This window comes from Athene noctua, chromosome 35 (genome assembly GCF_965140245.1).
Source record: "Athene noctua chromosome 35, bAthNoc1.hap1.1, whole genome shotgun sequence".
Taxonomy (NCBI): domain Eukaryota; kingdom Metazoa; phylum Chordata; class Aves; order Strigiformes; family Strigidae; genus Athene; species Athene noctua.
Window position 1 is genome coordinate 159,578 of NC_134071.1, and position 138,790 is coordinate 298,367.

At 53.9% G+C, this 138,790-nt stretch overlaps 4 protein-coding genes and 2 long non-coding RNA genes across 27 annotated transcripts; 3 read left to right on the top strand and 3 right to left on the bottom strand.

Annotated features, from left to right (window-relative positions):
- Positions 1–34,032: 34,032 nt before the first annotated feature.
- On the bottom strand, positions 34,033–52,740 carry LOC141972817 (hydrocephalus-inducing protein homolog). 13 transcript variants are annotated; one of them, XM_074930843.1, is made up of 9 exons: positions 52,606–52,740; positions 51,038–51,165; positions 50,169–50,297; positions 48,955–49,861; positions 48,445–48,736; positions 44,237–44,367; positions 43,437–43,570; positions 42,273–42,409; positions 34,033–35,031 (listed from the first exon to the last, which is right to left on the bottom strand). In XM_074930843.1, exons 6-9 carry the CDS (start codon positions 44,321–44,323, stop codon positions 34,838–34,840), a joined length of 552 nt encoding a protein of 183 aa, XP_074786944.1. In that variant the 5' UTR covers positions 44,324–44,367; positions 48,445–48,736; positions 48,955–49,861; positions 50,169–50,297; positions 51,038–51,165; positions 52,606–52,740; the 3' UTR covers positions 34,033–34,837. The 13 variants fall into 13 exon arrangements, with proteins under 13 accessions (XP_074786944.1, XP_074786943.1, XP_074786946.1 ...); XM_074930842.1 differs by having other exon boundaries at positions 48,445–48,741; XM_074930845.1 differs by adding an exon at positions 51,397–51,488 and having other exon boundaries at positions 48,445–49,861; positions 52,606–52,723.
- Positions 52,741–52,768: 28 nt separating this feature from the next.
- Positions 52,769–60,900, top strand: LOC141972816 (centrosome-associated protein CEP250-like). 4 transcript variants are annotated; one of them, XR_012635436.1, is made up of 7 exons: positions 52,769–52,928; positions 53,945–54,079; positions 54,277–54,446; positions 58,070–58,204; positions 58,540–58,683; positions 59,123–59,381; positions 60,038–60,900. XR_012635436.1 is itself a non-coding variant. In XM_074930837.1 (6 exons), the coding sequence occupies exons 1-6, from the start codon at positions 52,769–52,771 to the stop codon at positions 59,291–59,293; spliced, it is 915 nt and encodes a 304-aa protein (XP_074786938.1). In that variant the 3' UTR covers positions 59,294–59,472. The 4 variants fall into 4 exon arrangements, 3 of the variants coding, with proteins under 3 accessions (XP_074786938.1, XP_074786939.1, XP_074786941.1); XM_074930837.1 differs by lacking the exon at positions 60,038–60,900 and having other exon boundaries at positions 59,123–59,472; XM_074930838.1 differs by lacking the exon at positions 60,038–60,900 and having other exon boundaries at positions 52,791–53,739; positions 59,123–59,472.
- A 7,326-nt stretch (positions 60,901–68,226) lies between these two features.
- Positions 68,227–73,327, top strand: LOC141972791 (uncharacterized). 2 transcript variants are annotated; one of them, XR_012635432.1, is made up of 4 exons: positions 68,227–68,337; positions 69,969–70,064; positions 71,505–71,630; positions 72,674–73,327. It is a non-coding gene; the product is annotated as an uncharacterized LOC141972791 (long non-coding RNA). The 2 variants fall into 2 exon arrangements; XR_012635433.1 differs by lacking the exon at positions 72,674–73,327 and adding an exon at positions 72,319–72,420.
- A 3,751-nt stretch (positions 73,328–77,078) lies between these two features.
- On the bottom strand, positions 77,079–100,968 carry LOC141972801 (protein Smaug homolog 2-like). 6 transcript variants are annotated; one of them, XM_074930800.1, is made up of 17 exons: positions 100,362–100,967; positions 99,376–99,490; positions 98,842–99,111; positions 97,955–98,065; positions 97,054–97,199; positions 95,364–95,813; positions 94,161–94,591; positions 93,611–93,728; positions 93,320–93,409; positions 92,676–92,927; positions 92,486–92,595; positions 92,295–92,381; positions 91,691–91,832; positions 78,550–78,635; positions 78,328–78,452; positions 77,976–78,056; positions 77,079–77,699 (listed from the first exon to the last, which is right to left on the bottom strand). In XM_074930800.1, exons 6-16 carry the CDS (start codon positions 95,527–95,529, stop codon positions 78,011–78,013), a joined length of 1,653 nt encoding a protein of 550 aa, XP_074786901.1. In that variant the 5' UTR covers positions 95,530–95,813; positions 97,054–97,199; positions 97,955–98,065; positions 98,842–99,111; positions 99,376–99,490; positions 100,362–100,967; the 3' UTR covers positions 77,079–77,699; positions 77,976–78,010. The 6 variants fall into 6 exon arrangements, with proteins under 6 accessions (XP_074786901.1, XP_074786907.1, XP_074786903.1 ...); XM_074930801.1 differs by lacking the exons at positions 77,079–77,699; positions 77,976–78,056; positions 78,328–78,452; positions 78,550–78,635; positions 97,955–98,065 and adding exons at positions 90,018–90,639; positions 90,917–90,997; positions 91,268–91,392; positions 91,490–91,575 and having other exon boundaries at positions 100,362–100,968; XM_074930806.1 differs by lacking the exons at positions 91,691–91,832; positions 92,295–92,381; positions 92,486–92,595; ... (8 more) ...; positions 99,376–99,490; positions 100,362–100,967 and adding exons at positions 78,750–78,891; positions 79,354–79,440; positions 79,545–79,654; ... (4 more) ...; positions 86,045–86,159; positions 87,031–87,631.
- Positions 100,969–107,206: 6,238 nt separating this feature from the next.
- LOC141972772 (uncharacterized) lies at positions 107,207–108,986 on the bottom strand. The gene is made up of 3 exons (XR_012635429.1): positions 108,861–108,986; positions 108,508–108,588; positions 107,207–108,237 (listed from the first exon to the last, which is right to left on the bottom strand). It is a non-coding gene; the product is annotated as an uncharacterized LOC141972772 (long non-coding RNA).
- Positions 108,987–117,232: 8,246 nt separating this feature from the next.
- On the top strand, positions 117,233–121,870 carry LOC141972713 (uncharacterized). The gene is made up of 4 exons (XM_074930665.1): positions 117,233–117,244; positions 117,438–118,268; positions 121,444–121,657; positions 121,767–121,870. The coding sequence occupies exons 1-4, from the start codon at positions 117,233–117,235 to the stop codon at positions 121,868–121,870; spliced, it is 1,161 nt and encodes a 386-aa protein (XP_074786766.1).
- The last annotated feature ends 16,920 nt before the right edge of the window (positions 121,871–138,790 follow it).

Genomic DNA, 138,790 nt, shown 5'->3' on the forward strand with positions numbered 1-138,790 from the left:
CTCCTGAAATGTATTCTTGGGTAGACATTCTCTTTGGACTAAAAATGACTTTTTTTCTCTCAGAAGAATTATTCTTGTTTGGGTAAGACTGGAAAGGATGCTTTTTCTCTAAACCGGGTGTTTCCCCTGCTGTGGGACCAAGCCCCAGAGGGTCCCTGCAGAGCCTGCAGCTGGTGGCCCTGACTCGGGCAGTCCTTCACATGTGCGAGCGCACTGCTGCACAGGACAGATCCACCCTGCCTCTCCCGGGTCCCAGATCCACCCCTTGGCTCCCCTCGACTCCTCCTGGCATCGCCCATCCGCGTGTCTGTCCGTACCCTCTGCTCCCTTTTGGAGGTGGCAGACCCCGCTCCGGCGTTTGTCAGCCACCAACAAGCACATCTCACTCCTCTGTGCCCTGCTCCATGGGGCAGCGTCACCTTCCAGCTCTTGGTCACAGCAGGCTTGTGGTCACACGGCGCCCGTACAGCTTCGAGGCCTTTGAAAACTGAAGGCTGGCATCTCCAAGTCTCACTGGACACATTTCCAAGAGGGGAAGCGTTTGTTACATTAGACAAGCTGATGCAGCTCTCGGGTTGGGAATGGCACTCATTTGCCATAATAATGGTGTGAAGTCCTCCTCCTTTTATTGTCTTATCTCTCTTTAATCACGCAGAGAGGCTCCTCAGTAATTTTAATCAAAGGCTCAAGCATCGCTTATCTAAGGACTAATGACTCAATGAGAGGAGAAACTTTGAAGAGGGAGCAGTTGAGCTGGGAGGAGCGATAAAAGGAGAGTTTATTTGAAACTTTTTTCCTTTCTTTACATGTGTCGTTATTTCACCTGATTTCAGATGGAAAACCTTTGTGTGTCTGGTGAGCGGGGACGAGCCGTGACGTGCTGCTTTTCCTGAACATGCTGCGTTTAGGAACATGGCTGAGAGAACGAGACATACTTTCACAAGAGAGATATTCCCAGTGGAATAAGGTGATGTGGTCAAAATTGTTCTGTAGAGAAAAATGCCAGATTGCCTGAATCTTTGTCCTTGTTCGATGAGAATATTGGGAAAATATTTGTCTTTGAATGGACTCTTTCACCTTCAAAGGCCATTTCTAACAAGAAAAGAAAAGGTCTTTTGGACAGAAATTCTTGCGAAGCCCCAAAAACTGGTAAAAAGCCCCAAAAAGATTATGAAAGGAATCCATGTGAGGTTTGTAAATAGAAGCTTTCTGGTGCTGATTCCTGCTGTTTTCCTGGAGTAGCTCATTGTCTGTGTTGCAATGGAACTGTTCTGCTGCATAGGCAAATCCCATGGAGCTCCTGATGCAGAGACCATCTCTTTCCACCTGGCACGAAGGCTCTGCTTGGGATTTGCTGTGATAGAGCTCTCCGTAGGTCCAGATTACCAAAAGCGGGTGCCCAGCTTGCCATGAAGTGTGTCTCCAGCTGCCAGGGGCTGGGGGTTTTCCAGCAATTCGGCCTTTTGAGGTTGTCTTGGCTACAGCAAGTAAGAGGGAGTCTTCCAGAATGGCAATTGCTGCTGGAATGACTTGCCTGGGTAGAGTAGAGGGTTTCCTAATGACAGGGAAAGAGCATCTTCCCTGCTTTCTGGATCGGGAATTAGTGCATGGAATCCGTGTATTGTTTCAGGATCTCAGTGTTGAAAGGAAATTGGAGATTTCCAAGGCTCCACACAGAATCAATACAGAGATCAGAATTCTGTGGTTCTGTGAGCCAACACAGGGATCCTGAGCCTTCGGGAGGGGCTGGTGTTGCTGCCACATTGTCCCTGCAGGGCCTCCTGCCTGAAGAGCCCAAGTCTGCCCATGAATTTTTTCTGCAAGTTATTTTCACGCAGCTCTGCATGGCCACGACAGGAACAGAAGTGCTGAATTCTCCTCCGGGGGTGTTCAGGGGTTGATGAGAAGCAGGAGTGAACATTAATCTTTCGACATACTGTTCCCAAGAGCTGTGTTTTTCAGACTTGCTCTGTTGGGAAACCTCCTGAGAAAGACCTGGATTGAAATCCTGCTCATGACCCCGAGGTCAAGACCAAAATTCCCCAGCCAGGACCTTACTGCTACAGCTTCAGTGGCTTCTTCCAACAGTTTCTTTCCCGTGGGTTTCCTTTGATGGGAGAACATGGACTAACCATTTCTCCTTTCACCTTCAAGCTCTTGCTTTGGTCACAGGACTGAAGAAAAAAGGGAAACACTGAACAAGATCCAGGTTTTGGGTGGTTTTAGCCATTTCCACCAGGCACTTGGCATACTCATGTGTGTGCACCCACAGACAGCCATGCTTGTGGCCAGTTCAGCACGTGCATGTTTTGTGCATGTGGATTCCGTGTAGGGATCCAGTATTTGTTGTCAGACCTGCACCCCTGCCCCTGCCGGAGCTGGCTGGGGAAGGACTGAAGCCCCCTCGCCCTGCTCTTTTTTTTTATATCGAGACTGATAAATTGATGGGGGGGACCTGCACAGAGGCAGGTGGCATGTCTACATTATAGAATGTTTTCCAGGCATTAAATAGAGCCTGGACAATGGCACCCAGTGGGGTGCGGTGTTTGCTGTGCGAGGGCCTCATCAGCGCAGCACCCACCGGCCCAGGAATAGAGGGATTCCTTTCAAAGCCCAAACCATGCAAGTGCTACTTTTCAAAGCAATGGAAACTAACCCGGTGACTGCTCTGAAAGTGGCTGTGCTTTTGCAGTGATGTCTCTCCTTACTTCAGGGTGGTTTTGCAGATTCCCCTCTCTGGCCTCTTTGCACGCTGCAGTAAGAAGCTCTCCTGATTCCACATCTTGGTGCTCCCAACTTGTGCCTGTGGGTTCCCGCCTTCCTCTCCAGGAGTAGCTGCAGGTTAGAGGTGATTTACGGCTGCTGGCCAGTCAGACCCAGTGGGAGCTCCCGGGATGGAGGCGGCTGCCTGATTTGCCGCACGGAGGAGTACGAGCCAGATGCACCCAGCGATGCCAGATGGCTGTAGCGTTACCTGTCACAGTGGATCTCTGAGCAGATGGGTCCAATATAAACATTTCACGACTGGGGTATTATTATTGATGCAATTACTATTAACACCGTTTATAAGTATTATATTAGCACAAACATAGCACTGTCATAAGAACACAAAGCATACTTGGCATGATTGCGGGTCTAATAATTAACGGGGACTATCAGTAATGCTACCTGCTATTAGAACTAATGATGCAATGGCCACACATCCTGATTTTCGAAGGAGAGAGGGTTTGGAGAAAGGTTAATGTGATGAGTCAGTGCCCAGGGAAAGCTGTGGGAGTTGGAGAGGATGCCCAGCTTCAGAGAAAATTGTCATGGGAGACTGAAAACCAGGGACACTAATGAATTGTGGGGCTTGGGAGAAGCAGTTTGGGGCTGCAGCTGTCTTCAGGCATAATGGCTCTGTACTGGCCATCTCTGAAACTGCCTTTGCAGCTTCCTGGGCTCTGAACTCCAGAGCATCTGGGCTAGAGCAATTTGAAGTGTATGGTTTGTGCCTTAGCGCCACAGAAAAAGCATTAATTGAGGGATCTCAGACCTGTTACTCGCCTGTGCTCTCATTTCAACTCTGCTTCTGACCTGCTGTGTGACTTTCCATAAATCTGTGCGTCCATCTGTCTTGTCTGGATTTATTGCAGTCTTTTTTGGGCCAGGACTTGGCTGTGTGTCTGTCTGTGGCTCCTAGCACAGCAGGGTGCTGAGTCTAACCAGGACCTCTAGATCCCGTAACAACGCTGGGAATGAGATGACTGGCGATCCTGGTCGCAGCATGGGGCTTGATGGTGCTCCAGGGGCAGGAATTGTCTGGCCTGACTTGAAACACTGAAATGTGTTCAAGTCTGAGCTAGTTTCCACAGCCCAGTGTTAGAACTGACTGCAGTATGAGATAATCTGTAGGGTTTGGGTTTGGTTTTGGTTTGGTTTGTTTTTTTTCTCCATAAGGATTATGGAGAGAGCTGAAGGTGTTTAAGTGCTTAACTTTCCTGTGCCCAAGTGAGGATGAATGAACCTCACCCAAAGTCTGGGTTTGAGAGAAGGGCCCATTTTCTCCTTAAGGTAAAAAACTAATACAATGAATTTAGAAGTGGCTAATTTTGTTGACATACAGAGAAAAAAACCCCAAGGTCTTTTAAGAACTTTCTTGCCGAGCACGTCATGCAGTGGCATGTCCTCTGGTCTGTCAGACTCCAGGAAATGGAGAGGACTAAGCACAAGCTCCCGGTGGGGCAGTGGGTGTCCTTTCAAGGCCATTGCATATCATGAAGTCCCTAAAGCTTCCTAGTAGCAAGGCCCCTTCCCTGGAGGGTGGTGCAGCTGTGGGACAGGTCCCTCCCTGAGAGAGGTGCGGGAGCTGCCACCCCCAGAGATATTCAGAAGCTGGCTGGACAAGGCTTTGAGCTAACGTTGAAGCTAGCTGAAGTCCTCTGAGAAGTAAATCAGACTAGAGATGTCCAGAGGTCCCTTCAAGTCAAAATTCTCAGGCTTTTGTTAAAAATCCCTTTTTATATACACCTGAAACTTAAGGCATTTATATAACTTAAAAAAAAATCAGACCTAGACCTTTCTGCTCCAGTAGAGCTCTTTAAAGAACACAGGCTAGCCCATGGATGGTTTTAGAAAATATTTCCCATCTCTAAATGTCAAATGCAATAAGGGAGTTGGCGGTTCCTGCCCAATGCAACAACATGGGGAAGATTCATGGTACGTGCTTTACCCCCCAGAGAACTTCTTCCCAGCGCTTTGTTAATGTGCATTGATTATGTTCTGAGGAGTTTACTGCACCGTTAGAAAGTCATTTAGGGATTTATTGGGCTGGCTTTAAATGCTGAAAGTGAGTCATTACCCTGACACGCTTGTGACGCGCCTGAGCCTAATGCTGAAGTTCAGGAGGGGGAGACTGCAGCCCAGTGGTGAAAGCCCTCCCAGGGAACTTTCTTTTGAAGGTAACAAAGGGGTTAAACAGAGCTTGGTAAGGCAGGTCACTGCAAGCCTAAGAGTACACAGGAATCGCTTGATTTCCTCTTCCACCCCGCTTAATCAGAAATAGCAAGGAATGGCAGGATAGCAGGATAGCACTAGCAGTAGGAATTCAGACACGGAGATGATGATGAGTGCTGTAGAACACAACAGGCTGCGCAGGCAAAGCCCAGCTCTTCACCCCAGTGACAGGGAACGAGAGATTTTTCACTGAAGGATTTTCACTGCAGATCAGTGGGACCTGGCTGTCTGCCTCCCATCATAAATTTGAATGTCTCTCCTTAGATTTAGACGATTATTGGTGAGACATGTTGGCAGTTTCTCTTCAAACAGAAGGGGGATGCCAGAGATTGTCTTAGAATTTAGGATTTGGCTCAACCCGAATCATGGGGTGGGCCATTAGCCAAGAAAAATGTAAACCCTTTCTGGAAGAACCATTGATATGTTTGTGGGGATTCTTTGTGGGGGCATTTTGGTTTTGTTTTGGGTTTTTTTTACAGTGCACTGCTGCAGGGGCATGTTTGGGGCTTCTAGCTGATATACTAATAGTAATAATAATAATGATAATGCTAAGACACTGAGATGCAGGCTGGCATCAATGTCACTCCATCACTGTCAGGATACACGTGCTGGATGACACCAGCCCTTTGGTTTTCAGCTCCTGAGGCCCCTCTCAGGTACCAGCAGCTGAACGCTGCCTCCAGATTTCTGGAGCTGGGGAGTCTGCAAATGGTTTTGTGCATTCGCCTCAGTGGCTGCATTTGGAAATGCTGGTCCAACACTTTAAAACAGATGCTGCAGTCCAGGGAGGGCGAGCTTTAGGTGAGATCATGAGATACATTGAATTTGACTGAGGTTTTTCTGTGAAAACAACCTTGTCTATTGGGTTTCTGTAAAAATTCAGAATATCTGAAAAATATCTCCCCCTGTAAATGTCAGTTTTGTTGGAAGTGTTAATTTCTTTTCTTTGGGAAAATAAGAATTAAATACTTCCTTCTAGGCTGATGTTGAATTGTTTTGTCTGAGTTGCCACAAGTGGAACTTTCTGAGCAAAAATTGTCACCTGGAATGTTTCTGACAGAAAAATCAGAACGGATTTTGTCAAAGGATTTTGCAAATTCAGGCTGAATTGTGACAATGAACAAAGAAACCTCTGCACAACACCTGGCGTTCTGCCTTTCAGCATTTTTAAAATGAAACGAGCTTTAATTGAGGACTCATTTTTTTAGACACTTAAATCCTTTTCACTAAAACACACACATGCATCTATGAAAAAAGGTGAATATTTTCAGTCTAAAGAATAGATTTTATTTCTATAAAAATGGTTTTCTTCTCATTGTTTGTATAGTTTGCAGCCAAATGAGAACAGAGGCATTGACGTGCCACAAGGGAGATTCTCGAGACCATGACCTCCTCTTTGGCTCAAGCACCGCGATGGACTATTTTCCCTGTGTGGCCCGGGCTCCCAGGGCCCCTTGGTGTCGGTCCCACAGCTTTCCTGGGCTGAAGGGCAGCATGGGCAGAGGCAGGCTGGTGTCTTGCTGTGCCAAAATGAGCTGTTTTAACATCTCTGAATGGAAATTGTGTGGGATTCCAGTTCTGCTTGGTTTTTTTCTTTCTTTTTTTTTTTCTTGCATGTTTTGAATTTTCTGTCCTCATTTGGGACAAGCCAATGTCAAAACATCAGTTCTGCATTTTCACTGCCTCTTGTCTCTGAGTCACGCTGACGATGCACTGATTTGCTCCCTTGTATCACCCAGGCTCAAGAGATGGGGTGCACTTCGCACTGCAGCAAGGCAGACGGCATCGCTCCTGCCTCCCGACTGCTCCCAGGAGGGCTTTTTTCCACACCAGCCTCGAAATCTCCTGCTCTTTTCTTACTTATTGAAGGCAGGTGCTCTGCATTCTTCCTCCCTGTCCGGGTCTGGCAGCACAGTCCTGCCTAGAGCTGCCTCATCGGTGCCTGGTCTGACCTCTGCTGCCTGCGCCTGGAAATGGTGGGGAAAAGGCACAAGCCCCAGGGCAAGGCCATCAGGAGGGTGGGATGAGGAGCTGGGCAGGTCTGCCTTGGGGGGCTCTGCCTTGAACTGGTCCATCCTCACGGCAGGGTGGGCACAAAAGCCCCCAGCTCACCGCCAAGGACAGCCAACCCATTTCTTCCAAAGAATCTTTCTGCAGTTTACCTCTGTGCACCAGTTAAATGTGAGGACTTGAAAAGTCCATTTAATGCCATCAAATTCTCCAGAATCATTTATTTTCAAGCTGGGTGGAGGCATCTGCGGGCAGAGAACCGCCTGACCTGGATTTCCACTCTCCCTTGGCTGGGGAGTTTTGCTCTGCAAACTAAACGAGTCTTGGCTGAATATTTCTGCAACTAACTGGGTACTAACCCCGTCTCTACCTCCTAGCCTCAGATCTTGGCTTAAGGAAAGTAGGAGCTTCTCATGGGAGGTATTAAAAATCGTTGCCAGCATTAGCCTTTTGGGCTACACATGTGGGTATGAATGCATGCAGGTATCTGTCTGTCTATGTGCTCCATCACAAAAACTTTTCTGTTGCTTGGTTTTCGACCAGTGAACACAGGAACAAGGTTTCAGGCATGAAGCTTAGTAGTTCAGTGGAGATCTTGTCTAAGAAGCTGACTCAAACTCAGCAGAGATGTGATTTTGGGACTGAACATTCCTGGAAGACAGTTTCTTGAATCTCGGAAGGATGTTCCTTATCTAGCCTGCGGGGTAGGGCAGAGGGGCCCGATGCAAGAGTTTGGGTGGGCCACGTCCCTAAAGGGTAGATGGCTTTTGAGATCCAGGTGCCCGTAATGGCTTACAGCTGTGTAACGTGAAAGGCAGCTGTTCTGGTCACCAGCTTCAGTGGGGTTTAATGCAGCCTAATACAACATTCTTTGTTTTAGCTTTGCTGATGCACCGATGAGCTGAGAGTGGCGGTACACTTCCCACCCCCAACACCTTTCCCAGAGGGAAAGAAAAGCTGTGTCTGCAGTGACATGTCTCAGCTGAGTGGATATGGGACGGCTGAAACCAAAGGAATCATTTAGGAAATTACCAAAAAATGCCAGTTTAATTCTTTCCTAGTTCCTGAACTATTTATGGCCCTGGAAACCTCCAGATGTGGTGAAAGCCAGTGTTCTGAAAATATTTACTTGCACAGATAAATTTAAGGTCTTTAATTTTTATTCTTGATTTGGAAAGAGAATGTAAGCAATAAGAAAATTCCCATGGACTCTTCCTTGCTGCAGGGTTTCACTTACTCTCGCATGAATGCTACGGCAGTGGTCACAGTTGGCAAAGCATCCTGGTGCCAGCAACCCACCAAGTAGATATTTTATGAAGTCCCAGCTTCTCCTGAAATAGATATTTACCAAGTAGATATTTTATGAGGTCCCAGCTTCTTCCTTGTGCTGAGGAATTAATTGGCCTCCAGGTCGATATTTTTTTTTCCTCCTCTTTTAATTTCCTTGGTTTTTTAGGTGTGATATAGTCTCGCTAGAATGTTTTTGGGGCAGCAGCAACGGTCACTAGCTGAGCTCTTTTCTCTTCAGCGGGGGAATAGCATACCAGGGAGAGAAGAGTGCTGCCAGAGCAGAAGGGAACATTTGCAGTAGTGTGTTGTGACCCTTCATAAATTACCTGGCACGGCACAAGAGAGAGAGAGAGAGAAAGGATGGAAGCAGAGTTTAATCAGAGCCACATCACGAAGCTGTAGAACCAAATCCACTCCTTCATGGGAGAATTGCCTAGGGGAGGGCTGCTTTTAACCAGCAATTTATAAGCTGGTGCCATCCAGATGGATGTGACCCACTGATGCTGGGGGGGCTATGGGGTTTTTCTATACGATCTTTCAGGCTGGGGTCCCTCATGCACCTTCGGCTGCACCCTGCCTGGCTGCAGCATGCTGCTCGTGTCTTCCTGCTGAGGATTAACCTGATATTTAATTGGGGAGAGCACCTGCTATTTGCTAGCTTTCAGGTTCTGCTTCTCTCCATTAAACAAAGAGCAATGCAAATAATTTTATGGATAATGAAAAGGGTCAAACACATTTGCTCTTTGATGAGAGAAACTGTAGTAAACCCTTAACTGGGAGCTGCCTGGATCAGGGCTTCTGAGCGTGGACAGGCAAAGAAAAAATTAGGAGGTGAGATGGGCTGATAGGTCAGTCTGGGAGGGTAGATAGATGGATAGATTAAATAAAGATCTACTTAGCCATCCATCTATCTGTCCTCAGTCTTCACCTAGGAGGAGAGCTCGCTCCCTGTGATGGGAAAGGTGTCAGGATTTAAGAAGCCAGATGGATAGGTGGAGGAGCAGATGGATGGTTAGGGAGCTTTCTACCAATTCATCTCCATCCATCCTTACACCTAAATACCTAACGTAGTCGAAGCAAGCAGATAAATAACTGGAAAGCTAAGTAGTGAGCTAGACAGAGAAAGAATTCAGGATAGTCTGGAGAGAGAGAGGTTATACTCATCCCCAAAAGATGCGTGTGGAGAATGAAAAGGAGAGAGGACACAGCGATTTTGGAGCAGCCATGCCTGTCCTGCCCATGTTCCTGCGAGGCCACAGATCCGCCCTGGCCATGCTGAGGGCTGCTGACAACCTCACTGTGCTCCCTGATCGCTCAGGCTCTGCCTTCAGAGGGAATATAGTTCAGAGGAAGGGGGGGAAAAAAAAGTGAAATTAAAAATATCTTTTTTTTGCCTTGCCAGCTGCTAATGTCCCCTTTCCTCAAGCCTGAACGTGGGATCATTCAGCAGAAAGTTATTGGGAAAGTCACTGCATTGGCTTGCTCTAAATAACGTGGTATTTCAGAGCCTCTGAAACTGCAGCATGAATCAAAGCGGACAGCTGGAGTCTGTGCATCCCGGTCCTCCCGCCTGCACACACACAAGGCCCTGCTCTGCCCCACGACGTCTGTGGCCACCCAAAGGTGGCAGCTCCAGGGGCTGACCCCAAAGACGTGTGCTCATCTGCGAGAACAGCAGATCGCTGGCTGGCTTTTGGAAAAGCAGGCAGCCTTGCTCTGTCTTGGGAGTGGTGATCCAGGAGCTTTTAAACAGTAGGTTCCCCGATATTTTAGGGAGAAGGATGCAGATGTAGGGATGTTTAGGAGCTCAGTGCTGTGCCATGCATCTCCAGCGGGCATCCCACTTGGAACATCCCTCCAATTCTTGGTCCCCTCCTCTTCCAGACCCCATCCCAAAACCATGCAAAGGAGCCTAGTCCAAAATGATGACACTTCACTATCACAGCACTGCTGTGCCACCTCGCAGCACCCTAAGCCGTTCGTTCCAGTAGGTGTTAGTGCTCCCCAATCCATCAATACTGAGTGCTGCACTGGAGCTGTTATTTTAACACAGATTTGAATCCCCACTTTGTGTGCCAAAATTGATAAAGGAATCGTGAGTGATATTTCAATAATAACGACCATGATAACAAATGCAGCAATGTGCTGGATGCTGCGCTCATATGCAGGAGCACAGTCCCTCTCTTGTATTAAAAGATCCTGACTCCAAATGGTTGGATACCAGGAAACCTGCTTATTGATTTAATGACCTTGGGCTTCAGTCATCAGCAAACAAAAGAGAGACAGGAAGAGGCAGACAGAACAGAGGCAAAGTATCAAATGGACATAGCGTGTTTGTCCAAATTTATCTTATTCCACCTTTTTATTCTCTTCCTTACCATGCCCCAGTGCCAAGCTCACCAGTTCCTAGGCATAAGGATGCCTTTGCGGCCCTTACTCATCTCCCACTGGCGATGTTGTGCGCTGGGGTGTGTGAATTGTCACAGCCCCACGCAGTTCGGTGGACCCACCCTGACAGTCACCAGTTTGGGCAGGGTGGAAGGTGGGTGCTGCACTAGGATTCTTGGGTGTAAGGTGGGTGGGTGAGTGGATTCTTGGGTGTCATCCTGCAGCTGCAGGTGATTTTCCCAGCTTTAGGGAAATCTGTGGGTATGTCCTCGAACCCTGAGGGCGCTGGCCCCTGATGTGCAGTGGTGGGATGCCTGGGGCTGGTCTGCTGCACCCCCCTGTCTGCTTTCCTCCGGGACAGTGCCTTGCCAAAAACCTCTCTCCTGCGAGACATAACCCCGTGATAAGCCAGTTGATTAGCGCAGTTGAAAGTCAGTGGGGAGCTGAGCGGGCGGAGGATTTTAATACCTATCCCTCTGTAACGGCTACGGAAAGGGAAAGTTCACTGGTTGTCGATATTACCCTGCTGTGATAAAACCTTAGGAAGCTGCTTTGCAGATGCCCACTGCGAGGAGCATGCTGTAAATGTTTCCAGAGTGAAGCGATCCATCACAGCTCACGGTTGTTCCCACTGAGAAAGATCCCAGCTCTGGCACCTTCCAGGGACGCCCTTATGAAATGCAATCTATTGGCACCGGCACAGTCAAACACATGTTGTTCCCAGGTATAAAATTGGCCACTGGTGAATTAATACTGAATGCCTTGCTCTTAGGTAGCTCTTCCATACATCAGTCTCAAAATAAGTTAAAAATAAAAAAAAGAAAGGAGTTAGAACCATCATCCCTACCCTGCCAGGAGGGAAACTGGGGCAGGGTCTGCCCCACTTGTTGCTGCTGTGCCTGTCAGTTGACCACCAACATGATCTCCCTGGTGAGACCCTACACACAGGTATGACTGTAGGTAGGAAAACTTTCTGCAGATGTTTAGTCCATTTTCCTACGGAAATGAAGCTCAGAAGAGCTCCAGAGCAGCTTCCCGGCCACGTGTCCCTCTGAGTCCCACTGGGGCCGCTGCGCTGCCTGGCCACGGCAGCTGGACAGCCGAGGAGCCCGAGGCCTATTGACCTGCAGGTGCCTTAAACGGATGCCTCTTGCGAATAGTGTGTCGATGAGGGTTTGCAACAACACTTATTTTATAGACTTTTCAAGGTGTTGCCTCAATGAAGGGAAGCATCATAACTTCTTTCCTTGATCCATGGAAAGGCCAAAGTGAGAAGGAAAGCAGGAAGAAAGGAGCTGACTCTGCAGGTGCCCTACCCATGTGGACTACCTGCCTCCTTCAAAAGCAGCATCGTCTCAAGCCTTCGCTCAAGAGGCAGCAGCACTTTCATCCACCCGCACTCTTGGCCAGACAGAGAGGATGGGCAGATCCCCAGTAACATGGAGGTAGAGGAGGGTGTTGAAGCAAAGGGACAGGGAAGGGATCTGAGCCCTGGGCTCGGCACTGGGGAGGCCGCCCCTCGATGAGTGGGTTCAGTTCTGGGCCCCTCACCCCGAAAAGGCCATTGAATGACTCGAGCGTGGCCAGAGAAGGGCAACGGAGCTGGGGCAGGGTCTGGAGCACAGGTCTGCTGGGGAGCGGCTGGGGGAACTGGGGGGGTTCAGTCTGGAGCAGAGGAGGCTGAGGGGAGACCTCCTGGCCCTCTGCAACTCCCTGCCAGGAGGGGGCAGAGAGGGGGGATGAGTCTCTGGAGCCAAGGCCCCAGCGCCAGGCCCCGAGGGAATGGCCTCAAGCTGCCCAGGGCAGGGTCAGGCTGGCTCTGAGGAAGGATTTCTGTGCAGAAGGGGCTGTTGGGCGTTGGAATGGGCTGCCCAGGGCAGGGGGGAGTCCCCGGGATCCCTGGAGGGGTTGAAGAGTCGGGCTGAGCCAGTGCTGAGGGATCTGGGGGAGTTGGGAACAGTCAGGGTGAGGTTCATGGTTGGACTTCAATGTCTTTTCCAACCTGGATGAATCTGTAATTCTGTGAAAGCAGCCCACAGAGCAGGCTGTAAAAAAGATGGGAGGCTGCCCTATGCTTTTGAGGGACAGTATGCAAATTTGGCCCCCAAATTGTCTCAAGACAGAATTTCCCAGCAGCATTAGTGGTACCTCAGCGCAGTGCAGCAGCAGAGGGGCTCTGTGCTATGACAGTGCTTATGTTGTACTGAGAGAAATCTCATTTCTAACCACCATCTGTAAGGCTCTCGATTCACAGCACAGGTTAAGCTGAACTTTTAAAGCACATTTCAAGCAAGTGTCTGAAAGCACTTTGCAAACAAACATGAAGGTGTTAAGCTTCACGGCAACTAGATGAAGAAGATGAATATTTGTCTTCTAATTAGAGATTCAGAGAAGGGGAAACATAAGAAATAGTACTGATTCAGCATGGCATAAAGTGAATGTTTAAACCAAAAGCCAATTTGTGGAGTCAGATGGATTTGATGGGGGATAGGAACATGCATAAACATGCTGAGTTACAAACTTCGGGATTTTAGAGCTGGCTAAGAGAACTACATTCCCATTGACATAGAAGCAATTAGAAAAACGATACTTATAGGTTAATTTGAGGTCCAGCTCAGCCCAGCATCTCCATGCATAGGATGGGATTCATGTGGTTTTGAGATGGTACTTTATGCCCAGGTTCTTAAAGGCCAGCAAACCATAATAACCCATTGCTAACTCTTTTCTCCAGGGCTGTCATGTTCCTCATGGGACGACTGTGAGGAGGGAAGTCCTGTGGCCCAGCCCCAAAGGGGACTCCCAGCCAGGATCAGGTGCTCTGGAAGGTCAGATGTTCTTGCTGTGCTGTCAGTGAAGCCTGGAGCCCCTCCATGCTCCAGTTACGTTTGTCTGTGCTTGGGCAAGCATGTGCCCTTTAAAGGCAGCTGTCTGAAATTAGACAGCTGCCTGGGTCAAATCTGCTCCAAGGGCACAAAGTCCTTGAGGTGTTTCTGCTGCAGTTTTCACAGAGGCTGTCCGTCTGGCAGGAGAAACTGGCATCATCCATCAGTGTCCTCTTAGCACCCTCCAAGCAGGTGGGGAGACAGCAGAGAGCAATTCCTAACAGGAGTGGTCAGTGTGAGGTGTAGCCCAGGTGCTCTGAGCGACCTGCCCTTTGCAGGGCTGGGTCCATGGCCCAGACCCCAGACCTGAGCTCCACTCCTTTCTTCTTGTGGGAGAAACTGGGCTGCGCTACCGAGGAAAAAATCAGTCCAAACTGCTTATTAAAGAAGGGCCCCAGAGCTGTTTTCCATTAGCTGTCATTTCTAAACAGACTCAGAGAAGGGAAAAAAATCAAAACAAGGTCTGTAACCCCTGCAGAGCCTGTCCTAAGAGCTTCCCCCTTCTTCTGTTCCCGGTGGGGACTGCATCGTCCCTCTGTCCCGGCTGTCCTGCGGTGACTCTCAGAGACACATTCCCCATCATCCCCAAAAGGGATGGTGGTAGGAGGGGAAAGTTATTACTTGCGGGAGCAACACAGCACGTGGGACTTGTTCTGCATAATGGAATCGCTCTCTGCCACCCGCATCGGTGTGTCACCCTCTCGTATCACCCTCCCCACTGACACAAGTAACGGGGAGGTGAAAGCAGCAGTCACCCTGCAGCGCGTTCCGGCAGTGCTGATGTCCCCACTGCTGAAGGCAATGTCACACACGTCACCTCTGGGGTCTCCAGAGGAGCACCTCTGTAGACAGCTACACCTCTGCCGTTACCCAGGCAAGATGGGCACAGTTATCTCTTCGCTTAAGTGGGGGATGAGATGGAGTGACAAATGGGGAACCTGCAATATCGGTGTGCCTTGCCGAGATCAACGTCCCCCCTGGGCATAGCATGGGGAAGAGTTGGAGATAGTTCCCTGCAGTCAGAGCCACATCTCCCTGCTAGCTATCATGGAATCACAGACAGATTTGGGTTGGAAGGGACCTTGAAGCCCATCTAGTCCCACGCCCCTGCCCTGGGCAGGGCCACCTTCCACTAGCCCAGGTTGCCCAAAGCCCCGTCCAACCTGGCCTTGAACCCTTCCAGGGAGGGGGCAGCCACAGCTTCTCTGGGCAGCCTGCGCCAGGGCCTCACCCCCCTCACAGGGAAGAATTTCTGCCTTATTTCTAATTGAAATCTCCCCTCTTCAGTTTGAAACCGTTACCCCTCGTCCTATCCCTACCCCCCCGATCAAGAGTCCCTCCCCCCTTTCCTGTACCCTGTTTATGTCCTGGGGGGCCGCTCTAAGGTCTCCCCGGAGCCTTCTCTCCTCCAGCTGAACCCCCCAACTCTCCCAGCCTGTCCTCACAGGGGGGGCTCCAGCCCCCCAGCATCTCCGTGGCCTCCTCTGGCCCCGCTCCAGCAGGTCCGTGTCCTTCTGCTGTTGGTGCCCCCAGAGCTGGACCCAGCCCTGTGGAGGGGGTTAGACGAGAGTGGAGCAGAGGGGGAGAATCCCCCCCTCGCCCTGCTGCCCACACCGCTCTGGGTGCAGCCCAGCACACCGTTGGCTTTCTAGGCTGTGAGTGCACGTTGGTGCCTCACAGTCAGTTTTCCACCCACCAACACCCCCAAGTCCTTCTCCTTGGGGCTGCTCTCAACCCACTCATCACCCAGCCTGTGTTTGTGCTTGGGACTGCCCTCACCCATGGGCAAGACCTTGACCTTGGCCTTGTTGAATTTCATGAGGCTGTTGTGTCCCACCTCTCCAGCCTGCCCAGGTCCCTCTGGATGACATCCCTTCCCTCCAGTGTGCTGACCACACCACACAGCTCGGTGTCGTTGGTGAACTTGCTGAGGGTGCCTCGATCCCACTGTCCATGTCACTGACAAAGCTGTTAAACAGTGTCAGTCCCAACCCTGACCCCTGAGGAACGGCACTCGTCACTGCTCTCCACTTGGACATGGAGACATTGACAACAACTCTTCGAGTGCGACCATCCAGCCAATTCCTCATCCACCGCGTGGTCCATCTGCCAAACCCATGTCTCTCCAGTTTAGAGACAAGGATGTCACGTGAGAGTGTCAAATACTGCACAAGTTCAGGTAGATGACGTCAGTTGCTCTTCCCTTGTCCACCAACACTGTAACCCCATCGTAGAAGGCCACCAAATTTGTCAGGCATGATTTGTCCTTAGTGAAGCCATGTTGGCTGCCACCAATCACCTCCTTATTTTCCCTGTGCCCTTAGCATATTTCCCAGGAGGATCCACTCCAAGATCTTGCCGGGCACATAAGTGAGACTGACTGGCCTGTAGTTCCCCGGGTCTTCTTCATTTCCCTTTTTAAAAATGGGGGTTATGTTTCCCTTTTTCCAGTCAACAGGAATTTCGCTGGACTTCCATGACTTCTCAAATATGATGGATAGTGGCTGAGCCACTTCATCCCCCAGTTCCTTCAGGACCTGCGGATGCACCTCGTCAGGCCCCATGGACTTGTGCCCCTTCAAGTTGCACAAGCTGAAGAGCTCACGGTGCTGATCCCAGTACTTGGGGTGTGAACCCCTGCCCATTCCAGCCTTGTTACTGTGTGGCTTCATGCTCCCCGATCCCAGACTCCTCCAGTGCTCCAGGCCAGGTGGGAGCAGCTGTGACGTCTGGGCTGTGAGCAGACGGTCAGGTTTCTGCTGAGACAGGAGCATGTGACGTGATGCCCATATAGACCTGGGGTTTTACAGCACTTTCATGATGGCAATGAAGAAAAACATCAATCTGGCCGCATGTAAATGTTTCAGAAACACAGGTATTCAATACAAAATATCCTTTTTTTCCCATCTGCTTCTTCCCTTCATGGTCTGTGCTCGGACACTGGGCTGACCTTACCAGGGCCTGTATTATATCGCTCTGTAGGACAGCAACAGACAGCCTTGAAGAGGGGCTGGTCTGAAAAAACCCTTCATGCCACATGCAGAATATGCTCTCCCTCTCTGCACAGGTGCTTAGGAGTACCCTTCCCTCTCCCCAGGGTGCTGAGGGGAGGAATGTCTTACAGTTGCTTAGCACAGAGCTCAGAAAGGTGGAGGAGGACTTATGGCAGGCACTGAGTGCTGTGGAGGCATCTGTCCTCCGCTTTTCTCTAGCACTCCTGGTCCTCAGAAGCCCTTTGGTCTGGAAAAGCACCCAAAACTCAACTACAAGGACACAGATTTGGTGCAAAGCCCTGGCTGAAATTCAGCCGAGTGCAGCTTTAGAGCTGGGCTCCAGCCAGACCCTCCCATCCTCTGTTGCTTCTACAAAGCCCTTACTCAGAGATACCACAGCCCCAAAACCCCCAGAACATGCTCCCACGGCTCTGCTTGCTGTCCAAGAGCAGGGAGATTTCAACTGGGGCTTCTCCCTTCTTGGAGGAAAATATGGGAGGCGGGGAGAGAGGGAAGGGGAAGGCACCCCTGCTCTGGAGTGCTCCTGAGGGAGCAGGATAGCCAGGACCTCAGGGACCTGAGCCAGACCAAATGGGTGCCACACCAAAACAACAGAATTCATCTGCGCAGCATTCCCAGGGAATCAGGTGTTAATGGGGTGTCACATTGGTCTTGCTGACAGCTGGCATCACTTTGTAAACTTTATAGGAGGGCTTATGTGCCCTCCTTTTAAAGCTCATTGCTCTCTGGTCTGTGCCAGTAAGTCCTGTGTTCACTGACTCATGGGCTCCCTCTGACCCATCAAAACTCCCTGGACCACTCTCTGCTTTGATGACCCTCTGGTCCTGTCCTGGGCCACCCTGCAAGGATGCAGCTCTTGGTAGGATCCTTTGGCCACCCTCAGCTTTAGTTTTCCTAAAGCAAAGCCACATTTCTAAACGTTCAATGCAGCTTACCGTATTTTCACATAAATACCAATGGGATCTGTCTGTTAAAATCCCATCTATTTGAGCATATAATTTTCCCAGAGTCAGAATCTATTAGTGAAATCTCAGCCCGTGTGACAAGATAACAGAATCCTCAAATTAAATAGGGTTTCCACAGTCACAGCTTCCCCCTTTCTTTCCCAGCATTAACACCAGAAACGCTGCTGTCAGACAGATAAGATCTGAATTCTATCCTGACAAGGCAAATGTTATCAGAGATCAGTTAATTACACACTGGATTTAAACAGAGGCAAATAAACCCCCTGGGGGTTAGTGTGAAAGCTGCTGTCTTCCCACCAGCTTTTCCCTGGGCCACCAGTCACGCTTCCCTCACCCACCTCTCTCTCCCCACCACCTAAAGGAAATGGGATCCACATTTTCTGCCTGGTCATAGTCCTTTCCCCAGGCTGAAGGGAGTGCCCCACAGCAGGCTGCTGATGCTGGAGAGATGGAGGATGTTCCACGTGTCACCTGCAGGAAGGAACTAGCAAGCAGAAGAGAAAACCAGTTGGTTTTGTTGAAAAAGAGGCCCCGTGGCTCTGCAAAGAGCTCTAGTGAGAAGTAAGAGCTCAGGTAGCACAAGGGCTTTTGTGAGACCCAGGCACTGACGCTCAACGGAGATCTCATCCCGAGGCGGAGGCTCCTCGGTTGCCTTTGCTCACTGTCTGTGCCAGAGCCCTGGAGGCTGTAGGACCTGAAGCACAGTCATGCAGAAGGTCCATTGCGTTTAATATTTTCTACCTAAATTGCACGTGCTTGACCAAAACTGCTGTCTAAACTCGTGTCATGGTAATCAAGGAGAGAGGCCTCTCTCCATCCGAAATCAGTGGATGATTTGCTCTTTGCCTCTTTTTGTCGGTGCTGGTGGGACGGACCCTGCTGTCAGCAGTTCGGGTGGCGTTTGGGTGCAGAGTGGTCTGGAGAGAATCTGCTCTGACGCTGCAGCACCAAGGCAGGTAAGTGCACAGGGTGAGTCCAACTCTGCTGTGTAAATCGGGTTTGCCAAGGGAATAAGCAATGCCTATTCAGCCCTCTGTACAAGTGCAGTGTCTTTTCAGCACTCACCCTGAGCTTACCGAGGTGCAATCCAGTAGGTAAATGAGTATCTGCCTTCTCCTAAACTCAGCAGGATTTCCACCACGATTTCGGAATCTAACTTCTTTCTCTTCAGAAGGGCTCACTATGAATTTTCTTCCTCTAACTCAGGATATGTGTCAGTCTGCTTTCAGGAAGGAAGACTAATTATAACTTCTTTTTTTTTTTTTTTTTTTAAATTGTTTCCTTACAGGAATCGGCAGAGTGGACCTATACCTTCTCTTATCCTGTAGCTGGCTCTCTCCGGCTGAGTTTTTTTCCTTCCTCTTGTTTGTACTTGCAAATAAGGTATTTATCACTTCCTTTGAAAGGCAGCCCGGGTTGTGTGGGGGATGTTTCTCGGGTGGCTGTGAGTTAGCACGGTGCTGTATTCAGGTCATCTCCTGCAGCACTGCAGGTGGGTGAGACACTTACTGCTGGTGCAGCCCAAGACACTGATGGGGACATTAAAAACCTGCTATCAAGAGCTGTCAACCACAGCTGTTGTACAGCCCATAGCAAGAAACAAGGGCCAAATTCAGAAAATCATGTGGAAAATCAGAGGTTGTAGATATCTCTGTCTGCTGCATTAAGAATCGTGTTCAGTCCTGCACGGTGACTACTGAATGACTTATTTTTGCTTCCCCACAGATAGCAGCGGTGGGGGTGTGAATGCAGCAGTACTCACGGGGATTACACCCGTTAAGGATCTGGCCCAGATCGTCTTGTCTCGCTGGAGAATGGCTTTGTGGAATCCGCCCTTATCGCCAAAGTCACGCCTGTCTCTGCCAGCTCTGTCTTTTCTCCTGTTCTGTTCCTTTCTGTCCTGCAGACGTACGCAGGGTGCTCCTGCGCGTGGCAGGGTTTCCTCACCCGCTGATAACTCCAGTCTAGTCTCACAGAGCAGTAAATGCACGATGACATCTCTTGCACAAAGAGCTGCCATAAAGTGCGGCTGGCCATCCAAGTGTATAAATGCTCTCACTGAGGTCAGCTGATGATGCTCCCTTGGGCTGAAGCGACAGACTTCTAGTTCTTGACACAGCCGGGGCAGCGGGATTCGGTGCTGGAGCAGGGCAGTGCTACGCTCCTGCTTTCTCTGCTCTCCTGCAGTTCTCCTCACTGCAGGCTGCTCTATTGCAGCTTTCCCATCTCTGCACCAGGGACGGCTCTTTCTGCCCCATCACGCTGCGCGGGGCTCAGGGCTGGACACTCAGCACCCTGGCCGGGCTCCCCGCAGTGCAGAAACACGCTGGGCAAGCCCCACCGTGGGCTGCGGCGTGGGGATCTCTCAGCAGCACGACGGGACTGGCAGGGCAGAGCGCTTGGCTCGTTCCTGCCTCCCCTTCTCCCTCCGCCTCCAGAGCTACCTCCTGTTTTCTTGCAGCGTGTCCTCCCCTGGAGCGGGCTTTTGGAGGACAGTGCTCTTGATGCAGCTTTTGGAGTGCCAGGGATTTGTGTCAAGTCTGCTGTGTGTTTTTTATACCGCAATTAAAGAAACTCTACCCCCCACCTAGGTATAATACATAATACCAACACTTTGAACTTGTTGCTGCAGCTTTTATTTAAATCAGGAGAACAAAAAGAAAGAAAGAAAGAAAGAAAGAAAGAAAGAAAGAAAGAAAGAAAGAAAGAAAGAAAGAAAGAGAAAGAAAGAAAGAGAAGGACACAATTAATTGATGGATCCGTGATGCAGTGAGGGTCCTGGCTGTGGCAACAGTGACCACTTAGGAGTGGTCCCCAGCGTTCCGCCTGAGGAATCAGTGTCCCTGTGGGTAAGCTCTGCCCAAGGAGGTCCTTCAGCTCTGCGCTAGAATTATCTTAAGTACAGTCAAGCCCAGCCCAAGTCAAGCAAGAAATTAAGATGCTCATTATTTAAACGGAAGCCAACTGCATGACAGTGAAAGACCGTGGTACCCCCACTATTAATTACTTGGGTTTTACTTGTAATTGGTGGCAGTTACTGTCGTGCCTGCTGGGACACGGGAGGAGCTCCATCCATCACAGACCTGTTAGTGGTGCACGCTGAGAAATGCATCGCTGCTGCCTGATTTCTCTTTTCCATTCCACACACAAAGCACTTTCTCTGCCTTATTAAACAGAGGAAAATGGAAGAACAAATTGGAATATGTAAAGATGCTTGTTACTTGCATTTCCCACCTGGCTGGCATTTCCTGATAGGCTGTTTGTGGGGTGTCCATTAGTTTTAATCACCAAGATAGTTGTTATTATTGTTTTTGTTACTTCCTTATGAACATGAAGGGATCAACTTTCCCTCTTACCTTGATAAAATAGGACGCGAGTGCTTTTATGGTTAACAAGTCCCAAGCAAGTGCCATATTGGCTCAACTGGTGTGGCAGGTTCTTGGCTAGTTGGTGACTCTGAGGAATATGTGCAAAACCATCCTTTCTGCTTTAGAATGATATATTTTACACCGAGGCACTAGATGCAGCCATTTAAAAAGCAGCACTTAATTGCACAGAAAAGCAAAGGGATGGGAATGTAAAAACAAATTCAGCTTTTATTTTCTTACAGAAGGTGGGTCACTGTCAGTAACTGACTGTGGGGTAACTTGAAGATCCATTCCCTGAGAAGCCTGCCCAGAATTTACACCAAACCCTCTAAGTACATACTCAAACAGGACTTCCATCATACCAAACTTGTCAAAAGTGGGTAATGCAGATGAAACACTCTAAAAGAATCTCATTTTCAGGACAAGCTGATCGCTCTTTCCCTGAAAATAAAGCCCTTGTAAAAGATCTTAATTTAAGCAGTCAAAGATTAAGCTGCCCAGAATGATTCCCTGCTTTTGCTGGCCAATTTACTGGCATTTAGCAGTGGCACAAGGCTACTAATAGTGTGTCACTGTGCTTCTGAGACCCATAGAGCTGAAAAGTATCAATTGGGGGACAAAAAGGAGACCACAGGGCAGGCTGTGGGGAAGACTGTGAATCCCAAAGTTAGATTCTTGCAAAAAACAGTGGGACGTGCCTTGCTGAGTCCAAGAGCATGGTGCTGTTGTTCCCTGGTCTGGACGCCAACACTGATCAGGTGAGTATCGCCCTTTCTGGCAGAAATCATTTTGAAGATGATCAACTCGATCATAATTATGATGCGACAAGAGGAAATAAGGCTTGGAGATGGCTAGAGGGGTCATCTGCTGTCAGGGTGGACTTAGTGGCCCTGTGAATTGATCTTCACCTTAGAGGTAACAGAGCCCCTGCGTGACCTCGGCACAGCCTGTCACATCTTTGTCCTGCTCCCTGACACTTCATGCTCCCAGTCTAGAAGCCAATTTGAAGATATTATCTCCTAAACAGTTGTTTAGGAGAAACTTGAGCAATAGCTGAGTCAGTGCTTGTCCAGATGGAGGGAGGTAATTTTTTTCTGAAGGGTATAATGTCACTGCAGACTGAGAGCTGGGGAGAAGCTGGCGTAAAAGGGAGGGAAAAAAGGAGTAGTCACAGGAAGAAATCAAGTGAACAAAGCCCATTTCCTTGAGGTATTTGAGCCCCTGGTCAACTCTAGTATCAGCAAGCAGCAGGAGGCCTTATTTATAGATTCTTTATTTGGGGCTTAAAAAGAAATGGTCCACTGTTTGACAGCTTATGCCTGGATTTTTATGACATTTTCTTTTCTAGTTTTTGGGGGGGGTTTTAAGGTGGGGGGTTTTTTTGGTGTTTTTTTTGTTTTGTTTTGTTTTGTTTTTTTGAGAGGGGAGGGTATCTTATCAGAGCCACTCTGCCTCCATTTGCTTTTGTAGACATGACTCCAAGGCATGAGCTCAGTGGTAACACCTCTCAGCTGGGAACTGAGACGCCTCAGGCTGGAAGCAGGTTCTGCCTTGCCCCTGCTTCCCCTCCTTGCCCCAGCTCTGACCTGCCTGGCGCTTTGCATCACAGTTTCGACATCGAGGGATACTTTGTGCTGCTGCTGAGTAAGAGGTAGAGTTGAGCATGTTGCTGGCTGTCCCTAGAGGATAACTGTTCATTATTGATGTGGAAAGTGGAAAATAAAATAGACTATTACACTTTTTATCTTCAGGGAACCTTTTTTTTCCTCCCCATCCCCTCCCTTCAGATATGAGAGCATTTCAATTCAGAGAATCATTCTGAATACAATGAAGAGAAGTCAAGGCTGAGAGCAGCAGCGCATTTATTTACAGCGGAGGTGACTTGCAACATGTCTCCACCATGTCTGCTTTTATTATTCCCTGACAATCTCTGAGACAGGATGTCTTGTACCTGGAGTGCCACAGCTGTGCTGCTCTTGACAGCCATTAAACCTGGCTTTGAAGTCATAAGAAAACCCCAATTCCTTAAGTTCAAGTAGGCCTGCAGAAATGGCACATCAAGAAAGTTAAACAACATTCCTTGGACTGAACCACAAGCCACAGAAAGATCAAAGGACAGTGGTTGAAGGAAATTTTTAAAAACTTCGTTTAAGGGTATCAGAAGTGCTCTCTGCCTGTCCTCCACCTGCTCCAACTGCTGTTCCACGCGAGGGGAAAGCATCATCCCATGGCCTGCAGATGGCAAAGCCCACGGACATCTGTGCACAGCCGGCATGCAGCGGTGCTCGCACTTGCCAGCTAGCTGGCCAAGGGGAAAATGGGCATTTGTAGGTACAAGCCCTTTGATTTTCCACCAGGAAAAGAACACAGGCTGTCAGAGATGGGAACGTAATTCAGAGCTCACTGATACAGATCCAAGAAAGCTTCCAGATCAATATTTAAGAGTGAGCTAGTAAAGAAAAACCGCACCCCCTCTCTATCCACCAGCTCTGCATGGGGCTGCTTGTCTCATCTCTCTGCTGTCTCCTCCCAGGCTCCTCTCTTTCCCAATCTGCAGCACCATCTAGCCCTCTCATCACTTTTCTGTCTTCCAGTCTCACTTCTACAAGGGAAGAATTGCATTTGGCACCCAATATACAGATCTCTTTTCCTATTTACTCATGTTCAGGAGGCTTGGGAATGAAATTAGGCTAAGAGATGCTGACATCGTGTTTTACCCTGCACAGGCAGGTCACTGCTGGTGGAGTTTATTTCAATCCACTGGAAAAACCTGGGACCCTGGTAGCTCCAGGTAAGAATCTGCTGTCATTTTCCTGTTTGCTCCAGTACTGCTGAAGTCAGGAAAAGAAACATTTGGGTGCTGTTGAGAGGGTCAATACATTGTTAAATGTCAGCGTTGGCTGGAACAGCTACAGCTGTTTCAGCCTTTTGGGAAAATCACCCTTGGTGTCACAGCTGCTATCCTGTCACTACAGCGGGGTGCTGCTACCTATAGTGGTATTACAGGAAAAAAATGTCTAAAAACTGACTCAGAAATGGAGGGTTACATTAACCTAGCAGGCAGGTTTCATTTTATGCAGTTTGCCTCTGGCCACTGGGCCGGGATCTGTGGCTGAAATGCCACCTGTGCTTTGTAGGCTCTTCTCCCCGGGGTGTGCTGAGGTAGCACCTGGTTACCAGGGTGTGGGAGCATCTCGCTCTCCCTGATGTATTCATCCTCGTAGCCAGCCTGGGGATAGGTAAGTGCTATTATCTTCCTTGGACAGATGGGGAATGCTTCACCACGGCCCAGATCCCCACTGCAAGGTACAGTGATACAGAGGGCAATATTTATTTATCAAAAATAGCTTGTAGTGGGATGGGCATGAAATTAATCTCACTTCATCACAAGTCCACCGTACAGCTGTCTCCATAGGAGATGGTGGTCAGAGTCCTTTTGTACTTGGAGAAGAAGCAGCACTGCCAAGGCGTGGCCCATCTCAGCCAGCTGTGGTTACCTAGAACAGCCCACATGAGTCCTGTGCTGGATATATGATGTGTGCCCACTGGCTATCAAGGTAGGACTGTCATCTACCTTAACATTATCTGAAGCTGGGTAAGATGAACAGCTTTGACATTCACTGGAATAAGACTTAAGGGCATTCTGTGCCGATTTTAGGTCTAAGTGACTTACTCAGAGTGACCTTTGGGCAGGTTGGAACTCCGCAGGTTATCGAACACTGATGACTCCTTGCAGACACTAGATCTCTCACTGCTGGGCTGCCCTTCAAGATCACAGCGTCTGCTCAGGTGGAATGAATTGCCCTTTGGAAAAATCTTTTCATGCTATTACCTGTTAAGGCGTGGCCCAACTTTAAGGCCTAACTTTAAGTAGGAAGTCTCCTTTAATTAGACAGGAAGTTCAGCTGATGCATGCGCTTCTGTTTCTAGAGGTCCCTCCTCATGCTCTGGTGTTCCCAGCAGCATTTTCTTGCAAGTGCTTTTGGGCACTATTTCAAAACAAGAAGAGTGGAGGACAGGTATGTGAGTGTGGGTGGGAGTTTCATTTGTGTATGTGTGTGGTGTGTATCAGTACAGGAATTTTGATGTCATTCAGTCCAGCTTGCCCAGGCAGCAAACTTCACATTTATGTGCAAATGAGGAGACAGCCATACTGAACTGGAGGGAGAGATGCTAATGAACGTTCTTCTAGGCTTTAAGGAAAACGTATTGCCCAATGCTGTGGAAAATTAAAATTTGTTTCTAATATTTATGGTAAATTTAATGCTAAAGACCAAAGATAAATGGGAAGAGAATTTAATCCGAGCTGACCCCGTTTTTGCTGGAATGCCATTTGCTGTGGCTTTTGTTTCCTCTCAGAAAGCAAGAGACACACTAATTAGTTCTTTCATTCTGCACATAAATTATTGCTCCCAAACATTTAAAGGAGAAAGTAAGGGATGTTGGGAGGGGCACTAAGGGAACTGTCCTGTATGGACAGTGGGTTTGAATATGATCATAACCTGAAGGACTGATGCTGTAGTGTCACTAGTGATTGTCAGGAGGTCTCTCGGCCTCCGAGTGCTTCCCTGCTTGTTGGGGTCACTACCGTGAGATGTGGTGATAATAGGATGAATGGGATTAAATTCATTTTGGGGTGAAAAGATCTTGACTAAAGAGGACTGAAGTGTACAGGGCTTGGCTGGTCTTAGGGTTCCTTGAGATGGACCCAACTGTCAGCTTTTTCAAAACTTAACATACTGCCCCCACTGCACCCACATACACAAGGATTCTTGTTTGAATTAAACCACGTGATTACAGAAACTGATCCAGCTATCTGACAAGCTGGCTTGTAAAATATCCCTTGCCAAGCAAAAGACCCCTTCTACCCTTCATTCTTAGGGGAAAAAAATCAGAAATAACATGATTTAAGCATCTAGAAAAAGAATCTAGAAATCTAGATTCTAGAATCTAGAAAAAGATCAGAGTTTGACCTTTATCTTCCTTATAGAGTTCCCTGTGAGGCTTAAGAAAGCTTTTCGGACAGGGTGGGGTTTCAGAGCCATGGGACAGGTTATCCCCCCAGGCACTGAACTTGCACAGCTCAGTAAAATGCAAAGGGTGGCTAAAACTGAACTCCGAAGAGCATCACTAACACGGATGCGCCGTGCCCGGCACCGACCCACCGCATCTGTCGCACTCACCTTTGCCCACCCGTTCCCTTGTCAACAGCTCGACTCTCCCGGCCGGTGCCATGCTGGCAGATGGAAATGAGCCCGTCTTCAGCTGACAGGAGCTCAGCAGAAACTCACCATCAGATGATCAAAGTTTAGAGTTCAGATGAAAGGCCTCAAAATTCGTCCCAGAGAGGTCTGGGCCCTTCGTGCCCTGTCAATGGAATTTCATTAGCTTGTGACTATGACAGGTTGTAACCAACCTGTCCAATTTTAATCTCGCCCATAGCTATGCTGCAGATTTTATTTTATTTTTATCATATGCTTTATTTGAATTGTGAATGTGCCCTGCTAAAAGAAAAGACTCCCTAACCTGTTTCTTCCAGCCAACTGATGTATTTAACTGATGTGTTTAACAGGCAACCGATGAAGCAATTGATGTGTTTAAATGTTGGTGCCCAAGAGACAGATGTTAAGGGGAAGTGGTTCATCAGAAAGGGTCAATGAGTCTTTGTTGGACTACCTAAGAGGAAACGGCATTAAACAGCCAGACTGATTACCTATGTTGCAGTGCTCCAAACTGCAAGTTTGATTTGGCCCCTGATGGAGAACTGACCACTTTAGGACCCAGAAAAGGATCAGTTGTGCTTGGTAAGAGGGGCTGTGTCCCAAGAGATCCTTCAGCTGAACCACAAAGCCCTCCAGTGGAAGAAGTAACCCCATTTAACCAGGAGGTGTCCCTCAAAGGCTTCAAAGGTAAATATTCTGTCTGGAAATGAGGTATGTGAAATGAAGGTGTCAGCTTCTTGTTAGCTCCTGTTCTCCCCCCGCAATTGCATGGCAAAAGGGAGAGGAAAGCCTGAGCACTCCAAATTTGTAAGTGCGGTATCCTATTTTGGTTAAAAGTAACTTTAGGACTAATTATAATTCCTTTCTTCTATATGACTTTTTGGAAAGGGAGGCACTTAGCCCATGCTTGTTGGTTTTCCTCCACAATCATCACACATATTTTTAAGTACAGTTATATGAGCCTAGGTCTAATTATTGCATGACCTTTCTGTCCCTGAAAAGGAAGGCCAGTTGAATTTAGTAGTGCTTTGGTGCAACTTTTCATTTGACCAAAGACCCCCTACCCCGCTGAGGTGTGAGCACAGGGAAGAGGGCTGGGGGTGAAGGGAGCGACCAAGCTCCAGCTGCCCATGAGCTGGTGCTGCATTTGCTTTGTGCCAGTCTCTCGGAAAGCCTCTCAGTGGCCTGGTGAGAAGTGCCAGCTCCCTGGGACGTGGCTTTGCAGCCGACGATCTGGAACTGTCTATCATCGCTAGAGCACTTTGCTTTCAAAAACCAGCCTGACAGAAGTGCTTTGTTCCGGGGGGAGGCGGGGGGGTGAGGAGATGAGGCCATCTCCCCAGGCCACCTCAGGGGCTCGGCGCATCCTCGCCCGTTCCTGGCACGGTGCGGTAGGATTGTGCTGTATGCAGATGGGAGTTAATAATTCAGCGTTTTCCTCTTTCTAGGTGGAAGATGCTTGTTGGCTGCGGGAGGTGTGTGGGGTGCTGGGGTGGGCAGAGGCACGCTGGATGTGTCAAGACACCGCTTCAAACTGGAGAGAGTGGAGGAAACCAGCACGACCCTACAGAGTTTTTATACGGGTATAATTGCCTCTTCTGGCAAGTGGGATATTTTTAGCCTGCTTGCCTGAGGAAATTAAGCTCATATGATCATGTAATGAATGTTTGTGAGTTTCTGCATGTTTATTTTGACCTTAATAATTTTTGAACCCATTGGCAGTTTCCAGTAGATTTGATGGGGAAGGAAAGCAGTCTCACATACAATTAGGTTTTTATACATACTGTGAAAACAGTGGTCAGGTAGAGGAGAGAAAGCCTATAAATGCTCCCAAACATCATTTCTTGTCTGAACGGCAGGACGTAGTGTGGGCTCCTACCTTATCAGACATCAAAGACTCCACACTGGGGGACAGAATTTAGAAAAACCCATTTGAACGGCAGGAAAAGATTTGATCAGAACTCCCAATCAAGCATGGAATGCAGATCTTAAGGAAACCGGGCTTTGTTATTCCTGGTTCTTATGGGACTGCATATTAACTGCTTATGAGTTGTATCAGCACAAGGGCAAACGTGGATTTAGTTGGAAGGTGTAAGGCCATTTCCAGTAACACAGCTTGTTCTTCCTCTCCACGTAAGTGCATTTATGTCAGTAAGGCTGTTTTGTGCACTCAGGGGGTTAATGCTGCTTTCACTTTGGGGCAGATACAGGGCTTAAAAGCCCCGAGTATTTCACATGGAGATTTCTGTGCTGGGGTAAACCAAAACAGCTGTCAGATTTGGGTCTCTGCTGTACTTAAAGTGACATGGATTAGGACAAGGGAAGGGAATTCTCATGGCAAATCCTCTGTGTTGCTCTTCTTCAGAGACTGTGATGGAGCTGTGCTGCTTTCTGCAGCGTGGGAAACAGTCTGAGGGTGCTCGGCTCCCGGGATCTTTGGCGAGAGAGCTCATTAGTCCACACCTAAACCCTGGGCACGGTCCACTGTTCAGAGCTACCGTGCTTTCTTCTTTTCTTACAGCTTTTCGAGGTGGGAAAACCACATCCTTTTTGCCCAGAGGACTCCCACATTTTGTAAGGAGCAGCGGGCACCTGCATCCCCCCAGCGTCCCAGCTGCCCCCCCCCGGTTTGTCTGCAGAGATATCCATGATGATTAACGTGTTCTTCAAACACGCATGGGAGCACTCTTAAAATTAATGTACTCTTAATTCCATTGAGCATAATTCACATTGGGGTTTAATGCAGTTTAGCAAACCCACTGTAAATTCAGGCTTTTCCTTAATTCAGATCAGTTTTTCAGAGAGTCCCTGCATGGACAAGCCTGCTGAGAAGCCTGGCAGCAGCCAAGGTTTGGCACGTGCGGCTCCCAGGGACAAACTGATTGGCATTTGTCGCGGTAGAGACAGACACGACAAGCGAATGATGCAGGCAAAATGTCTAACTCTGTTTGTCTTCTCCAAGCCCTTCTTTTATACCTGCTTGACCTGTGTGCTCATTTGATGGGTTACATAGTTGTCTTTTAACATTGCTATACGTTAATCTTTACTCTTCTTAGCTGCTCCTTAATAGGTGCGAGTCTGCAGCTCTTCCACCCTGCTGCTTTGCTCATCGTTCCTCTTATCTTGTTTACTCATCAACCGTTCCTCTTTTCAAGGGTACACTGGAATCTTATCAAGGCGAAACTCTTCTTCAATCAGGCGGGTGGCAGACCCGCTGCCTCCCCCAACAGGCATTGGCCAAAATGTGGTTTTTTACCCTCTTTCATGTCATGGTACACGCTCCCAGCTAAATGATGGGCAGGCAACCATACAGCTGCATGCAATCCCTTCCAGCCTCCCCATCCTCACATCCAGCCCCAATTAAAGCACCGGCCATTGCTTGAGACAACTGGGTTATACAGCTGCCCCAAACCCCAGAGCAGCTGGGCTGTGGGAAATGATGCTGCGCTCTCAGCGAGGCAGGCTAATCTGCCAGGCAAAGCCACAGGGGTGAAAAAGCTGCCATAAAATCCAGTGCCAGTGCCAGAAGGGATTTCACAGGGAGGTGCCCCAGATCCCAGCCTGGAAACAATGGCATCTCCAAAGAAACAATCCCCACTGCAGGGCAGGGTGACTTTTCCCAAGGTTCCCCTCTTGCATGTCTGTGAGATGACTGGTGACACCTTCACAGAGTGCCTTTAATTAATAGCCCTGCAGGGCCCCGTCAGTCTGTGTTAGCACAGCACTGCGCACCCCAGCAAAATAGCCGGAGATCCCATAAGCACATCTCTTCTCATCAGCTTGCCAGCTAGAGCAGCTGGAATTAAACTGATGCCAACACAATGACTCCGAGATCACTAAAGCTTTCCCGGACAAAAGGGCTGTAGCTCAAGGGTCTATTTGCCATAAACAAGCTGGGTGAAAACAACGGGAAATGTTGAGGAATAATATCTTTGTGAAGAAAACCCTGCTCTGCTAAAATGTGCCGCAGGGAATTAGGGCAGATGGTTGTGCTCATTCTCTGCGGAGCTTTTAAACTAACACAGCCTGGCTTGGGGCTGCGATGTGCGGAGATGAGCTGAATGCCTGCGACTGTCAGTGGCTTTTGGGGAAAAAAATCTTCTCCAGGTGCACGGGACTCTGAATGTCCAGGTGCACGGGACCTTCAGTCCAGGCGCATGGGACTCTAGCCTGAATTAGCCAGTGCTCATAATTAGGCAGTAGTGGCTGTCCCACGCCAAGCAAGGAGTCACCACGAGAGCGGAGGCAGGAGCCCAGGGCTGGCGGCTGTCTCGGAGGCCCTGACGGAGCTACTAGATGCTCAGAGGGAGGCACAGACGCGGTGGATGCAATAGGCACCAGCAGCAATGCTTGCCAAGGTGAAATTGGGAGTGCATTTCAGCCTGTTGGGTTCTTGAAGGGGTTGGGATAGGACCAAGGCGCTCAGAGTTAAGTTGCTTTGAATCAAACTGGAGAAGATGGTAAAAAAAGGGAGAGGACGTCTCAGATTTTGGCATTGTGTCCAACATGTAGTTATTTGCTGCTCCAGGTGAAGAGTTTTGCTCCTATCTGGGTTAGTAATCATTTTTGAAATGTTTTCTTTGTTTTCCTCAAGCAGGTCACACTCTAAATGACAACTGCCATTGTGAAAAGTAATGTGAAAAATGCATTTTGAAAATATTAAAAAAAAAAGTAATTTTTGGAACTTGTCCAGCATTTTCTTCTGCCAATACAGTTGAATCCATCCTGATCTGAATTCAGTGAAGAGTTTTTATCACTAAGGCCTGGTTTTGGGAGATGCTTTTTGTAAGTAAATCACAAATTGCTGTCTGCTGCATCTACCATGTTGTGGGAGACCCCGGCCTGTCGGCCCTACACAGCCCCTGAGCAGCAGCAAGGCTTGGATGAGAAACAGGCCTTGGGGGAAAGATCAGACACTGCTGAGTTGTGCCGAGGCGGCAGGGAAACCAAGGGACAGCCGCAGCACTGAGCGGTGGGACAGTCCTGAGCGGTGAGAAGTTACCGCCGCGGGAACAGCGCCTGAGCGAGCAGGGCATTGGTCTGCACAGCCCGTGTGAGAGCGGCCTTGTGCTGGCAGGAGAAACGCTTGATAACTGCCTAATCGCTGATTTGTAACTGTGGAGTACGAGCTTTGGCGAGAGCATACGTATGTGCTATTGGAAAAATAAACGGCTTTGCTGGATGTAACTCTCCTGGAGTTGTGCAGGTCCGATATCCTCCCGCAACACCGTGCTCTGCTTAAGACCTCAGTGCAAAAGCTCCTGAAATTGGGAAAGATCTGCTTAGTCAAAACACAACAAATGAAGGTCTTGGTCATCTTTTATGGAGCCTCTAAGTTAGATGTGCAATTTCCACTGGTGATTTAGGTCCAGCTACACTATCCCTTCCTACACTTCAATTTAAACACCTATTTTAGGACAGGAGAAATCCTCCCTCTGAAGATGCTGCTCTCTGTTGAGCCAAACATCCCAGTAGCTGTCTATATTGCAGACCCAGCTCTCAGGTCATACAATCACAGACCGGTTTGGGTTGGAAGGGACCTTAAAGATCACCTAGTTCCAACCACCCTGCCATGGACAGAGACACCTTCCACTACACCAGGTTTTTCAAGGCCCTGCCCAACCTGGCCTTGAACCCTTCCAGGGAGGGGGCAGCCACAGCTTCTCTGGGCAGCCTGCGCCAGGGCCTCACCCCCCTCACAGGGAAGAATTTCTGCCTTGGATCTAATCTAAATCTCCCCTCTGTCAGTTTAAAACCATGACCCCTTGTCTTATCCTTACACTCCCTGATAGTCCGTCGCCATCTTTCCTGTAGCCTCCTTTAAGTGCTGGAAGGCTGAACCCCCCAACTCTCCCAGCCTGTCCTCACGGGGGGGCTCCAGCCCCCCAACATCTCCGTGGCCTCCTCTGGCCCCGCTCCAGCAGGTCCGTGTCCTTCTGCTGTTGGTGCCCCCAGAGCTGGACCCAGCCCTGCAGGGGGGTCTCCTGAGAACACAGGGGGAGAATCCCCCCCTCGCCCTGCTTCCCACCCTGCTCTGGGTGCAGCCCAGCACACCGTTGGCTTTCTGGGCTGTGAGTGCACTTGCCGGGTCATGTTGAGCTTCTTGTCAACCAACACCCCCAAGTCCTTCTCCTCGGGGCTGCTCTCCATCCCTTCTCTGCCCAGTCTGTATCTGGACTAGGGATGGCCCTGACCCACGTGCAGGACCTTGCCCTGAGCCCTCTGGACACGCGGCAGCTCCACGCTGGAAATCCGGTTGCCGTTGCACTACGGCCAAGGCCCCGCCGTGCTGCAGTGGGCCAAGGCGGTTCTTAATGGCTCGGCTCATCCACTGGTGCCCGCTGCATGAAGGACCTGCCCGCTTCCTTCCACAGCTCCAACGGGTAAATTAAACGCCACGATGAAACATATTACACTTGCAGCTGGCTCAAAGGGAACAGAACAGCATTAGGCAGCCCTGGTCCTCATTAGACGCCTCTGACCAGAAGGATGTAATGAACCAGTTCCATTACAACAGTAATTTCTTCCTATCACATTTGGTGGTTATATATTCATGGGGGATGTGGGGAAGGGAGGAGATCCGTACAGACTGGTGCATTAAGATACATTGCGTGTGGAAAGATGACCCCAGAGTGTGTGGCTGACAGACAGGAGAGAGGCGAGGCAGAGCAGAGTATCCCCAAGCCCATTGTAATGCCATCAAACGGACCTGCGAAACAAAATACACAAACAATAAAAAGGGGACCCTCTGTTCTTGGCATCAGCAGCTCTGAGGTTGGTTTAACGACCAGTGATCGTTAGGAGCCTGCCAGAGCTGCAGCTGAGCTCTCATACACCCCAGCCGTACCGGGGTAACTGGGGACGTCGCACTGTGTCCGTGCTTTGGGGTGTCCCTGTACGACAGAAAGGTCCAGGCAGCTGCCGGCACCTCGTGGGCAGAGCTGGCGGCGTGGCACCGGAGCTGCGCTTGCTTCACCTCACTGCGGCACGGCCCGGAGGAGGCGGGGAAGAGCAAAATCTAAGAAGATACAGCTGGAAAAAGAGCCTGGCTGTCTCTCCAGAGTTTTAACACTGCCCTTCTCTGTCTTTCAGTCTGGTTGTAACCAATGTAGTTTTCTAAATTTGTACAAAGAGATAATCCGTGATTAAAATCCATTTTAATAAATGACTAATCAATTTATATGGGTTGCTATAGAGTCTGATAAATCAAAACCGGATTGATTATAACCATGGCTTATAGCCATTTTATAATACCCTCCAGTGATGTGCTTATAATAATCTGTAACACCCGCTGCTGCTGTCGGTAACTCATTTAAAACACCAGTGAGTATTTTTTTAAGAGGCTAAAAGCACAAAGGTGAGTAAATATTCCTCTATACTCGTGAGTCATGTGACCTTTCATGGGTGCAAATTTGGGGTCAAATCAATGTCCATCAAAGGCAAGGAAGGACTCCCGTGGCTTGAACAAGAAGCTGGAAAAATGATATAATTGTAAGAAAAATAATACTGAGTGCGACTCGAGCCCTGTGTTGTCTGAGAGAGGCCAGAAGCGGCTGCCCAGGAGGAAGGGTATAGGGGAGGGCAGCCCGATCCCCCCCTCCTGGCCTGTCCAGCCACCCTGCATCAATCCCATTGCTGAGGGTTTGCAGAGAGCCGGAGGCTGTTCTCGGGTCCCATGTTCAATAGTCATGGGCGGGTTTATCCTGGTGAACATCTCTTGCCCCTCCTTTCACAGAATCGCAGCGGGCTGAGGCTGGAAGGGGCCTCCAGAGGCCATCTGGTCCCACCCCCTGCTCCAGCAGGGCCACCTCGCTTCAGGTGATTAAAGGGTCACCCTTTAATCTCTTTTCCCTCTGGCCCTGCAGCGGTACATGCCACCATGAAATCACAGAGTGTAGCAGGAACCCCCTTAGCTGCAGGACGAGGCTGTGAGACAAGACACACACCAATATGGTTAGCAGTCAAGCTCCGATGTTTATTAGAGAAACAAGTCCTTATCTATTCTTGTGACAGCAAATCCGTGCGTTGCTCTGGCGCATGCTCATTTCAAAAACTCGTTCCTCTCAGCACTTTCAACAAGCGCTACTAAGCGTGCACAACCGGTAGATAAATTTCTGCTCTGTTATTCTACAGATTCCCTTCTTATCTGTTTCTTCCCTAATGAGCAAAAATACTTTCGCTTTTAGCCATCGTTAATCTAGACGCCGTTAGTCTTCTAACACAAGTGCGTCATTAATTTAGACATCGTTAATCTAACTTGAATGCTGATGACACTTTTACATTGTCAGTGACGCAGACAGTTTGCGACCCGGCATACGCACCCACAACAGAGCACGTGAAAAACACAATGAAGTTAACATTTATATGATTGGACACATTGTAGGGGGCCTTTTGGACTTCTGTCTGTCTCAGCATTGCTGCTTCACGACCCCCCCTTCCCGCCCGCAGCACCCTGTCCTTGCGAAGGAGCACGCCTTGAAGACGGAAAGTCCCCGACGACACCCTGACGTCCGCCCGAGGCTGGAGCAGCAGCGGCCTTGGCAGCGCCCACCAAGCTACACCCGCGCGGGCCGCCGGGCGCGGCCAGACGGTAGCGGCGAGGAAGACGTGTAGAGGCTGGAGGCACCGCACGCCGACCCCCAACAGCAAGACCACCGCGACCACCTGGGCCTGCGCGCATGGAGGACCACGGGGCGGCAAATATCACCACGAGCCCCCGCGGAAACGGGAGGACTTTTTGGAGAAATCGTGGGGACGGGGACTATAAAGGGGCTGCGTACTCCTCTCTCGGGATGCTGCTGATTGTTGCTGCTGCTGCTTGTTGAAGACCTCGATGGAGCCAGGCACGTGGAACATCATCGGCACCAAGAACAAGCCGACGGAACATCGCTGCATCCCTGGTGGTGGTGGTGGGAATTAGCTGCATCTCTACTGTTCTCTTGCTTAGGCAGATGTAACATGGGGCAAGGCACTGACTGTCACAAGCTCACACATAACACTTACATCCAATTATTTTCATGCAAACGTGAACACTCACAAGAACAAAATAGGTATGACAGATCTCATCTTAGAACAGACCTAAACTTCTAGGCCTAAGAAAACTCAAGCCTTCAGCTTCCCAAATACATCTGGCCACTATAAAACAAAGGGAGCAAACCTCCCAGAACAGTAACTAAGTCAGCTCCACCACCCTGCACCCGCACAAAGCTTGCTTTCTTTGGGAGACTTTTCCTGCCCACCCCCATCACTCCTACATATGAGGTAGGATTTCCCATCCTCTGCCTGCCACAGGAAAGTAGACTCTCCCATCCCTCTTCAGACAAGTCTGACTGCTACTGGGTTTTTGTCCCCTTCTTCCAAGCTTTCTGCATCTGGGAAACAAAGCTACTTCAAGTTGTATTTCTCAAACCACAGTCAGCCTCATTCCTCAGACCTGACCTAAGGAGGGAGGAAACATGGTCCAGACAAACACCACCACCGATGCCACTACTCTGCATATTCCGCACTGCTGGCTCCGGCCTCTTGCCTGTGGGAGCAGCTGCCTGTCGCTTCCTGTTGTATTCCTTGTGTAGAGCTTCCGCACAAAATGCACAGCTAAATTAAGAAAACGTATCTTTAAGATTACATTAGAGCACACAGCCACCCTTGGCACTGTTAAAAAAGGACTCAGTATTAGAAGCACGACTGAGAAAGTGAGAATCTGAGGCATACATACCAGTTTGTCCAGACTTAAGCCATACAGCTGTCAAATGTACCATGTCTACCCACTTTGCCTACATGAGTTGCCTGGTTTGTTGCTGGAGTTGTGTTACATTTGATTAGCACAAGGACTTATGCCTGGACAGTATTCAGTTATTAACTCGTTAAAAGTGTTTCTCTTAGAAGTTTTGTGTTTCCAGCACATTATGAATTACCATACGTACGCCTTAAAAATCTCAAAATAATCTGCTGAGGTGCCAGGGGCAGCCCCTCTTTACCCAGTGCGGTAAGAACAAGGAGCAACTTGTGAAAGTTGCATCTTCCTTCATTTAAATGACCTGGGTCTGGCTGCATGCACAGTCACTTCGCTGAACAAATAAACTTTTACTCATACTCGCAGAGGCAACATAGTCCTGGGAGTTTCTTTACTGGCTTCTGAACTGACAGAATTCTTGACTACGTTCCAGTAGCAGCTTTATTAGTGGTGATGTGCAAGCCGGAAAGAACACAACTTGATTCTACATCCCAGGCTGAGCCTGCAGACAGAAACACAGTTTTACTGATAAACATACTGCATCGTGGATGGCAAATCCAGCAGCAGAGGACGACAAGACACTAACAGCACCACTACTGCCCTCTGGCAAGTGAAATCAGCTCTGAACTCCAGGCAGACATCCATATGCAGCTTACCGAGAGGCCAGCTTCATTCCTCACGCTATTCAGTCTTACTCACTCTGAGAATGCCAGATACTGTTCTAGTAATATACAAACCCAAGAATCTCCAGGCAGTTTGCAATGGAGTATTTCTAGCCTGGTAGCTTGCTCCTGCTGTGAACTGTAGCCTAGACTCCATTAACAACATGGGTTGGGAATATTAAGTCCAATATGTCCCTGTATAACCACCCTGACATACCAGGGAATACTGAAGGTAAAAGATGCCTTGAGAAGGGGTAAGGAATGCCTGAAAACTTACAACTGTACACTATTTTTCTTTCCAAATGCTGTTACCTGCTTCTGGGAAGTTACAGTTAACAGGTACTTGCTCAGTTAAACTACTATAAAATGGATATTCATTGCTGCTCACACACCAGCACTATCCACTTGCCACAAGGCTTTAGAAGTTGAGCAGAAAGTGTACTCAGAGCAAAATGTGGAAATAGGATCCAAATTATCTAGGGAACCAGTGCCTAGAATACCTCCTCGCATCTTCAAATAACATTTGCTTCTGGCTGGTAACACCTACTGGTTCTCTTCCAGTCTGAGACCTTAATTCAAGAAGATAGCTAGGCGTATGCCCAGTCAAGTTAAGAATCAACTGCTCTACTTGCACGGATTAAGTTAACTGTAAACTTAAGTTACATGTTGATAGGAAGCATGAAAATGGTCTTCAAGTATGGCATCTCTCCACATTACTTCTCAAGTAACTGAACAAAATGGCCCTGGCCTTCTAAGAAAAATGTGGAAATAAACACATCAAGTGCTAGACAGAAACACAGAACAGGCAGATCTTAAATAACTCAATAGCTAGATATGCAGGGTGCTATTACAGTGGAGTTTTAAAGTAATCTGATTTCTGTTTCTCACCAACAATGTAAGATGACAAAAAAATAAAGTGTTTTCCATTATTAATAGCAAGATGCATGTTAAGATATTATATGGAATTATTGGCAAAAAGGTCAAGTTTTAAAACTGTTAAAAGTTCACTTCTTCCTCTTGGGATGAATTACAGAAAATATACCTACTTCACAACTGGCAATTAGATCCACTAGAATAACAGTTTCCACCTTGAGGGGAAAAAAATATGGGGTTTTTTTTTCCCCTGACAAAGATTCCATCCCAACCCCAGAAGCGAAAGTTATTAGTGTGTCCAACAAAAATTAATTACTTCTATTTAAAAAGTAAGAAAGATATGCTAATGAAACATTAGAGATTGGGGGGGGGGGGGGCAGGAAGGAAGGAGGGGGGCACAAAGTCATATGAAAATACACTGGTGAGCACAAAGTAAACCCTAATAAAGCCCCAACATCTCCGACAAGTGATGTTAGGCGTAAATACTGTTCAACCTGTAGCTATGTATTCCAGCAGTGTTTCTATTAAGGGCAAAGGAAATAGTAATGAAATCTTTGTCCTGGTTTGTGCCCTTGTTTATGCACTTCATAAAAAAAGTGCACGGAAAGTATGGTGAAATGTGCAAAACATCCAAGTAGTTCAGAGGAAAAACAATTGGTTCTTCACTTATAAATCGCTCTAAGACTTGTGTCTCAGTGTCGGGGTGGTGACAGAAAAACACTTGGCGGTACTGGAATGCCTTTGATTATCCCTACGTGTATGTCTGGTCTGTCCCTGCGTTCTGGAGAAGAATCTGCGTGACACCTAAAGCATCACCTGGAGAGGTTACTTACGCACTGGGTTAGCATCATCTGTTAAACCTCCACGTCACACAGCTGGAAGCCTACAAACAAGGACAAACAGGAGACTTTGTGAAGCTGTTGGAAGCTGCACCAGAGATGGTAACTTGGAGTAGAGAGACCCGGAGAAAGATCAGATGACATGTCTGGATACTCTGGCAGCGTACTGTGTACAGCAGGCTCGGAAGGAGGAGAACAGAGATAACAAGAAGGAGCTCATTACACAGGCTCCCTTGCTGTATACTATGGCTGACAAAATGATCATGGATGATCAGGGAAAACCAAAACCTGGGTAAAAATCCCTACGTGTAAATTCTGAAGTGATTTTAAAGCAAGCGCTAAAGTGAAGACAGAAACTGCTCAGGCTTTAAAGTCTGTAAGTGTAGCACATACAAGCAGAACCTGTAAGTACCTGAAATGTGTGTGGTGCCACCAGGAATAATTACCTCCAGCTTGGGACGCTGGACAGAACTACGTCAGTCAACTTGGGGGTTGGGAAGGAAGGGTTGGTTGTTGCGCTCTTGCTTGATAATATGTGAACTTTAGAAGTGGATGGAAAAGACCCTGTTTGGTTTATTTTCCTTCCGGATGTAAGAGAAGTAATTACAGAAAGCAGTATAGCAGAGCCAGTTAATCTTTCACCTAGTCTAATCTTCATGTGTTACAACAATAAATGTATTGCAATTTTTTTTCCTTATCTAGAATCACTTGTTGGCAAGAGCCTGCTTTTGTCCTCTTGAAGGTGGCAAGATGAACCAAGCTGATGCACAGTTCCACTTTGTGCTCAACCAGTCTCCAAATAATATCCCTGCCCTTCTCGGTGTGAGTTTAGGGGTATTTTTATAAAAACCTGGTCTCTCCAGTTGAGTTTTAGAATGGATTATGTGCTTAAGAAGGGGGTGCATATGTGAGTAGAGAGAAAGAACGGGATCAAGAAGTGTGCGCTTTTGATGAGAAACACGTGACAGAGATGACTTTAAACTCGGGAAGTATACTTAGGTGGAAGAGCTAGGAAAAAGTATAACGCTAGCTATGAGAGCATCTTCTGAGAGCTGTGGGCACACATCCAGTCCAACTACTTCTATATCCCTGATGATGCCAAGGAAGCTGTATACTCTGTCAAAGGTGACGATACCAGCAGTGAGGGGTCAGCATTTTAATTTGTTTGCTAATTCATCTAGTCTTAGTGTCTTTCCTCTGGACCAGGAAAGAATTTTAAGTTTCTGCTGAAAACCATGAAAATGTAACTTTAATCTTCCCGTGTTTGATTTTTTTCATATACTTGGCACCATCAAAGGAAGTAAGTTGTCGTCGTCTGAATTTTCTGTTAGTTTTTAACTGTAACTTTTGAAAACTGGCACAGCACAAAATAATACTTATGAGCTTCTGATTTATAACTACTTTGTTTATATTTCTGATTTATTTGTAACTGGTATGGTACAACAGGTAAAGCATGCATTTCTTTCAACAAGAAAGATTATAGAGGAGCCCTTGCCTGCTACAAGACAGCACTGTGTAGCAATCCAGGTTGCCCAGGTAAGACTGAAAGTATTTGCTAGGGGAAGTATTTGCTGTGCTTGCAAGCTAACTCAAGTCTTCCTAACTGAAATAGCAGTATCAATATTTTTTGTCATCTGTATCTGTCAGAAAAACGCAACCTTCATTCTAGAGAAGTTCAGGTGTTTGTTGACTTGAAGTGTTCCTTAATTGTTAGAGAAGGAAAATACTTTTCACTTTTTCTAATTATTCCCTTTTAAAGAGCAATTAGTAACTAAGAAGTTACACATAAGAGAAGTTAAAATTGTATGGGGAGGGAACTGTTGCAGAACCTATCTCTGAGCTCTTGGAATAAGGGTTAAGAAAATGATTATTATCATTAGTAGCATTAATAATGAAACAAAACATGACAAGTAAAATTCTGTCTATAGCCCATGATACTAGTTTTCCTGGTGTTGCATGATTTTCTTATGCAAAAATCTGGGAAAGCTCTTGATACCACTGTAAAAGCGATGCATGTGATTTAGAGATGTTAGTTCAGGGGATCTGCATTAGGGTCATCAACATGCTTATCTTTAATCAAATATTAAAAACTGTGAACAAGGCCTTTGTTTACTCCAAGATTTCCAGAGTCACCACTGCTGGTATTGCCTTTGGCCACCTCCCTATTATACCTGATCGGAAATCGGTGTTACAAGAACTGACCTAGAGTCAGTTAAATCCTAGAGAACTTTTTTGCCTCTCAAAAGCAGAACCTCCCTTAGATGAAAGGTAAACCAACAACAGAACAGCTCTTGGAAGTAGCACCATTAGAAAAATCGCCCCAATTTCAAAACTGAACAAATTAACTCTTGCCGGCAGCATTCACAGGCACACTTCTTCCCTGAGGGGTTTTAAACAGAAGGACTCACATCAAGAGACCCGAAGCCCGATGCTGCAGCCTGGCCACCAGCAGGATCTCGGGGCAGGCTGTGAAGGGAGACGCTGCAGTTATCGGCCTCTTCCACGGCACCACTGACCAGGGCAAGGAACCGCGGTGTCTGTACAGGGAAAGTGAGCTCTGGGCTTTAATCCTCCCACACTACAGCCACAACCACTTAATACTTGCAATGCTTCGTCTCCAAGAGTATAGCAGTGCCCTTTTTAGAAAATAAATAAATAAAAGGCTGCTCCATAAGCACTTAAGGCACAAGCTAAATGACAGCAGAAATCAGAACATGTGAAATAGTTGAAATCAACACTGTTGTACCAGTACCACTCACAATGGACACATGTTCTCACTTCAGATAAAAACAGTATTATTTGCCTATAACTGGCTTCAGGGAATGGGTGAAAAAAAATTGCCTTTCATTCACTACTAGAATTACATTATTCCTGCAAATAAACCCAAATAAGCAAAAAAAAAGTTTCCTTGTTTCACTCCAGGTAAGTGGTAAAGCTAAAACACACACTCAGTACTCCTTCCTACCACACAAGATGATCTGAACATCCAAATCCCGGCACTCCTCAGACCCTGGAGCCGCAGGAGGCAGCCAAGGGACCCCGCGGGCGGTGTGACAGTGGGAGCTGGCAGACATAAACCGCCCCTGCCTTCCCTCACATCTCTGCTGTCTCAGAACCGACAACAGCTACGAAAAAGTCTCACCTAAGCCATAGTTTGCAGCAAAAATCTACCATGTTTAAATATTTTACTGAGTAGAGAGCAACTTAAAACTAAATCCACAACAGAGTCTGGTTTTAGAAGACTATGCTAAATTGGTAATACAATGACCACACATACTTTTCCTGAAAAAAATGAAGTTTGACTTTCTGTTCTCTTTGGACCAAATGACAAGTATTTTAATGAAGTCTTGCTGATGCGAATATCCCGCTGCGGTAGATGGTGTGAACTGTGCTGCAGAACCTGGGAGGCCTTTCCCTTGCTGGAGCCTCCGCAGCACTTTCACCACCCGCCGAACTACAGCAGGAATGAGCTTCCAAAGGGCTCGGCCACACGGAGCCGGTGGCACCACACCGTCTCTCTCGCGCCTCGTTCTAAAGCAGAGCTACCTTACAGAGTTCACCAAGTACTAGATTTCATATTAGAGTCAAACAAGATGACCCAGCCTATTTGATACAACAGAGGACCTCACAGGCTGTCTTCTCAATAAAGGCTGAATAGAAGTGCTATGGCATTATGAACTTTAAACAAAGCACTTCCAAACCACAGAGGGTCCATCTGTTTGCAACACAAGCCCCTGGAGCGCCCATCAGGCGCCGCTCATAGTAGCCAAGAGCAGAAGATGCTGGGAGGTGACCAAGGTGATCAGCCCACCCAGCCCTGGCAGGGAAGCGTTAGGGCGGGCCCGGGCAGGCCGGGTCTCAGCGCTGCTGGCCAGGAGAACTCAGGCTCTAAAGCACCAGGCAGCGGGTCCCAAGGAGGAAGAAGTTATACATACAAGCACGCAGAAAACCTCCCCATGTCCAGTGGCTTAAGCTCATCTGTCAGAGACAGCTCCTTCGAGCCCACGTGAAGGCTCTCCAGCACTGGTTACCTGTGTCACGCAGGACCCGTCTGTCAGTGCGGAAGGACGCAGGGAACTGCCCGGTGTTGGTGATCCTCACGACGTGCGTGGGGGTGTTACCGAGAACCACGTACCCAAAGTCCAGGAGGTACTCGGGCAGCTCAGCTCTGAAAGGAGGAGTAAGGACAGTCCTTAAACCACAGCCTGGCCACATTTCCAAGAGCATGAAAGACACAAATAAAATATTTCTGGATTCACTGCTGTAAAAACTCAACTCAAGACCATGAAATCCAAGGCCTGACCACCTGGTAATAAGACTTTGGTAAGTCACAAGGAGCATAGGACCTAGGTTGTATCAGCTATCAGTGGGGCCTTAAAATAAAAATGAATACTGGTCACAGCTCCTCTGCTATGGAAAGCCACTGTAGGTAAAGTCCAGTGGATCTCCACTGGTCTCAATGAAACTGCTAAGCCCCATGTACAGCCCCAGCCTGAAAGTGCTTCAGGACCTTGTCGTAAGATTCGCCTGCACAGGAAATCTTCACTGCTCTGCAACCACATCTGTCCCCAAAGCAGCACCGACAAATGCGGTAATCAACACCTGCAAGATTCATGGGAGGGGCCTTTCCCAGAGCAATCTCACTCGGGAAAGCACATACGTGATCTGTTTTGCAGAGCATCTTCCCGAACTGGAGCCTACCGTGCCCGTGCCTCCTCATGGAGGAGCAGAGGGAAGATACCGAGGTAAGCCCTGCAGTCCCACCAGCATCCGAGCCACCACCGGATTTGTCAAGGGTGTGTCAGCCTCTGCGGTTCCCTACTCTTTTTGCGCAGCGTGGTCTGTTAGCCGGAACAAAGATGCCAGCTTTGAGTTGCCTCTTGCAGAGCTGGTCAGCAGGGATGGTGGTGGTGCTCTCTGGAAGGGCCTGATGCTCTGCACTGGCCCCCTCAGCCCGAAGAGCAGGACCCAGCGCCTGTGGGGAGCTGAGCACCTCCAAAGCTCAGGGTGGCTCTGTGGCAGTGAGGACACTCAGCTGCTCACAGGGAGCATGGCAAAGGTACCAGGATCAGACCCTTTCTGGAGTCCCCACTACCCCCAGCTCTGCAGACACAAGCAGCTCTCAGGAGCAGGGGAGCACTGCTGGGTGCTACCCTCGGGGCACCTGGAGACAGGGTACGGGAGCCCCGACTAACCTGAGAAGCCTCTGACGAGCGTGCTGGTCAAAGGCAGTGGCCTCTGGGGGACCAGAGGTGAAGGCTTTCTGCTGCTCCAGGGCGTGTTCTTCTATCAGCAGCCGCTCCATCTGCATCTGCAGCCCAGGGTCCAGCTGAGGGAAGGAAAGGCAGCGGCTGGTTAGCAACGGTCCTTCCCAGGCTCCCCCCTGCTCGTGTTGGAGGGGTGATGGGGTCCTTCTGTCTCGCTGCTCAGTGTCTGTGACACCTCCTGCTCTCTCAGGCAGGGCCTCATCTCAAGGGCAACGAACTCCGGCAACTTTGCCTGCCCAGTCACTGTTACAAAAGCTGATCTGGCCAGACAGACAGACAAGCCAGGAACCTTCCAGAGCTCCAAGTCTTTGTCTGCCCCCAGCCAGTGCCAAAGCAGCCCGGACAAGAGCTCTCTTGTAAAGGGAGCCACGATAAAGCTGCTGTCTCTGAGAGATCAGCACTGGCAGCACAGTCCCAGAGCACAGTCAGGCTGCTGCTATTAAGCTCTGTAAACCTGGCAGGGCTTGGGTTGTGAGCAGCAAATCCCCCAGTGATGACCTACATCCCATCACGAAGTACCATAAATTCAATCATTTGAGCAGGGTCTTCAGGATCTCTCCCTGGGGCAGCCCCGGGGGCACTGCTGAGCTGTGCAGGATCATGGGCAGGTGTGGGCAGGGAGGTCCCAAGTGCCAGCAGGGCCCCGGGAAGCCTGCTGCGGGCTGCAGGGGACCCAGTGACACCGGGGGAGGGTGGCACGCGTCAAACGGGGCAGCAGCCATTCTCACCACGGCCTCCAAGGGATCTGGGGGTGGCTCCGCGGCCACAGCCACCCCCAGAACTGCTGCTTCCTCTCTCTGGCCGTCTTCTTTCATCTTTTCTATCACCTCCTTCAGGACCTTCTCATATTTTTCATTTCCTGAAGGAAGAAAACATCCACAAACAGAAGCGTGGCACAGCGCCATTCCCAGTGAAGCTGGGAAGCCCCACTCCCCTGACTCTGGCCTCTCCCAGAAACACCCTCCTCAAGCAATGTATGCAAAGTAGATGCTGCTTGTCCTCTTATCAACCCTGATGTTCATTCCCACCCATCTGCCTCCCCACGTAGGAGCATCTCATCCCCTGCAACGTGATGCAAATCCAACCCTGCCAAAATCCCTGCCAGCCTGTGCTCGGCTTTCCAGAGATTTCTGTCTAGCCATCACCTTCCCAGGAGCTGCCCCAAGCGGGGACCGATAAGCAGCAGCGCCGTCACCCCTCCCCAGCCCCCCCTCTGCCTGCTACTGGGACCCCATGGGGGACCCCAAAGGCCACCTCGGCACCGTCCACGTGGATGGGCAAAGCAGGGCTGGAGGGGACGAAGGCGCACGCTTGCCCCTGCAGAGCATCGCCCATCTCCAGTCCCGCCAGTGCAACCTTCGCTCCTCTCAGCCGAGGCGCCTTAACAAGCATTGGGGTGCCCTGAGGGGTGACCCACCTGCTCAACACCTCCAGCAGCTCATTAGGGAAGAAACAGATAAGAAGGGAATCTGTAGAATAACAGAGCAGAAATTTATCTACCGGTTGTGCACGCTTAGTAGCGCTTGTTGAAAGTGCTGAGAGGAACGAGTTTTTGAAATGAGCATGCGCCAGAGCAACGCACAGATTTGCTGTCACAAGAATAGATAAGGACTTGTTTTTCTAATAAACATCGGAGCTTGACTGTTAACCATATTGGTGTGTGTCACGCCTCTCATTCTCGTCCTGCAAAAATAAGGCCTCCTGCTACAGAAAAACATATGTTGTTGATTTTAAGAAAGCATTACAGATTCTTATAGCAGAACAGACATTTGGTCTGAAATTTTAATCCACCTTACTTTTACTTACACCATAGTTCACAGGGAAACATAAATTAAAAAAAAAATAACCAAAAAGATGTAAAACAATTAAGGTCATGATTACTGCAGGAATCTCTTGCCAAAACCAACATTTAGTCAAAGGGGTCACACAAGTATCTTCACCAGGCAGTAGCAAACACCCAGAAATCATGTATGCAAAGGATGGAAGCTGACGTCAATCTGTACGTTTTACAGAGCACGTACGCACAAACACAGGCTACGGCACATGGGCTCAGAAGCTTTTTCAGAAAAAAAAAGCAGTGAAGCAGCATTCACTGTCAGACTGTCCATCTAACAGTGGTGCTGCTGCCTTCCCTCTGAGCCTCTCCCGGTCCCCGGCCGAACAGGTCACTGCAAAGAGCTCCAGCTGTCCGACGGCAAACGGAGCATCACCCCAGTCAGCATCCAGCTGTCACCTCTGACACACCGTCAGCTCCTCCCGGCACACACCCTGCACATCACTCTCTCCTCGACACCACATTTCCCCACTCCCTCCTCACAAGCCCTCACTGCTGGCCCTCCCTGCCTCCACCACTCATCGCCCACGTTTCCAGTTCTGATACGGGCACCACCAGTGTCCCGAGGATCCCTCGTGTCTTCTGCTGTAACCAAACTGGAACGTGGTATTGAAGCGCTGGATCCAAACCAGCCCGGGAATTCCTCTGCTGCAGCTGACTGGACAGGAACAAGGACAGTCCTTAGAACAGGGCACCCCCACCCAAATGCTCACGCCCAGCTCCCAGTCAGAGCCAGTGCTCCCACTACAGTCTCTTACAGATCCCAGCAGCTCCAGCTCCTGCACAAAGGACAGCCTGGGAACACACCCTTTAGCTGCAACGTCCTAGACAGCCAAGCTTCAGCTTGGCCACAGATGCTCTATGTTCTGGTTTCGTTTTTGTCATATTTCACTAGCATAGATTATTAAATGACATTTTTACTGAAGAAATAAACATGGGGGGGGGGTGTGTCTTTATGCCTCTAAGTCATTAAAAATATTCAACTTCCCACTGCTGAGTCTTTTATCATATTTTGAAGAACAAGAAATCAGAGATGTGGAAACCACATGAAAGAAATGGCCTCAATCCTAACAGAAATAATCCATCATCCTAAACTATATAACTCAGTAGCGGTTTAATTATAGCTTGCCTAATTACACGTTACGACACTACGATACTGTAGGATAAAATCAACTCTCCCCCACACAAAACCTTTATGAAAAAAGCATTAGGACTGTGCTATACACAAGAAAGTCAGAAGTTCGTAGTCAGCCAAGAAACATGCCATAGGTGCTTCCTACACTTCAGCCCATGAAATGTCACCACAACAATCTTCTGAAGGATCCAGCTGTGGCAAAGCGAGGGACAACATACGGAACGCCTCAACTATCTGCAGACGTTTTCAGTTTGTTTGCCTCTTGAAACGTCAGTGTGTTTGAATATAACTTGGCATAGAGATTTCTTTGGAGAAGTGCTGTTTCCAAGAAAGAAAGAAAGAAAGAAAGAAAGAAAAAATATCATACACTGAAGTCCTAAAAATACAGAGAATCATGTTGGAAATAAATGAGAGACACCTGGTTAAGTTAGGCTCTTTGCACTGGGCAGCTCAGACAAAGACTGGTAAAACTCACGTTCATTTTCTGGGGGTGCAAATTTACGGTAAGCTATTCAGAGATCCACCAGAGTCCAAGAAAACGTCAATATGGAAACGTGTTCATAACAGTTTCAAGTCACCTCCTGACGGCACAAAGTCTCTTATAAAACCCCAGGTGAGCATCGAACGCCCGCAGAAATACTGAGCCAACGCACCAGGATACAGGACAGTATAAATATTCCCCCCTTCAATCTCCAGACGATTCTGGACTTTATTAAACAGACGCCACCCAGCCTTCACTGCAGTGAGCTGGAAGAACCAATTAGACGCACGTTTTCATAAGGAACATGTGAATTCAGGGGGAAGCTTTGTCTCACACCGGGCTTGTGGAGCAAAGCCTAAGCAAAGCCCAGGCAGGGTCTGTGAGGCTCCTCCCGACCAGGCTGCGGACACAGGGCAGCGAGCGACTGGACCCGCAGGCACCCGCGGGGGGAAGAGGCAAAAGGGCAGCGGGTAACAAGGAAAGCAGCTGCCCTCATAGCTGGCGCCTGGGGCGAAGAAACACCAGCGTCTGGCTAGCCAGATCCACAGTCACTCAATCTCCGAGTTAAAAAAAACGCCCCATCTTTTCCCCTCAGCACTCTCGGGAAAGCCCGACTCCGAGCGCACTCTCCCCACAGAAGCGCAGGGTTCAGGAACCCCCCAGCCCCAGCACAGCTGTGCCCGCAGCGCCCGCAGCCCCGCAGCCGAACCCCTCTCCAGCACCGCCTGGAGACAACCCAGAGGACACCTGGGCAGGGGCCCGGGCACCTCCTCTGCTGCCGAGGATGCAGGGAGCGCTGCTCAGGTCCTGGAGCCCGCTTTTCACCCTAAAAACTTGAGCCATCTTATCCCTTGGGCCGCATCCACATAAGTTCCTCCAAGATTTTAAGACACATTTCCCTCAATATATAGGCTTGCACAGAGCAGTCTGCTATGAGAAAATGAACTGTATCTGTATGTATTTTTCAAAGGCCCATCAAAACCAATTAAGTTAATTAAACTCTCTCCATCAGCTTTCTTAAGTCAGTCCTAATACACAAGAACATGAAGATGGAAGAGGCCAGATCATTTTCCTACTCTAAGCTGTGAAAAAAATAAATTAATGGACAGAATAATCAGCATGAACAGTGCAAATGCTTCTATATTAAACATATTTTAGTGTTAAACAGAAGATGCCTGGACTGTGGACTCTTTGAAAGTGATCGCTTTTTCATCCATCCATCAAAGAATCTTAAAGTTTACCATGCGATAGTCTGCGTCCCAGGAATAGCTCTATTCTCAGATTTTAGGGACAGGGTAACCAGGATGAGCACTGCTTCACACCTCCTACAGAACAGCCCACACCAACTAGTTCCTTCATATTCACATTTCAGATTTTATACAAACTCTTGTACTTCCAACTACTAACTAAACTCCACCCTGTTTCAAGAAGCTTCCTCTTATCTGCACATACATTTCCGTATTTTTATCTATATTTATCAAGTTACTTTTTTTTCCCTGTTAAACGCCTCAGCACGTGTCAGAGCATCCGCTGCCTTGTAGTGACAGGTCACGAATCTGTAGTCTCATGCGAGGTTTCCACCTGCCAACGCTTCCGTGTACTTCTTCCATCTGCTCTCGCCCTTACAAAACCAACAGCCGGTCTCTGGGTCTTTTGCTTTCTAGTCAATGATATTATTTTGTAGTTTAGGTCATCTGCACGTCTCTCTCTCCGTCCCTCTCTGGTTTGGATAGCTGAATAATGTAACGAACTGTTCAAGATTAACCACGTGCATATTCCTGTACTAAAAAAAAACGCAGGTGAGAAAGGCAGAAGCGTCTCACCAGGACACACGTAAAAATACAGCGGGGTTGGCAGTTTCAGCCCTGTTTGGCGGTGCTGGTTGCTGTAGCCCTGGGCTAGCTCAGTGCTTCCAGCTCCAACATGCTGCACAGGCTGAGTTTCTTGCCGGGTTCTGCCCATGTGTGGTTGGCCGCAGTGTAGCTCCGTTCCTTACCCGATTCATCTGCTTTGGGAAGATTTTGAGCTGTTGCACAGGCAGGACTGAGCAGGGAAGGTGTCTGGCTTTGGGCTCTTGCACGATTTCATCAATCCAATGACACTGACTACTCTTTGGCTTATCCCTGTTGTTCAGTCCAGGCACATCAGCCTCCGAGAAGGCTTAGCCTACCTTGGCACCCATTTGTTTTCCTAGAATTGTCATGCAGGCTATTGAACATGTTTGCATGTCCAGAAATGCGCTTCTTCGTGTTTCTACTATGGGCTAAGGCCACAGACAGAGTTCTTAGCTATTTTAAATGGGAAGGAAATCACCGAGTTCTTGGTTCTATGCAGGACAGTTTCTTCTTGTCAGAGAAGAGAGGACCAGCTGGCAGGAGGCTGACCTGATGCTGTTCCCAAGGTGGCCAGGTTGCCTGAGAGCAAACTCCACTTGAAGAAAGGACAACTCGACTTTGCAAAGAAGATCAGTTTGCTTCCATTAGTGGTTCTCCAAAGAAATTCTGATTCATGGTGATGAGTTTTTCTCCACATTAAAGCCTCTTCATGAGTAACGGGGTATCCTGGGTAGAAGCCCCAGACTCCTCCAAGGAAGATATCCAGGATTATTTGTCCCTGAATGGACACTCTCTTCTCTGGGATCTGTCAAAGATTCCTCCCAGACATGTCCCACAATGTCCTGAGCTCTGCTGCAGGGACCCGAGATCCCATTTAGCAGCCTTTGACTCTTCCAAGGATGCCACCTGAAAGATTTTTTACCTCCTGGGGAAAGCTCACCTCCAGCATCCACCCAGATCTTCTGCCAGGCATCTCCTGCTCTCTTTTCTCCTTTGATTAGGGGTCATCAGATCACAGGTAGCAGCCTCTGACACCTCCAAAGTGAGACACCCGTGATGTGCTGTCTCCTGGAAAGAAAGATTTTTGCTCAAACTTCCACCCAAGATGCCTCCCAGCATATCCTGGAGTCTTTTCACCCCTGATTTAGGGAGGCTTCATCCTGAGTAGCAGCCCCAGACTTCTCCAAAGAAGACAGACAGAGGTTTTTTCTCCCTCAGAGGACACTCTCTTCTCTGGAATCTGCCCAAGATTCCTCCCAGACATATGCCACACTGTCCTGAGCCCTGCTGCAGGGAACTGAGGTCCCAGGTAGCAGCCCCAGACCCCTCCAGGGATGCCACCTGAAATATTTTTTACCTTCTGGGGAAAGCTCACCTTCAACATCCACCCAGGCCTACTGACAGGCATCTCCTGCTCTCTTCTCTCCTTTCTTTTTAGGGTCGTCAGACCCCAGGTACTTGCCCCTGAGAATTGCAAAGGGAGACACCCAAGACATGTTTTCTCCTGTAAAGAAAGATTTTTGCTCAAACGTCCACCCAAGGTTCCTCCCAGGCATATCCTGGAGTCTTTTCACCCCTCATTTAGGGAGGCTTAATCCTGGGTAGCAGCCCCAGAGTCCTCCAAGGAAGAAACCCACAGGTTTTTCCTCCCTCAAAGGACACTCTCTTCTCTGGGATCTGCCCAGGATTCCTCTCAGACATATCCCACACTGTCCTGAGCCCTGCCGCAGGGACATGAGATCCCATTTAGCAGCCTTTGACTCCTCCAAGGATGCCACCTGAAAGATTTTTTACCTCCTGGGGAAAGCTCACCTCTAGCCACCATGCAGTTCTTCTGCCAGGCATCTCCTGCTCTCTACTCTCCTTTGATTTAAGGTCATCAGATCACAGGTAGCAGCCCCTGACACCTCCAAAGTGAGACAACCATGATGTGCTGTACCCTGTAAAGACAGATTCTTGCTCAAACGTCCACCCAAGATGCCTCCCAGGCATGTCCAGTAGTCTTTTCACCTCTGCTTTAGGGAGACCTAACCCTGGCTAGCAGCCCCAGCCTCACAGGAAGAAACCCAGAGTTTTTTCCCCCCAAAAGGACACTCTCTTCTCTGGGATCTGCCCAAGATTCCTCCCAGACATGTCCCAGACTGTCCTGAGCCCTGCTGCAGGGACCCGAGATCCCATTTAGCAGCCTTTGACTCTTCCAAGGATGCCACCTGAAAGATTTTTTACCTCCTGGGGAAAGCTCACCTCCAGCATCCACCCAGATCTTCTGCCAGGCATCTCCTGCTCTCTTCTCTCCTTCGATTTAGGGCCATCAGATCACAGGTAGCAGCCTCTAACACCTCCAAAGTGACACACCAGTGATGTGCTGTACCCTGTAAAGAAAGACTTTTGCTCAACCATCCACCCAAGGTTCCTCCCAGGCATATCCTGGAGTCTATTCACCCCTACTTTAGGGAGGCCTAACCCTGGGTAGCAGCCCCAGACTTCTCCAAGGAAGATACACAGAGGTTTTTTTCTCCCTCAAAGGACACTCTCTTCTCTGGGATCTGCCCAAGATTCCTCCCAGACATCTCCCAGACTGTCCTGAGTCCTGCTGCGCGGACCTGAGTTCCAAGGTAGCAGACGTAGACTCTTCCACGGAAGTCACCAGAATTATCTTTTATTTGTACAGCCATTTCCCGGGTGTTCGGTACATCTATAAGTTAATACCAGATGTTAAGGAAATAACCCTGGTGTCTTTGTTTTCTAGTCCTGTCGCCAAAATATGCTGCTGTTCCTTCCTGCCACTCACTTGATAACTTGTCACATAATTCCTCACTAGAGGGGAACATAAATAATTTGCTTTCTTGGAGAAATACTTCTCGCACACATCACTACCTCCTTATTGGTACCACGATTCAATGGTGAAATAGTGAACATCAGGGTTACGGGGAGATCTCTACAAGAACACGTTGTCTGGTAGTTTTCTTGACAAGTTTTTCACACTTTCAGCTCCAAGACTCCCCTTTCCACACCAGCAAAGGTAGTGACCCCAAGCAGAGACCCTCTCCCCAGCCTCACACTCCTCACCTCTCTCTGAACCCCGTCCTCCTGCAGAAGCTGCACTCTCAGGGCACTGAACTCAAAGGCACACTGGATCCTGCTCTACTGGCAGAGGAGGGCTGCCTGGGGGGTTTCCCCTCCAGACTGAACTGTGTCCTCCCACGTCCCCTGCCCTCTGCTGCTAAGGCACAGGCAGGAGGGGAGGCCTCACCCTGACAGCCCGGCAGGCGCTGACCCCGGGGCCACACAGGGAGGTGCCCCACACGTCCCCTTGCCCCGAACCCCCAGCTTCCCCCCACGCCACCCCCTCTGCCACACACAGCCCCAGCTTCCCCCGCCCCACGGCGCCTCCCCCCAGAGCTGTCACACACAAACAACTGCCCCAGCTTCCCCCGCCACGCACAGGGACCCTCGGAGCTGCCCCTGCACATCCCCACTGTCACACGCAGGCAGCCCCCACAGCTCCGCCCAGCCAGCCCCCCCACACCACCCCGGGGGGGTCTCCGCAGCTCCCCCCGTCAGAGGCGCGGCCTCAGCGCCGCCCCCAACCAGACCTCACCGTTACACACCGGCAGCCCCACAGCTACACCCTCCTCACCCACAAGAGGCCCCACGTCACCCGCGTCCCGACCCCTGTCACGCACGGGTGCCCCCACATCCCCCCAGCCCTGACCCCACACCCCGGCGGCCCCACGGCTCTCCCTCGGACCCCCCGGCCCTGTGCAGGCCCCAGGCCCCAGGCGGTGCCGGGCGGGGGGCAGCCACAGTACCTGCCGCAGGGGCTCCGCAGAGGTGAGGAGACACCCCCTTGCCCTCAGGCGGCGCAGGGGCTCCCCTTTCTCCAGCCGGGAGCAGGCGGGGGGCGCCCGGCAGCCGCGGCCCCCACACGCCTCAGAGCCCAGGGCCGCGCCGCGCGGGGGGAGGCGGCGCCTGATGCCGTGGCGGCAGGCAGGGGGCGGGGCAGGCGGGGGCGGCGCTCGGGCGGGAAGGGCCGCCCCGGGCAGACCTGGCCTCCCCGCGCGCTGTGCCGGGGCAGACCCGGCTGCCGGGGGACCGGGCCGTGGCGGCGGCGGCCCCCCCACCCCGGGCACGGGTTGGCGTCCTCCGGGAGACGGCGGCGCCGGGCGCCTTCTGCCGGCTCCGGGCACGGGTCCCAGGACGCCGCTGGGTCCTAAAGGCTCCCGCCGGCGGCAGAGCCGCTGCTGGCGGAAAGCGGGGGGGGTGCGGCCGGTGTCGTCGAGAATCACGTGGCAGGAGCGCGGGCGGAACCAACAAAATAGCACACACCCACCCCGAGAGAAAACCTGAACCCTTCCCGCGAAACCAACAGCTGAAGCCGGGGAGGGAGACAAGCAGAGCCAGAGGGAACCCCGAAACGCCCACCGCCCCCCCACATCCCCCCGCTCCCACCGCCCCCATACCCCACTCCCCCATGTTTTGAGCGCCCCCCGCATTTTGGGTGCCCCTGATCGGCGGAAAAAAGACTCTACAACTCGAATCGAGTTACGCAGCCGGGGTGTTTACTCCGGCGCCGGGGTGCAAGGGGATCTCTCCACAAAGCTTGCACCCCCACCGCACACTCCACCCAAACTCGCCGAGTGTGGATACCCATATTCACGGGCCAGCAGCGGCAGCGGGGCCAGGCGGGGCCCCGCGTCCCTGGGGGGCGGCGGGGGGTCAGGGGCAGCCCCCAGGGAGCCCCCCCACACCTGCCCCCACAAATCCCCACACAAACCCCCAGAGGGACGTTTCGCGGCCCCACAGAGACACCCCCTTGGAAGCGCTGATGAGCAGAGACCGGGCTTCTGCTTGTTGGCCCAGACTTTGGGCACAGCTGCCTGTGTGTCAGCCAACAGCACTTTCAGATTTGGCCATCGAGATCAAACTCAGCTGGGCTTTCTGTGGTATGCTAGGTCATGAGCAAAGCCTGGGCACTGCCCCGGAGGGGCCTGCGTTGACATTTTAAATGGCAGAAAGATGCTTTCTGTATACAAGTGTCCTTGCAACCCATTTTCTGTACTCAGGGGTAGGGATCTTGAGAGGCTTCTTACGGGAATAACTCTCAGTGGGCGTCAGGAGCAACAAATGCATTTCTCTCTGTATTCACAGCTCACAGCTCAGTGAAGGAGATGCTGGAGTCCAGCCTGTTTGAAGCTCAGCAGCACTCATCTCAGCTGGCGATCACCAGGAGTCCGCTTGAAATCCAACTTCACACCGTCAGGCAGGCCAAGGAGGTGATACAAGGTGAGAGCCTCCTGTTTCTGGGGATCCCCTGCCTAGGGAAGGTGGTATAAAAATAGCTCTGTGTCCGCAGGGCTTCTGAGGAGCGAAGGAGATGGAGGCAGATCTCTCCTGCACTGAAGTTCAGATGGCTCAAGGTCAGGGAAGTCAGAACCGTTGTCTGTGTAGACTCTGAATCTTGCCGTTTGTCCTGTTTGCAGGGGAAGTGAAGTGCTTTCAGTGTGAGCTGGAAGCAGAGCGATCTCTGATGAGGCAGGAATGGGAAAACATGGCACAGCAGCTCTTGCAGACGGAGCAGCAGTGTAACGGTTCCCTCAAACTGCGGCAAACTGAGCACGAGGTGGAAATAAACGAGCTCCTGCAAGACCTGGTAGGAAACAATATGCTTCTGAATTCTTCAAGCAAGCTCTGTGGGCTGGCTTTAGAGGAGTAACAACCTGAGGGTGTGGAATGGCAGCAACATCTGTCATAGGTCACACCTTGCTGGGCCAGGCAGATAATCCTAACACCAACCCTAACCCCTGACCAAAACACCTAACCTCTAACCCCTACTCCCTACCCCCAACCCCTACCCTGTAACCCTAACCCCTACCCTATCCCCTAAACCCAACCCCTAACACCTATCGCCAGCTGCTATCCTTCTATCCCTAACCCCGAACCCGTAACACTAACCGCAGCCGCTAACCCCAACTCCTACCCCTAATCCCTCATCCCAACACCTCACCCCTAACCCATAACTCTTACCCCTAACGAATAATGCCAACACCTCACCCCTAGCCCCTCACCCCTACCCCTCAACCTCTACCCCAACACCCAACCCCTGACCTGAATCCCTAATGCTTAACCCTGACCCCTAACCCCTACCCCCTAACGCCAGCTCCTAACCCCTACCCCCCAAGCCCCTACCTCCTCCCCCAAACCCATACCCCCTAACCCCTCACACGTAATGCCTAATGCCAATGCCTAACTCTGACCCCTACCCCCAGTCTCCTAACCCTGGCCCCAGTCCCCTTGCCTCTATCCCCTACCTCCTCCCCCAACCCCTCACGCATAATGCCTAATGCCAACACCTAACTCTGACCCCTCACCCCAACCCCTAATGCTAACGCCTAACCCCGACCCCTAACTATAACCCCTAACTCCTAACCCTAACCCCTACCTTCTAACCCTCAGCCCTTACCTCAACCCCATCCCCCAATCATTATCCCCAACCTCCTAACCCATATCCCCTAACCCCAACCCTTGATCCCATCCTCCTACCCCTAACCCCCAATCCTTAACCCTAATCTCCTAACCTTAACCCCCAACCCTTAACCCCAATGTCCTAACCTTAACCCATAACACCTAACCCCAACCCCTAACCCTTACTGACAGCTCCTAATCTCCCCTAATCCCAGCCTCCTAACCCTATCCCTTAACCCCAACCCATAAACCCTATCTCTAACCCTAATCCCCTAGCCCTAACCCCTAACGCCAACCCCTAACTCCAACCTGCTAACCCCGATCTCTAACCCTTACCCCTAACCCCAACCTACTTCCCCTAACCCTTAACCCTATCCCTAACCCCTACCTTCTAACCCTCACCCCTTAGCCCAACCCCTAACCCCTATCCCCAACCATTATCCCCAACCTCTTAACCCTAGCCCCTAACCCCTATGCCCTAACCCCAAACCTCCTAACCTTAACCCCTAACCCTAACACCTAATGCCAACCCCTAACCCCTACCGACACCTCCTAACCTCCAACCCATAGCCCCTATCTCTAACCCTAATTCCCTAACCCCAACCCGTAACCCCTACTGCCAGCTCCTAACCTCCTACCCCTCCCTAGCTCTTAACCCTAACCTCTACCGCCAGCTCCTAACCTCCTACACCAACCTGTAACCCCAACACCTACCCCCAGCCCCTAACCTCCTACCCCAACCCCTATCCCCTCTTCCCCCTAACCCCAACCCCTAATCCCCAACCCTAACCCTCGTACTTGAAGGCACGTGAAGACCCAAGGGACTCTGCCAGGACAGCAAAAGCAGCCACACGTTCAGTGTAGGCCTAAGGTGACTTTAGCTGGAGGTTGGGAGCTCCCCACCCAAAGCTTGGCAGGAGAGGGGTAGGATCTTACCAGGCTGCTGTCTGCCATGAAGCGGACTCCTCACATTGCTGCCAACTGCAGTCACGGGAACTTTCTTCCTTTCTTTCTGTCCTTTCACCGTCGTCAGAGCTGTTATCTCTGGGCTTGAAGCATGGGGCACAGGCCCCTTGTTCCTGGTACTTCAGTTTGTGGCCTGTCTTGTGACAACTGGGGCATCAGGGTACCGGTCTCTTTTTCACCCTGCAGTCCCTCTACATCTTTCCACTGATGGAAAGGGATGTGAGCTTTGAAAATAGACTCTAAGGATAGAGAGAAATCCTGAGGAGACAGGTGCTAGGAAACAGGCGGCCATCGGAGAGAGGAAGATAACATCTCCTTTTCATAATGGTTGGACTCAATGATCCTAAAGGTCTTTCCAAACTAAATGGTTCTATGATTCTTCCACCTGCTGACCTCCCTTTTAAGTTCCTTGACAGGACGTGATTTATGGAGAGCACAAAGCCATTGTTGTGCACTGTTGAAGTGAGGGGTTGTGGGAGGGATGAAGCTTCACATTTGTTCTGAGGAGCGTGGCTGGGACTTCACCTTGAAGTCTGTTCCTCCACTCATCAGGCAAGCGAGCGGGAGGGGCATCATTCAGAGCTGCAGGAGATAGTGGAGAAATGGGGAAAAGAGAAGGCGGAGACAGCAGGGGAGCACGAGAAGAAGCTGTGTGATATGAAGCAGAAAGTTGCGGCCACGCGAGCTCAACAAGAGGAAGAACAAACCAAAGTCGAAAATGCCAAGCAAGAGGTAAAGACTGTGAAAGGAGAATTTGTGTAGCTGTTTTGCAAGGCTAGAGCCATGGGAGATGTCTGGATGTCGGTCTGTGTGGAGCATGCCCTACATGCTTTCTGCATTGAATTTGGTGAGGTGAAAGGCAAGCAGGGTTCTCTTTGGGACTAGGAATGAGACCTGTCAGAGGAAGCCGGGCAGAAGCATCACTTTCAGTTGAGATTTCTGTTCTGCTATTGTGCTGGGTTTTTTAAGACTTGGAGTACCTTCGCAGTTCTCTTAACAGCCCTCTTTTGATCTTTACTGATACATGCTTATAACCTGAACTCCGTTAAAGACCAGACTGAATTTGTAGGACTGAATTCCTGTGAGGATGGGGTTTTTGTTTGGGGGGGTAAAGAGGGACATGGCAGGATTGTTGACAAAAGAAAAATTTTGAGGACGACTGAAATATTTCTGAGCAGTAAAACAGGGGTGTCTTCTGGGCTGTTTTAAGTCACTTGCTGGTAAGCTATTTTGTGCCCAGATCTCCTGTGCACCCTGTCACACAGTGAGAGTCCTCCTTGTGTCCCCCCCAAAGTCCTCTTCACGGAGTCTGCCTGGGGACAGCAGTACCCCCAGCTGTGTCTGCAGGGATCGAAATGCCAGGGCAGTGCTCAGAGATGTCAGCGTGTCCCCGTAGTGTCAGTACATTACCAAAGCCTAACGAATACCTTAAAAATGAAGTCATTTTCACCAAACCCCACGTGGAATACATGAGTTGTCTGAAGGAGCTGCTGGCTTCAGCCCTCTGGCAGCCGCCCTGCATTTTCTCTGCTGCTAACTAGGTGTAGAAGTCATTATTGAAAGACAAACAGGCCACAGCAGAAGATGAGGGATACCCTCACCAGCAAGGGGAGACATCTGAGAAGTGCCACACATTGTCCTGTTAGGTATTGGATGTTTGTTGGAGGTTCGGTCACAGAGGGACTCTGTTTGGACCATGTTTATACTGCCAGTGGCAGAGAAGGGCCTGGGAGGGAGAGCAGCAACACAGCGCTTTGAGAGCGCGTCAGCCCACCGGTGTTGGAGCCTTGGCACACAAATTTTGTGTGGGAAGTTTAAACCTGTCCTCTCTTTGTTTCTGTGCAGGTCCTGCCAGAAAAGGAGCGTGAGAAGAGTGCTTTATTAGAGACACTGCTTCAGACTCAGGGAGAGCGAAGAGAAGCCAACCAGCAGCTGGAGCAGCTCAGGCGGGAGGTGAAAGAGCAGCGCGAGGACGGGCAGGTAAGTCTGACTGGTCGGGCGGGTTGAAGGAACAGGCCGTTGGCAACTGGACGTGAGCTGAGAGTGGCTGAGAGAAGCAGGTAACAGAGTGAAGGGCAGTAACAAGGACATAAAGCCTAAGTGCTGTGAGCGAGGAGGCAGGGACTGCTGCAGGCACGGAAAGCACAGAGCCTGATGATCTCCAGAGATCAGCGACAGGAAGGGAGTGTTCCAGTGGAAGCAGAGCTGGGTAGAAAAGCAGAAGTGGCTGAATGAATGGGACTTTGGGACAGAAAGAAGAAAAAGCTGAACGTGCTGGCAGGTCCCAGTAGTTTGCTCTCCATTTGTGTCTGCAGAACATCACAGAAGAACTGCAAGCAGAGCTGCAGGAAACTCAGAGTAAGATGCAGGCAGTGGAGAAGAGGCACAAGGAAGAAATCAAACCCATGAAAGAGGAAATTACTGTCCTCCTTCAGCAGAGGGATGCTCTACAAAACCAGGTGAGTGAAACAGCAATAGCTGCTGCAGTCATCAACCAGGTGGTCTCTGCCCAGGGCAGAGCAGCCGGCGATGGGGTCAGTCCCTCTGGCTGCCATCACCTTGTGGTCTCCGTCTCAGCTGGGCTGATGGAGACTGACCAGCCAGCTGCTGCCCTGGACAGATGGGCTGCTCTTTTTGTCCGTTTGCCAGCACTCCTCAGAAGGGATTTCTGCTGGCCTGTTACTGCTAGCCTTGTTATTTAAGGTGCTTTTTCAGAGGAACATGGTGACCCACTTAGATTTTTAAACAAGCCAGCTGTATCCATCGTGAGTCTGGTGCTTTCATGAAAAGGTGAAATTTAAGGTTGTACTTTCCCTTTCCTCACAGTATATGATATGGCTGATGTGGCTGACAGTGGCAAGCTGTAGTCTTTGACTGCTCTGTTGTGTTTTACTTGAGGTGGAAGAGTTGACATCTCAACTAGCAGCCTCTGAAGAGTCCCAGCAAGTGATTGGCTGCAAAGCTCAGCAAGATCTGAGTGAGGCACAGGAACTGTCAAGGCAGAAGGTGCTGGAGGTTGTCACCTCCAGAAGATCCTGGAGGAGAAGAGGAGTCAGTGGGAGAAGGTAGAACATCAGAACAAGGTGTTGCAAGGGTGTCTGGAGGGATCATTAAAATGACCAGTATCACAGACGTTGTGGAGAGACCACAGACCACCGTAAGAGCAGAAGAATATTGTTTATATCAGTAGTTGTTTTTTAGTTTAATTTTTCCAGTTGCATCCTTCTGAATAAGTAGGACACCTGGGAGTTCCCTTTCCTGGACGCCGGGGTCCCCCACAGCATCCTCTGTCCCCCGCAGCCTGTGGGCCCGGCGGTTCAGCCTTCTGAGCAACCGGGTGACACGGCTGGACGGGGATGGGGACAGTGACACCAACCCCCTGCGCCCCTCCAGCTGCTGCTGGCTGCCTGCACTGGCACACTTGGAGGGGGGGGCCCTCTGCCACCCTGATGTCCCCTCCTGTCCCCGTCCCTGTCCCCATCCAGTCCCTGTCCCCATATCCCTGTCCTCATCCCGTCCCTGTTCTTGTCACCATTTCTTCTCTGTCCTGGTCCTTGTCTACATCCCTGTCCTTGTCCCCATTCCTAGTGGTTTTAACCCACAAACCATTTATTTCCTGGGGGGGGCCTGGTCCTGCCCTGCAGGGGACCAGGACACCTGTGGACACCTGTTCCCCTCCCCAGGGCAGTGGCTGTCCCAGCTGGGTGCTTGCTGAGTTGGGCAATAAAATCCCTTCTTTGTCCCCCTTTTGTCCTTCCATGTGTTTCATGTGTGTCCCAAGTGTCCCCCCCCCCATGTCCCTGGTGTCCCCAGTGTCCCCAACGAGGCTGACAGCTTCATAGGAGCCTTTTATTGGGGAGCAGGGATGTCTGGTCCCCCTCAATTCTTCTTGGGCCTGGAGACCTGAGCCAACACCCACAGAGAGTAGCAGGTGCCTGCTAGGACAGGGGGGTTCAGGGACACCCTGCCCCCCACAAGGGACCCTGCCCCCTGGGACCTGTCGTGGATGAAAGTATTGACACGGTAATGATTTAGTAAGAAATCTGGATTTATTTATAACTAACAGCCATTTATCATTACAAAATAATTCAGAAATGTTGAAAGAAAGAAAAGCGACTTATTTGCAGATTCTACAGTGACAAGATGCACCCTAACTTACTTAATGGTACCTTAACATATACATATACATGCAGCTACACAAAATGGACAAGCACATGCACAGAGGCAAAAGTATTTGGATCCAGTAGAATGGAGCACGTACCCACACCCCAATAAACAGAGAAAGAACGGGTGAAAGAGAAGCGAGCTCAAAGAAAAATTTCCCTCCTCCCGAGTTTAGAGCAAATACCCCCAATGCCTCGGCATTCCTCAGCGGGCGATAACTGGGACTCGAGCGGGTGGACTTCACCCGGCCTTCCCTCAACTCTGGCAGCAGAAACACCGTAAGAGTTTTGGTACCCGAGAGGCTCCCAGCTCAGGGGAGATGCTGGTCACAGGCTGCTGCCATCCAGGAGAGCTCAAAGGGTCTCCCTGGTGGTTGCAGTTTATAGGGTGCGAGATAATTGACTTTTGTCAGATCCCTCCTGGTGCCTTCCAGCAAGAACTTGATGAATGTGCAGTTCTGTAATTGTTCCATCTGACCCCCTCCCAGGCACAGGTGTGCCAGGCCTTTAGGAGCTGATGGGCTGTTTTAACTGTTTCTGAGCAATCGGGAGGGCAGGAGCCAGGCACTTCATCGTTATCAGTCCTTATCTCCAGGGATGGGGGTACAGCTCGGGGGAGGGGGCTGGAATCACACCCAGCACCAAGCAGCCCAACAAGGAGGGGTGGGGGGGGTAGAGTTGCATTACTACACCATCAAATTGACACAATGCTTTCAATTTGTCTAAATAACTCCTTGGATCTGACTTATTCTCATGGCTGGCTTTTCCAGCATTCAGTATCCAGTTAGTAAGGCAGAAAGATGGATGTAGGGGGCCTCATCCTCAGTGGTGCACAGTGACAAAGGTTCCGCTTTGGCACAGGACAATTCTCTGACAACTGATTCACGGAAAAAAAGACTCTACAACTCGAATAGAGTTATACAGCAGGGATATGTTTACTCCGGTGCCGGGGTGCAAGGGGATCTCTCCACAAAGCTTGTACCCCCACCGCACATTTTACCAAAAAATTATTGAGTGTGGATATCCATATTCATTGGGTTACATAACACAAACATACATATGCATGAGTAGGGCCGGGTTAGCATCATGTTTCTCCTAGAATCACAGAATCATCTAGGTTGGAAAGGACCCTGGAGATCATCTAGTCCAGCCGTTCTCCTAGCACGGTTCCCACCTACAGCATATCCTTAAGCTCCAAATCGACCCTACTCTTGAACACCTCCAGGGATGGGGACTCCACCCCCTCCCTGGGCAGCCCATTCCAACACCTCACAACCCCTTCTGGAAAGCAATGCTTCCTAATATCCAGTCTGAACTTTCCCTGGAGCAACTTGAGGCCATTCCCTCTTGTCCTGTCGCTTTCTACTAGCTAAAGAGGCTCAGGCCCAGCTCTCTGCAGCTTCCTTTCAGGGAGTTGTAGAGGGTCATGAGGTCTCCCCTCAGCCCCCTCTTCTCCAGACTAAACACCCCCAGTTCCCTCCGCCGCTCCTCACAGGACATGTGTTCCAGACCCTGCACCAGCTTTGTAGCCCTTCTCTGGACATGTTCGAGTAACTCTGTGTCCTTTTTGTAGTGAGGGGCCCAAAACTGAACCCAGGAATCGAGGTGCGGCCTCACCAGTGCCAAGTACAGGGGTCAGATCCCTTCCCTGTCCCTGCCGGCCACGCTACTGCTGACACAAGCCAGGATGCCATTGGCCTTCTTGGCCCCCTGGGCACACTGCTGGCTCCTGTTCATCGGGCTGTCAGTCAACCCCCCCAGGTCCCTCTCTGACTGGCAGCTCTCCAGCCACTCCCCCCCAAGCCTGTAGCGCTGCTGGGGGTTGTTGTGGCCCAAGGGCAGCCCCCGGCATTTGCCCTTATTGAAGCTCATGCAGTTGGCCTCGGCCCATGGCTCCAGCCTGTCCAGGTCTCTCTGCAGAGCCTCCCCACCCTCGAGCAGATCAACACTCCCGCCCAACTGGGTGTCATCTGCAAACTGACTGAGGGTGCACTCGATCCCCTCGTCCAGATCATCAATAAAGATGTTAAACAGGAGTGGCCCCAAAACCGAGCCCCGGGGGACACCACTCGTGACCGGCCGCCAGCTGGATTTAACTCTGTTTACCACAACTCTCTGGGCTCGGTCGTCCAGCCAGTTTTTTACCCAGCAAAGTGTGCGATTGTCCAAACCTCGAGCAGCCATTTTTGCCAGGAGAATGCTGTGGGAAACGGTGTCAAAAGCCTTGCTAAAGTCAAGGTAAATTCCATCCACAGCCCTTCCCTCACCCAATAAGCAGGTCGCTCTGTCATAGAAGACCAGGTTTGTCAGCAGGACCTGCCTTTCATAAACCCATGCTGACTGGGCCTGATCCCCTGGTTGTCCCTCATGTGTTGCATGATGGTGTTTAGGATGAGCTGCTCCATCAGCTTCCCGGGCACCCAATTCAAGCTGACAGGCCTGTAATTTCCCGGATCATCCTTCCGACCCTTCTTACAGGTGGGCGTCACGTTGGCCGATTTCCATTCAGTCGGGACCTCCCCGGTCAGCCAGGACTGCTGGGAAATGATGGAAAGTGGCCTGGCGAGCACCCCAGCCAGCTCCTTCAGCACCCTCGGGTGTATCCCATCGGGTCCCACAGACTTGTGTGTGTCTGTGTGATGCAGCAGGTCACTGACTGTCTCCTGGATTGCAGGGGGGTCGTTCTCCCAGTCTCTGTATTCTGGCTGCGGAGGCTGGATTTCATCAATACAACTAACCTTGTTATTAAAGGCTGAGGCAAAGAAGGCATTAAGCACCTCAGCCTTCTCCTCGTCACTTGTTACCAAATTTCCTCCTGCATCTTGCAGGGGATGGAGACTCTCCCTGGACTTTCTTTTGCTACTGACATACCTATAGAAACTTCTCTGTTATCCTTGATGGCAGAGGCCAAATTAATTTCCAGTTGGGCTTTAGCCCTCCTGATTTCCACCCTGCACAGCCTCACAGCCTCTCTGTAATCACTGTGAGTGGCCAGCCCCTTCTTCCAAAGGCTGTAAACTCTCCTTTTCTCCCCGAGTTGCAGCCGAAGCTCCCTGTTCAGCCAGGGTGGTCTTCTCTGGCGTCGGCTTCTCTTAGAGCACCTGGGGACCGCCCGTCCTGAGCCATTAACACTTCCTTCTTATAGAGCGCCCAGCCTTCCGGGGCCCCTGTACCCTTCAGGAGAGTCTCCCAGGGGATCCTGTCAAGCAGGTGCCTAAACAAGACCAAGTCAGCCCTTCTGAAGTCCAGGATGTCAGTCCTGCTTAGCCCTCTCCTGACCTCTCTAAGAATAGAGAACTCTTTATTTCGTGATCGCTGTGCCCTAGTTGGCCTCCAACCTCCACGTCGTCCACCAGCCCTTCTCTGTTCACAGAGGAGATCCAGTAGGGCACCTTCTCTGGTCGGTTTACTCACCAGCTGCGTCAGGAAGTTGTCTCCCACACATTCCAGGAATCTCCGGGACTGGTCTTGTTCTGCCATGTTGTATTTCCAGCAGATGTCTGGGAAGTTAGTTCTAGAGGCTGGTGTCAGCAGTTGATGTTCTCTTTGCACTTGTGCATTGCCTCCTGGGGGGCATCTCCAGGGATCTTTGGGAGGAAGGCTCTAGTCTTTCTCACTCTGTTTTTTCCCCAGAGCATGCACAGATTCTCATGGCCAATTCCTTGAATAACAAAAGTGTTTTTCAGCCAGTTTACTCATTCTATCTTATCTAAGAGAACCAATAGAACTTCTACCATCCATACATGGCTATCTTTATTCACTACCAAGACTCCAACTAGTTAGAGCACACCTGTTCCCCAAGGGCAAAAACATGTTTTGCTGAACATTATAGTTCTTGGTAGATTTTCACAGTGAACTGCTTTGTTTTGATGAACACAGCAGTCCTTGGTAAAATTCCACAGAACACTCTAGGCAAGCAGGATTCTCAGCAAGATTCAAAAATACTATAACTAATACTATAACTTGCTGAAGTGCTAAGGCTTGGACAACTGGCCCAAGCCAGAGCTGACCTATAGACGAATCCTGTATATTTTATAACTGAAAGCCACTGTGCTAGTAGGTATTGTACTAAGTTATAACAGCGCACTTATGCTGATGGAAAAAGTGCTAAAGCTTTGAAGTCCTGAAGCCTGAACAACAGGCCCCAAGCCGAAGCTGTTTAGTGTGTAATCATTAACAGAGTACGTAAACTCGCTAGTGAAAGATGCAGCTTAGACAAAATAGAATCAGGAGTGAGGAGAGAATGTATCCAACTGCCCTTGTTCAGCCTTGTTCAAGGCTGAGAACCCAAGTATCTGGCCTTGTTAGAAACTCCCTTGGTTTCCCCCCTGAGCCCTGGCCAGGCTTTGGGTGGAATCCAACAGGAGGATGAAACCAGAAATTTTCCGCTCAAAACAAAGGTGCCAGCTGTTCTGGCCTGTCGATCTCTGGTCTATAAGGCTGGACCCGCTCGCAGCGACTTTGGCAGCCTCACCTACGGGTGGAGGCACCGCGTAGGATTTCCCCCTTGCCGGGACAGGCTCTGCCAACCCTCGCTGTGACCGGGGCTGCCCCGCGACTGCGGGTCTGGGTGATGGTAACGTGTGCACGTGGGGATGGATCTTTCTTAATCTCCATTCTCTCTCTCGTGTAGTAATGATTTAAGGCATTACCCTGTTTTTTCCTGTTTGCTGCTTTAGGTGCACTATTCTGCCTTTTCTTACTGCATGTTTTCTGTATTGCACTGTTATCACTATTTAAAATATGCCTGCTCTTTTCACTCTGGTGTCTGAGTTTAATTGGTATCCTTAATCAGCAGAACACGCACCGACAGCAAGCCCAGCCTGCTTGTGGTGTGCCCGGCTTGTTCCTCTGCCAGGCTGAATCAGCCGTCAGTGTCAATGAAATGTTGTGGCAACACGTTATCAGACAAGCCATGGCAAAAGCTGTGTACGGTGTTGGCGGTTTTCTACTTGCAAAATTTTCTTTGAGCTGTTGTTTTTGGAGTAGAGGATTATGTTTCTGAGGCATTAGCATATATTGTTAGGAGATATCAGAGGCATTAGTTTTGATACTGCTGTTGGGATAGTTATAGGAGAGTGTGAAAATAAGGCTTGTAATGTATTACAAATACCATTTTGAGGTGTGCTTATGTTTTCAAAATGCAATTTTTGGTCTCTTTTTCCTGATTTCCAGATTCATGGTGGCCGTTCCGAAGGTGGGTCTGGGCACAGACGTGTGGTACAGGAAGGGATCAGCAAGGCAAAGGCAGGAACCATTTTTGAAAGTCTTTAATCGTACATCAGTTCTAGAGGTAGGGTGACAGGAGATAACGCAACTCCTCTTTTTGGAACTTGCTGTGTGTGAATGCATTTAGAAACGGTGAATGTCTACGTGGGACACAAATTCAAGGGACCTAGAATTTTGAAAAATGCTGATGAAAAGACGGGCCAGCCATGACATACGTTGCAAAGTGCTGTTTGTATCTCTTTATCAAGAGATTCACGGGCGAGTGGTAGTTAATGTTGTTAAGTAGTGTAATTTAATTTCCAAACTTCAGTGTAACTTGATTTCAGAACTTCTGAGTGGTGAAGATAGCAGCCTTTGTGTGACATGTTAGCACTGATGCAGACGACCTGAAAGAGTTGTTCGTCAGCATTAGGTGACTGGTACAGAAGGCTGGTAGTTCCTACTGAAAATGCGGATTTCTAGACAGGCTGCTTGGCATGGAAACATCGGATTACATATCTGTCCATTACAGAAAGTCTTCTATCTTGCCTCTTAACTGTAGCCCTTGGAAGAAGAAAAAATTGCCATCAAAGATCTGTTTTGTTAAGGTTATCTAAGGTTAATATTTTCACAATTTTTAGTGGACTACACGTGCTTGATAGGTAAATGAACAAGGTGGAGTTTGCAGGTTTCTGGTACGACTGTGTGTCTTGCCTGTTAAATACAGGACCGTATTTTCATTTCAGTTCTGGTTGCCAGTGTAATAACATCTCTTCTGCAGAACGAGTAACAAAACTTGGCTGGAAACAACAATCAGGGTAATTCTAACATCACCTTACTGATTTTTCTGTGGCACCTTCTGTATCTTGTATCTGGAAGCTAAAGTTATTTCTGACTTCTGTGAAAACGCACAGGGTTTCCTGGTGAAGTCTTTAACCTTATTTCACGCTTGATAAGCTGTGAAATAGATCCCAGGATGTGTCTTTATCTCAGGTAGTGCTGTACGGGGATGGAAAGCCCACTCGCTGCTGCAGCTGCCATCTTGCGTATCACTGTATGGACAGCACGCGTGTTGATTTTTGACATGAAACTCAATAGGAGAAGGACTGGGACTCTTCTGCTGTTTCATTTCTGGTAAAAATCAAAATGAGACTAGGAGAATAAAACCCGATCAGGGCAAGAATTGACTTTCTTCTTGCCTGGTGGCCTAACTCTGTTAGTTGTAGAAGTCGTTATATCACGCAAGTGAGAGGCAGGTAAAAGTGAGACCTGACACAGATCCTGGCTAGGTTTCAGCAGTGCTAACTCTTTGTATTTCTTGCCTGGTTTCGATGTCTGCTTGCTAACTTCTTCCTTTCAACTGCAAGGCTGGGTTGTTTGGTTTTGTTTGTTGTGTTTTGTTGTGGGTTTTTTTTTAATTTCTTTGAAGTGTTTTGACCTGATGTCAGAAGCATCTTCACATTCAGAGGAACGGGTTGGCAGTGCGGATGAAATTCTCGGAAAGGTTGAGCTGGCTATTTGTGAAGAACTGAATACCGAATTAAATGCAAGTACCAGTCATGCCTGCTGTGTCATGACTTCTATATATTTGATACATCTTTGATTGCAGTTTAAAGCTTTTCTTAATGTATCAGATGAGTTTATTTGCTACAAGGCAGCATCTTTTTTTGTGGCAGTGTGACAGACACTCACTCAGGCTGCTCCCCAGAGAGAAGAGAACGTGTTTTCCAGGCAGCAGGCAGCAAACAGCTTTGGGTTACAGGAACTTACCTGTATGTATGACTTAACTAACCTGTATGTATGGCTTAGCTAGGAAACCGGGGAAACTCATTCTTCCCTTGCTATGTGCAGAGAAGTTTTCTTTGAACTGTACTGAGTTTTGGTGTTGGTGTTGAAAACACACGTGATGAAAAGTGAGTTTCTGTTTATAATAATGGGATCGCTTCTCCGCGAGAATGTGTATGGATACATTTATTTTTTCCAGTCCGATGAGGTGAATGGTTTTTTAACTGCTTTCATTTTGCATGGGACAAGTGTTCTTGTCTTACCGATAATAATTTGCTATGCTTCTGTTAGTCTTTTTCCCAGTTATTTACCTTTTCTGATCAGGATTTCTTCCGTTTTCTTTTGCTAACTCTGAGATATTCCATTGTCTCTGCAGTGAGAGTCCCTGCTGGGCCAGAGAATAGCCACGTCAGCAAAAGTTGAACTTGTCCTTTGATGTAGCATCATACTAAGAGCAAACCATTAGTTTAGTCTGCTTGTGACTGCTTTCTGTGATAGAACCAGTGACTCTCAGAAGAATGGCTGCATGCTTTAATATTTCATATCTATTCAACTGTGCTATCCTAAAAGAACTTCTGTCACAGCACCTGGAGTAAGAAATTGGACTTCTGCATGGAAGTCCAATCAGTTTTATTCTCTTGAAACTATTGGATGAACTCTTAGACTTGCTAACGCCCCTTTCAGAATCTCTTTAAGAAGAGAGAGAAAAATCTGGTCACTGAATTTTCTTTTCCGGTAACAATGGAATTTCTCAGTAAAGGTTTTGCATCTTACATGTTGGCGTGTATGAATGAAGAACGACTCTCATTCTTTCATTCCTCTCTGTGTAATTAAATGCAGGAGCATGATGAAGCAGAGAAGGGAATAATGAGTGCTTACAATAAAGTCGTACATGAAGTTCATCAAGAGCAAAATATGATCACGGTCATACAGAACAGATACTTGGCCAGCGTTGAGGTGAGTTTATGCCTTATTTCTGCCACACTAATCTATACTAGTAACCATTTCTGACATAGTTTATTTTTGAAAGAGGTCCTCTAATCTCTTTATAGGGAAATTCTAGGAGTACGTTGGTGATGAGAGACTGGTGGGGTTAAACCTTAACAGCTGCAGTTGTGCGTTACCTGAGCCAATGCTTCATTTCATTTAAATACAACGATACTTTTTTAAAAACTAAAAACTAGTGGAAGCTGGAACCTCTGGATTCATTACAAATCAGTACAATGTAATTTAAGGGGATTGAGCTTTAAGCAGAATGTTGGTTCTCCAGAAGGTTGTTAATGTAATTAAACTGAATTCTTCTGCGGGGAAGGGCCCTGGAAAGCTGGATTCAGGTAGGCTTCAGGCAGTTTCTCTAATGCATTGGGCTAAAGCATATTAAAATGGAATGCTTGAACACTTTCTGATTTATTTTTTTTTTTTCATTTTCCTCCTTGCTCAAAAAACTTGCTGAGGAATGGCTGAATAGAAAACCCGATAGTAAAAACTTATTATCAGTTAAGGAAACTGTGAAGAGCTTAAGGTCCCAGTTAAGGCAGAAGCTGTTTGAAAAGAACAACTTTGAGCAAGTATGAAAATGTTCCAGTGTTGGTGGCTTTGTCTGTTGTTTTTTAAATTGGTTTGGAAAGTTTAATTTTGTCTATTCCATGTAAGTGGTAATTATATAGAACAGTTTGTGTTTTCTGGCCTGAATTTTGCCTTTCACTGTGGAAGTTTTAGGCTTCAGCCTTAGTTCTCAGCTTTAGGCTGAGACGAAGCCTGAATGGCTTAAAAAGGAAAAAAAAGGTCAGTTCATAGCCACTTTTCAGTGCCCGGTCATGGCACTGGGCTTTAACTCAGTCCCTGTGGTGAGGGTTGAACAGTTTTGTCCATCTCTCTTTACTGTGCTGGTTGTGTGATTACTTTTAAGTTTTTACTTTGTGGACAATGCGTGTGCCTCCACTTTGATGACAGAAGTCAGTGTCTGTTCTAGTTTTCAGGGTTCTCCACTGCCCGTCAGAAAAGTCCAAAGCATGTAAATATTACCCCTGCTTCAGTGCTGTCTGTTTGATTGCACATTCATTACTCTGGTCATGCTTAAGGAAAAAAAGAACCTGCATCTGTCTCTCTGTAAGCATGTAAAGGGGCAGTAGGCTTCCCGGAGGGATTTGAAGTGAGACACGCTGATGAAACCCATTGAGAAACGGATTCTTGGATAATGAGGTGACATGAGGAAAAGGCCTGCTCCTGGGAGAAAGAAGTGAATGGATTAGGGAACCTGGCATTGCTGGCAGATGAATGATGTTGCTGTTATCATATGTGATCAGCTAATTAAAAAAAAAAAGCTCTTTGACTTAGGAAACAAGCAGGCAAATGGCTAGAACCTTTGGTGTGTCACATAAATAAAGAGAACAACGTCCTCAGAGGTTGGGTTTTAAGAGAATCTCTTGGGTTTCCAGGAAGGAGACTGAGTAAAATACGCATCTGAGAATATGTTCAACTCCAGAAGTGTGATGTGGAAGCTGGTTTTTAATCCTGATATAGTAGGTTACTGTTTGGTATGATAGCAGAATGAGAATTACACACTAACTTTGTTATTCCTAATGCAGCCTGCTGATTACAGTGAGTTTGAAATGAAAAGAAAGGAAATTGCTGATCTGCAAAATAGGGTTCTTCAGGAAATATCTAAGGAACAAGAAGAATATGTAAGTATTAAACTACTCAGGCAACTAAAACAAACCTGTATGAAGCACATCTGCATTTCAATTGCTTTAATGTGCACTCTGGGTAAAGCAAAAAATGTGATTTTTTCTGTTGTTGGATGTTAATATGGCCCTTTTTTTGGTGAAGCCTATGGGAGAAGGCAGGGAGGCTGATCACTTTTATCTCTGTTTGAACACGGTTTCTTAAACCTTTCCCCCCTTCCCTACTACATAAGACGGTGAGGTGAAAAAAAAAAAAAAAAAAAAAAGTGAGCTGTAGTTCTCACTCCAGAAGAGCTACAGGTAAAATTGTAAGCTCACTTGCTGAAGAAAGACTGTATTTCTTGCAAGAAGGGGAACGTTTCCCTGTGACTAGGTTAAAACAGGCTTTTACCCCGAAGTGAAGGAGATCACCCTTTCTCTGAGTCCTTTATATCGAGTAAAGAATGGGAAACCCTTGCCTTGTGAGCGGGTAGAAGGGCACCAGAATTTGTGGTGGTGACATATCTATGTCTGCAGAGACAACATTTGTGTGTAAGAGTTACCTTGCAGCATTACAGCTGTGTGAGGTCTGGAGATGCGTGAGATGCTGGCCTGGTCTGTGTTACTACTTGATTTCTGTCTTTCCCCACTTACCCATAATGAAGTTGTTTTCCTTTGCTTAGGCCCAGCAAAGTCTCTTCTAGAAAAGATGAAATGTTTTCCGCGGTAGTGCATGAGCTGTTTGGGGCCTTAAGACTTCCCACCTTCAAGAGATTTCAAAAATCTGCCTGTGTTGTACTGCTGTATTCTTGCTGTGTGTTGGTGGGGTTTTTTTTTCCTTTTTTTAAAAACCCAAACAAAAGAAGGAAATGGCAGTGTTACTTTGAGTGATGCTGTTGAAGGAGGCACAGTCGTGGTCCATGTACATTTGAATGTCCCGGCTATACACGGCACATGTCCGTGTGTGTTTATATATGTCAGAAAGCAGTGACCTGAACCTGTGGGCCTTGTTTCCTTCATTTAGGAGAAGCTTACGTATTTGGTACAGAGATGGTTGCCTGGGTTACCACTTCTTTATCCAGAGCTAGGAATTCTAAACTCTGTGGTAAGCAGAGACTGTGTGAATGCCCTGTCAGTTATTGTTTCGGACGCTGTCAGGGCTCTGCACCAGCAGTGCTCTGCACCGTCTCTGTTCATGTGGGGGACATACACCCTGACCGTTGTCTGCTGGGCTCTTCCTCCTCCTCCCCTTCTCTGGGAGATGGCTGAGGAATGCATTTCATCAGCTGCCTCATCATGGCCAGCCTCTCGGTGACAGACAGATGTTTTTTCACATGTCCCAGCTGCTTTTGCGCCTTGCGGAGCTGGCTGAGGAAGAGGAGAGGTAGTCAAAGCCTCTGAATCTTACCTGCTGTTAAATGCCGCGCGCTTACCCTGCATCTGTGTGTGCTTGTGCTTCAGAGCTCCGGCGGACTTCTGACACGCAGCCTGGAGCGAGGCCTCTTGGATGCTGAGCCCTTGCAGGAACTGAGCCCGCAGTGACCTTTAGTGTGTCCAGCAGTTCAGGGCCAGAAGGTTCTTTTAAAGGTAATGTTGGTGCTGGCTTTCAGTTAGCGCTGCAAGCGAGGCCTTGGCTGATTAACGTGCTGGTCCTGACTGAACTCTGCTGTTCCTGTCGTGTCCCTGTATTTAACAGCCCTTTTCTGATGGCAGAGCTTTTTGTCAGGGCCTGTAGAGCATGAAGCATTGTTTTCCTTCTCAATTGCTTCCAGGTTCTTTTTTTAACTTCTTCTGAGGACTGTTGCAGTGAACAGTGCTTCCCCTCTGCTGTCTGTTCTTTCTGGTACCTGGTGGACGTTTTATCTGTTCCTTACTCCTGTCTCTTTGGAGAGGCTGATTTGTCTTCCTGATGGTTTCACTGAGATAGTTCGGGAACTGCTGCTTTTCCCTTACTCTGCTTCTCTACCAATCTGCTAGCAATTGGGAAGCCAGGGGATTCAGTATTACAGGAGGCATAGTTGTAAATATTCTTCTTGCTTTTGACTTGTTTCATTTAAATCTCAGATTAGAGACATGCTCCCTGTTCTGTTGGTACAGACTTTCTAAGAGTTAATGAGAAAATATGGGGACAGTCTGTGACATTGGAATTGAGTTCTGTGTTAAGAGAAAGTCATTCGATGGCACCTAACAATATGCATTTCTTCAAAACCAAAAAAAGGTCAGTAATGTCACAGGCATCAGGAGTAATAGCTTGGCTCTCTGTTTTGGCTTTAAGGGCTACTCTGTGTGTGTAAGCTCGGAAGCCAGAGTGATAGAAGGAATCACCAAGTACCACAGGGCTCGGAATCAACAGAAGGAGAAATCTGGACTGTTGCAGGTGTTGTTCCTTCTTTTCTGCAAGGCAAGATTCAGACTGATGATCTTGATTTCTGGTTTCACTTGCAGCTGGACCTTAAAGCTTTAACATATTTCAAGTGGAGCATTGAATCAGAAAAATATTTCCTTTCTGAGTAAAACTTAGTAAACACAATGAATTGATTTATTGCACTAGTGCATGTTAAACTTCCCAGTATTCCTGATTTTTGAAACATTTATCCTTTTTTGGGTTTGTTTTTTTGTTGTTGTTGAAGTCTGATCCTTTGGTATATATAGCGGTCCCATGCTACCCAGGAGCAGGTCTGGGAGCTTTACAAGCTGATACACCATTAACTTCAGAAGTAAGTATAACAACTTAGACTAACAGCATTTATTTTGTATGCCTGTGAACTGAACTCTTACTGTTCTGCTGTATCTTACGGTGCTGATGCTGTTCCACCAGTGTCTTCCTTTGGTGGCTGACCGTGACTGGCAGAGTTGCACAGGATAGCTTGACTGGCATTCTCAGCATCTGGTCAGGCAGTAGTTTATAACTTCCTCAAAGAGATTTTGCTTGGATGCCTTTTTTTTTTTTTTTTTTTTTAATTGAAATTAATGCCTCAGCTGTATTTCTAGTACATCTTAAAAGTACTGGAGCTGAACATGTGAGATGTTCAGGGACAGGCATTCTGTATTGAAGTTTTAGAGTATGCTGTGTGTGTAATTTTTTTTTTTTTTCCCTCTCCTCCCTCCCTTTATCCCCCTCCTTTCCCTTTCCCTCTTCCCCACACAGTGTAGGCAGTTTGGGTGGTTGTCCCTTCTCAAAGAAGCAGTAGCTCGAAGTCTTTTCTCCAGTTCTGTTTGCTGGCTTGGACCTACTTGTGAAAGTCCAAGTTGCGTGTGGAGTGGTGTGGGGGTTTTCTGTTTGTTTTCCCTCCATATTTTTTCATGTTAGTGATATGTTAATCACTGGCTGCATTTTATTCCCCTGCCTGGCTGTGCAAGTCATAATAATCTTACTGGGAATGAATTCATACTTCATAAAACAGAATTGGCATGAATTTTGAATGTGTACAAACCTAAAAAAAATAAAAATGTTTTAGTTCTGGATAGAAGCTTACTTGATACTGTGCTTTGTTTTTTCTGTGTCAATCTTTTAATAAACATACAAATTAAATCATTAGGAGGCATTAGAAGTGATGAAAGGAGTGGCGCAAGGTCTGCAAACGTTGCTTGGAGCTAATACAGTACATGGATCTTTGCATGAGAATAATGTTTTTGCTGTGAATCGAAAACGAGGAGTCCTTGGAGACTCTGATTTCACAAAATCCGAGGTACAAACCCCATCCTTCAGTGACTTTTTAGTCAGAACTACGTATCAAAACAGACATCTGTGCGATTCAAAAGGTTTATTGATAAACATTGTGCTGAGCAGTGAGACTCCTGTTTCATATTTTGGATAGGGTTGGGCAGTTTGAGTCTTGTTGAAGTTTTTGTAAACTTAATCTAACCTTGGAGGGGAAGAAAAGAATTACTGAGTGTGGGCTCTGGTCAAGCGAACCAGTGGAACAAAAAAGAGCAGGTGCAGTAGCTGTTTGCTGTCTGTCTGTCTTGTGTATGTACTGGTAATCAGCATCATCAGAGGCGAGAGTCAGAACTCGTGTTTGAAGAGCTGGTCAGGCTCGTATGAAGTCTTTGCCTTTCTGTTTTATAGGTGATGGGGTTCTAGGATGTGTTTTCATCTGTTGCGGTATTTGGTAAATTAACAGGATTTTACATGTTGCCCACATATACCTGCAGTGATACGTACTTCTGATTTAGTCCTCAGTTTCTGCAGTAAAGACTTTCATAGCTGTTCTTGGGGAAAATCTAACATTCTTTAAGCACACGAGCTATTTTCTCGCTATTCGTTGTGTTTACAAAGCAAAGTCTCCAATAATGGGATCTGCTGTAGTCACCTTTTTGACTTTCTAAACTCAAGCTGTTTGAGCGAAGCCATTTTTGTGCTAGAGGTCTGCTTCATGCTTACTTAATTTTAAAACATTAATATATGTTATAGTATGTCCTATTAATATAATAAACCTAACAGACATTAATTTTCATTGAGAACCCTTATTTGTGCTTTGGAAGTGCATTATCTGTTAATCTCATGAAGAGTGTCAAATCTTTGGACAGCAAAATCTGCCTCCCTCGAAATAAATTTCAGTTTTTCAGCAGAGAGATGCTTTAAAAATTCTCAACCGCTGAATTTTCTGAAAGGTCGTACTCAGTACAGATGTGTCATTGTGAAAATTGCAAGGGCTGAGGAAGACTGTCTCTCTCTTTACTCCTCCCTGCAGGTATGGGCTGTGCTGAGCGGAGCAGCTCCTGTGTGATAGAGCGGGAAAGTTCCACCAGTGGGTCACAGCCTGGATCCAGTTTGTGCCTTGGCTCTAGGGGTGTCAGTACTGCTCGGTGCTGGTACTTTCTGCATGATCACGACTGCATGAGTGGAGCTGGTAACTGATGTGTTACCAAGTACTCTGGGCACGCTGGAGACTAGTGGATGGTGTGGAGGTCGAAGCTGATCAGGCTGCCCCAAGGACAGAGGGGGCAGCTGGAGCGGGGAGCCCTGTGGAGACAGGACGGCCCTGCCCTGGGGCACCTGGGCACGTTTCAAGGGCCGTGTGTCTGGTGAATGCCCTTTGCTTCATTATCCACGAATTATCCACGAATCTGGTGCGGACCCCCGGGGAGGAACCCACCCTGGGCACCCGGTGCCGGGTCTTGCCGTCTGCTTCGCCATTGACACGGGGCAGGGCGTCCACCAGCCACCAACACCAACAGCGCCTTCTTCATGCCGCCCATCCTCATCCTTCCCTCGCCTTCCAACCCGCTCCCGGCAAAACCTGTGCCGCATTTTGGCAGTTTGACCCTAGGCTGGTGTCCTGGTGCTGTGTCCTTCCCGGTGGTCTCCTCCATCCCATCCATCCCCGGTTCTAGCCATTTGCCTGCCCCCAATGCGTATATTGGGGCTGGATCCCCCAAATTCTGGCCACTTCACACCCCGCCCAGCTCCGGCCCGGCAGGGAGTTTAGGCAACGATGGCACACGTTGGCTACCCGTCACTGGCAGTGTAATGCCCACCCATGGTACTCAAAGCCGGGGGGTCCCAGGGGACCCCGGTTCTTCTGACCTCCCGTCGTCCCCCCCCAACCCCCCGAATCCCAACCGCGGCAGCTTCATCACTGGGCCGGCATCCTGGGGACCCTCCTCACCACCAGCACCCTCGGCCTCACTCTTGACTCCGAAAGGCGCCAGGGATAATTTGGGGACCTTCAGCTTGACCCCAGTGAAGTGCTCAGGCTCGGCCAAGCGGCCCAGGGCAGAGCTGCCCCGTAGGTGAATCCTGTAGATGTGATAACTGATACCCACCGTGCTCGTGGGTGCTGCACTAAGGTATCACCACCCGCCTGTGCTGGTGTAGAGGGTGGAAGTGTTGAAGCCTGAGCAACAGGCCCTGAGCCGAAGCTGCTCGCCCCGTGTGAAATCCTTGGTGGAATGTGTCTGGAAGATGTCGCTGTCTTGAATGTATCTCGATCTGTCTGTGTGCGGGGATGAAATAACAGGGCCGTGGAGACCGTGGCCTGGCCCCGAGGCCTGGTGGGAGACCCTGCGCGTGATCCAAGAGATGAGCAGGGAAACCCCTGAGCTTCTCCCCTGAGCCCTGGCCAGGCTCGGGGGCAATCTCCTGTGAGAGCCAAACCAGATATTCCCGCTCCAAACAAAGGCGCCGGCTCTCCTGCCGGGCTGATTTTGGGGCTAGAAGGCCGGGCCCGCTCCCAGCGCCTCTGGAGGCCTCAGCTCCGGGCGGAAGCACCGCGTAGGATTTCCCCCTGCCCGGGCCAGGCTCTGCAAACCCTCGCTGGAACCGGGGCTGCCCGCGGGGCTGGGGGCTGGCAGCGGGGGCAAGGGCTGAGGGATCTGCCTTAACCCCTGTGCTCTCTCTCGGGCAGGGATGCTCTGAGGCGTTGCCCTGTGCTCTCCTGGTTGCACTGCTCTCCCTTGTCTCACTCCGTGGGCTCTGTATTATTCCCCACACTCTGGAGTTATTTGCAGCAGAAGACGCCGGCTCTTTCCACTCTGCTGTCGGAGGTTAATCGATATCCCTAATCAGCCAAACAGGGGGACCCGGGGGGGCAGAATGTGGGGGGCCCCCCCAACGCCCTCCCCCATAATCTCTTCCCCTCCTCCTCTTCCTCCTCCTCCAGCCGAAGAGCGTGAGGAAGGCAGCGAGAGCGAAGGGGGAGAGGGCAGCGAGGAGGAGGAGGAGGGGGCCGAAGGCTCCGGGAGCAGCAGCGAGCGGGGTGGGGGGGCTCGGCCCTCAGCGAGGAAGAGGATGAGGCCGAAGATGAGGAGGAGGAGGAAGGTGGCTGGGGGGACCTCCGGGGGGGGCAGTGACACCGCCCGGGCCGCTCGTGACCGGGAGGAGATTTTGGGCAGCAACAGCGACGAGGAGGAGGGAGAGGAAGAGGAGGAAGAGTCCGGGGGGGGCAGCGAGGGGGGGACCCCGCACAGCCCCCGCCTGACCCCAGCGAGGCCTCGGAGGACGACGAGAGCCCCAGCGACGCCTCCGACTCCTCCAGCGACAGAGCGGCGTGTCCCCCCTCCCCGTTTTGGGGAAAAACCAGGCACTTTGGGGGGTGTTTCTGGTTTTCTCTTTAATAACGTAGTCAGGGTTAGTAGCCACAGCCGGAACTAAAGTTATTCCTAACAACTTGTGTCTAAAATAACGTTTTCTATCGCAAAGGGCCGCGGCGCTGCGGGTACAAAGGGGGGGCGGGGGGCTGTACCGACGGGGGAGGGGTCCTGGGGCATCCCCACCCTGGGGGAGGGGAGGGAAGGGGGGGCATCGCCGTGTCCCTCAGTTTGGGCTGTAAATAATAATGATATTATTAATGTGTATTAATATACGTTAATATCATTTGGGGTACTGATACAGTAATGAAGAGAAAAGGAATAAAAACTGAAAAACCCATCAAAACCGCAAAGATTTGGGGATTGTTAAAAATGTTGAAAACCGACAAAAATGGGGGAGGGGGGTAAAGGGGGGGCAGGGGGTGTCTGTGTTACTCCCCACCGCCCCTCCCCGCCGCTTATTTTGGGGGTGGGGGGGTGGAACCGAGCGAGACTGGTCATGGAGGGGGTGACACCCCCCCGTGGAGTGGGGGAGGGGTCATGGGGGGAGGGGTCATGCTGGGGACCCCCCTATTTGGGGCGGGGGGGCGGCGCCATCAGATGGTGAGGTCTTGTCTGAGCCATCTGCGGGGGGATGGGGGGTGTCAGAGGGTACTTGGGGGGGGCCACATCCCCTTACACCCCTCCCCTCCCCCAAATCCCTTCCTGCCCCCCCCAGCGCCCCCCCCGTGCTCCCCATCCTCCCCCGTGCCCCCAAATTCACCCTGTCCCCGTGTGTGTCCCCCATACTCCCTCCTGCCATGGCTCTGTCTCCCCCCGTGCCCCCACCCTGTCCCTGGACCCCCCCCACATCCCCAGACCCCTCTCACGTCCCTTTGCCCCCCCCGGGCCCCCCCTCACCGCCCAGCCCTTGCTCCACCATGCTGAACAGCGACTCAGGCGTGGGGCTGATCTCCAGGTCCGTGCCGGGGAGGGGACGCTCTGAGGGGGGGCGGAACAGAAACTGGGGTAAGGGGGGGCCCCAAGATTTGTACCCGACCCCCCCAACCCTCCTAGGGAGGGGACCAGGTACTCTGAACCCCCCAAACCTCCCACACCACGACCAGAACATCTTCCCCCGCCCTAGTGGGATGGGGGGTGCGGAGGGGAGGGGGGGAGCACAGGTTCCTCCCCCCACTCAGGGGGTGCCCCAAGGTTTTGTTTTCCCCCCCGCCAAGGTTTGGGGGGGCCCGTGTCCCCCCCCAAGACGTACCCTGGGGGAGGGCGAGCAGGGCCTGGGGCGAGCTGTTGATCGGCACCGAGTGGGAAGGTGCGGAGCAGCCACTGGACCTGCCACCACCAGGTGCGGAGCCTCCTCTTCTGTGTCTCTGTGAACGCCTGGGGGGGGAAGGGGGCACATGGGGGGGTCACACAGACCTATAGCCCCCCCCCCAAGCCCTACAGGCCCCCAAAGACCCCGCAGCCCCCCCCATACCTCGTGGCTCTGGCACTGCTCCAGGAGGTCGAGGTAAATGATGATGTTCTCCTTGTCCGGCCGCGACGTCAGGAACTGGATGTAAACTGGGGGGTGTCGGGGGTCAGGGAGGGACCCGGACACCCTGATTCCACACACACACACCCCCAGAACCATGGGACTCCCCCCAAAAAGGAATTGGGTTGTGGGGGGTGTCTCACCTTTGCCCATGACACGGGTGAACAGCCTCGGGATGTCCCCGTAAGGGACGGGGGCTGCGGCGTTGCTGGCTTTAATGGGGGTCACTATGATCTTCTGGAGCTCCTGAAGCGCCGGCCACAGGCTGCACCCCGCTATGATGCGCTGTGGACGGTGGGGGGGAGTGTCAAGGAGGGGGGGGGAAATGTGGGGACCGAGAGGGAGATCAGGGACACACACCCCAAACCGCCCCACCCCCAGTCTTGGGGACACAGGGAGGGGTGACCAGGGACATCTTGTGCCACTGCTGGGGACATGGGGAGGGGTGTCAGGGATGTGGGGTTCCCCCCAGGGATCTGAGGACAGGGGACACCCTGTGCCAGCCCTAGGGACATGAGGGACACTCTGGGTCACCCCTGGGGATGTGAGGGACATGGGAGACAACCTATGCCACCCTTGGGGACACCCTGTGCCACCCCTGGGGACATGAAGGGGAGCAGGATCACCCCGTGCCAGGTCTTGCGCTTCAGAATGGGACATGGGCCACCCCGGGGCCACCTCTGAGGACCTGAGGGCCTCCCCGAGGCCACCCCAAGGGACCCATGGGCCACCCTGTCACCGTCCCACCTTCTCCAGCTCTCTGAGGATGCTCCGCCGCTCCCGCAGGTTCTGGATGCTGAGGAGGATCCTCTGCCGCGCACACCTGGGGACATTCTGCGGAGACAAGGAGGGGACAAGTAGGGTCAGAGTGACCGGGAAGGGGGGGACAGTGTCTTCCCTTTCATTGGGGGACACAGGGGAGGGACACCCCGTGTCACCTGTGACTCGAGGTGATGCTCCGTCAGCCTCATCATCTCCTCGTACGTCATTTGGGAGAAAAGCGCCGTGTATTCCTGCAGCCCCAGGCTCTCCAGCCAGGAGGGGACATCTTGGGGGGGACAGGAGTGTGACATGGGGTGGCAGGTCCCTGTGAGCCCCCCCACCCCCAAACGGCCCCCCAAACCCCACCTTTCATGCCGCTGCCCTCCTCCTCGAAGGTGTTGCGGCCGCCGGCCGGCTCCTCGGTCTGTTCGCTGCCCCAAGAGGCCACGCTGCTTTGGGGGAGCAGGGGGGCGTGGTCCCCAAAAGAGGGGTGGGGGGGCACGGGGACAGGGGTTTCGTCACCCCCCCACACCCATTCGGGTCCCCCTCCCTGGGCACTGCCGGGCACCAGCGAGAGGGAGGGCTCCAGCGGGCTGGGGTGCAGCTGGGAGGGCAGAGCTGCGGGGAGAGGAGGGGGGGGTCAGGGGGTGGGCGGGGGTCCAGGGGAGGGGGGAGGGAGAGGGGTTATGGGTGGAACCCCCCGATTTGGAGAGGGGGGGGCAGGGCCATCAGATGGTGGAGGTCTTGTCTGTGCCATCCGAGTGGGGGCGGGGGTGTCAGGGGGTATCTTGGGGGTGGGGCCACATCCCATTACACCGCCCCCCCAAAACCCCTTCCTGTGTCCCCCCCCAGCACCCCCATCCCCCCTGTGTCCCCAAATTCACCCTGTCCCTGTGTCCCCCCCCCATCATACCCCTCCTGCCATGTCTCTGTCCATCCACTGTGCCCCCCCCTCCCTGGACTCACTCCCACGACCCTTTGCTCCCCCCCTCCGGCCCCCCCCCTCTCACGGCCCAGCGCGTTCTCCGTCGTGCTCAGATGCAGCGGCTCCAGCGAGGGGTTGATCAGGTCCGTGCTGAGGAGGGGACACTCTGGGGGGGCTGCGGTACAGAAACTGGGGTGAGGGGGGGTCCCCAGACTTGTACCACCCCCAACCTCTCATAAGCCCCCTCATCTCCCCCCAACCCTGTTGCCAGGGAAGGGGGGGAGCACAGGTTCCCCCCACACTCAGGGGTTCCCCAAGGTTTCAGAGTTCCTCCTCCCAAGGTTTGGGGGGGTCCGTGTCCCCCCCCAAGACTTACCCTGGGGCAAGGCGAGCGGGGCCTGGGCCGAGGTGTGGACGGGCAGCGAGTGGCTCTGCTGCCCCGCGCTGCGGCTCCCCGGGGACCCCCCGGCCCCCCCACAGCCGAAACACAGGCTCTATGAGGGGGGGGGACAGGGGCCGGACAGAAGGCTGATTTGTGGAGGCTGGACCCACCAGGAGGCCCCCTCCCCCCAAGAAAAGAGCCCCCAGGGTGAAGGAGCTTCAAGGATCCCAGTGTCTGCCCCCCCCCCCCAACCACACCCCAAATTCATCCAGTCCCCCACCCCCATCTCCCCAAGGACCCCCCCACCTACCCACCCCCCTCTAAAGCACAAGACGCCCCCAAATCCTGAAGGACCCCCCCACCTGCACCCCCCAAACCTGATGGACCCCAGCATCTGCCCCCCCACCCCTAAGAGCCCCAAATCCACTCCCCAACTCCAGACTCCCCCCAAATCCCCAAGGACCCCCACATTGCCCCCCCGCACCCCGAGGACACACACCACCGCCCCCCCCCACAGACCTGCCCCCCCCATCCCCGTCACCCACCTGATGTCTCTGAGCACCGAGGGGGAGGCCGCCGAGGGGGGGCAAGGGGTTGGGGGCCCCCCCAGCAGGCGCCAGGTGGGCGGGGAGCTGCTTGGGGGGGTGCAACACAAAGGGGTGCTGCTCCTGCTGCCCCCCCCCCATCCCGAGCCAGCTACAGAGAGCGAGGGGGAGGGGGGGGGGGTGGTGTCAGGGTGGCAGCAGCCCCCTCCCAGCCCCCAGAGCCACTCCTCGGTCTGTTCGCTGCCCGAAGAGGCCACGCTGTTTTGGGGGAGCAGGGGGGCGTGGGCCCCAAAATGGGGGCAGGGGGAGACGGGGACAGGGGTTTTGTCACCTCCCCCCACCCATTCGGGTCCCCCTCCCTGGGCACTGCCGGGCACCAGCGAGAGGGAGGGCTCCAGCGGGCTGGGGTGCAGCGGGGAGGGCAGAGCTGGGGGGAGAGGAAGAGGGGGGTCAGGGGGTGGGCGGGGGTCCCCTCTGCGGGACACCCCCCTGCCAAGTCCCCTGTGGCCACCTGGGTCCCCTTAATGTCTCCCCAAGTTCTGTCTGTCCCCTACATTTCCCCCGCAACCCGTCCAGCCCATCCTCACTGCCCGTCCCCCCCATCCCCCCCAGGCCCCTCCCTGTCCCCCCTCCCACCCCTCCTCACCCTCAATGTCCCTTCTCAGCCCTTAATGTGGCCCCCCCAGACCCCTTCCAGCCCCCTCTGTCCTCTCAATTCCCCCCCAGACCCCTTCCCACCCCCTCTGTCCTCTCAATTCCCCCCCAGACCCCTTCCTGCCCCCCCGCCGGCCCCACTCACCTGCTCCCCCCGGCCCGCTGCTGCTGGTGGGGGGGCACAAGGGCGGGTGCCTGTTCTCCTCAGGAGCCGCCGCGGACCGGGACGGCCCCGACTCGGTGGCTGCATCTTCGGGCCCCTCGAGAGGAGGTGGTGGCCCTCGAGCAGCATCGGGGCGAGAACGTCGCATCGGGGGGTCGCCGCCGGCACCGGGCAAACGCTCCTTACTGGCGCAGCCGGAGAGCCAAGGCTCTGCGGCCGTCCCGGGGGGTGGCAGGGTGTGTCTGAGAGCCTCGCAGAGGGGCTGGCTCTCCTACAGGCAGAGCTTGTTCTTGATCCCGGACGCCAAGATAAAAGTGACCGTTTCATGTCGCTGGCCTTGACGTTGGTGCTGCCAGGGCGCAGGAGGGGGCGGGGGGCCAGAGAGAGCTACTCCTGCCTCGGCCGGCTCCTGCGGCCACGGGCTGATGCCACCTGCAGCAAAAGAAAGGGGACAGGGAGGAGACTGAGGCTGCGTCCCTGTGCAATCGCGTGGGGAGGTGGGGGGAACGCGGGGCTAAACCCTGATGGATTGATCGACTGATTCTCAACCCCCCCAGTCCCTCTCTGACCGGCAGCTCTCCAGCCACTCCTCCCCCAGGCTGTAGCCCTGCTGGGGCTGTTGTGGCCCAAGGGCAGCCCCCGGCATTTGCCCTCGGTGAAACTCCCCCAGCTGGGCTCAGCCCATGGCTCCAGCCTGGCCAGGTCTCTCTGCAGAGCCTCCCCACCCTCGAGAGACCAACACCCCCACCCGGCTGGGTGTCACCTGCAAACTGACCGCGGGGGCACTCGAGCCCCTCGTCCAGCTCATCAGTGAAGGTGTTAAACAGGAGCGGCCCCAACACCCAGCCCTGGGGGACGCCACTGGTGGTAAACTGGAGTTAACTCCCTTCCCCACAGCTCTTTGGGCCCGGCCAGCCAGCCAGGCTTTTACTCGGGATTTTATCTCCTGTTCTGCTGGGTTCCCTCGAAACATGATTTTTTCGTGGCAACCTGCCAACTCTGTGCTCAGCCTCCCTTCTCTCCTGCACCCACTGCACCAAGTCCATCTTGCTTCCCGTCCTCCCTCCTTTTCCCACAGAAGCCCGCCGTGCCCCTTGGCACCACGAAACTGGGTCAGTATTGACAGAATGTTGATTGGACTCCAGCCCCACCCGCTCACCCCGACCTACCACCACAAATAGCCCCCCAAGCCTGCACCCAACTTGGAGGGACGACCACCCGACACCAAAGCGGAGGGACAGACCCACGGGTTCGTGCTCTCGCCCCCCCAGAGGGGGCTACGCCCAGTGCATCCGCGGGAACTGTGTGTGTGGGACTGCAATCGTTCCGGGTTGGGTTTTCTCGGTTGCTGTAGTGCTCTAGAGCCAACCTGCAGCTTGTGCGTTTATCGTAGGCAGCCTCAGGGAACCTGTCAACGCTGCATGAAAACAAACCGTGCTATCCGTGAATCTGACTGTTTCTCCTGAGTGCCACTCCTTCCTAAGGCTTAAACGGGCGCGAGTGGAGCCTTTACAGCTTGTGGTCAGTTAATATCTCCTTGGCATAACACAACTGCTGCCCAGTCGCTCTCTGGATGCGAAAATCCTCACGGGATTCGTAACGACAGGCTAATTTGGGGCTCAGCTGGGCTTCTGGAAGGGAAAATGAACATCAACCCCCCCAAAGGCTGGTACCTTTGGCCGCTTGCTGTTGCGGGATTTTCTTCGTCCTCGGCGTGGTGCCCCGGGCACGTTGATGATGTATTTCCCTTCCATTTCCGCCGTCACCCGCCGGCGTTTTACCGGGACCGTTGGACGTTCTCCTGCCGTGTCGCATAATGCTGGGGGGACGAAGGAAAAGCGAATCGAGAGCTCTCCTCGCAAGGAGCCTCAGGGGGTGGGAGGGTTTTACGAGCGCTTGGGCACCATCCTGGGCTGGAGTGAGCTCTGAGCCTGGCACCAACAGAGCTCCCCCAGCACCGGGCTCTGCAAACACCCTCCCCCCGCCTCTAGCTGCCCCCAGCCGCAAAATCACAGAATCCTTTGGCTGGAAGGGACCTTAAAGACCACCCACCCCCTACCGTGGGCAGGGGCGGCTCCCACTCGACCAGGCTGCTCCCTCTGCTGTCCAGCCTGGGCGGGGGCACCCACAGCTGCTCCGGGCAGCCCGTTCTGTGTCCCACCAACCTCCCCGGCAAGAGTTTCTGATGGAAAACTCCCCTCTTCCACTTTCACACCGCTCTCCCTCGGCCTGTCTCTGCACCCTCTGATAAAAAGCCCCCCCGCCCTGTCCTGCAGCCCCCCGCAAACACGCAAAGGCTGCTTTAAGCTCTGGCCGGAGCCGCCTCCTCTCCAGGCTGAACCACCCCGGCTCTCTCAGCCTGTGCTGGTACGGGAGGTGCTCCAGCCCCCCCAGTCCCCCTCACAGCCTCCTCTGGCCCCGCTCGCCTGGGATCCCTTCTCTCTGGAGCATCAACCTCCCCCGCTCAGCCTCAGGTCACCCCCAAACTGGCTGCGGGTGCACTTGATCCCACTCTCTGCGTCCCCACTGACAGGGCTCAAACAAATGAATTTCTGACAGTTATTGAGACTAAACTGGGATGTGATATAGGAAATCTTTGCTTGTGATTTGCTTCATTTGATTCTCAAGTCGAGTTTCTCCTCAGCTGCTTCCCGAGGTCCCTTTAGGTAAGGTTTAGGTTTAGGTCTGTTGAGGTAAGGTTGAGACGCTCGTTAGGCTCCCTACGGAAATCCCTGAGAGCAGACTCAAGGCCTTCAGTGGACACCTGCGCAACTCCTAGAATGGGCAAACTAAGATAAGGGGGCTCGAACAAAGAGACACAGAGACCCTGTTCTAGGGAGGGTGATTCTGCTGATTGAGGAAGGAGACACCTGGACTTGACTTCAAACACCGTGAAGAAGACTACTTACTTCTTCCCCCGACTGCCAAAGACCCCCACCCTGTTTTCCCTACACATGCTCGGACTATGTGAATGAATTCTGGGCACTCATTATCATAAAACACCCCCTTCCAGGAAAGCTAATGAATATGCATGATCTGTGTGCATATAAACCGATGCCCCTTACTAATTTCTGGGAGGCCTCATGGTGGACAATCCCCGGGGCGATCCCAGTGCCACTAACCAGGAATACCTGCTTAACAGTACAAAGATTTGCTGTTCCAGTCTATTTCTTTGTTTGGGCAGCAAAGCTGTTAAATCCTACCGGTCCCAGTAGGGACCACTGAGGGACTCTGCCCCCAGACACCTTGCTGGAGCGCAGCCAGGCAGCCGAGGCCTCGCCCGCTGAGGGGACCACCCCTCAAATCCCTGTCTCTCCATTTCAGAGACAAGGGTGCTGCGTGCTTGGCTCACAAACCCACCACCGGACCCAAAGGGGCTGTTAAAATTTGACTGGGGGGCCCCTGAGCAGGAAACACAAAGCAAAAAGCAGCTTGTGGCGTTGCTCCCGCCGGGATCCGTCGCCCCTCCCTACCTGCCTTCGCGGCGGCCGGTGCGTTGGAGACGGGGACGGAGATCGAGGAGGCGTGGGGCCGCTGCGGGAGCGGGGCGGCGGGAGGCGAGTCTCTGCTCAGGCTGGCGGCGATCGTCCGGCTGGCGGCTGCAAGGGGGGCAGCGCAGTGAGGGCGAGCTCTGGGACCCCGGGGGCTTGGGCGAGCGGGACAAGCATCCATCTCGTCAGCTGAATTCAGGAGGGGTCCTTGCCCCGGGAGCGCGCGGAGGGCAGCCATCCTCTGAGCCCTTCCTTTGGAAGGGAATGACATTAATCGTGCAAGGGGATTTCACCTCCCAGAAACCTCCCCCCCGCACTCACCGCTACCGGCGCTGCGGCGCAGCTCGGCTTGAACGTCGGGGGAGCTGGGGCAGAGCCGTTCGGTGGCCGCCTTGCGCATCTCCCGGAGGAAAAAACCACGGGGAAGGGTTCTCCCCCCTCAGGCTGTGGGGAGGCGAACAAGAAGGCTCGAGGCAAAACTCTGCTGCTGAACGAGCCGGCAGGACTTCCCCGTACCTGCCTGCACACGACTCGGGCATGTCTGAGGATGGCGGTGATGTCTCCCACCTCTCTGATGCCCACTTCATTCATCATCTCCTTGTTCAGATCCACCAACATGTTCTTTTGGATCCTGCAGCGAGGACAGACCTGGCTTAACGAGGTCTCCCCTCGTTACGAGCTCTGATTAATCGGGCCCAGAGTGAGGGGCACCACGATAGCCACAGCACAGGTTGGGACACCACCACCCTCCTAGAAACAACTCTGATAATGATGGGGAAGCTCAGCGCAGGCGAGCAACTCATGTCACTAATTAAGGAGCGGGATAACGAGTTAAGTCCTTCCTTCCCCCTCGGGAGGGGGATCTTTCGGTGCCGTTTTCCCCACCGTGACGCGGTGTAAAGGTGCCCCCTCGCCTGTTATCCACAAAGGCGACGGCCGGCCTGGGGGCACCCCGGCTTCCGGGAAAAACTGCATCCGTTCGGATGTCGCTGAAAAAAAGCCCCAGAAAAGGGAAAACGAGGTGGCCACGGAAGAGGGGGTGGGCGGCCGCCTGGCTTTGGGCGGGCACCGGCCGAGAGGCTCATTCCGGGCCTCCGCAGCTGTCGCCGTGCCGTTAGCGGGATGGGGAGGAAAACGGCTCCCGGGCTGGCGGGGGCGGGGAGGGGACGGTCTCCCGGAGGAAAATACCCAAGCTGGGGGGCTGAGAGCAACTCGGGGCCATTTTGGGCGGCGGAGGGGGAGGAGGGCGGCAGGGCAGAGAGGGAAACGTCCCTTCCCCACCGTGCCGGAGCCCGTGGCGCAGGAGCCAGCGGCCGCGGGGCCGGGCGGCGGGGCCGGGAGCAGCCTGCGGGGAGAGAGCGGCGGGGCGGCCCCTCTGAGGGCCGGCAGGCAGGCCCGGGGCTGCTGCCGCCCCCCTGCCCGCAGCCCTGCCCGCTCCTCCCGCCCCACGGCCTCTCCTCTCCCTCCTGCCCCTCGGCCCACACCCCCTCCCTGCCCCTCACCTCTCCGCTCCCGCCGCCGGGCCCGGCCCCACCGGAATCCCCCCTCGGGGAGCGCCGCAAGGGACGGCCCCGCCAGGACTCACCCGGCGCCGCCAGCCGAGGGCGGGCAGGGGAACGGGCAGGGGCGCCCCCTCGAGCGCCGGAGGACCGGGGGGGCCCCCGCGGGCTGTTGGCAGCCGCCGCCGCGGACGCCGGGGCCCTCGGGACGGGGGGGGACGGGGCGCAGCGGGCACCCCCGGCAGCCGCAGCCTTGCGCGGGGCCCAGACCTGGCCCGAGACATGTCCCTGGCGCTGAACCCGGGCCTAAAGATGGCCCTGGCCCTGAACAAGCCCTGAAGATCCCGCTGCCCCTGCCCCTGGCGCTAAACCCGGCGCTAAACATCAGCCCTGAGCCCCCGATCCGGCCGGGCCGGGGGGGTGACGCCAGAGCGAGCTTAATGCCCCTCCAGACCCAACGGCCCCAGCGCTAACGCCCTCCCCCAGAGAGGGCAGGGTGTGGGGGGAGCGGAACCTTGGGGCTGAGCACCCGCTTTCTGGGGGGGCCCTGAGGCGCGAGGGTGGGGTCCCCGAGGGGTGGCGGGCTCTGCGCCCCAGAATTGGGGTGTCCCGCCCTACTGCCGGGGGTACCGGCCCCGGTGGCGGAGGAGGGAGGAGCAGACCCTTCCCCTCCCTGCCCCAAACAGGCTGGGGCACGGGAACACCCCGATCCCGTCAGCCGGCCGGGAACGTCTCTGCCCCGGCCGGGTTTGGGCTCTGTTCCCTTCTCCGTAGCCCAAAAGTCCCAGCTGTGCTGCCCCCGGGGGGGATTCGCCTGTCCGGGAACGTCAGGAGAAATGGGTTTGTTCTGTGCCAGCGTCACGCCGGGATGAAGCCCAGCGGCACCTCCCAGCAGCTCCGGGGCTGGCGACACCCCGAGACCCCAAAGCAGGGCCGTGGAGCTCCCTCCCCATCCTGGCCCCCCACAACCCCAAACCGGGGCACCATATGCCCCCCATTTCATCCCAGAACCTGCACCCTGAGGAGACCTCTGGCAGATCTGGGGGTGCAGTGGGGGGTGGGGTACTTTTCCCTGGGGGCCCTGGGCAGTTTGGGGGAAGATTTTACTCTCAGAGCAGCCCCCACCCTGGTTTGGGGTTCCCCCCTCCCCCCCCCCCCCTTCCCATTTCCCTGCCCTCACCGCAGCCTGACCCACTGGAGGACCGGGGGGCACATCCCACCTGCTTCCCACCGAAGAAAACTCCCCTGCTCTGCGGGGGCTGGCTTCGGTGCCAGCTGGACCCGGTGCCATCCCTTGCTGGGTGCCACCAGTCTCGGGGGAGCCTTTAAACCCCGTCAGTGAATTTATCCCTTCACTTCAGGGCACTGACGGCCCCTCTCCATCCCAGTGCTCCCGCAGCACGTTGCTTTCCACCGTCCTCCTCAGCCTCTCGGTCCTCATCTTCCTCCTCCTCTTCAATCTCTGGCGGAGCTCGGCCCTCCGGGGCGATGCCGGATCTTGGGGTGACACGTGCCGGTAAGACGAGCTCGTGGGGGGTGACGCTCCCCCGAGACCCTCGGCATCCTGGCGCTACCATCTCCCTGTGCTGCATCCCCAGGGCCCCCCGAGCATCCCCCATCCCTGCCCCGCATCCACCTGTGACGTGCTCAGGCTCGGCCAAGCGGCCCAGGGCAGAGCTGCCCCGTAGGTGAATCCTGTAGATGTGATAACTGATACCCACCGTGCTCGTGGGTGCTGCACTGAGGTATCACCACCCGCCTGTGCTGGTGTAAACAGTGCTCAAGCACTGAAATGCTGCAGCCTGAGCAACAGGCCCCGGGCTGAAGCCTCTACCTTAGCATGTGGTCATTAATAAAGCAGGGAAACTCGCCAGGGAAAGAGGCAGCTTAGACACCAGATATAATCTGTACGGAATGTGTCAGGAGACAAAGTATCCAACTTTCCTTTCGCATCCTTGTTCAAGGCTGAGGACCCACGTATTCCGGCTTGGTAGAAATTCCTTTGGTCTCAGCCGCCGAGCCCTGGCCAGGCTTTGGGTGGAATGCAACACGAGAGCCAAACCAGATGTTTCCACTGAAAAAAAAGTGCAAGTCTTTCTGCCGGGCTGATTTTGGGGCCAGAAGGCCGGGCCCGCTCCCAGCGCCTCTGGAGGCCTCAGCTCCGGGCGGAGGCACCGCGTAGGATTTCCCCCTGCCCGGGCCAGGCTCTGCAAACCCTCGCTGGAACCGGGGCTGCCCGCGGGGCTGGGGGCTGGCAGCGGGGGCAAGGGCTGAGGGATCTGCCTTAACCCCTGTGCTCTCTCTCGGGCAGGGATGCTCTGAGGCGTTGCCCTGTGCTCTCCTGGTTGCACTGCTCTCCCTTGTCTCACTCCGTGGGCTCTGTATTATTCCCCACACTCTGGAGTTATTTGCAGCAGAAGACGCCGGCTCTTTCCACTCTGCTGTCGGAGGTTAATCGATATCCCTAATCAGCCAAACAGGGGGACCCGGGGGGGCAGAATGGGTGGGGGCCCCCCCAACGCCCTCCCCCATAATCTCTTCCCCTCCTCCTCTTCCTCCTCCTCCAGCCGAAGAGCGTGAGGAAGGCAGCGAGAGCGAAGGGGGAGAGGGCAGCGAGGAGGAGGAGGAGGGGGCCGAAGGCTCCGGGAGCAGCAGCGAGCGGGGTGGGGGGGCTCGGCCCTCAGCGAGGAAGAGGATGAGGCCGAAGATGAGGAGGAAGGTGGCTGGGGGGACCTCCGGGGGGGGCAGTGACACCGCCCGGGCCGCTCGTGACCGGGAGGAGATTTTGGGCAGCAACAGCGGCGAGGAGGAGGGAGAGGAAGAGGAGGAAGAGTCCGGGGGGGCAGCGAGGGGGGGACCCCGCACAGCCCCCGCCTGACCCCAGCGAGGCCTCGGAGGACGACGAGAGCCCCAGCGACGCCTCCGACTCCTCCAGCGACAGAGCGGCGTGTCCCCCCTCCCCGTTTTGGGGAAAAACCAGGCACTTTGGGGGGTGTTTCTGGTTTTCTCTTTAATAACGTAGTCAGGGTTAGTAGCCACAGCCGGAACTAAAGTTATTCCTAACAACTTGTGTCTAAAATAACGTTTTCTATCGCAAAGGGCCGCGGCGCTGCGGGTACAAAGGGGGGGCGGGGGGCTGTACCGACGGGGGAGGGGTCCTGGGGCATCCCCACCCTGGGGGAGGGGAGGGAAGGGGGGGCATCGCCGTGTCCCTCAGTTTGGGCTGTAAATAATAATGATATTATTAATGTGTATTAATATACGTTAATATCATTTGGGGTACTGATACAGTAATGAAGAGAAAAGGAATAAAAACTGAAAAACCCATCAAAAGCGCAAAGATTTGGGGATTGTTAAAAATGGTGAAAACCGACAAAAATGGGGGAGGGGGGTAAAGGGGGGGCAGGGGGTGTCTGTGTTAATCCCCACCCCCCCTCCCCGCCGCTTATTTTGGGGGTGGGGGGGGTGGAACCGAGCGAGACTGGTCATGGAGGGGGTGACACCCCCCCGTGGAGTGGGGGAGGGGTCATGGGGGGAGGGGTCATGCTGGGGACCCCCCTATTTGGGGAGGGGGGGCGGCGCCATCAGATGGTGAGGTCTTGTCTGAGCCATCTGCGGGGGGATGGGGGGTGTCAGAGGGTACTTGGGGGGGGCCACATCCCCTTACACCCCTCCCCTCCCCCAAATCCCTTCCTGCCCCCCCCAGCGCCCCCCCCCGTGCTCCCCATCTTCCCCTGTGTCCCCAAATTCACCCTGTCCCCGTGTGTGTCCCCCATACTCCCTCCTGCCATGGCTCTGTCTCCCCCCGTGCCCCCACCCTGACCCTGGACCCCCCCCACATCCCCGGACCCCTCTCACGTCCCTTTGCCCCCCCCGGGCCCCCCCTCACCGCCCAGCACTTGCTCCACCATGCTGAACAGCGACTCAGGCGTGGGGCTGATCTCCAGGTCCGTGCCGGGGAGGGGACGCTCTGAGGGGGGGCGGAACAGAAACTGGGGTAAGGGGGGCCCCAAGATTTGTACCCGACCCCCCCATCCCTCCTAGGGAGGGGACCAGGCACTCTGAACCCCCCAAACCTCCCACACCACGACCAGAACATCTTCCCCCGCCCTAGTGGGATGGGGGGTGCGGAGGGGAGGGGGGGAGCACAGGTTCCTCCCCCCACTCAGGGGGTGCCCCAAGGTTTTGTTTTCCCCCCCGCCAAGGTTTGGGGGGGCCCGTGTCCCCCCCCAAGACGTACCCTGGGGGAGGGCGAGCAGGGCCTGGGGCGAGCTGTTGATCGGCACCGAGTGAGAAGCTGCAGAGCAGCCACTGGACCTGCCACCACCAGGTGCGGAGCCTCCTCTTCTGTGTCTCTGTGAACGCCTGGGGGGGGAAGGGGGCACATGGGGGGGTCACACAGACCTATAGCCCCCCCCCAAGCCCTACAGGCCCCCCAAAGACCCCGCAGCCCCCCCCGTACCTCGTGGCTCAGGCACTGCTCCAGGAGGTCGAGGTAACTGATGATGTTCTCCTTGTCCGGCCGCGACATCAGGAACTGGATGTAAACTGGGGGGTGTCGGGGGTCAGGGAGGGACCCAGACACCCTGATTCCACACACACACACCCCCAGAACCATGGGACTCCCCCCAAAAAGGAATTGGGTTGTGGGGGGGTGTCTCACCTTTGCCCATGACATGGGTGAACAGCCTCGGGATGTCCCCGTAAGGGACGGGGGCTGCGGCGTTGCTGGCTTTAATGGGGGTCACTATGATCTTCTGGAGGTCCTGAAGCGCCGGCCACAGGCTGCCCCCCGCTGTGATGTGCTGTGGACGGTGGGGGGGAGTGTCAAGGAGGGGGGGGGAAACGTGGGGACCGAGAGGGAGATCAGGGACACACACCCCAAACCGCCCCACCCCCAGTCTTGGGGACACAGGGAGGGGTGACCAGGGACATCTTGTGCCACTGCTGGGGACATGGGGAGGGGTGTCAGGGATGTGGGGTTCCCCCCAGGGATCTGAGGACAGGGGACACCCTGTGCCAGCCCTAGGGACATGAGGGACACTCTGGGTCACCCCTGGGGATGTGAGGGACATGGGAGACAACCTATGCCACCCTTGGGGACACCCTGTGCCACCCCTGGGGACATGAAGGGGAGCAGGATCACCCCGTGCCAGGTCTTGCGCTTCAGAATGGGACATGGGCCACCCCGGGGCCACCTCTGAGGACCTGAGGGCCTCCCCGAGGCCACCCCAAGGGACCCATGGGCCACCCTGTCACCGTCCCACCTTCTCCAGCTCTCTGAGGATGCTCCGCCGCTCCCGCAGGTTCTGGATGCTGAGGAGGATCCTCTGCCGCGCACACCTGGGGACATTCTGCGGAGACAAGGAGGGGACAAGTAGGGTCAGAGTGACCGGGAAGGGGGGGACAGTGTCTTCCCTTTCATTGGGGGACACAGGGGAGGGACACCCCGTGTCACCTGTGACTCGAGGTGATGCTCCGTCAGCCTCATCATCTCCTCGTACGTCATTTGGGAGAAAAGCGCCGTGTATTCCTGCAGCCCCAGGCTCTTCAGCCAGGAGGGGACATCTTGGGGGGGACAGGAGTGTGACATGGGGTGGCAGGTCCCTGTGAGCCCCCCCACCCCCAAACGGCCCCCCAAACCCCACCTTTCATGCCGCTGCCCTCCTCCTCGAAGGTGTTGCGGCCGCCGGCCGGCTCCTCGGTCTGTTCGCTGCCCCAAGAGGCCACGCTGCTTTGGGGGAGCAGGGGGGCGTGGGCCCCAAAAGGGGGGTGGGGGGGCACGGGGACAGGGGTTTCGTCACCCCCCCACACCCATTCGGGTCCCCCTCCCTGGGCACTGCCGGGCACCAGCGAGAGGGAGGGCTCCAGCGGGCTGGGGTGCAGCTGGGAGGGCAGAGCTGGGGGGAGAGGAGGGGGGGGTCAGGGGGTGGGCGGGGGTCCTGGGGAGGGGGGAGGGAGAGGGGTTATGGGTGGAACCCCCCGATTTGGAGAGGGGGGGGCAGGGCCATCAGATGGTGGAGGTCTTGTCTGTGCCATCCGAGTGGGGGCGGGGGTGTCAGGGGGTATCTTGGGGGTGGGGCCACATCCCATTACACCGCCCCCCCAAAACCCCTTCCTGTGTCCCCCCCCAGCACCCCCATCCCCCCTGTGTCCCCAAATTCACCCTGTCCCTGTGTCCGCCCCCCATCATACCCCTCCTGCCATGTCTCTGTCCATCCACTGTGCCCCCCCCTCCCTGGACTCACCCCCACGACCCTTTGCTCCCCCCCTCCGGCCCCCCCCCTCTCACGGCCCAGCGCGTTCTCCGTCGTGCTCAGATGCAGCGGCTCCAGCGAGGGGTTGATCAGGTCCGTGCTGAGGAGGGGACACTCTGGGGGGGCTGCGGTACAGAAACTGGGGTGAGGGGGGGTCCCCAGACTTGTACCACCCCCAACCTCTCATAAGCCCCCTCATCTCCCCCCAACCCTGTTGCCAGGGAAGGGGGGGAGCACAGGTTCCCCCCACACTCAGGGGTTCCCCAAGGTTTCAGAGTTCCTCCCCCCAAGGTTTGGGGGGGTCCGTGTCCCCCCCCAAGACGTACCCTGGGGCAAGGCGAGCGGGGCCTGGGCCGAGGTGAGGACGGGCAGCGAGTGGCTCTGCTGCCCCGCGCTGCGGCTCCCCGGGGACCCCCCGGCCCCCCCACAGCCGAAACACAGGCTCTATGAGGGGGGGGGACAGGGGACGGACAGAAGGCTGATTTGTGGAGGCTGGACCCACCAGGAGGCCCCCTCCCCCCAAGAAAAGAGCCCCCAGGGTGAAGGAGCTTCAAGGATCCCAGTGTCTGCCCCCCCCCCCCAACCACACCCCAAATTCATCCAGTCCCCCACCCCCATCTCCCCAAGGACCCCCCCACCTACCCACCCCCCCCTAAAGCACAAGACGCCCCCAAATCCTGAAGGACCCCCCCACCTGCACCCCCCAAACCTGATGGACCCCAGCATCTGCCCCCCCACCCCTAAGAGCCCCAAATCCACTCCCCAACTCCAGACTCCCCCCAAATCCCCAAGGACCCCCACATTGCCCCCCCGCACCCCGAGGACACACACCACCGCCCCCCCCCCCGACCTGCCCCCCCCATCCCCGTCACCCACCTGATGTCTCTGAGCACCGAGGGGGAGGCCGCCGAGGGGGGGCAAGGGGTTGGGGGCCCCCCCAGCAGGCCCCAACTGGGCGGGGAGCTGCTTGGGGGGGTGCAACACAAAGGGGTGCTGCTCCTGCTGCCCCCCCCCCCCCCATCCCGAGCCAGCTACAGAGAGCGAGGGGGAGGGGGGGGGGGTGGTGTCAGGGTGGCAGCAGCCCCCTCCCAGCCCCCAGAGCCACTCCTCGGTCTCTTCGCTGCCCGAAGAGGCCACGCTGTTTTGGGGGAGCAGGGGGGCGTGGGCCCCAAAATGGGGGCAGGGGGAGACGGGGACAGGGGTTTTGTCACCCCCCCCCACCCATTCGGGTCCCCCTCCCTGGGCACTGCCGGGCACCAGCGAGAGGGAGGGCTCCAGCGGGCTGGGGTGCAGCGGGGAGGGCAGAGCTGGGGGGAGAGGAAGAGGGGGGTCAGGGGGTGGGCGGGGGTCCCCTCTGCGGGACACCCCCCTGCCAAGTCCCCTGTGGCCACCTGGGTCCCCTTAATGTCTCCCCAAGTTCTGTCTGTCCCCTACATTTCCCCCGCAACCCGTCCAGCCCATCCTCACTGCCCGTCCCCCCCATCCCCCCCAGGCCCCTCCCTGTCCCCCCTCCCACCCCTCCTCACCCTCAGTGTCCCTTCTCAGCCCTTAATGTGCCCCCCCCAGACCCCTTCCTGCCCCCTCTGTCCTCTCAATTCCCCCCCAGACCCCTTCCCGCCCCCTATGTCCTCTCAATTCCCCCCCAGACCCCTTCCCGCCCCCTCTGTCCTCTCAATTTCCCCCCAGACCCCTTCCTGCCCCCTCTGTCCTCTCAATTCCCCCCCAGACCCCTTCTGGCCCCCTCTGTCCTCTCAATTCCCCCCCAGACCCCTTCTGGCCCCCTCTGTCCTCTCAATTCCCCCCCAGACCCCTTCTGGCCCCCTCTGTCCTCTCAATTCCCCCCCAGACCCCTTCCCACCCCCTCTGTCCTCTCAATTCCCCCCTAGACCCCTTCCCGCCCCCTCTGTCCTCTCAATTCCCCCCCAGACCCCTTCCCACCCCCTCTGTCCTCTCAATTCCCCCCCAGACCCCTTCCCACCCCCTCTGTCCTCTCAATTCCCCCCCAGACCCCTTCCCACCCCCTCTGTCCTCTCAACTCCCCCCCAGACCCCTTCCCGCCCCCCCGCCGGCCCCACTCACCTGCTCCCCCCGGCCCGCTGCTGCTGGTGGGGGGGCACAAGGGCGGGTGCCTGTTCTCCTCAGGAGCCGCCGCGGACCGGGACGGCCCCGACTCGGTGGCTGCATCTTCGGGCCCCTCGAGAGGAGGTGGTGGCCCTCGAGCAGCATCGGGGCGAGAACGTCGCATCGGGGGGTCGCCGCCGGCACCGGGCAAACGCTCCTTACTGGCGCAGCCGGAGAGCCAAGGCTCTGCGGCCGTCCCGGGGGGTGGCAGGGTGTGTCTGAGAGCCTCGCAGAGGGGCTGGCTCTCCTACAGGCAGAGCTTGTTCTTGATCCCGGACGCCAAGATAAAAGTGACCGTTTCATGTCGCTGGCCTTGACGTTGGTGCTGCCAGGGCGCAGGAGGGGGCGGGGGGCCAGAGAGAGCTACTCCTGCCTCGGCCGGCTCCTGCGGCCACGGGCTGATGCCACCTGCAGCAAAAGAAAGGGGACAGGGAGGAGACTGAGGCTGCGTCCCTGTGCAATCGCGTGGGGAGGTGGGGGGAACGCGGGGCTAAACCCTGATGGATTGGTCGACTGATTCTCAACCCCCCCAGTCCCTCTCTGACCGGCAGCTCTCCAGCCACTCCTCCCCCAGGCTGTAGCCCTGCTGGGGCTGTTGTGGCCCAAGGGCAGCCCCCGGCATTTGCCCTCGGTGAAACTCCCCCAGCTGGGCTCAGCCCATGGCTCCAGCCTGGCCAGGTCTCTCTGCAGAGCCTCCCCACCCTCGAGAGACCAACACCCCCACCCGGCTGGGTGTCACCTGCAAACTGACCGCGGGGGCACTCGAGCCCCTCGTCCAGCTCATCAGTGAAGGTGTTAAACAGGAGCGGCCCCAACACCCAGCCCTGGGGGACGCCACTGGTGGTAAACTGGAGTTAACTCCCTTCCCCACAGCTCTTTGGGCCCGGCCAGCCAGCCAGGCTTTTACTCGGGATTTTATCTCCTCCTCTGCTCGGCTCCCTTCAAATATGACTTTTTGTGGCGACACACAAACTCTGTGCTCAGCCTCCCTTCTCTCCTGCACCCACTGCACCAAGTCCATCTTGCTTCCCGTCCTCCCTCCTTTTCCCACAGAAGCCCGCCGTGCCCCTTGGCACCACGAAACTGGGTCAGTATTGACAGAATGTTGATTGGACTCCAGCCCCACCCGCTCACCCCGACCTACCACCACAAATAGCCCCCCAAGCCTGCACCCAACTTGGAGGGACGACCACCCGACACCAAAGCGGAGGGACAGACCCACGGGTTCGTGCTCTCGCCCCCCCAGAGGGGGCTACGCCCAGTGCATCCGCGGGAACTGTGTGTGTGGGACTGCAATCGTTCCGGGTTGGGTTTTCTCGGTTGCTGTAGTGCTCTAGAGCCAACCTGCAGCTTGTGCGTTTATCGTAGGCAGCCTCAGGGAACCTGTCAACGCTGCATGAAAACAAACCGTGCTATCCGTGAATCTGACTGTTTCTCCTGAGTGCCACTCCTTCCTAAGGCTTAAACGGGCGCGAGTGGAGCCTTTACAGCTTGTGGTCAGTTAATATCTCCTTGGCATAACACAACTGCTGCCCAGTCGCTCTCTGGATGCGAAAATCCTCACGGGATTCGTAACGACAGGCTAATTTGGGGCTCAGCTGGGCTTCTGGAAGGGAAAATGAACATCAACCCCCCCAAAGGCTGGTACCTTTGGCCGCTTGCTGTTGCGGGATTTTCTTCGTCCTCGGCGTGGTGCCCCGGGCACGTTGATGATGTATTTCCCTTCCATTTCCGCCGTCACCCGCCGGCGTTTTACCGGGACCGTTGGACGTTCTCCTGCCGTGTCGCATAATGCTGGGGGGACGAAGGAAAAGCGAATCGAGAGCTCTCCTCGCAAGGAGCCTCAGGGGGTGGGAGGGTTTTACGAGCGCTTGGGCACCATCCTGGGCTGGAGTGAGCTCTGAGCCTGGCACCAACAGAGCTCCCCCAGCACCGGGCTCTGCAAACACCCTCCCCCCGCCTCTAGCTGCCCCCAGCCGCAAAATCACAGAATCCTTTGGCTGGAAGGGACCTTAAAGACCACCCACCCCCTACCGTGGGCAGGGGCGGCTCCCACTCGACCAGGCTGCTCCCTCTGCTGTCCAGCCTGGGCGGGGGCACCCACAGCTGCTCCGGGCAGCCCGTTCTGTGTCCCACCAACCTCCCCGGCAAGAGTTTCTGATGGAAAACTCCCCTCTTCCACTTTCACACCGCTCTCCCTCGGCCTGTCTCTGCACCCTCTGATAAAAAGCCCCCCCGCCCTGTCCTGCAGCCCCCTGCAAACACGCAAAGGCTGCTTTAAGCTCTGGCCGGAGCCGCCTCCTCTCCAGGCTGAACCACCCCGGCTCTCTCAGCCTGTGCTGGTACGGGAGGTGCTCCAGCCCCCCCAGTCCCCCTCACAGCCTCCTCTGGCCCCGCTCGCCTGGGATCCCTTCTCTCTGGAGCATCAACCTCCCCCGCTCAGCTTGAGGTCACCCCCAAACTGGCTGCGGGTGCACTTGATCCCACTCTCTGCGTCCCCACTGACTGGGCTCAAACAAATGAATTTCTGACAGTTATTGAGACTAAACTGGGATGTGATATACGAAAACTTTGATTGTGCTTTGCTTCATTTGATTCTCAAGTCGAGTTTCTCCTCAGCTGCTTCCCGAGGTCCCTTTAGGTAAGGTTTAGGTTTAGGTCTGTTGAGGTAAGGTTGAGACGCTCGTTAGGCTCCCTACGGAAATCCCTGAGAGCAGACTCAAGGCCTTCAGTGGACACCTGCGCAACTCCTAGAATGGGCAAACTAAGATAAGGGGGCTCGAACAAAGAGACACAGAGACCCTGTTCTAGGGAGGGTGATTCTGCTGATTGAGGAAGGAGACACCTGGACTTGACTTCAAACACCGTGAAGAAGACTACTTACTTCTTCCCCCGACTGCCAAAGACCCCCACCCTGTTTTCCCTACACATGCTCGGACTATGTGAATGAATTCTGGGCACTCATTATCATAAAACACCCCCTTCCAGGAAAGCTAATGAATATGCATGATCTGTGTGCATATAAACCGATGCCCCTTACTAATTTCTGGGAGGCCTCATGGTGGACAATCCCAGTGCCACTAACCAGGAATACCTGCTTAACAGTACAAAGATTTGCTGTTCCAGTCTATTTCTTTGTTTGGGCAGCAAAGCTGTTAAATCCTACCGGTCCCAGTAGGGACCACTGAGGGACTCTGCCCCCAGACACCTTGCTGGAGCGCAGCCAGGCAGCCGAGGCCTCGCCCGCTGAGGGGACCACCCCTCAAATCCCTGTCTCTCCATTTCAGAGACAAGGGTGCTGCGTGCTTGGCTCACAAACCCACCACCGGACCCAAAGGGGCTGTTAAAATTTGACTGGGGGGCCCCTGAGCAGGAAACACAAAGCAAAAAGCAGCTTGTGGCGTTGCTCCCGCCGGGATCCGTCGCCCCTCCCTACCTGCCTTCGCGGCGGCCGGTGCGTTGGAGACGGGGACGGAGATCGAGGAGGCGTGGGGCCGCTGCGGGAGCGGGGCGGCGGGAGGCGAGTCTCTGCTCAGGCTGGCGGCGATCGTCCGGCTGGCGGCTGCAAGGGGGGCAGCGCAGTGAGGGCGAGCTCTGGGACCCCGGGGGCTTGGGCGAGCGGGACAAGCATCCATCTCGTCAGCTGAATTCAGGAGGGGTCCTTGCCCCGGGAGCGCGCGGAGGGCAGCCATCCTCTGAGCCCTTCCTTTGGAAGGGAATGACATTAATCGTGCAAGGGGATTTCACCTCCCAGAAACCTCCCCCCCGCACTCAGCGCTACCGGCGCTGCGGCGCAGCTCGGCTTGAACGTCGGGGGAGCTGGGGCAGAGCCGTTCGGTGGCCGCCTTGCGCATCTCCCGGAGGAAAAAACCACGGGGAAGGGTTCTCCCCCCTCAGGCTGTGGGGAGGCGAACAAGAAGGCTCGAGGCAAAACTCTGCTGCTGAACGAGCCGGCAGGACTTCCCCGTACCTGCCTGCACACGACTCGGGCATGTCTGAGGATGGCGGTGATGTCTCCCACCTCTCTGATGCCCACTTCATTCATCATCTCCTTGTTCAGATCCACCAACATGTTCTTTTGGATCCTGCAGCGAGGACAGACCTGGCTTAACGAGGTCTCCCCTCGTTACGAGCTCTGATTAATCGGGCCCAGAGTGAGGGGCACCACGATAGCCACAGCACAGGTTGGGACACCACCACCCTCCTAGAAACAACTCTGATAATGATGGGGAAGCTCAGCGCAGGCGAGCAACTCATGTCACTAATTAAGGAGCGGGATAACGAGTTAAGTCCTTCCTTCCCCCTCGGGAGGGGGATCTTTCGGTGCCGTTTTCCCCACCGTGACGCGGTGTAAAGGTGCCCCCCCGCCTGTTATCCACAAACGCGACGGCCGGCCTGGGGGCACCCCGGCTTCCGGGGAAAACTGCATCCGTTCGGATGTCGCTGAAAAAAAGCCCCAGAAAAGGGAAAACGAGGTGGCCACGGAAGAGGGGGTGGGCGGCCGCCTGGCTTTGGGCGGGCACCGGCCGAGAGGCTCATTCCGGGCCTCCGCAGCTGTCGCCGTGCCGTTAGCGGGATGGGGAGGAAAACGGCTCCCGGGCTGGCGGGGGCGGGGAGGGGACGGTCTCCCGGAGGAAAATACCCAAGCTGGGGGGCTGAGAGCAACTCGGGGCCATTTTGGGCGGCGGAGGGGGAGGAGGGCGGCAGGGCAGAGAGGGAAACGTCCCTTCCCCACCGTGCCGGAGCCCGTGGCGCAGGAGCCAGCGGCCGCGGGGCCGGGCGGCGGGGCCGGGAGCAGCCTGCGGGGAGAGAGCGGCGGGGCGGCCCCTCTGAGGGCCGGCAGGCAGGCCCGGGGCTGCTGCCGCCCCCCTGCCCGCAGCCCTGCCCGCTCCTCCCGCCCCACGGCCTCTCCTCTCCCTCCTGCCCCTCGGCCCACACCCCCTCCCTGCCCCTCACCTCTCCGCTCCCGCCGCCGGGCCCGGCCCCACCGGAATCCCCCCTCGGGGAGCGCCGCAAGGGACGGCCCCGCCAGGACTCACCCGGCGCCGCCAGCCGAGGGCGGGCAGGGGAACGGGCAGGGGCGCCCCCTCGAGCGCCGGAGGACCGGGGGGGCCCCCGCGGGCTGTTGGCAGCCGCCGCCGCGGACGCCGGGGCCCTCGGGACGGGGGGGGACGGGGCGCAGCGGGCACCCCCGGCAGCCGCAGCCTTGCGCGGGGCCCAGACCTGGCCCGAGACATGTCCCTGGCGCTGAACCCGGGCCTAAAGATGGCCCTGGCCCTGAACAAGCCCTGAAGATCCCGCTGCCCCTGCCCCTGGCGCTAAACCCGGCGCTAAACATCAGCCCTGAGCCCCCGATCCGGCCGGGCCGGGGGGGTGACGCCAGAGCGAGCTTAATGCCCCTCCAGACCCAACGGCCCCAGCGCTAACGCCCTCCCCCAGAGAGGGCAGGGTGTGGGGGGAGCGGAACCTTGGGGCTGAGCACCCGCTTTCTGGGGGGGCCCTGAGGCGCGAGGGTGGGGTCCCCGAGGGGTGGCGGGCTCTGCGCCCCAGAATTGGGGTGTCCCGCCCTACTGCCGGGGGTACCGGCCCCGGTGGCGGAGGAGGGAGGAGCAGACCCTTCCCCTCCCTGCCCCAAACAGGCTGGGGCACGGGAACACCCCGATCCCGTCAGCCGGCCGGGAACGTCTCTGCCCCGGCCGGGTTTGGGCTCTGTTCCCTTCTCCGTAGCCCAAAAGTCCCAGCTGTGCTGCCCCCGGGGGGGATTCGCCTGTCCGGGAACGTCAGGAGAAATGGGTTTGTTCTGTGCCAGCGTCACGCCGGGATGAAGCCCAGCGGCACCTCCCAGCAGCTCCGGGGCTGGCGACACCCCGAGACCCCAAAGCAGGGCCGTGGAGCTCCCTCCCCATCCTGGCCCCCCACAACCCCAAACCGGGGCACCATATGCCCCCCATTTCATCCCAGAACCTGCACCCTGAGGAGACCTCTGGCAGATCTGGGGGTGCAGTGGGGGGTGGGGTACTTTTCCCTGGGGGCCCTGGGCAGTTTGGGGGAAGATTTTACTCTCAGAGCAGCCCCCACCCTGGTTTGGGGTTCCCCCCTCCCCCCCCCCCCTTCCCATTTCCCTGCCCTCACCGCAGCCTGACCCACTGGAGGACCGGGGGGCACATCCCACCTGCTTCCCACCGAAGAAAACTCCCCTGCTCTGCGGGGGCTGGCTTCGGTGCCAGCTGGACCCGGTGCCATCCCTTGCTGGGTGCCACCAGTCTCGGGGGAGCCTTTAAACCCCGTCAGTGAATTTATTCCTTCACTTCGGGGCACTGACGGCCCCTCTCCATCCCAGTGCTCCCGCAGCACGTTGCTTTCCACCGTCCTCCTCAGCCTCTCGGTCCTCATCTTCCTCCTCCTCTTCAATCTCTGGCAGAGCTCGGCCCTCCGGGGCGATGCCGGATCTTGGGGTGACACGTGCCAGTAAGACGAGCTCGTGGGGGGTGACGCTCCCCCGAGACCCTCGGCATCCTGGCGCTACCATCTCCCTGTGCTGCATCCCCAGGGCCCCCCGAGCATCCCCCATCCCTGCCCCGCATCCACCTGTGACGTGCTCAGGCTTGGCAAGCGGCCCAGGGCAGAGCTGCCCCGTAGGTGAATCCTGTAGATGTGATAACTGATACCCACCGTGCTCGTGGGTGCTGGACTGAGGTATCACCACCCGCCTGTGCTGGTGTAAACAGTGCTCAAGCACTGAAATGCTGCAGCCTGAGCAACAGGCCCCGGGCTGAAGCCTCTACCTTAGCATGTGGTCATTAATAAAGCAGGGAAACTCGCCAGGGAAAGAGGCAGCTTAGACACCAGATATAATCTGTACGGAATGTGTCACGAGACAAAGTATCCAACTTTCCTTTCGCATCCTTGTTCAAGGCTGAGGACCCACGTATTCTGGCTTGGTAGAAATTTCTTTGGTCTCAGCCCCCGAGCCCTGGCCAGGCTTTGGGTGGAATGCAACAAGAAAATGATAACATGAAATTTACTGGGCCAGACAAAGGTGCCAGTTATTCTGGTTTATCAATCTCTGGTATACAAGGCCGGGCCCACTCCCAGCGACTCTGGAGGCCTCAGCTCCGGGCGGAGGCACCGCGTAGGATTTCCCCCTGCCCGGGCCAGGCTCTGCAAACCCTCGCTGGAACCGGGGCTGCCCGTGGGGCTGGAGGATGTCATCCATCTGGAGAAGGATCTTTTGTACTTGCTGCTCTGACTCTCAGGTAGTGATGATCTGACGCATTTCCCTATATTTTCCTCTCGTTGCTTTAGCTGCACTCTTCTGCCTTTTCTTACTGCACGTTTTCTGTATTGCACTGTTACATTATTTGGTTTTCCCCAGCAAAATACTCCTGCTCTTTTCACTCTGGTGACTGAGTTTAACTGGTATCCCTAATCAGCAAAATAGGGCGAATCTCCCCGAGCATCCCCAATCCCTGACCTGCATCCACAGGCCCCCACCAAGCATCCCCCTCAAAATCCCCTCATAGCCCCCCCTAAAATCCCTACAACTCCCCAAACCCACCTTGTAGCCCCCTACTCCCCCCTAAACTCCCTACGACACCCAAACCCTCTCATAGCCCCGCTACGACCCCCAAAACCCGCCTTGTAGCCCCCCTACACACCCCAACACTGCCTTCTCTCTCTCCCCAGGACAGCCCCAGCCCCAGCCCGGTGGTCAACAGATCCAGGACACCTACAGCCCCGCAGATGCGGCGGTACAACCGCCACACCCCCGGCTCGGGGATCGAGCAGAGCTCCCGCGACTGGGTGACCACCAACATCTACGTGAATGTCCTTGACACCTACCCGAACAGTCAGGCGGTGGGACAGATCGGTGTCATCCGCAGCGTCACGGTGAGACCCCCCCGCCCCGGTTCGGGGGTGCTTTTGGGGCAGGGAGGGGGTAACACACATGGTGATGCTGATTTCCCCCCCTCTTTTTCTGTTTTTGTAGGGCGGTATGTGCGCTGTCTACCTGAGGGACCGTGAGGAGGTGCTGAGCATCTCCAGCAGGCACCTGGAGCCCATCAGCCCCACCAAGAGGAACAAGGTCGGGCCCCCCCAGCTCCCCCATTTATCCTGGGCCCGCACCACTCCCAACCCCCCCCTGCTCCTTTGGGGACCTTCTAGATCCCCTCAGGTGCTACCCCAGCTCCGCTGGGACCCTCCACCAGCCCCCTCAGGGCTCACTCTCCCCCCATCTGCACCCCTCCTCTGCCTCAGGTCAAGGTGATCCTGGGGATGCACCGTGAAGCCACCGGGACCCTGCTCTGCAGGGACCGAGAGTACGGGCTCGTCCACATGGATTTCGAGGACAGGTACAGGATCTTCAACCTCCACTTCCTCGGCAAACTGATGGAAGATTGAGGGGGCCCACCTGTGCCCCCCGCCCCCTGCTGCCCCCGTTCTCTTTGTGTCCCCCCGTTCTCTTTCTCCACACCCCTTTCCCCTGCTCAGTGTCGGCGGTTGGAACGAGGTTTAGTTGTCAATAAAGGCCTGTGGGTGCAGCCGGGGGGATGAACCAGGGCCCCGCGCCCCCCAGGGCTGGGGAAAGGGCGGTTAAATGCCCCCCCGGGGCCGAGAGAGGGTTGCAGCGGGACCCCCGGGGGTGGGGGGTGCTGAGCCGGGACCCCACTGCGGGGCGGGGGGAGAGTGAAGCGGCTTCAGCGCCGGCCGCGCTCATGCTCTGCCCTTACACCCCGCCTCCGCTTCCTGCTCCCATTGGATCTGCCGCCGCCGGGCCCGCCTCCCCGCCGCCGCCATTGGCCAGCAGCCGCACCGCCATTGGAGACCGGCCGTCAGTCACCGCCCCTCCGGTCTTGTTCCCGCCCCGTTCCTCCCGCCCCGCCGCCGCTCATTGGCTGGAAGCGGAGGGAGGGGATTGGCTGCGGCGTCCGCGCGTGCGCCCTGTGGCGCGCGGTGCGGGAAGATGGCGGCGGCCTGTGAGTTCCGCGGCGCCCTGGGAGCCCGCCGGGCCGGGCCGGGCCGCCAGCGGCACCGGCGGTACCGAGGCGGTGCTGCGGGAGCGGCTGCGGCGGCAGCAGGTGGGGCCGCGAGGGGGCTGAACCTGGGCCTGAGGGGACGGGCGGGCGGGAAGGGGGGGCACGGGGCTCCGCGGGTGTCCCCAGCGGTGCCCACCTGTCCCCGGGCTTCTCTGGGCGCCCCGCGCCTGGGCCTGTCTGTCCTCGGGGGTCCCCCGCCCTCCCCGGGAGGCGCCGGCGGGCTCTGACTGGCGCTGGGTGTTCCCAGAGCTCCCCGGCTGTCGCTGGCCATCCTCGGCCACCTCTAGGCCTCCGGGGTTGTTCCCGGGGCCCTCTGGCTGTCCCTGGCCACCCTCGGCCCCGCCAGCACTCCCTGCCTGTCCCCGAGTGTCTCTGGGGCTCTCTGGGCGTCCCTGAGCATCCTCAGACATCCCTGGGGGTCCCTAAAGGTCCCTGGGGCTCTCGGGGTGTCCCTGACCATGCCCAGAGCTTCCTGGGGGTCCCCAAGTGTCCCCAGAAGTTCTGGACTGTCCCCGGGGCTCCGCGGATGCCCCTTGCTATCCCCCACCCTCCCCAACTGTCCCCAAGCCCCTCCTCCCGCTGTGTGCCCCCCCCCCCCCGTGTCCCCTCGCTACACAGGTGACAGAGGGACCCCTGGGACACCCCGCGGGCCTGGAGGAGGATGAGGAGGAAGAGCACAGCCCCCTCCAACCGCGGCAGCCCGAGTTTTTGTGGAGTTTGCGGGGCTGTTCTCGAGGCAGGGGGCCCTCTGCGCCGCGGCGATGGAGAGCGCCGGGCCTTTGCTGAATGCCGTGCCGGCAGCGGGAGGGAAGCCGGGCGCCCCTCGAGTCCCGGCGGTGCCAAACCCACCCCGGCAAAGAGTCAGAGGAAACGCTTGGCTGTCGGCAAACCATTTACTGGGGGATCACTGCGAAAACCGGTGCCGAGAGCGTGTGGCACAGCACATCCTGGGGCATCCCTGGCTCCGCTCTTCTCTCCCGGCGTGGAGCCGGGTGTTGCTGGTCGGGGTGGCTGAAGGTGAGGAAGAGGAGGGTCTCTGGGCAGCTCTTCTCTGCCGGGGGGTTTGCCAGGGTTGCCGCGGTGGCTCAGCAGGGATGTGGGTGTTCCTGGCTCTGTGCCGGGAGGAGTGTGCCAGGCACAGTGGGGGAGTCCCCGTCTGTCCCCTGGGGCCCATCCTTGGGGACAGGGATGGCGCTTGGCCGCTTGGGGTCGCGCCGCGTCACCGGAGCGTCCTGCGGGGAGAAGGATGGGGGGGGTGAGCGGCACCGTTACAGAGGCTCTCAGATAAACAACAACCACCAACAATAAAAAATTATCAACACCATTAACTAGCTCTCGGTGAATCACAGGTGCGGATGTCTGTGAGAGGAGAGCAGATCGCCTTTCTGGGGTCTAAGGGCAACCCCAAACGCTCTCTCGCTCACCTGACAAGTGAGGGCTCTCACCCTCGAGGACCTGCTCAGGGCAGCGTCCCGACCCAGGGCCCCTCGAGGAGTTTCCTTGGGCAGCGTCCCGACCCCAGGGGAGAGGCCTCGACCGCAGCTGCTGCTCCAGGGGACGAGCTCCAAAGGGCTCCCAGGGGACTCCATTTATAGCCAGGTGACTCTGACCTGTAGCCAACAGCGGCTCCCGTTAGCCAAAGGCCCCAGTTACCGCCAAGCCCCGAGAACAGGCAGCCAGGAGCTGCTACGCTTCAGCAGCCAAGAAGCTGCTTTGACTGGGGGGGAACCTGCCACAGGTACTCATGGGTGGCATCCCCACCCCTTGGACCCTGAGCACCCCGGGATTCTGGGCACTCGCGGTACGGGGGCACCAGGGACCCCGAGCATCCAGGGCCCCAAAGCACCGGGGGGACGCAAAGGCCCCGAGCACCCACGCCCAGGAGCCCCCCCACGGCTGTACCTCGGCGTGGGACGAGGTGTTTGCTCTGCCAGGCACGTTCTGCTCCACGCCGCTCCCGGTGACCACGCTGCCATCGGGGCGGCCACGCTGTTCCCGGCTGCCGGGGGCCCCCGGCACCGTGGAGTTACCGGCCGCGCGCGTTGCCCTGGGCTGGCGCTGATGCTGGGAGCGCCCGGTGCCGTGGCGGGTGGGGACGGGGGCTGGGCAGACGTCCCGCGGGCTCGTGCCGCTGCCGTACCCGTGAGACCCTGCGCGTGATCCAAGAGATGAGCAGGGAAACCCCTGAGCTTCTCCCCTGAGCCCTGGCCAGGCTCGGGGGCAATCTCCTGTGAGAGCCAAACCAGATATTCCCGCTCCAAACAAAGGCGCCGGCTCTCCTGCCGGGCTGATTTTGGGGCCAGAAGGCCGGGCCCGCTCCCAGCGCCTCTGGAGGCCTCAGCTCCGGGCGGAGGCACCGCGTAGGATTTCCCCCTGCCCGGGCCAGGCTCTGCAAACCCTCGCTGGAACCGGGGCTGCCCGCGGGGCTGGGGGCTGGCAGCGGGGGCAAGGGCTGAGGGATCTGCCTTAACCCCTGTGCTCTCTCTCGGGCAGGGATGCTCTGAGGCGTTGCCCTGTGCTCTCCTGGTTGCACTGCTCTCCCTTGTCTCACTCCGTGGGCTCTGTATTATTCCCCACACTCTGGAGTTATTTGCAGCAGAAGACGCTGGCTCTTTCCCCTCTGCTGTCGGAGGTTAATCGATATCCCTAATCAGCCAAACAGGGGGACCCGGGGGCGCAGAATGGGTGGGGGCCCCCCCAACGCCCTCCCCCATAATCTCTTCCCCTCCTCCTCTTCCTCCTCCTCCAGCCGAAGAGCGTGAGGAAGGCAGCGAGAGCGAAGGGGGAGAGGGCAGCGAGGAGGAGGAGGAGGGGGCCGAAGGCTCCGGGAGCAGCAGCGAGCGGGGTGGGGGGGCTCGGCCCTCAGCGAGGAAGAGGATGAGGCCGAAGATGAGGAGGAAGGTGGCTGGGGGGACCTCCGGGGGGGGCAGTGACACCGCCCGGGCCGCTCGTGACCGGGAGGAGATTTTGGGCAACAACAGCGACGAGGAGGAGGGAGAGGAAGAGGAGGAAGAGTCCGGGGGGGCAGCGAGGGGGGGACCCCGCACAGCCCCCGCCTGACCCCAGCGAGGCCTCGGAGGACGACGAGAGCCCCAGCGACGCCTCCGACTCCTCCAGCGACAGAGCGGCGTGTCCCCCCTCCCCGTTTTGGGGAAAAACCAGGCACTTTGGGGGGTGTTTCTGGTTTTCTCTTTAATAACGTAGTCAGGGTTAGTAGCCACAGCCGGAACTAAAGTTATTCCTAACAACTTGTGTCTAAAATAACGTTTTCTATCGCAGAGGGCCGCGGCGCTGCGGGTACAAAGGGGGGGCGGGGGGCTGTACCGACGGGGGAGGGGTCCTGGGGCATCCCCACCCTGGGGGAGGGGAGGGAAGGGGGGGCATCGCCGTGTCCCTCAGTTTGGGCTGTAAATAATAATGATATTATTAATGTGTATTAATATACGTTAATATCATTTGGGGTACTGATACAGTAATGAAGAGAAAAGGAATAAAAACTGAAAAACCCATCAAAACCGCAAAGATTTGGGGATTGTTAAAAATGGTGAAAACCGACAAAAATGGGGGAGGGGGGTAAAGGGGGGGCAGGGGGTGTCAGTGTTAATCCCCACCCCCCCTCCCCGCCGCTTATTTTGGGGGTGGGGGGGGTGGAACCGAGCGAGACTGGTCATGGAGGGGGTGACACCCCCCCGTGGAGTGGGGGAGGGGTCATGGGGGGAGGGGTCATGCTGGGGACCCCCCTATTTGGGGAGGGGGGGCGGCGCCATCAGATGGTGAGGTCTTGTCTGAGCCATCTGCGGGGGGATGGGGGGTGTCAGAGGGTACTTGGGGGGGGCCACATCCCCTTACACCCCTCCCCTCCCCCAAATCCCTTCCTGCCCCCCCCAGCGCCCCCCCCGTGCTCCCCATCCCCCGTGCCCCCAAATTCACCCTGTCCCCGTGTGTGCCCCCATACTCCCTCCTGCCATGGCTCTGTCTCCCCCCGTGCCCCCACCCTGTCCCTGGACACCCCCACATCCCCGGACCCCTCTCACGTCCCTTTGCCCCCCCCGGCCCCCCCTCACCGCCCAGCACTTGCTCCACCATGCTGAACAGCGACTCAGGCGTGGGGCTGATCTCCAGGTCCGTGCCGGGGAGGGGACGCTCTGAGGGGGGGCGGAACAGAAACTGGGATAAGGGGGGGCCCCAAGATTTGTACCCGACCCCCCCATCCCTCCTAGGGAGGGGACCAGGCACTCTGAACCCCCCAAACCTCCCACACCACGACCAGAACATCTTCCCCCGCCCTAGTGGGATGGGGGGTGCGGAGGGGAGGGGGGGAGCACAGGTTCCTCCCCCCACTCAGGGGGTGCCCCAAGGTTTTTGACTTCCCCCTCCCCAAGGTTTGGGGGGGCCCGTGTCCCCCCCTAAGACGTACCCTGGGGGAGGGCGAGCAGGGCCTGGGGCGAGCTGTTGATCGGCACTGAGTGAGAAGCTGCGGAGCAGCCACTGGACCTGCCACCACCAGGTGCGGAGCCTCCTCTTCTGTGTCTCTGTGAACGCCTGGGGGGAGAAGGGGGCACACGGGGGGGTCACACAGACCTATAGCCCCCCCCCCAAGCCCTACAGGCCCCCCAAGTCCCCCCAGCCCTCCCGTACCTCATGGATCAGGCACTTCTCCAGGAGCTGCAGGTAAATCGTGAAGTTCTCGTCTGGCGGCAATTTCAGGAGCTGGATGCAAACTGGGGGGTGTCGGGGGTCAGGGAGGGACCCAGACACCCTGATTCCACACACACACACCCCCAGAACCATGGGACCCCCCCAAAAAAGGAATTGGGTGTGTGGGGGGTGTCTCACCTTTGCCCATGACACGGGTGAACAGCCTCGGGATGTCCCCGTAAGGGACGGGGGCTGCGGCGTTGCTGGCTTTAATGGGGGTCACTATGATCTTCTGGAGCTCCTGAAGCGCCAGCCACAGGCTGCACCCCGCTATGATGTGCTGTGGACGGTGGGGGGGAGTGTCAAGGAGAGGGGGGGAACGTGGGGACTGAGGGGGAGATCAGGGACACACACCCCAAACCCCACCCCCCCAGTCCTGGGGACACAGGGAGGGGTGACCAGGGACATCTTGTGCCACTGCCGGGGGCACGGGGAGGGGTGTCAGGGATGTGGGGACACCCCTGGGGATCTGAGGACAAGGGACACCCTGTGCCACCCCTGGGGACATGGGAGACACTCTATGCCACCCTTGGGGACACCCTGTGCCACCCTTGGGGCACTAGGACAATGGGGGACACCCTGTGACATCTCTGGGGACATGAGGGGGAGCAGGGACACCCTGTGCCTCCCTTGGCGACACCGGGATGTGGGGCACACCCTGTGCCACTGCTGGGGACACAAGAGAACAAGGACACCCCATGCCAGCCCTTGGGCTGCAGAAGGGGACATGGGCCACACCGGGGCCACCTCTGAGGACCTGAGGGCCTCCCCGAGGCCACCCCAAGGGACCCGAGGGCCACGCTGTCACCATCCCACCTTAGCCAGCACCCTGACGATGCGCAGCCGCTCCCGCAGGTTCTGGATGCTGAGGAGGATCCTCTGCCGCGCGTCCCTGGGGACATTCTGCGGGGACAAGCAGGGGTCAAGCAGGGTCAGAGTGACCGGGGAGGGGGGGAAAGTGTCTCCCCCTTCATTTGGGGACATGGAGGGGGGGGGACACCCCGTGTCACCTGCGACTCGAGGTGATGCTCCGTCAGCCTCATCATCTCCTCGTACGTCATTTGGGAGAAAAGCGCCGTGTATTCCTGCAGCCCCAGGCTCTCCAGCCAGGAGGGGACATCTTGGGGGGGGACAGGAGTGTGACACGGGGTGGCAGGTCCATATGACACCCCCCCACCCCCAAACGACCCCCCAAACCCCATCTTTCATGCCGCTGCCCTCCTCCTCGAAGGTGTTGCGGCCGCCGGCCGGCTCCTCGGTCTGTTCGCTGCCCCAAGAGGCCACGCTGCTTTGGGGGAGCAGGGGGGCGTGGGCCCCAAAAGGGATACGGGGGGACACGGGGACAGGAGTTTCGTCACCCCCCCCCACCCATTCGGGTCCCCCTCCCTGGGCACTGCCGGGCACCAGCGAGAGGGAGGGCTCCAGCGGGCTGGGGTGCAGCGGGGAGGGCAGAGCTGGGGGGAGAGGAGGGGGGGGTCAGGGGGTGGGCGGGGGTCCCCTCTGCAGGACACCCCCCTGCCAAGTCCCCTGTGGCCACCTGGGTCCCCTTAATGTCTCCCCAAGTTCTGTCTGTCCCCTACATTTCCCCCGCAACCCGTCCAGCCCATCCTCACCGCCCGTCCCCCCCATCCCCCCAGGCCCCTCCCTGTCCCCCCTCCCACCCCTCCTCACCCTCAGTGTCCCTTCTCAGCCCTTAATGTGCCCCCCCCAGACCCCTTCCTGCCCACTCTGTCCTCTCAATTCCCCCCAGACCCCTTCCCGCCCCCTCTGTCCTCTCAATTCCCCCCCAGACCCCTTCCCGCCCCCTCTGTCCTCTCAATTTCCCCCCAGACCCCTTCCCACCCCCTCTGTCCTCTCAATTCCCCCCCAGACCCCTTCCCGCCCCCTCTGTCCTCTCAATTCCCCCCCAGACCCCTTCCCGCCCCCTCTGTCCTCTCAACTCCCCCCCAGACCCCTTCCCGCCCCCTCTGTCCTCTCAATTCCCCCCCAGACCCCTTCCCACCCCCTCTGTCCTCTCAATTCCCCCCCAGACCCCTTCCCGCCCCCTCTGTCCTCTCAACTCCCCCCCAGACCCCTTCCCGCCCCCTCTGTCCTCTCAATTCCCCCCCAGACCCCTTCCTGCCCCCTCTGTCCTCTCAACTCCCCCCCAGACCCCTTCCCGCCCCCCCGCCGGCCCCACTCACCTGCTCCCCCCGGCCCGCTGCTGCTGGTGGGGGGGCACAAGGGCGGGTGCCTGTTCTCCTCAGGAGCCGCCGCGGACCGGGACGGCCCCGACTCGGTGGCTGCATCTTCGGGCCCCTCGAGAGGAGGTGGTGGCCCTCGAGCAGCATCGGGGCGAGAACGTCGCATCGGGGGGTCGCCGCCGGCACCGGGCAAACGCTCCTTACTGGCGCAGCCGGAGAGCCAAGGCTCTGCGGCCGTCCCGGGGGGTGGCAGGGTGTGTCTGAGAGCCTCGCAGAGGGGCTGGCTCTCCTACAGGCAGAGCTTGTTCTTGATCCCGGACGCCAAGATAAAAGTGACCGTTTCATGTCGCTGGCCTTGACGTTGGTGCTGCCAGGGCGCAGGAGGGGGCGGGGGGCCAGAGAGAGCTACTCCTGCCTCGGCCGGCTCCTGCGGCCACGGGCTGATGCCACCTGCAGCAAAAGAAAGGGGACAGGGAGGAGACTGAGGCTGCGTCCCTGTGCAATCGCGTGGGGAGGTGGGGGGAACGCGGGGCTAAACCCTGATGGATTGATCGACTGATTCTCAACCCCCCCAGTCCCTCTCTGACCGGCAGCTCTCCAGCCACTCCTCCCCCAGGCTGTAGCCCTGCTGGGGCTGTTGTGGCCCAAGGGCAGCCCCCGGCATTTGCCCTCGGTGAAACTCCCCCAGCTGGGCTCAGCCCATGGCTCCAGCCTGGCCAGGTCTCTCTGCAGAGCCTCCCCACCCTCGAGAGACCAACACCCCCACCCGGCTGGGTGTCACCTGCAAACTGACCGCGGGGGCACTCGAGCCCCTCGTCCAGCTCATCAGTGAAGGTGTTAAACAGGAGCGGCCCCAACACCCAGCCCTGGGGGACGCCACTGGTGGTAAACTGGAGTTAACTCCCTTCCCCACAGCTCTTTGGGCCCGGCCAGCCAGCCAGGCTTTTACTCGGGATTTTATCTCCTCCTCTGCTCGGCTCCCTTCAAATATGACTTTTTGTGGCAACCTGCCAACTCTGTGCTCAGCCTCCCTTCTCTCCTGCACCCACTGCACCAAGTCCATCTTGCTTCCCGTCCTCCCTCCTTTTCCCACAGAAGCCCGCCGTGCCCCTTGGCACCACGAAACTGGGTCAGTATTGACAGAATGTTGATTGGACTCCAGCCCCACCCGCTCACCCCGACCTACCACCACAAATAGCCCCCCAAGCCTGCACCCAACTTGGAGGGACGACCGCCCGACACCAAAGCGGAGGGACAGACCCACGGGTTCGTGCTCTCGCCCCCCCAGAGGGGGCTACGCCCAGTGCATCCGCGGGAACTGTGTGTGTGGGACTGCAATCGTTCCGGGTTGGGTTTTCTCGGTTGCTGTAGTGCTCTAGAGCCAACCTGCAGCTTGTGCGTTTATCGTAGGCAGCCTCAGGGAACCTGTCAACGCTGCATGAAAACAAACCGTGCTATCCGTGAATCTGACTGTTTCTCCTGAGTGCCCGCTGGGGCTGGCTCGGATCAGGGTCCCAGTCCCGACTGGTATATTAATACCAATTTCATGTCACACCTGTTAAGGGACAAGTCCAGCCGCCCCTCGCCCCTCTGATCTCTGAGGACCGGCCAGAACGCAAGGGGATTTCTCTCTTACCAAGTGAGCTCTTACCCTAAAGGCAACACCGGTAAACGGGGGGACCCCCCGGACCTACCCGGAGGGGTGTTGGGGCTGTTGGGGTCCCAGGCGCCGCTCTGGGCGGGCGTGCGGCTGCCGTCGGGCAGCGGCGTCTGCGAGCCGTAGTGCGGCGTGCGGCTGCCTGCCAGGGCCCCGGCGGCTCCGTCAGCCCCCCCGAGCCCCCTCTGGCTGGGGGGAACCCAAGAGTCCACCCCCCAAGTACCTGTTACCTGGGGCACCAGGGACCCCAAGTCCTTCTGACTCTCACCCAAAATTCGGGTTCGCTTTTATCCTTCGTGCTGGTGCCGTCACCACCCCGCGCTTCGACCGGCACTGCCACAACGCTGACGCCGCCGATTTTAGACGCCGCCGGTGACGGTTTTGTTGCCGTACGGCTACCGGCGGCGTTCCTGCGACCCGCTCGCTGGGTGGCTGCGGTGACGGGGACCGGTTTGGCTTCCGAACTGGTGGCTTCCGCCTTGACGGTCCCTCCCGGCTCAGCGCTTTCCTTAGGGGGAGGTTTGGCGAGTTTTTTTAGGACGCCAGCGTACTGGAGCACGGAGCAGTCGTCGTCGCTCTCGGTGGCTTTGTCCCCATCGGTCCCCAAGGCATCGCCCAGTCTGCTGAAGACCCCCGCGGGCTGGGAGACAAGGTGAGAGGAGCCCGTCAGCACCCGCACCCCCATTTACCCTCCCCTGCCCCTCTGCCCCCCGAATTCTGCCCCTGGGATGGAGACCAGATGGATACCAGCCCTCTTGGGATGTAACGATGCAAAACGCTGCCTGCGGCAATTAATGACTAGGCTATAAAGCAGGTCTCTGCATCACCCATAACATCATATTCCCTCGGATTTGTCCCGAGGGGCTGAGTCTGCAACTTGTTTTACACCCCCAAGACTTTCGTGCTGAGCTTTTTGGCTCCAGAGGAGAGAAACAGATGAAAATCTCTCTTTTTTAATGATTTCTTATACATGAACGAGATCCTAGAAATAAGCAATCAGTGGCCATCGTGATTCCGCAGAAGAGACTCGGAATCAGTAAACTGCCGTGAGGCTGCAGGTGCTCCGCTAGTCTGAAGTCACAGAGCCACGCTGTGCTGCTCGTTCGTGCCCTGCACAGCCCGAGCACGGCTGGCCAAAAACCCCGCCCAGGTAATCCTGGGTGAGGACGGACGGGTGGACACCTTTCCTTTAGGCATGCTTAAGCTGATTATAATATTTTAACTGAGACAGGCACAAGAAATGGGTGACAATCCAAGCGTCTGCCTTTAATGCTTTTAAAGGTTCTAAGATTAACTTCTCAGAAATGGGAAATGTTAAACGGAACATCGAGGAACGGTTGCGGGAGACAGGCCAAGAAAAGAGGGTTGTTTGAAGCCGGGTGACTTGATGGCCCTGAAACGGCCCAACAGACCGTGTGATCAGGGGCAGAGCCACAGACAAGAAAGGACTCGCTGCCTGGTGGGGATTTCTGGGCATTTTTGATCACCGACAGAATAGAGCATTGAAACGTCAAGGGAACTGCGGTGGACTTTGTACGATGTGATGGTTTAGAGTCCCGATGTAAGGAGGAGCAGGGACTGATCAGCTCGTAGGTCAGCTCGTAGTGGGGCGGGTTGATGCTGCTCTGGTCGGTGCAAAAGACGTTTCCATCCGAAGCGTCTGGGAATGAAAAGGTTCAAAGGCGTCGGGGATTTCAAGGGTGCTGACGAGAGCCCGGAGGCCAAGGGCAGCTCAACGTGAGCGCCGGTCCCTGGTTTATCCGGGCTCTGAACGAAGTGTTGGGAAGCGAAGGCTTTGCCCTCGGGATATTCGGGGTGAGGCGGCAGCTGGAGTCCAGTAAGTGCAGAACACGTGCGTGATGATCTGGAAGCAGAAAAACAAACCTCGCTTTAGCGTCCTTGAAAATACAGCAGCTTCCTTGCCATAATCGTGGCTGTCCGTGACAGTTTTGGCGAGTGCAACGCTGGCTCAGCCCCGGTGTGTTCAGGAGCCCGAGGCAGTTTGACGCTTAAAGCGGAGATTCCAGCGGGCCGGCACGCCACGGCCGTGCAGGCAGGTTTGTTTTGTCCAGCAGCGAAACAGCCTCAGTCACAAGGCGATAAACTGAGGCTGCGCGTCAGCAGCTCGGTTCCCCCAGCAGCAACTTTATCCCGGCACCCTGCAGAATTTGGCCAAGGCACGGCTTTAGCAGATTTCGGCCACGAACTCCAAGCAAACTGTTTTAGCGACGGGTCCTGCGCTGCCTGCGAGGCTTCGGCTCAGAAGGGCAGCTGGAATCCAGTGACAGCAAATCCCTCCTTGTCCCTCACGAAAGGCCAAACAAAAATCACTGGAAAAACCTGAGCTGGCCACAGGTCTTATTAAGAATGCCAAAATTTTGAGATAAAGGGGTAAAACGAGGAAACCACGCTGCAGCCTGCTGTTGGTGGCTTAACCCTTCCCGGGGAGGTCTCAACATTTTCTGTGGGCAACATCACCCAGTGATCTGTAACCTGGTACTTGCTGGGCTCGTTCTATACAACGGGGTCTGTTTCACAGAAAAAACAAGAGTTCCTCTGGGCTAAATGGCCAAAGTCTCCAGAAATCTGGGAGATGCGCCTGGGAAAGCAGAGCGTTGTATTGCCTGCAGGGTGAGCGACAAAAGGGCGAAATTCCATTTTTTCTTATTCTTACAGTGATTGTCTCGAGTCACTGAATGTCAGAACTTCATGGCAAGTGTTTCTTTTCATCTGTTGGGTCAGAACTTCTGTCCCAGGATTGCTGGAAGTTTCACTCCGGGGTGCCCTCCTCTCTCTCTTCATCTCTGAACACTTGGAGCTGCTCACCCCGCTGTGGGGCAAGACACCGAGAGCTGCTCCGTGGCCAGTCACTGTCAAATATTCCATCATCTTCACAAACTGAAAATCAACCCCTGTGTCACGACTGGTTTTGTACAACTGCAGCTTCAGCAACTGACTCTCGTGATACCTTTGTCAGCAAAGCTGTGAAGCTCTGACGGTCACACCTCCTGTTATATTCATATTAATTAAAAACATCAACCCGCCGCGTTTTATATTTCAAATCCAAAACTAAAGGCTGTGGGCGGCAGGGGGGAGGAAATACAACATCCCCAGCCCCTCCCCGCAGCCGCCACTGCCACGATTTGGCCAGAAAAGCGCTTGGAAAATGGCAAAAATCCCCAACGAAACGAACACACACACACAGAGGCAAAAAAAAAAAAAAAAAAAAAGTTAAACCTCCATGTGGGACATCGACAGCGTCTGATCGTTCCGCGGCGGTGACGGGGTGCGGGGCTTTGGGGGTGGGGGCTGCGGGGAGCGTTCTGTACAGCGGGGCCTCCGGCTGCTTTACGAGTAGAATAAAAAATGGGAATTTTCCAATTATTTGGGGTTTTTGTGAAGGTTGGGAAACGGTGAGATCCCGGCGGGGGGCTCCCCCATGGGAACCGCCCTCACCCCCCGCACCGCCCCCCAATTAAAAACGCGGCGCTGCTAACGAAGTCGGCGCCGAACTGGGCCCGGGGGCAGCCGCCTCTTTCCCTGGAGGTTTTTACCGAAACCGGAGGAGTTGTTGGGGTTTTACCAAAATTGGAGGGTTTGGTTGGGGTTTTATAACCAAAATTGGAAGATTTGGCTGTGGGGAATTTTTACGAAAATTGGAGGGGTGTGGTTGGGTTTTTTACCTGAATTGGAGGGTTTGATTGGGGATTTTTTACCAAAACTGGAGGGTGGTTGGGGGGGAGGGGAAGCAAAGTTGAAGGGGTTTGGTTTTTCCAAAAACTGGAGGAGTTTGGGGCTTTTCTTTTTTTTTTCTCTACCAAAATTGACAGGATTGGTTGTGGGGTTTTTTTTGGTATTGTGTTTTGTTTTTTTTTAACCGAAATTGGAGAGTTGTAGGAGTTCTTGTACCAAAATTGGATGTTTTGGGTTTTTTACCAAAACTGGAGGGGTTTGTGTGGTTGGCAGGATCGCCCTCCTGCCTCGTTAGCAATTTTATTAATAATTTTCAACGCATTAAACGTGGGGGGGGTGGAGTTTGCCCCCTCCTCCCCCTTTGGGGACCTCCCCGGGACTTGGGTGGGGCGGGCCCGATCCTGCCCCCCCGGGAGCCGAGATGGGGAGAAACCCTCCAAAAACGGCTCTCGGGAGGGGTGGGGGTGCGGGCGTTAGGTGACATGGGGCTCTCCCCTCGCTTTTGGGGTGCCCCCCGCCCGCACTAATTAGCGCTTCCCTGGTCTGTGGTAATTAGCGATGGACTGGGGGGTAACTGGCTGCCCTGGGCTGAGGCTACTGGGGAAGCTGGGGGCACTGGGCTGGGGTTACTGGGGAAACTGGGGGCATTGAGCTGAGGCCATGCGGGGATACAGGGGGATGCTGGGGGTTACTGGGGATACTGGGGGCACTGTGCTGGGTTTATGGGGGATGCTGGGAGGATTTAGAGGAATACTGGTGAAAGCGGGCAGAGCTGGCTGCAGGGTGTGTCTGTGGGGGGGTTACTGGGAGCACTGGGGGGCACGGGGTGGGGGACAGCGGGAGCTGCCGAAGCACACTGGGGGCACTGGGAGCGCCAGCGAAGCTGAACCGGGCCGTCAGACTGGCCGGGCCCCGGGCACCGGCTGCTTTGGGGGCGGGTCCCTCGGGGGGTGTCGGGGCACACGCGGGGGGGGCCCGGCCGGGTGTGGGGGTCACACCGGGCCGCACCCCCCGCCCCTCCCCGGAGCGGCAGAAGGCGGAGGAGAAGGCGCAGCGCGGCGGGAACGCGGTGGGAGAGGCGGCGGCTTGTAACCGGCTCGGCGAGAGTCCGGCCAGCCGCGGTGAGTCCCCGCGGCCCCCCCGCAGCCCCCCCCCGCTCTTAACCCCCCCGGCTGCCGCCAGGACGCTGCGAGGAGGCTTCGGAGGGGCAGCGGCAGGAGCTGCGGCTGCTGGAGGGCGCCGGCCACGGCTTGGGCTGCGCCCCGGCTCCCCGCACGATCCGCGAGCGCCGGGCCGAGCCGGAGCGCTACGAGGCGGCGCTGGCGGTGGGGCTCGGGGACTTGGGGGGCACCGAAACGCTGCCGGGGGGCGCTCGGCTCGCTTTTCGCCCCCTCCCCAGCCCCGCCGGCGACAGCTGGAGCCGGCGCGGTCCCTCCGGGCTGACACGGGGCGAGGAGCCGGGGCTGCCCTCGGCCGGGCGGGCACGTTCATCGCCGCCAGCCGCTCGCCGCAGGAGGGGGCGGCCGCTGGAGCGCTGCGCCAAGCCCAAGGGGCTGTTCGCACCCTTCGGCCACCGCGGAGGAAAAAGCGGAAGGTGAGGCCGCGCCGGGGCGGGGGCACCTCGGTCCCCCCCTGCCCCGGGGGAACGTCGGCAGCTCCCGGCGGGTTTTCGGAGCCGCAGGAAGCGTGGCACGGCGGCACAGAACGGAGCTGAGGAGCCGCTTGTGCCTCGCCTTGGGTTGGGGCTGCGCTCGCTTGGAGGACCCGGCTAAATGCGAGCGCTGCCTCAAAAAAAGCATTTTCCTCTCGCGGTGAGGGCGGGCGGCGAGGGGGGTGTGGGGCAAACCCGGCCGCGACGGCGGCTCCGTTTGCGGGCAGGGTCGGCTCCACGAGGATCGGTACCGCGGTACTTCAGCCCGGGGCGCATCCAGCCGCGGGAGGGCGAACACTCCGCGGCTCTGCGGGGCCTGGCCCGGGCGCGCGGCTGCGCCCGGCCTCGGAAAGGGAAGGGGCTGGAGAGCGAGTGCTGCGGCAGCACGGCCCGGGTGGGTGCTTACGGGGGCTCAGGAGCTTCGTCCCGGCCTCGGGTGAACCCGCTCTGATGGGTGTCCCCGCTGTCACCCAGGTCCTGCCGCGTTTGGGGCAGCTGGCGGCCGCCAAGCGCTCGCTGAAGCCAGCTCACTGCCCGAGGGGCTGCTCTCCCTGGGGAAAGCAAATGACACGGGATTACCGCCCTCACCGAGGCAGAGCTCATTCCTCTGAAGCACTGCAAAGCGCACAAATAAACCAGCGACGGGGAAGAACGACGGGGAACGAGAGCAGAACCAAGACGGTGCATCACAGGAAAAAGGGGATGGCTTTTTCCCCGTTGCCGAGTTAAACTTCTTGTACACTCACGTTACACCGACTGTCACGGGATTGCTGGAGGTTTTTTCCTGGGACGTCATTCACGCGCAGTCAAGGGCCGGGGTGACTTCGGCAAGCACATGTCAGCCTGCGACCTGACTCAAAGCACTCTTCAATGCTGAGCATCTCACCCCCCGCTTCTCCCTGTCCCCACCACACACACCCATCCTCACAGCTGTGCACGGACACAAACGGGTGTTTGTTCCCCCTTTGTGAACATCCTATCTATGTACAAAGGCATTATACCACAGGCAAAGGACAGGCGTATGAAAAGAACCTTCTACTGGCACTTGTTAGCTGAACCAGCTGCCAGTACGAGCCAGTGAACTGCTAAGTCAGTGCGCAGTGAGTCAAGGATACCAACAGGCAGTTAAGTGTGACACGAAATAAACTCACCCAGTGAGAATAATAAGGTCCAGAAAAGTCAAAGCTTTGCCATAAAGAAAATAAGCAGTAATCGATGGTCACAGTTCTCTGCACACCTAACACAGAGGACGGAATTCCTAGGTTCCACAGAATAATTGCAACTTATTCCTTAACCCATCCCAACCAGCCCTCTCTCTAGAGCAGTCAGCCCTTGCAACCTTTACGATAAATTCATCGGTGTGCTTAGAACGACTTCACAGCTCACAGGGGGTTCATGCTGCAGAAACAAATGCAGCGAGGGCCTGTATCAAAAGATCAGTTGGGGGGGAAAACCCCTTCAGACACGGCGAGAAGGCCAGAATAAGTAAGACCAAGTGCCACAGAGGTGTCATTTCTAACGGGGGTTCCTCTGAACATCAGTGAGGGCTCCACTGCAGTGCCCACGCGCCCAGGGCTCCTTGTTGCTGGTGGTTCATTTCCAGACAGGTTTCCTCAGAGAGGGATGGGTAAGAAAAGGGATCTGCCGAGAGAAAAACCAGCACACTCCTCAGATCTAAAGGTTCAAGGAGTTTCTGTGACTAAAAATTTATCCTAAGACAGCAATTTAGAAAACACCGTCAGCAAAACAGTCACTTTATTCTGAGAGGAACTTTTTCTACATTTTTTGGGGGGAGAAGTGCAAATAAATTGCCTCAGCTAAGAATTTTCAGAAGTAATTTTCTTTAAAAAGTATCAGCAGCACAGAGCAGGATTGCATTCCACATCCATGTATTAAAAATACATTTAAAATCACCACGTAACAATGTTCTCATCTTCAAAGAAAAAGAGCTTTTGCCTTTATGTATTTGTATATAAAAATTCACTGAAGGGCTAAAAAACCCCAAACACCCTAGTCTCCAGAAATGGGCCGTTTCCATGCGTTTTACCACTACTCAGGCGAAACGTTCTTTGCGGGCAGGGAGAAAGGCATCAGCATCCCGAAGGCTGAGATCTCTGCCTACAATTTAATCTGCACGTGCGTGCAGTGAGGCTGAGGCAGATGCGCGGGGAACAAAAAAGGTATGAATAACACAAAATACGGGATTCAGCAAAATTATGATACCAAATTTATTTTTAAAGAAATGAACTTGTTACTTAACCCCTTCAGCACCATCAACTTTCATCAGCTGCTTCAAATTCTGCTGCAACAGGTTTGTGTTCCATCGCCAGTTCAGAAGTCCCAAGAGGTCAGCTAGGAATAAGAAAAACAATTCTAACATGCAAACCATTTACTGTCACTCACACTCCCTATAACTGTGTTCAGGACAAACAGGTTTACTCCCTTGGGTCAGGCATTTTCTCCAGACAACAACATACTTCTAGTCTGCCCCTGACACGGCAGAAAGTTAGCCCAGAGCTTCTCTCGTGGAAGAGCTCTGCCAGGCTTTCGGACAAGCAGCCTGCTTTTGAAATGTCAGCGTTAAAATCTCGGCCAAGGAAGTCTGATCCTTCAGTTTTAATTTGTTGTACACAGCAGTTGAGTGCTTAGATAAAGATGCCAAAAGGAAATTAGTCAGCCACCGACACAGCCACATCTACAGGGCCGTGACTCCTCCAGCATTAATATTTCTAACTTCTCTCACGGAATAAACTGAGAGAGAATGAGGCACAAAAGAAGGCAAACAGCTGCAAAATAAGCTAAGTCAGAGGAAAGCCGTCTGCTTCACTCCCAATGCCCCAATTGCTTGCTCGCTTCCAAAAGATGGAGAGTTGGGGCACAGACCAGATCACGAAACAAATCACCTGCCAAGGGGCTCGTCCCCAAATCCTCCCTCCCACCGTTTAGACTGTGTCACTGCAGCATCCCACATCCCTGGCACCCCGTGTCCCCAGCAGTGGCACAAGGTGTCCCTGGTCACCCCCTGTGTTCCCAGGACTGGGGGGGGTGGTGTCCCTGCTCCCCCCTGCGGTCCCCACATGTCCCCCCTGCTCCTGACATGTCCCCCAACTCCCCACAGGACATCCAAAAGGGGGGCAGCGTGCGGATGGCACTTCAGGAGCCCCAACACATCACGGTGACCCCCATGAAAGCCTTTCGGCGCTCCCCGGCCGCTCGCCCAGCAAACAGCAGCTCCAAGGGGGCCCCCCAAGGGCCCCCCCACGCCAAAGCTGCCGAAGCCCCCGCCCTCAATGGGAACATCCCGGGGCTGTTCACCCGTGTCATGGGCAGAGGTGAGACACCCCCCACCCCATTTCCTTTTTTGGGGGGTCCCAGGGTGCTGCGGGGGGAAGAGTCAGGGTGTCTGGGTCCATCCCTGAAGCCCCCCCGACCCCCCCCCAGTCTGCACCCCGCTCCTGAATTTGTGGCCGGACAAGGAGAACATCACCAGTTACCTCCAGCTCCTGGAGAAGTGCCTGAGCCACGAGGTACAGGGGGGGCTGTAGGGCTTGGGGGGGCTGTAGGGCTGTGTGCCCCCCCCATATGCCCCCTCGCTCCTCAAGCGGTCACAGAGAAGCAGAGGAAGAGGCTCCTCTCCTGGAAGTGGCGGGTCCTGAGGCTGCTCCGCACCTTCCCCCAGAAGGTGCCGCCCTACGGCCCCGGCTCTCAGCGCCCCCAGGGGTAGGTGGGACCCCTCAACGCGGGGGGTGGGGTATGGGGGGGTGGGACCCCCCCGTGGGGTTGTGAGGGGACTGGGACAGCCCCCTGGTCACCCCAGGCACTGGTGGCCCTTTGGGACCCCATCCCTGACCCCTCATTTGCCCCCTTTGGGGGGTTGCAACTCCCCTGGGGGGCTCTTGCCCCCATCCCCCCCCCCCAGGTGCTTTGGTGCTCCTGTGTGCCCCCCCTCCCCAATTTGGGGGGGTCTGAGGGTGTCTCAGCCCCGCTGTTTCCCCCAGGACTCCCCTGTGCCCTAATTTAACCCCTGGGTGCCCCATTTCCCACCCCACGTTTGGAGGTGCCACCCTGGGGGCTTGGGGCAGCGGGTGCCACCCTGACACCCCCCGCCCGCAGCTGGGCTGTCGGCTCCAGCTCGCTCCCCAGAGTTGGCTCTGGAGGGTGTGTTGGGGGGCAGCAGGGGCAGCACCCCTTTGTGTTGCCCCCCGCCATGCGGCTCCCCACCGACCTGGGGCCTGCTGGGGCGGCCCCCGACCCCTGGCCCCCCCTCGGCGGCCCCCCATCGGCACCCAGGGACGTCAGGTGGGTGCTGGGGATCGGGGGGGGCAGTTCTGGGGAGGTAGGGGGCTGTCCTAGGGGTTGGGGGGGGAGCAAATGTGGGGGTCCTTGGGGTTTGGGGGGGCAGGAGTTGAGGGGGTGGATTTGGGGTGATTGGGGGGTTCTTGGGGCGGATGTTGGGATCCTTCAAGGTGGGGGGCCCTAGGGGGTGGGGGGTGCAAATGTGGGGGTGCTTGGGGATTTGGGGGAGTCTGGACTTGAGGAGTGGATTTGGGGCTCTCGGGGGGGGGTCCTTCAGGATTTGGGGGTGTAATTAACTATTGTAACTAATTTGCTAAGTTAGGCAAGGCGGGTGTGATAGGTTTGAGTGATCTGTAAATGTTAAACCACACTATCCTGCTGTCTAAAGTATTGTAAACATAGAATATGGTACCCTGTGTGGGTGCTGAAATGGTTTGCAGTTACTATAACCTATACTACAAGAATGTTGGAATATATATGGATAAAATATAAAGCATGCCATTCGGTTGGAAACATGTAACTGCTTCTCGGAACCCCCATCACCTAGAGCTGATATGTCCCCGCTTCTCGGAACCCCCCCACCTAGAGATAACCTGTAACTGCTGCTTGAAGAAAAGCCGCCAAAAGATGGGATCATGAGGCTTTTAAAAGATCCAACAGGAGAAAAGCGCGCCAGGAGACCAAGGCTTCGAGACTTCCAAAAGACCCCACAGGAGGGGGACGAAGACCCAAGCATCTCAAAGGACCCAGTGGAGAAAAAGCAGGACAATCATCTGACGAGAGAGGATTGGTTAAAGACGGTGGCACAGAACTATAAAAAACCTCTGGTTTTTTGAACTCGGGGTGCGTGTGGCAGAGCTGCGGCTCTCCATGCACCCAGCGCTGCTTTGCCTATTGCTTCCCACCCTAAATAGATTGAACCCAAATAAAAATATATATTGTTATAAAAATTGGCTTTGTCTGATTATAACAATTTGGTGACCCCGACGTGATCTCCGTGTGCTTTCCTGGACTGTGGCTTCTCGAGGGGCGCCCCACAGGTTGTGGCTCGAAAGTAGCAGTCTGGGTCAGTCTCCAGAGACCAACGGACAAAAGAGAAGCAATGGTCAAAGGAACTGGAGCTCCAAAGGAAAGACTGCAGTACAAAATACCCGCAATTCTGGTGCACGAAGACCCGAACGAAGACGACGGAGTTGTGAGTATAAGGGACACCGTTGGGTTGGGTGGGATTCGGTTGCTTGTGTGTGAGAGTGTGATTGAGACGGAACCTCATTCTGGAAACGAAAGTCGTTTCGGAGCCAGGATTTGAGTTCCGAATCGAGTGTGGAGGTCTTCTAACCGCGCTTCCAAACTCCCGCGAGGGATTTGGCCGGTGAAGGACCGAAGCGGATCCTATAGGAGTCGTGGGCGGGAGCACGGGTTCTAGGGGTACGTGGGTGGGTAAAGGGTTCAGCCCCCCGCAAGACACTCTTAATGGTAACCAAGGGCGAGAGGAATTGCCGTAGAAAATTCCCAGGAGATATGTGGGTGGGTAAGAGATTCAGTTCCCTTGATATAACCCACTACAAGGACGAGAGGAATTGCCTTAGAAAATTCCCAAAGGATACGTGGATGGGTAAGAGGCCCAACTCCCTGGATCCAACCCTCTACAAGGGCTGTAGGAATTGCCACAGTAAAACCCCTAGGTGGGTCAAAAGGAATCAAAAACCCGGGACCAGAAAAAAAAAAAAAAAAAAAAAAAAAAGGTAAATTACCGGATATACCACCAGATAGTCCATTAGGGATAATGATTAGAAATTGGAATGAAAGTGGTCCTAGAAAAGGAAAAAGTAAATTAAAATTAGTCCAATATTGTGAGGTTGAACGGCCGAAGAAACCTTTAAACCCACCTGTCTTCTGGCCTACTTTTGGGTCTTTTGAAGACTGGATTTGCCAGGCTTTACGTACATATGTTTACTCAAGAAAACCTTCTAGTTGAGAAGAAAGCGATTATGCAAAATTGTGGATCAGGACTTCACGTCCTTATCCAGCTTCAATACTTACACTGAAATAGGATGAGAAATCTGAAGAAAAAGGGGATAAGAACAGGGCAGGGGCAGAGAAAGATGATGAATGGGAACCACTAGATAACTGGCCGGCCCCATACTTTAATTATCCGGCCCCGGCGGCTTTACCTGCCCCGGGGCTTTAACTGCCCCGGCGGCTTTACCTGCCCCGGGGCTTTACCTGCCCCGGCGGCTTTACCTGCCCCGGGGCTTTACCTGCCCCGGCGGCTTTAACTGCCCCGGCGGCTTTACCTGCCCCGGGGCTTTACCTGCCCCGGCGGTTCCCCTTCTGCCTCCGGCTGCAGGTACAGGAGGTAAAACTGCCGTAACTGAGGGAGCGTCTTTACCCCTCACGGGAGGTGCCCCTCGGAGGCAACCAAGGAGGCATCGGGTTTGTGGCAGTCCCGTTCAACACCTCCGATGTACGGAATTTAAAAAAGACACGGGGACTCTATTAGATGATCCTCTCGGAGCAGCTGAGAGGTTAGCCCAATGTTTAGGTCCCAGTACTTACACCGGGGAGGAAGTACAGTCCGTTTGAAGCATCTTATTCACGACCGGGGAAAGGCAAATGATTCGACCAGCCGGAATGTGTTTGTGGGAGCTGCAAAACCAAGCGGGGCCGCCGGCGGGTCAGAACTGGCCCAGTGTCCGCCCTCACTGGGGTCACCAAGAACAGGGCCGGCAGAATATGAGGGACCTCAGAAACTGAACAGTGGCCGGCATTAGAGAAGCAGTTCCTCGGGGGCAAAACATTAATCAAGCCTTTAGCGAACATCAAGGGAGAGATGAACCACCCACTGGTCGGCTGGAAAGATCGAGAAAGAATTTACAAATGTATTCGGGGGTAGAGCCGACACGCCCCGTGGGAGCGGCTTTATTAAAAAACCAAAACCAACCAACCAACCAAACCCCCCCCCTCAATTCGTAGCCAATTCGTGAGGTGCCGTCAGGAAAAAGTTAGAAAAAGTATACAATTGGCAGGACCGGAGTCTGCAGGAGCTATTGAAAGAAACACAGAAAGTGTAGGTGAGGAGAGACGAAGAAAAGCAGGAAGCAAAGGCGAAAATATTTGCAGCAGTCAGAGAAACCTCTGAGATCTCATTCTAATGGATTTACCGGGAGCTTCGGGTGGTGAAAAGAAAGGGGCAGTAACTAGAGGAAACGAATTAGCATGCTATTATTGTGGGAAGAAGGGACATTTACAGCAGAATGAGCAGGATAAAAGGGTGTTTAAAGAAGAATAAGGAAGTCGGGAGCTCTATTTTCTGGGGACAAAGACATCAAAGGAGTGCTCCATAAAAATAAAACGAAGCCCCAGAGAGAAAAGTTTGGATTTTTAGCAAATAGGGGTGCAAAAAAAAAAAAAATCAACTGTAAAAAAAATATGCCGAGGGGATTTATTATTGCTACCAGAAGCTGAAATTAAAAAATAATAGTACAAGAAAAATAAAAAAAGTTATACATTAACGGGAAGAGACGAGCAACAGCTAAATCCTAAAGTCTGATATACAAAAGGAGAGATTGGAAAGCTTGAAATAAAGCCTATTAAAATTGACAGAATTGATCCGGAGACACCAATTCGGATAAAACAATACCCCATTCCCCTAAAGGGTCGAGAGGGGCTGAAACCAATTACAGACGAATTAATAAGTAAAGGCACATTGGAACCTTGTATGTCTCCACATAATACACCTATTTTACCGGTTTTAAAATCAGACGGATCTTACAGATGGGTGCAGGATTTCGGGGCTGTGAATCAGCGAACTGTGGCTCGTTTCCCTGTGGTAGCAAACCCCTCGATGCTGCTCAACCAGCCACCCCGAACTATATTTGTCCAGTGTATTGACTTAAAGGATGCATTCTGGTCCTGCCCCCCTAGACGAGGAGAACAGAGACTATTTTGCATTTGAATGGGAAGATCCATCTAATGATAGAAAGCAACAACTCAGAGGGACAGTGCTTCCCCAAGGGTTTACAGAATCGCCTAACCTTTTTGGGCAGGCATTAAAAGAAAAAGTTACTGCAGACATTCAAGCCATCCTCAGAAATAAAGCTTTTACAATATGTAGATGATTTATTAATAGCTGGACAAACTGAGGATGATGTCGGGATGGGGACTATAGAACTGCTGAACTTTGTAAAAAAAAAAAAAAGGATTAAAGGTTTCAAAATCTAAATTACAAATTGTAGAAAATGAAGTCCTTGGGGCACTAGGGTTTGAGTGATCACTTCTTGAGACATTTTGGCTGCATTGGAATATATGAAATCGCAAAACAATTTCCGGGGGGGAAAGGGACGGGGGGGATCCAGGGGCAGGGGGAGGGCATGGGGGTGGGCACAGGGCCATGGCAGGAGGGACTATGGGGGGGTACACACAGGGACAGGGTGAATTTGGGGACACAGCGGGGCATGGCGGTGCCGGGGGGAGGGGGACAGGAAGGGATTTTGATGGGGGGGGTAAGGGGATGTGGCCCCCCCAAGGTACCCCCTGACACCCCTCCCTGCCCCCCTGCTGATGACACAGACAAGACCTCCACCATCAGATGGCGCCGCCCCCCCCAAATTCGGGGGTCCCACCCATAGCCCCTCCCAGGGTGCTGGGGGTGGGGTGTCACCCCCTCCATGGCCAGTCACGCTCAGTTCCCCGTCCCCCCCCCAAAAAAAAATGAGCTGCGGGGAGGGGGGGGGATTAACACACAACCCCCACCCCCCACTTTGACACCCCTGCCCCATGCCGGGGGGGAGGGCCGCAGGGCCCCCCCGTGTGAGGGAGGGGCTCCCCGGGCTGATGACCTCACTGGGGGGGATCGAGGGGGAGGGGCTCTCCTGGCCCCTCTTTTTTTTTTTTTTTTGGGTGGGGAGTGTGATAGGTAGTAGATCGTCTGTTCATCAAATCCAGTAAGAAGAAATAGAAAAGCAAACTGTCATATGAACTATTGTATGTTGTGTAAGACTAACAGCAAATGTTTAATTGAATTAACCTGATAGTGTGAATTGTGACAGGAAGAAAGGGGGGGAACAACAAGAGAAGAAGCATCTGCACTTCAAAAGGTGTGAAGAGTTGCAGATGCCCAATTAAGCAAACAAGAGAGTGTTCACGACCATAAATCTCCTTATTCAAAGAGACTGCTGGGCCTAGGCTGATAAGGACGCTGCAGACTTAGTGGATCATCCCATTCCAGGCGAAAGGTGAAAAGTACACTGTGAGGAGGACCTACGGCCTTCATCCCAAACGACCACCACCCATAATTTGGAGACCCTTACCCGTATTTTTAACAGCTTCTGCGCAAGCGTAAAAGACTGATAAGCTAATTACCATACGAAGCGGGAATAGGCGGGTCCAAGTAATGTATATGCATAAGTGTATAATGACTATGTAACACTGTGTAGTATAAGATTGAAACAAAATGCCCTGGGGTTGCGGGCCCTTGTTGGAGCAGGAGACTCCCCGGCCGCCCAGCGCTGTTTTGCTTGTTGCCGCTTGCTAAATAAAATTCTGACTTAGCCAAATTTAAGAAGTCAGTTTATAACACTTGGGAAAACTATTTTGATCTTCTAGCTGCTAATACAAGAGAGAATCATCAACACAGTTAAGCTAAAGCACAACACTCACTCAACACACCTAGGAGCATTCCAGTACTCCTTCAAGTATTTTCAAAAAACTATTAAAATATCACTGCAGTATGATTAGGTAGAAGATGCTTAATGCCTACCACCTAGTGGATTAGCACAGCATAACCTTCACACACATACCAAAAAACCCCACAACCACAGAACAGAGGAACCCCGTACCATACAGAACAACTTTCCTCTGTCTGAAGGAGCAGGATGCACACGGGGCCTCCAGTGATAGAAAGCCATGAAACGCTACCCATGCAGTATCTTTTCCAATTGGACACCCACCTGCATATCAGACTAGAATCAAAAAATAAGCGTACCCAAACTTTTTTTTGAACAGCACTGAAAAATAGCTCCATTAGAAATGGAGTAAGCAATTCCATAAAAATTTGAATGCTTACATTTATTAATGTTGCTCCCACCTGATACAAATGGAAGTGCAGCCTGTAGTCATGGTGATTTTTCCTGCAAACCCCACCTCATACGCTTGTGGACAAACACATCTCCGGAATTTGCACAGGCAAGCTGTCAAACTATTGCCAACCTTCTTGCCCTCTCCACACACACTTGCACAGACAAAAGAAAAGCAAGTCATATTTCTAAAGTTAAAAAGATGAAAAGAAATTCTTTCTAACAGCAAAGGCCAGAAACACCCACTTGGTGTGTCTATTGGTAAAGTCCTCTTCAAAAGTTCTTACGGCCTCTACAGAGCCCAGTTCCCTCTCTGCTTCCCTACTTCCCGTCCCTGGGTTGGCTGGGGGGGAAAGACACTCTTGGGATAAACACACGCTTCTGTGGTGTTTAACTCTCACCTTAAAAAAAAAAAAAGTTTTAAGCATTTTACACTTTGCTACACTAGTCCAAACTACACAGCCACCTTAACAGAAAGGGCTCAGAAAGCATACAGTCCAACCACAGAACCCACCGCCCGAACTTACAGGGTAACTGCCTGACTTCCTAACTGTAGGTTCTCTCATTAACACCTGTCTGCTACTAAATAAACTGTGCTTTGTGAAGTCTTGTGAGTCACCAAAGACAGTACCATAAGAGAAAAGCTGCTGCTCAAATCCAGGATCTAGATAAAGATTTGCCTCTAGAAGCAAAACATCTAGGAGACCAAGATCACAAGTAGCACTGAGAACTACAGGTGTCAGATGTACAACCTAGCTCAGAAGTGTTATCTAAAGCTCCACCTGCTGCTGTCGAGGTCTCCAACTATAAACCATCTAACATTTAAGAAACACCCTCCACAAGTTCCCAGTGTTTCAGCCTCAAAACTGACAAAAGCAAACTCCTTACTTGTAACGTTCTCGAGCGCTCGGAGAGGGGCAGCTGATCCACTTCCCACATGAATTCTCTCACTGCTGAATACAAGTTCTGCTGCACCTCATCTCTGCACTTCTGCACTTCTCGGGTACCTCTGGTGACCAAAAGCACACCCAAGTTGTACAGACTTGCTGCTGGTTTTCCTGTGTAAGGCAGGAGCTAGTTTGTAAAAGAATACTGCAATGCACTGCATAAAAAGGAGTAAGGACCCCTTGTCACAAAGAACACTTTTCAAGATGAGATTTCTGCAGAACATTCCTTCAAAAGCTACAGCATTAGAGACTTAATGTAGGAGAAGCTTCAGTCAGGCAACCAAACTCCAACTGATACCAGTTCAAGCCCTAGAGTAAGTTCAGCAGCCCACACGTGACTACATGTCGATCCAGGAGCTCAGACAGCTCGGGAGCCACAGAACAAGTCTCCTTCCAGTGTCTGCATTTAACTGGGCACATGCGACAGGCCGTGGCTCAGATAATGCCTGTTAAACAACCAGCGCTTCAGAGGGCATTAAGTACACAGGCAGTATTTGAACAGCCCGCTTCACAAAGGTGTAAGCTCATCGCAAAAGCAAACAGTCGACTTCAATTCCTTTAAAACGGGCTAAAGGCTTCTCAAACTACAAAAGGTGGTTTATTTTGTGTCTGGTCTAACTTACACCTCCCAAAAAAAGGAAGGAAGGAAGGAAGGAAGGAAGGAAGGAAGGAAGGAAGGAAGGAAGGAAGGAAGGAACAAAGCAAAGCACCCCACAAACAAGCCCACACGAACAGCCACCAGACTCAGTCACCCCAAACACCAAGCTCGCTTACCGTCTTGTTTCTGATAGCTACAGCAGTGCCTAGGAGAGTCCATCGGAGCAGGATAATGCAATCACCCCATCAATGCACTCTTGCTTAAGTGTGATTTAATGATCTCGTAAGTACGAGAAAAAAAAAAATTCATCCCCCTCCATGGATAAATTCTCATCCATTTCTAGAGCCTATTTCTACTTTTGGCCTCAGTTTTTGAGCCCCTTCAGTACAAGTTACTACGCTGCAGCATATGGAATAGCTAAAACTAACCCTAGCATCAACGTCCTCATTAAACAACTCTGTTTATCCCACCCTCCCCCACATTTTTTTTGTAAATGAGCAACTGAATGCTCCCCCATTTTTAAACAATCAGCATGATTTTTTTTCATCGTTTCCACAAAAAAATGCTGAGTATGTACACTACAGTCTCCAGTAAAGCAAATCTTGAATAAGTTCCTCAATCAAAATCATAAACTAAACAACCCATCCATAAAACACTATCTACACTGTCTGAAAAGGCAGTTGTGTTACACTGTATTACCATGAGTATCTGTCTACATTGCCACCATGGGGACTTCTCCCCGTCCCTGTTTTGCCCATCAGTGGCGCCGGCATCCTCTCAGTCACGTTTCATCGGAGAGCTGGCTAAGTGACCAGCACCACCTCTTCCCATCTGGATACAGAATGTACATCCGATTCTGTGTTTTGTTTTGAACACAGTTCTAAGCATTTCCACTCCAGAAGAACCATCTTTGTTATTCCCATAATATCTATACATGTCTATATATATCTTTGTTAGGCACACCATGCCCCAGCGCTACGTCAGTTCACGGATTATCTTCTCATGTTTCCGAGACGTGTGGAACATAAACACCTTATTAAGAGCAAACGCTCCAGCCACACGTCTTCATTTTGGGACACTATCCAGGAGAGATCCAGTTAAACCGGCATAAACCAACTGAGAAAGCACAGCCATGAACGCTGAAATCATGCCTTTTACTCCAACTTCCCTGGGTTTACTCACACCTGTGACATTTAAGCTGCATTAGGTTTCCCCCAAAGCAAGACAAGATGTTCACTCCCAAGAGCTTACAAACAAATGAGGCTTGTAACAGCGAAAGAGGGCATCAGCACTCCAGGGAGCTTAAAGGAAGAGCACATTGCTTGGGCAACCGAACCGCGAGAATTAACTCAGTAAAACCAACCTGGCAGCTAGGTCGACAGCTTAAGCAAACAGAGTTAAACAGCCTGCTCTGGTATAACAGCCAGCTATGTCATGCGCTTGGGTCCACTGGGCTTCCTGCACACTGCACTGACACGGGCCTCCCGTAACCGAGCAGGAAACCGAGTTACTGCCATTAACATACTCGGTTGCACTATCAGAAATACTTGTTAGCCTCTCTACAGTCAGCATCATTTTAGTAGGGAGAACAGGCAGAATAACAAGCATGCCCGTTTACTTATATTTGAAAAGAAGGAGCCAAGATTCTGTGGCACGTTAGAGCACATAAAACAGATCTTTTAAAAAATCTGAATTATTACCAGCGGAAAACAGTCACCACACTGCACATTAGAACAGGACAACCTTTGCAGACCGTAGCTCTAGCATGATGCCACCAAAACTCTTGTTCTGTACCCTTCACCTACCACAGCCTTCAAGATACTTAAGACAAATTCCCCAAGAGCTTTGCCATGTCCTGCTTCCAGCTGCTACCAGTTCATCTTGAAAACTGATTTAATTCCTCAGGGAGCTCTACACTTCCACACACATTCCCACGTGCATACCCTTGCAGCATCCAGGCACTCTGGGGGATACCCAACATCTCGCAGAACTTCCCCCTTCTTCATTTTCCCCCCATTTCAAGCATTTGTGACACTACTATGACAAGTTCCTCTCTGAATTCAGATAGTAGGATTTTTTTAAAACATCGTCGTGCTCTTGAAAGTCACAAGATTCCACGCCACTTTTCATTGACACCCTGGTTTAGGCAACCAGGAACAACGTCGGTGGCAGGGAGACCCAGACACACTCACACACACACACACACAGACCCAGACACACAGACCCAGACACACAGACACTCCCCCCACCCCAGGGCAGTGTTGCTGAACACACACAGGGAGCTACCACAGGCAGTGCTCCAAGCTCATTTCAGCACTATTTCGACTCTTTCGGCAGTGCAACACACTACACTGCATCATGCAGCTCACAACTGAAACGGGTGACCGTGTCCGGACTGTCTAACATATTCCAACAAATCAGCCCATCAGAAAATCCTCAAGCGCTCTTCAAGAATGAAACCTCTTTTCATGACCTTTGCCGTGCAAGAGTACTGCTTGCTGGGGTTAGCAACTCAAAAAAACCCCAAACCAGACAAAAAACCTCACAGCACTGCCAGCTGAGTGACACCAGAGCAACCCCCTCTACTGATCAAACGCTCTGAGGCTCCCCAGAGGCTGCACCTGCTCCTGTCCCAACTCCTGTCCGCGTTAGGAGTTCGCTTTCCCCTGTCCCCAGCCCACCCGAGTCAGAGCAAAACCGGACAAAGGGGCAAAACCAAGTTCTAAGACAGCTCTGCTTCACTTGGCTGCTGGTGCTCAGCGAGGTTTATCAACACACTTGAGCTCGACCCCCCCGTCATCTCCAGAAAACTGCTACTGTTTCACAGGGGACCAGGGATTCACCCAGGGAAAGCTTGTGCGAGTGAATCCCTGCGCAGCCCTGGCTCCTGGGCACCGCACAACCTGCTGCTCTTCTACATGTTACTCCCCGAATCAAGATGCAACACTAAAATGTCATCTGCTTATTAACGCTGACCGCAGCGCCGTCACATTTAGACCTTTGACTTTGCTGTCGGTGAAATGAGCTCGCTTCCTACGAACACGTAACGTATGCCATGCTCTAGGCGTTCAATCCTCCTCCCAGCACAAGCAGCAAAACCAGAACTCGCCGGGTTCTCCCCACGGCCCGTGATTTTCCAGTCCATTTCACGAGCCACTGAATCCAGCGTGACCCAGCAACACTCCTGCAGCAAACACGGCGCAAAGGGCTTGGCTTCTACTCGAAGGCAGTCACATCCCGCTTGCTGTCCTTCCCCCCGGCGCACGACCGCCAGCCCCTCCCCGCCGGCCCCAGCCCGGGGAACCTTCCCGCTGCCCCGAGCGGCGCCGCCGCCCGCCGGACGCAGCCCAGGAGCATCCCGAGCAGCGCAGCCGTGCCCGCACACCCCGGCGGGCTCCTGCAGCCCTGGGGGCGCGGAGAAGTTGCACCGGATGGCAGCTTTCCCCACGGCAAGTCCATCCTCCCACCCGCCCGCACCGGGCGCCGCTCTCCCCGCAGGAGGGAAGCGTGTCCCGGGGAGCGCCCCGCGGCTTTACCAGAAGCGTTGGAAGAGGCACCGCGGCTGCGCAGCCCAAGAGGGCTCCAGCCGGCCCCGAGCGGGAGCCTTGGAGCTGCCGCGGTCGCTGCGGCCAGGGACGACGGAGTTCCTGCCCCACTCCCGCTCCCCGCTGCTCTCTCTCCCAGCCGACAGCCCGCACAGTCCCGGGCACACGGCATTCGCGCTGCTCATTCAAGCAGCACGCAAGCTGAGAGTTCGGGGCAGGTTCTGGCACCGAGGGACGTATTTTTCCCTCTGAAGGGAAAGAAGCAGAGGCACTTTGGTTCCTCAGCACCAGACAGAACTCGGGTCAGCCAGAAACAGACCTCAGGCTCTGAAGATGGCAAAAGCGTGCTTTAGAGACAGCCCCCTGCACGACCTGAGCCATTTGTGACAAAACCGTTTTGGTTTCGAGAGTACGTTCAGGACAGGAGGTCAGACAGCTCTTCCCAGCAGGCCCTGCCTTCCCAGGGAAACATCCAGCTCTCAGGCGGCTCCTCCTGGTGAACCTGCTGACATCGGGCAGCATCGGATCCCATCACCTAACTGTTTCAGCATCTGCTACTCACCCAGTTAAACATGCTGAAGTTCTGATCATCTGCTATCTGCAGCCCCCAGAGTCTGCACTTCTCGGCGACGCTCCGACATTGCGAGTCTGGTGGAATTTCAACTCTGTCTGATGTACTCAGAACCTCAGAATTTCCACAGTCAATCTACAAGACTTTACACTGCAACAGTAATAGAAAATACAAATCAGCAGAGGTTACACAAACCTCACACAGAAACATGCACTGACAGCTACTGGAACAAAAGCATTTTAGCACACAGGCACGTTGCAGAGATCCGAGTCTTCTGTACTAAGCCTAGACACCCTTCCAAGGGAGGAACCCAGTCAGAGAAATCTCCCGTGTTGGCACCTGTCTCAAAGCTCAGTGACAAAACCTCCCGTAACAAAACAGATCTTTGATGGCAACTTCTTCCAAGGGCTACAGTTAAGAGGCAAGATAGAAGACTTTCTGTAATGGACAGATATGTAATCCGATGTTTCCATGCCAAGCAGCCGGTCTAGAAATCAGCATTTTCAGTAGGAACTACCAGCCTTCTGTACCAGTCACTTAATGCTGACGAACAACTCTTTCAGGTCGTCTGCATCAGTGCTAACATGTCACACAAAGGCTGCTATCTTCACCACTCAGAAGTTCTGAAATTAAATTACACTGAAGTTTGGAAATTAAATTACACTACTTAACAACATTAACTACCACTCGCCCGTGAATCTCTTGATAAAGAGATACAAACAGCACTTTGCACGTATGTCATGGTTGGCCCGTCTTTTCATCAGCATTTTTCAAAATTCTAGGTCCCTTGAATTTGTGTCCCACGTAGACATTCACCGTTTCTAAATGCATTCACACACAGCAAGTTCCAAAAAGAGGAGTTGCGTTATCTCCTGTCACCCTACCTCTAGAACTGATGTACGATTAAAGACTTTCAAAAATGGTTCCTGCCTTTGCCTTGCTGATCCCTTCCTGTACCACACATCTGTGCCCACACCCACCTTCGGAACGGCCACCATGAATCTGGAAATCAGGAAAAAGAGACCAAAAATTGCATTTTGAAAACATAAGTACACCTCAAAATGGTATTTGTAATACATTACAAGCCTTATTTTCACACTCTCCTATAACTATCCCAACAGCAGTATCAAAACTAATGCCTCTGATATCTCCTAACAATATATGCTAATGCCTCAGAAACATAATCCTCTACTCCAAAAACAACAGCTCAAAGAAAATTTTGCAAGTAGAAAACCACCAACACCTTACCCAGCTTTTGCCATGGCTTGTCTGATAACGTGTTGCCACAACATTTCATTGACACTGACGGCTGATTCAGCCTGGCAGAGGAACAAGCCGGGCACACCACAAGCAGGCTGGGCTTGCTGTCGGTGCCGTTTCTTCTTTTCACGCAGAATGAATGTAGAAGGTCATTTACCTGCACACACAAACGGTTCAGACGGTCGTTTTATGGAAACCTTACTTTGCAGTAAGCCGTCGGTGGTTCACACGCAGAACCAAAAGTTGCCATCGCTCTCTGTATGCCTGTCATCGAGCTGCCATTAAATACGCCCTTGTTATCTTCCTAAGAGTACTCTGTCCAGAGCATCCAACAGCACAGGTTCTTGTAAGGTCCCCTGCACTTCTTGAGATGGAGCAGAGAGTCACTTCTCAGAAAAAGCAGTGCTCTCTTGTTAAAGATAACTCACAAGGTACACTGGGCAACGGAAGAGAATTCAGCATTCTGTGTATTACCTTCTTGTAGTAGTTCCCCGAGGGTTAAAAACCCTGATGGTTGCATAATTAAACTGAAGTCTGAAGTGCAGAAAGATTTAAACTTGCTCACACAAAGCGAGCATTTTCTTTAGGAAAGCCGGCAGTTTTTAAAGAGATCTTAAGAGAAGAGAACCCACAGCATAATCCAACGTCAAGAAAACACCTAAGAAGATGGTTGCATAGAATTAAGGCTTTTACGTCCAGGTAAAAACAAACTCCATTTACACACCACCTACTTACCTTACAAAGATCAGGTTTGCTAGAACCTGCATTAGCCCACGACTCATTTTCAAGAGGTCCTCACGTCTACTGACATTCTAAGAAGTGTGGAGAGAAGGGACCAGTTATTAACTGTCACTTTTAGTAGGTGATGGCTTGTAACGTCCCAAAGTTAAACCAAAGCAGTTGCACTGCTGTTGAGGCAAGCAATGCCCTACCTTAAGCTTTCAATCTTCGTGATTTCGGTTGTGTCGGTAAGCCTGCTCTTGTTTTCTTCCAAAAATTCATGAAACGGATCGGGGGCAGGTAACATACCCCAGAGGAATAGTTTGCGACGGACGCTTTTAACAGTTGGATTACCAGCTTCTGTGAGCAGCGTGCAGACCTTTCTTACCCATCTTTCCTCACAAATTTTAGTGTGTATTTGGTGTTCTTTTTCTTCCTCTTCTTAACACAAGGAGGCCAAAGCTCTGGCACACCCCTTGCTCTTTTCACATGCAAGACTCAGGGTTTGGTTTGGCTGAGAGAAGCAGCGTCTTTCCAGTTACAACTCGGGATCTGAACCACTGTAAAACTGGGTCAGTTCCAGTACCATGGCATTGTATCAGACAGCTTTCTACTTCGTAAGTCAAAGGAAAGGATCAGAGCTCAGAGCAGGAAAGAAAACGCTAGTACAACTAAACATTTAGTTAACCTCAGAAGCACACTCCTAACTTTTGCACCTTACGATAGGAAATAAAACACTGACTGAGTCGCAGAATGCCAGGGTAGGAACCTAAAGGAGCATTACCTGTTCCCCGTACATCCCCAAACCCCTTCATTAGAAGAAGCTGTTCCATAAAGAGTAAGTTTGGTCCCCCTCCCCAAATTCCAGCTGGGGAATTAGATGAGAAGCAGCATTACCTCCTGCAACGGGCTCAGAGGGACGCAGGTGTTGACGAATATGCCCACACCAAGCAGCCAGCAGCCCAAATACAAAAGGCAAACTCTGGTACTCCCAGGCTTCTCCCTCTCCCTGCTGCACCCTCCATTCACGAAAACTCCTCGTTGTTTGCGTTTTTTTTACTTTTTCTCACTCTCCCCATCCCACATCGTCCTGCCCGGCTACACAAAACCTGGCAGGACCTACCGGCAGCTTTGAACCATGTCAAGCTTCCCTGAAGCTGCCCCAGACGCTCACCGAGAGCAGGGGATTCGGCCCCACAGGACTCCAGCTGCCCCTACAGCGTTCTGCAGTCAGCGGCAAATACTTTAACCCTCCACCTGTTTATTTTTTTGGCCTCCCAAATATTCAAGAAAACCCAACTGCAGTTCAAACAGATGGATGGACAATTCTTCTTGACGCTTCAGAAAATAATACCCGATTTTAGTTTAGAAAGGAACAATAGTACTTGCAATTCTGAAATCTAAATCAACTTTTATTTTTATCAACATCAACTGCCAACAGGTAACTGGGATGTACTGGGGGTTGGCAGGGTAATAAAATCAAACAAATCAAAATAAAATCAAATCTCCGAGTTCATCGGTGGGCGAAGCTCGGCATCTTCAACAGGGCAGAACAGAACATCTTCAAGTTAAGGGAGGGGAAAGAAAGACAAGAATTAAATTATTCTCAAGCGTAAGATCACGCTGATTTGGTTTAAAACCCGCTCCTCGTTACCTGTGCCGGGCTCTGTCTCCACCGATGAGAACAGCTTCTCAAACCTGAGGAGATGCCTACAGTTAAAAGAGAGCTGGAGGTGTTCTTCCAGAGGCGGGCGGAGCAGGGGGGCACCCACCCGCCTCGCAGGCCCGCGCCACTTGTCCCTGCCCTGGACGCGCCGCGGGCTCCCTGGGCTCCCGCCCTCCGCTCGCCTCGCCCCGCCTGTCCCCTGCGCCCGGCTCCCCGCCAGCGGGGAGACACCCCTTTCTTGGGTGGAAAACCCCCTTTCCTTCGGGAAAAAACACGCCTTTCTCTGGTGAAAAACACGCGGTTGCGCAGGGAAGCGCCCTAAGCCTGGCACGGCCGCAACTTCTGTGCCCGGCCCCGGCCCCGGCCCCCGGGGCCCACCCGGGCGGGCAGCCCCCACCTCAGCGGCGGCCCGGAGGCGGCCCCAGCACCAGGACCAGCAGCAGCAGGACCACCAGCACCACCACCAGCACCGCCTCCAGGAAGAAGGAGAGCTGCTGCGCCGGCAGCAGGACCAGCAGCAGCAGCAGGGCCAGCAGGAGCTGCCCCACCGCCGGCGGCACCGGCACCATCGCCGCCTGGGCCGGGCCCGGCGCCCGCGCACAGGAAATGGCAGCCGCTGGGCGCCGTTCCGCCGGGGCAGCCCCCGACCAGCAGGGGGCGCCGTTCCGCCGGGGCAGCCCCCGACCAGCAGGGGGCGCCGTTCCGCCGGGGCAGCCCCAGCCGGCGCGGGGCCGGTGCTCTGAGCGCTGCAGGGCCCGGCCTGCTCCTCGCCGCCCGGCCCCGCC

Bases quoted from the DNA above. Each gene is read 5' to 3' on its own strand.
- LOC141972817 (XM_074930848.1), bottom strand. From the start codon at position 44,323: ATGAAAGAAGACGGCCAGAGAGAGGAAGCAGCAGTTCTGGGGGTGGCT. The intron at 43,571-44,236 runs GTGAGAATGGCT...TCCTTCCCTCAG, and splicing joins CAGATCCCTTGGAGGCCGTG to CTGGACCCTGGGCTGCAGAT. The intron at 35,032-42,272 runs GTAACCAGTGCT...CACCACCACCAG, and splicing joins ACGGGTCCTGCGTGACACAG to GGATGCAGCGATGTTCCGTC.
- LOC141972816 (XM_074930837.1), top strand. From the start codon at position 52,769: ATGCCGTGGCGGCAGGCAGGGGGCGGGGCAGGCGGGGGCGGCGCTCGG. The intron at 52,929-53,944 runs GTTGGCGTCCTC...CTGTATTCACAG, and splicing joins CCCCCCCACCCCGGGCACGG to CTCACAGCTCAGTGAAGGAG. The intron at 54,447-58,069 runs GTAGGAAACAAT...GTTTCTGTGCAG, and splicing joins ACGAGCTCCTGCAAGACCTG to GTCCTGCCAGAAAAGGAGCG.
- LOC141972801 (XM_074930800.1), bottom strand. From the start codon at position 95,529: ATGCGACGTTCTCGCCCCGATGCTGCTCGAGGGCCACCACCTCCTCTC. The intron at 93,729-94,160 runs GTGGGTGACGGG...CCCCCCTCATAG, and splicing joins TCGGTGCTCAGAGACATCAG to AGCCTGTGTTTCGGCTGTGG. The intron at 78,636-91,690 runs GTGAGACACCCC...GACACCCCCCAG, and splicing joins CACCCATGTCATGGGCAAAG to TTTACATCCAGTTCCTGACG.
- LOC141972713 (XM_074930665.1), top strand. The intron at 118,269-121,443 runs GTGAGGCCGCGC...AACTCCCCACAG, and splicing joins CGCGGAGGAAAAAGCGGAAG to GACATCCAAAAGGGGGGCAG. The intron at 121,658-121,766 runs GTGAGACACCCC...ACCCCCCCCCAG, and splicing joins CACCCGTGTCATGGGCAGAG to TCTGCACCCCGCTCCTGAAT.